Genomic DNA, 107,025 nt, shown 5'->3' with positions numbered 1-107,025 from the left:
ATTTTCTATAGAAATAAAATGTTGACAAAATTTTCTATAGAAATAAAATGTTGACAAAATTTTCTATAGAAATAAAATGTTGACAAAATTTTCTATAGAAATAAAATTTTGACAAAATTTTCTATAGAAATAAAATTTTGACAACATTTCTAAAGAAGTAAAATTTTGACAAAATTTTCTATAGAAATAAAATTTTGACAATTTTTTTTAGAAATAAAATTTTTACAAAATTTTCTACAGAAATAAAATTTTGACAAAATTTTCTATAGAAATAAATTTTTGACAAAATTTTCTATAGAATTAAAATTTTGACAAAATCTTCTATAGAAATAAAATTTTGACAAAATTTTCTATAGAATTAAAATTTTGACAAAATCTATAGAAATAAAATTTTGACAAAATTTTCTATAGAAATAAAATGTTGAAAATTTTCTATAGAAAAAAAAAATTTTGACAAAACTTTCTGAAGAAATAAATTTTTGCAAAATAATATTTTTTGTTTGGTGGTTTTTGGTAAAATTTTCTCCCAACAGCCGCCTACAAAACTAAAATCTAATGCTAGAAATTTCAAATTTAACTTCGAAAATCATACAATTTGAACCGATTGTCTTGAATTGATTTGATATTTTAATAAAATATCAAAAATATGGCGTCAAATAAACATACGAGTAGCAAAATCGCAAAATATCTACAGTTTTCTATAGACTCATTATTAACCGAATTTCTACCTTAAATATAAGTGTAAATCGGGCGAACGATATATATGGGAGCTATATCTAAATCTGAACCGATTTCAATAAAATTTGGCTCACTTGACTACACTACTAATTGTACTCCTAGTGCAAAATTTCAACCAAATTGGGGTAAAACTCTGGCTTCTGGGGCCATATAAGTCCATATCGGGCGAAATATATATATGGGAGCTATATCTAAATCTGAACCGATTTCAATAAAATTTGGCACACTTGACTATAGTACTAATTGTTCTTCTTGTGCAAAATTTTAAGCAAATTAGGGTAAAACTCTGGCTTCTGGGGCCATATAAGTCCATATCGGGCGAAATATATATATGGGAGCTATATCTAAATCTGAACCGATTTCTTCCAAAATCAATAGGGTTCTATTCTGAGCCAAAACACATACTTGTGCTAAATTTGAAGTCGATTGGACTAAAACTGCGACCTAAACTTTGATTACAAAAATGTGTTGACGGACAGACGGACATGGCTATATCGACTCAGGAGCTCACCCTGAGCATTTTTGCCAAAGACACCATGTGTATATCTCGTCTCCTTCTGGGTGTTGCAAACATATGCACTAACTTATAATACCCTGTTCCACAGTGTGGCGCAGGGTATAAAAACTACGGTTTCTAAAAACCCAAGACCCCAAATCTGGAAGTCGGTTTAGATGGGGACTATATCAAAACTTGGACCGATATAGCCCATCTTCGAACTTGAACTGCCTGCAGACAAAAGACGAGTTTGTGCAAAATTTCAGAACGATTGCTTCATTATTGAAGACTGTAGCGTGATTACATCAGATACACAGACGGACATGCTTATATCGTCTTACAATTTCTCCCTGATCAAGAATATATATACTTTATGTAGTCGGAAATAGATATTTCGATGTGTTACAAACGGAATGACAAACTTATTATACCCTCGTCACCATTCTATGGTGGGAGTAGATAATAATCTACCAAATTCTACTAAAAATCGTACAACAAGACAGTTTTGAATGGTGCAAATGCATTTTGAAAACCAAAAGACTGCACAAAGCAACAAAAACAATGAAAACAGGCAGCATACCATCGAATGTCATTGCATGGCACTCAATCTAAATTAATTACCGACGGCAATATATGTACTGAAGTAACGTACTTGGAAAGTAACGAATTCCTTAGCGCGCTTAAAAATTACAACCCAATTGCAAGCAACGATGTGCAATGAGCCATCCGTAGAACGAGTAGCATGTAGCTGTAAACAGGAATATTCTATGACGTCCAAAGTCTCAGTCTGTGGCTTATCCGTTTTTGCCTTTGGCTGCCAAAGGTGGTGCCAAAGGGGATGCATCTTATGAAAACCAAACAAATCCAACGTCCGAGGCTTCCTCTATTCTTGTCCAAAAGCAAATTGCACCGCCAATCTTATAATACCCAGTCCAAGAGATTAACCTGTAAGAGAATTACTGTCATCTGGTTTGATTTAAGAAACATCTCTGAAAGTCTATTACTTCGGAAAGTCTTCCATATTATTTCATAATGCATTTTTAAGGCTGTGTTTTTAATTTATTTGAATTTGTTTTATATATGTAAAAAAACTGTAACAAAATGGATGCATTTAAATACCAACTGTGAATACAGTAAATAACCGGCAACATGTAATGAAAAGACAAGCATTAAGTTTAACTTCATCCCAATCCCAATCACACGACCTCCACCAATTATCCAATAGACCAGTCGGGTTTCATACGCAATATTACAGGAACGCTAGAGCAAGGTAAAACAGAAACTTCCGTGACCACTGCTGTAACTAATTCGGGAGGTGTTATGTCATAATTTAAATTCAATGGGGACATTTTGTGTTTGGCCTGCCAATTCGAAAGACAACATTTATCGTCGACCACAATGTCATCAGGATTTCCCAACTCGTTGTAAACAATTGCATCCGTTTGAAAACGTTCACTAAATTTGTGTGTCTCACAGCAAACCAAAACGGGTACATTAAAGGAACGTGCTACTAAGGCCACCTGGGCCGTACCAGTCCGTGCCATTACATAACCATTGGCCAATAAGGCATGAGCGCCCAATAACACCTTCGTTACCTCAGGCATTACAAAACTAACGGCATTGATGAGAACATATGTACAAGGTATCTCTTTGGCAGTTAAACGACGCAACAGTTCCTGACCTTCGCAAAAAGGTCTTGAATCCACCACAATGACACGGAAATCTATTTTGCGATTTTGGGCTTCTTCACATATAAATGAAATTAGAGATGAGCTGGAAACAATGGCAGGGTATTATTAACAAAAATCCCAACTTCCCTTTTGTCATACATACCACCCAAAAGTGAGTATAACATCCCCATTATTAATCTTTTTCTGCATCATGGAATTGATGGCTTGAGCAGCCTTTCCGATTTGATTTTCAATGTAAGTATCGATGAACATAAAAAGTTTTTCCTTTGACTGTAATTAAAATAGAAAATTGCCCCTTGGTAAACTGACCTTTGGTTTTGCTTTTATGAATATTTATATGAATATTACCTCAGATTCGGGTTGATCATTGGGCAATTGCATAAGTACTTGTTTTAAATTTTTATGGGCATTAATAACCGAAACTGCAAGCGTACGACATTGCTGTAAATAATCCACACTATTACTCAATAGTGATTCCAAACTACGGGCGAATTCTTTTTTAGGTGGTGTTTCGAAATCTTGAATAACCTATGTGAAGACAAAATCTTAGAAATGCGAATGGACAAATATTATACACATCTTACCATTTTCATTGCATTCAAAAATGCCATACATCTTGCATTAGAACCCACAACAGTTCGTTTCGCATATTGCTCACCGAGCCTAGCTACGCTGGGATGAATTTGTGGATTATTCACAAATAGATTAACATTTGTTGTTGGTCTTTCCAAATGACTAAAAAGTTTAACATTTCCATCATTAAAACGTACAGTTTTAACCGGTGAAGTACTTGTGGCTCGCTTAGGACAAGCAACAGGAATTTTATTGGGTGAAACCTTATCTGACCCTGGTACAGCCTTGGTAGCCGATGCAGTCTTTGATTGTGGAGTCTTTGGTGTGTTGGAACCAACTTTATTGCCAGATGCTTTTTGTGCTTGAGCCTGAGCTTTTGCTGCCCTTTGAGCTTCTTGTATTGCTCTTCGTTCGGCCTTTGATAGAGCTGGCTTTTTCTGCAAAGAGACAAAATGCTTATAGGGTTTAGAAAAATTTTGCACTCACATATTTTGTTTATGTATTGATTCATATCATAATAAAAAAAACGTCAATATAGCACATAGGCGTAATACTTAATCGTTTGTCCATTACCACGGATATCTAGAAAGGGTCCCTTTATCCAAACTCACGCTTTGTTTCTATACATATAGAGGAACATTTTTACCATCCAACTCATTGTTGGGAACTATCTCGAAAACGTAACTTCTATCGGATTTGCTTGAAATGGAAAATATAGAGGTATTTTGGGTCAAAACAAGGTGTTCTCCCGTTTCGAATTCTTCTATAGAAATAAAATTTTGACAAAATTTTCTATAGAAATAAAATTATGACAAAATTTTCTATAGAAATAAAATTTAGACAAAATTTTCTATAGAAATAAAATTTCGACAAAATTTTCTATAGAAATAAAATTTTGACAAAATTTTCTAAAGAAATAACATTTTGACAAAATTTTCTACAGAAATAAAATTTTGACTAAATTTTCTATTGAAATAAAATTTTTGACAAAATTTTCTATAGAAATAAAATATTGAAAAAATTTTCTATGGAAATAAAATTTTCATTCGTTTTGTTTTGCCATCGTTGGTTTTGTTCTTTAAGCGTTGTTGTTGTTTTTTGATTTCAGCTTAAAACCATGCATTGACTAAACTACAAGTGTAGCTTAACGAACAGAGGAAAATAATGTTTGTCAAATTTATTTGGGCAAAGCCCTATAGACTGCAAGATGGTTGGATGGACACACGTTTCGGAATTACCACATTCCTCATCAGCGTCCTCTACTTGCAGCAAAACTATCAACCAATTGTCAGAATAAATTCAGGCAGTTCATTAAACCAAACAATGAACCACACTTGAACCTTCCGAAAATAGGTTTTGCATGATAGCCAGCTTATGCCGAAATAAATTCGTACAAACATATCTCTTTTCCTATGCCACTGTCAACAAACATTTGACAAACTGTTGGTTAAGCTACACTTGTAAATAGTTTAGTCAATGCATGGTTTTAAGCTGAAATCAGAAAACAACAACAATGCTTAAAGAACAAAACCAACGATGGCAAAACAAAACGAATGAAAAAAAGAGGAAGCACGCTCAAAATAAACCCAGCCAACTGCACTCAAATCGATGATTTGACAGTGGCATAAGAAAAGAAATATGTTTGTACGAATTTATTTCGGCCTAAGCCGGCTTTCATGCAAAACCTTTTTTCGGAAGGTTCAAGTGTGGTTCATTGTTAGGTTTAATGAACTGCCTGATAATTGGTTGATAGTTTTGCTGCAAGTAGAGAGTGCTGATGAGGAATGTGGTAATTCCGAAACGTGCGTCCATCCAACCATCTTGCAGTCTATAGGGCTTTACCCAAATAATTTTGACAAACATTCTTTTCTTCTGTTGGTTAAGCTACACTTGTAGTTTTAAAACCATGCATTTTTAAGCTGAAATCAAGAAATAAAATTTTGACAAAATTTTCTATAGAAATAAAATTTTGACAAAATTTTCTGTAGAAATAAACTTTTGACAAAATTTTCTATAGAATAAAATTTTGACAAAATTTTCTATAGAAATAAAATTTTCTATAGAAAAATTTTGATAAAATTTTCTATAGAAGTAAAATTTTGACAAAATTTTCTATAGAAATAAAATTTTGACTAAATTTTCTATAGAAATAAAATTTTGACTAAATTTTCTATAGAAAAAAAATTTTGACTAAATTTTCTATAGAAATAAAATTTTGACTAAATTTTCTATAGAAATAAAATTTTGACTAAATTTTCTATAGAAAAAAAATTTTGACTAAATTTTCTATAGAAATAAAATTTTGACAAAATTTTCTATAGAAATAAAATTTTGACAAAATTTTCTATAGAAATAAAATTTTGACAAAATTTTTTATAGAAATAAAAGTTTCTATTGAAATGCAATTATGGCAAAATTTTCTATAGAAATATAATATTGAATAAATTTTCTAAAGAAACAAAATTTTGACAAAATTTTCAATAGAAATAAAATTTTGCCAAATAAGGTTTTCTTGTTTGGTAGTTTCTTGGTAAAATTTTTTGCAAATTTTGGTTCACATATTTTCCACAAATGTGCAATATGTATAAGGAAGACTATTATTCAATTATTTTACCAGTACTTGTACAATCAAAAGGTAAAGTCGGACTTATATTATGAAGCGACGATAGGTTAGATTGAAAAGGGGTTCCAATGTAATGTTAGCTGTAATACACCAAGCCCAATTTACAGATTTTACGCTCTTTCCATAATACCCTCCTTTTATTCCAGGAATTACTTGTCTTTAATGAATTCTCTAATTTGTTTCCCTTGTGTTTATGAGCTAGATCACGTCCCGGATCACCTCTTAAGGATATTGTGGCATCCAGTAAGATCAGAATAAATAGAGTTATACATTTATGGTTATAATACCAGCTAGTAAATCTGCGCTGTATTATAAACAATCAAATGTAGTTTTTCTTGAACACACTATAATATATTCCCAGAATTTTTCAAGAATTGTGCACCTAGCAATCATTCTCATTCTACATTCAATGAATACCATTTGCTTGCAAACCTAAGTCTATGGTAACACTAGGCAAATATTTGACCAAAATGAGTATCAAACATTTTTCCAGAACCATTTTCCAAATATCTGAACTATTTTCCAAATATGAATTAGCTGGTTTGGCTGTGGCGACAGATTATTTTTTGATTTCTGTCAAATAATTGCCCAGTGTGACCATAGCTTAAGTAGTTCTTACTCAAAGATTTGGATATTATGAACTATTTTTTCAAGATATTGGAATTTTCCTACCTTTTCCCCTTCACTTGAAGTACCCTCCTTGGGAACAACTGAAGATTTCGGCGAAGTTTCGCTCAGCTTTATGTCTGCCATTTGTCCTGTAACCTTCTCAACCGTTGATGTACCACCATCCGATTTTGCAGCTTTGGCTGCTTGTTTCGCCAACTTCTTTGCTTCTCGTTCAGCCTTTATTTTTTCACGGAATTTCTCATCATCATTTGTATTCATACTGGTAGGCGATTCCTTGTTTTGTGACTCAGGCACAGAGAAGTTTACATTACTTGTTTCTTCAGATTTCTCGGATATCCCCGTATTTTTGGTTTTTTTCGCTTGTTTGGTCAACTTTTTTGCTTCACGTTCGGCTTTTATTTGTTCTCGAGTCTTTTCAGTATCCTTTGGAGTATTCGATTCATTTGATGTGGAATTAATTGAGGGTGTAGAATTTGCCTTGCTGTTGGGACTTTTAATCGTTTCGACTTTTACAATAGATTCTGTTTCCAATTTCACCTCAAGCTTAATTTCCGTATTTATTTCTGTCGTTGTTACTTCTCCAGGATTCATAATTCTTGATTTTTGACGTCGTTTTTGTTTCTTATTGGTTGACTTCACAGTACAAGGCTTGAAAGAAAACAAAATGATTAGCTAGGCTCTATATGCAATAAAGGTTTTAGATTTGCTTCGCTTTGTTACCTTCATGGTGGAAATCCTTAGAGAAGCATCATATGGGAATAAAGCAATAAACAAATGGAATATGATAGCTATTTTTACGAATGGCCTCAAAACAACAAATCTAACTCTGCTGTCTTAAGATTTTCTTATGAGTTTAGCAAAATGCCCTATTATCTACACTATGCTCAAATGCTGTGTTATATTAAGAAATTTGCGTAAACTTACCTTTAATATATTTTACTTAAAATTTTAAATATTTGCACACGAAGTCAATTCTGTAAAAAATAAGATCTCTCTATGTTATAGCATAAATGTGACAACTGGTGTTAACTGACAAGTAACACAGAGTTGGCATTTTCTATTAACCCTTTAACGTACAGATGATGACATGCAACACACATGTTGTGAAAATAGACTCAGGGTCAAATCCCAGTCGCACCTCCAGCGAAATGTAGCCTGCAGCTTTAGCATAAATTGTGCTACCTTTTTGTTTGGGTAATTTTTGCAAACAAAATTGCGAAAGATGTTACTGGCACACAATATTTACAATTGCCCTGCCAACATTTTTTGAATTTGGGGGCGCTTCTGAGAATCCCCAGTACGTCGAAAACAATCATATACGATATCAAAAACTCGTCGGAAAAGCGCCGTCACTATTGAGAAGTTGTACCACGCCAAGTTACTACAAAAAGGTTTCGCATGAGTGCAATTATTAGGTGCCTTTATAGATCAATTTAGAACGACGCCAATAAGAGTCCCTCCAAACAATCAGAAAAAGCACATTTTAAGATAGTGGTAAAAGAATCATTGTGGTCGAGTAAAACACGTTTGTTTAGATATTTATTAATTTGATTAATCATTTACAAATTCTTAAAAATATAACATTTATACCACTATCACATCACATTTAACATAATTTTTTGCATTAATGATGATGTAGAGTTACAAGTAGCGAGTTACATGTTGCACCGTCTATCAGCCAATGTTTTTATTCGATGGAGGCAGCGTGTCTGTAAAATATTTGAAAAACAATCACTTTATTCCATTTGGAAAATCAAAAATTGTTCACCAATATACCTTTCACAATTTTAAGCGTAAAATCTATGTTTTCAGTACTTTATTTTCGTTTTTATTTAAATAATATATAACAAGCTGGTTGCGCTTCGCGTTTCACAAAAAATAAAATGGCTTTTGTAAAAGTAGTGATGGCAAAATACATGTATGAAGTACATTTTGTACTTTATGATATGCTGCCCCCCATCACAGTAGGATGGTTGTAGTGACATTTACGAGTCTGTGGTAGCGATGAAGATGAAATGGAACTTTGAAATGCTGGCAGGGTGACTACCGGATATTTATAATTGCCTACCGGAATTTTATCCCGGTGCAGCTGGGATTGTCCTCATTCTACCTTGAAGTCCGGAATGCACCTCTAGAGGAACCAAGCTATCCGTACGTGTGGACCTCTACTGGAAATTTTGTTTGCGTGCCAATAACAACTTTGCTATGTATTTCTTATGGGAGAAAAATGTAACAATCGATAATAACGCTTCAAGGTTAGCAAACATAGCAATGCATTTCTCATATGAGTAGCGGAAAATTTTTACCGATACAACAGTTCTCCATTTCTTCGAAAAAATACATGCCACAATTGCCGAATTGTGGTGCTTGGAAAAATTAAATTTACCAATGAATTCATATTTTCCCCCATTGATCTATTGAGAGAGTCTGGCTAACATTTGATGTCAATAATTTTGTCATCCATCTGGCAACTACTGCAGTTATCTGTCACATATTGGGCATTGAAAAAATATTTCATTCGATTGACACAGAACATAACTCCTGAGGAAAAATGTCAGCTATTATTTCCCAAATTATTCGTCGCCAAATTGCGACCAGCGCCCAAAGATGGTCAGGACATGCTGCCACAGCTGGTGAACATTCAGGTAATTAAATTGATATATGAAAAGAGGAATTTTCACCAATAATTGAAGTCTGTGACCATTCAATGTAAGGTTAAGGAGGTTATGTAATGTACACGAAAAAATGTTGAACAGGATCCGCCGAAACTATAATATTCTATTCAAAATCTTGTTTTTATTAATATATGTATTGTAACGATTTTTTTCAGGAGGCTACAAATTGTGGAAACGCATGACTTTCTTCGTTGCCATCCCCGCTGTTGGCTTGTGCATGTTGAATGCCTACTTGGGACATCAAGAAGATCATCACAAGCCCCGTCCCGAATTCATTAAATACGAATATTTGGCCAAGCGCGACAAGCGTTTCCCCTGGGGTGAGGGCAACAAATCCTTGTTCCATAACCCACACGCCAACGCCTTGCCTGATGGTTATGAAGCTTAAAACATTCTACACTACCTAATGGAACTAACTTTTTGAGAGAAGAGTGGATGTATTTAGCATTAATTTCTGTTTAAATGAAGTTTGTGGATTGTGAAATATTTGCGAAACTACCAATAATATATTGGAGGTATTGAAATCCCAAAATATCGATGCTTCAGGGGTTTTAATATTATATAGAAGGAAACAATGGACGTATGTATGTATAATTCATCAGAATTATGGGAAAAAAGAAAAAATGTCACTAGCATGTCTTGCGTTAAACGTTTAACTAACATCGATAGTCACCGTTTATTCCCCTCAAAATTGGAGGTAATATCTGAACCATTGCTGGGAAAATATGCTATTCAACTAAAAACGTATCATACTGAAACGAAATCAACTGCTGTGTTTTTGTAAATCACAGGATTTGAGTTAAACATATGTGTGACATATATATAAGCATCTGCAATGGGTTACGTAGGCTATTACACGTAAATATGTATTTTCCCCATCGTTTGTTTTCGTTTGATGTGACATTAGTAACTTTAAGTAGAGGGATTGAAGACACACCATATTTTCCATATATGGAAGTATATAAACATTTAAATTACATTTTCAAAACATCTAAATATTGGTTTCGATCGATCTGTAGAATGATATTTCTTCACAAACATTTATTCTAGTATATCTCCAGGAAGGTGTAGTTAGAAAATGGACTATAGCAGTCGGCATTTTTTGCCTATTTTGTTTCTTAACCCTACGATGGGTGGTAAACTCCCTGTAGAAGTTTTCGACATTTATTATTTCATAACTCAGTATTTTCCCTGATCTCAAATATGAATATAAATCAATTTCGCGATTACTCGTACTTGCGTGTCAAGTACGATACGATATTCTGGATTCGATATGGAACGATATTCTGGTGACACGAAAGTATGGAGATTTATCAATGATGTGTTGGGTAGAAGACAAGGTTCAATGAGATTATATCTATGGATGGTCATAGTGCTATTGAGGATGATGAGAAGGCCTGTATTTTCAATTGATTCTTTTACGAGTCTATCAATAGCATAATATTACACGGTATCCTAATAATGACTTGATTTTTTTTGGAACAATGAATGGTGTGAATACTGTTTTTAATTTACAATTCGTTAGATCTGAAGAAATTGTGAATGTAATTAGATCAATGAAAGGCGGCAAATTCCAAATTTGTTGCGAGTTAGGGAGCATGAGATCTCTGGGATAATTACTAGAATTTTTAATAGATCTTTGGAGAAGAAACTGTATCCACATATTTTAAAAACGCATAACATTTTTCCGATTCCGGGATGCGAGTGATGTGATTGACTTTAGGCCAATTTCTGTATTATCTTGTGTAGATATTGTTTTTGAGAAAATTATATTTCAACAGCTGTCAGAATATATCCATGATAATAAAATATTGTTTGAACGTCAGTATGGTTTCAGAAAAGGTTCGGGTACAGAAGAGGCAGTAGTTAACGTTGTGGAAAGTATTTGTAGTGGAATTGATAGTGGGATTGATTGCGGAAGATTCAATTTCGGTACGGTTCGGCTAGATTAATGGACTAGTTGTCAATGCTGGGAAGACAAAATTTATTAGATTCGGGCCGCATTTGCGAATTGAAGATGACGAGTTTACGATTATTGTCGATGGGACTCGGGTAAGAGAATCTAATACAGTAAAGTACTTGGGAATTAGAATGTGCCATAACATGTTATGGGGTAGTCACATAGCTGAGATTAAAACTAAGATTTCTTCTGCCATCGGGCTTTTGTATGAATTCAGGAATAAAATGAGTACGAAAGTGAAACTTATGATGTATCCGTCGCTTATTCATTCTCATTTAACGTACTTACGAATAGTTTATGGTTCAGCGTCAGATGCATCTCTTAGATGTATACAAATAGCACAGAATAAGGTCTTAAAGTTGGAGTTCAATCTGCCACAATGTTTTTCATCAGTAGAATTATATAAACATATTGCAAAGGATGCTGGATCTGTAACGTTCCATCGAAATATAGATCGAACTGGTAGAATTACTAGACATGCAAACGATATATCTGTTTCCAGATGCCGATTAGAATTCACAATTGTAGACCTTAGCTGTTTGCGCCAAAAAACACATATATCTCTTAAAATGTATTGTAATACATCTCTTAATATTTATTTATCATTCAAGATAAATTTCGACAGAGATTGAAATCGTTTCGATTTTGTGATTGAACGGAAAAATGATGATTAATTCTTCCTTATTATTACGAAATGTTGTTCCCTTTTTCTGGCATAAATGCCGGTACATAATGTAGTAAGAAAGCTTCCTTGTATATTGTCTCCATGATTTTTCTTTGTTGTTGGCGTATTAATACTCATAAAAATATCTAAAGTACTTTTGGTAGCTTCCAAGACAATTATAAAATATTAAATTGACATTTTCCAACAAAAAAAAAACGTTTCCTCTTGAAACAAATCCCGAAAATAAATATATGAACTATCTCAATTTACTCTTTCGCTGACCTTTTATTAATTTTCTCAAAATTAAAAAAAAAAAAAAAAACAATTAACTTTGATGCTCAATTTTAAGAGAGCACAAAAGCATATTTGTCAATGCATATTATGATCTCATGGTCCATACTTAATATTTAAGGAAAAATTGTGTATTTTCTTATCAACAACAGCTAGCAGAGGTATTTGATATATGTATATTTTCAGTTTTCTTTTGAAATTCTAAAGTGGTTAACACACTAAGTATTCGCTCAAATACTTTCGAGTTATCAGAATTGTAAATAATACAAAATAATAATAAATCCCGGTAAATATTCATATTTAATATACGAAGAAGTGAACATTTTATTGCCTACGTTAAATGATTCTATCCATTAAAATGAATTTGACAGTGATTGTGTTCAAGAAATTTGGATATTTTTGCTAAAAATGGAAAATTAATAATGAAACAAAATCTGAAAATAGAAACCATAGAAATGGAAAATTTCATGCAGATATAAAAAGTTATCGGTTCCGGTACCATGGTTCCATGCTGACAAAACTCGAAATTTCTGTCGGGAGTTCTTATCTATGGCATATACATACATACATATTTGTTTTGGTAGCAAAGTTTCCAAAATTGCTAATGAATATTTCGTGGGACGCGAGAATTATTACTGGCACCCCATGTAATTTTCTCTAGAGGTACATACGGGGATTAATGGGAAAAAATGAAGCAATGTGAAACATAGAAATGAAATTTTTGTTGGCCAAAATTGTTATTAATTTCTTATGGATAGCAGAAATTTGGCTAAGAAAATCAAGGAAACCGTCTTATTGACATACAACATATTACCTCCCGTCGGAAGTGCTACATATTACTGCCCATAGAAATGCATGCATAATTTTGCTAATTGTAATTCACAACAAATATCGTGAGTCCGGAAAATTTTCGGAACACGGCAATTGGCGTGATTTACGACAAATCTCATGACTCGCTGCAGTTACTGATCAGTAAGTAACATTCATAACCCAGGACGGAACCATTAGCAAATTTCAAATATGTTTCACAATCAAACAACGGACGCTATTGAAATCTTAAGCGTGATAAAATCCGTGAAGGTGATTAAAATCGATGAGCTTGAATCGTGAACGTGAATTTGTTCATGAGTGTGATTTTTTTCTGTCTCTGTCTTAACGTGAATGTGAATTTTATCGTGAACATCAATTTGATCGCAAGCGTGAATTGGATCGTGAACGTGAATTTTAATCGTGAACGTGATTTTGGAGAAATCACGAACACAATTTGATTTTTGTTCACGCACAACAAATTTTTGTTTAGTCTTGTTCACGCACATTCACGAGTTGCCCACAGACAACTTTAGGGTCGAAAGGGTTAATAATCCATTTTAAGGAATACAAACTTTGTGAAAATTTACTTTGGGCTACTCCCCATCAAGTTATAATATAATTTGCATTAAATATGCATAATTTTTTTGCTGATTTAGTTTTAACTCGAACTTAATACCCACCTTTAAATGAAACCCCGTTCGACTATTAAAAGGAGCTCCCTTGTCATTGAGCTAAACATTGAATCGGGCAGCAAATTACCACTATGGTGTCTTAATGGGCAAAATAGTATATGTGAGCCTAAAATAACGGACTGTACCTACCCAAACCTAAACAAAACTGTATTATCTGCGAAATGTTTTCAATCAAAAAAAATTGATAGTTATTTTTGCTAGCGAGGAGTCGTTGCCTTTAAGACCAATATACACCTCTAAGACAATTTCCGCTACACATACACTCATAGAAAAAAGTCTGCTAAAAACAGTAGTCGGTCTGCTGTTATATTTTTGTACTTCAGGTCCTAATGAACAACAATTTATAAAAATTTTAGGTTATAAATTTTTCCCCAAAGCATATTTAAGAACCGAGAGTAGATTTTTGTATATTTTTTCACTGTAATATAAAGGGTGATTCTTTTGAGGTTAGGATTTTCATGCATTAGTATTTGACAGATCACGTGGGATTTCAGACATGGTGTCAAAGAGAAAGATGCTCAGTATGCTTTGACATTTCATCATGAATAGCCGAACGATCTGCCACAACGTCGAATTTTCAGTGAATGGGCCCTAGAAAAGTTGGCAGAAAATCCGCTTTTTTATCGACAAATTTTGTTCAGCGATGAGGCTCATTTCTGGTTGAATGGCTACGTAAATAAGCAAAATTGCCGCATTTGGAGTGAAGAGCAACAAGAAGCCGTTCAAGAACTGCCCATGCATCCCGAAAAATGAACTGTTTGGTGTGGTTTGTACGCTGGTGGAATCATTGGACCGTATTTTTTCAAAGATGCTGTTGGACGCAACGTTACGGTGAATGGCGATCGCTATCGTTCGATGCTAACAAACTGTTTGTTGCCAAAAATGGAAGAACTGAACTTGGTTGACATGTGGTTTCAACAAGATGGCGCTACATGCCACACAGCTCGCGATTCTATGGCCATTTTGAGGGAAAACTTCGGAGAACAATTCATCTCAAGAAATGGACCGGTAAGTTGGCCACCAAGATCATGCGATTTGACGCCTTTAGACTATTTTTTGTGAGGCTACGTCAAGTCTAAAGTCTACAGAAATAAGCCAGCAACTATTCCAGCTTTGGAAGACAACATTTCCGAAGAAATTCGGGCTATTCCGGCCGAAATGCTCGAAAAAGTTGCCCAAAATTGGACTTTCCGAATGGACCACCTAAGACGCAGCCGCGGTCAACATTTAAATGAAATTATCTTCAAAAAGTAAATGTCATGGACCAATCTAACGTTTCAAATAAAGAACCGATGAGATTTTGCAAATTGTATGCGTTTTTTTTTAAAAAAAAGTTATCAAGCTCTTAACAAATCACCCTTTACTTACAAGCTCCTAAATACGATCAGCAAACATTTTGTTTGCTGTCATGCCTTAATTCGATAAATATTCAGATTTTTGGTCAAATACTATAGATATCCATAAAATATTGTGTTAATTATGTTAGGATAGCTCCTAAGTTGACATTTTTATTTGTTTTAGCCAAAATAAAACATGTTTTGGTGTAATCGAGCTTCAAAAATAGCAGGAAATGTTTGCTATTTCAGCAAACAGTGACTGCTGTCACTGCAGACTTTCAGCAGACTCTGCTGTTTTAGCAGACTTTTCTGCTGTCCCTACTAACAAATTTCTTTGGGTGTAAGACATGCATTGGCATTTTTGCTATTGATGCCTTATTATCGATTGTTTATATTTTGCTCTCAGAAGAAACTCTTATTAAAAACTGTATTATGGGCATGCAACTGGAATTTTGGCTAGTTCTGCCTACCGGGTTTTAAGCATAAACAATTTTCTAATAAAATTTTCGTTATGACGATTTTATCCATTGCAATTATATTTGCCTGAGTTCAATCAGTAATTTTAATCTATGTATGTAGCTGAAGAGAAATTATTGCAACCAATCGATTTGATGATGTTATCGACTATGAGTTTTTCTGTATCATGTACAAAATTTCAACACTGTGATTCTCATCATTACGAATTAATTCTTCCCTATTGTGAATGGATAAGCTTTTGTTTACATTTCTCATTTACTCTCTTTTTTTTATTCGCCACGGCTGCCAGATTTGTTTGAATTTTTAAAATATCCGAAACATATCGACAAACAATTCCCAAATTTGCTATGATTGTCAAAGTAGTTTTTTTAATTGATTTTTTAAATTAATGAATGGTTTTTCGATCTTTATGTTTACAAACAGAAGTATTTTTTCCAGTTTGAGATCAATTCTTAATATAGTTTTATATATTGTTTTAGATTTCATTTACAGTGAATCCACGGTTCAAATGTTCAAGTTTAAGAGGTTTCACTGTATTTTTAAATATTTTTGGCAAATTAACTACGTTGTATTTTGACATGGCCGAATTGCCTTGCTGGAGATGATTGCCGTAATTATGATGTCTACACAATTTTTATAACGGTAATTAGAACACATTCAACTTTTATACTGAACCACTTGCAAACAGAAACTGGTTCTTTGTTATTTAATGTTGAATTTTCCCAGAAAAATGTCTATCTTTTTTTAAACCCTCCCCAAACCACAGACCCCAAAGTAAAAAAAAAAATATATATATACTATCCACAACCAAAGACAATAAACTCTAGGAAGATAGGAAATTAGCTACTGAGGAGATCAAACCATTTACCGTGTTAGTTTCATACTCGAACCAAACGCGTATACGACAAGTATTTACATAGCATTAAAATGCAAATAAAAATAAATTAAGTGCACGAAATAAATTTCCTTAAAAGGGAAAATGTAATTTTTTTGTTGTTGCCTAAAATTTAACATTGTTTCATTAAGAAAATTAAGATTTTCATTTAAAAACTAAAAACGAAAAACAAATAAAAAAATTACAAACATGTATGGAACTAACATGGTAAATGCAACATTTGGTATGACGCAAGGCAATTTCCTATCTTCCTCAAGTTTATTGTCTTTGTCCACAACCACGAAAATTACCCCCTGTTTAGGAAAAAGTCACTTAATCTGGCAACTTTCTATCCGAATGTTTAATGCATTGAAAAATTGTTGGTACTTGGAGTTGCATCGAGATATCGAGATAGACGGCGCGTATTTGTATAGTGACCGAAAGTAAAACAAACTAATCGTATTTATAAACGCATCGTGAAAAACTAAAAATACAAAGTTTCTAATTGTTGTTCCGTCGCAATTGTGTCTCTAGCAGCTTCAACTTTGATTGCAAAAAAATGCATAACCTCCAAAAAATGAAGCGTCACAAAAATAACAACAAACAACTGCAATAAAAGTTGTTTTTTACCATATTTGTTGTTAGCAAATTTGTAAAAACAAAAAAAAAAAAAACGTTTGAATTTGTGGTGACAAATAACAACGATAAATAGTTTCAATCAATATTCCGAAATTAGATAAGCTAGCGGTGTTTCTCTGCAAACGAAGGCCTTGACAATAGTTTCAAGTTCTTGTGGCGTGGTGTCTGGGTTTGTTGGAGAAGAGTGTGAGTTACAGTGGAAAGGTGTGAGAAGAGAAGTCCGCGGTAGGGACGCTAAGTACGCACTAAAATCAACAATAGATACGCGCAATAGAGTTTGCTTTTCATTGTTTAGTGCGGCCCCACAACTTGTGTTCTTATCGTGAATCTAAAAAAGGAAAAAACTGAATTACTAATCACAACTTATTAAAAAAAAAGAGCAACGACAGAAAATCGTTGCTTGTAGTTTGCACAATGACGGACGAATGCATATCATCAATTGAATATATAACGAAAGCCACACTGAAAATGAATGCTGCTCCTGCCTCTAGAAATATGGACTTTGAAGGCGATGATAGGCCTGACGCATTAGGAATGGGCGTTGGATTTGACGAGGAGTCCAATGCCTCAGCTAAGGCCAATGGAGTACAAACTAATGGAAAAATAAGGTATGTATGAAAATATATTCCTTTATGATGCACTTGTAGCAAAACATGGCTAGGTTAGTGGTAGCCCTATATTTCCATACCATTGTTGCCAATCACGGGTCAAAACATGCTGCAGGACTACTTTGTTTCAGTATGTGATATAATACTGTAGAATCAATCTCATCAGTTTACGTGGAAATTCATAAACTCCTAATAGGGAAGATACTTCTATAAATGTATGATTATTGGGGTTGTCACTTGAGATCTCACTGAAATCCCGGCATTTTCGGGACGGGATTTATCCCGTATCTCGACATTTTTTATTTTGAATCCCGGAATTTTTCTAGATCCCGAAAATAATCTCAATTTGTTAAATTTGTGGCTTTTAAGGATTGTTTATTAATAAATTGGAGTCTTCGTTCATTGCAAACAGCCCTTATATTTAAAACCGACAAATTGAGTTAATAAACATTTATGGTACACCTTGAGTAAGAATTCATATACATGAAAATCAAAAATAGAAGTAAACGACCAGGTCCTCCTTTGAACAATGAGTTCATGTGAAATGGAATACGTGCCACATGAATTAAAAAAGCACCGATAAAAGGTCCGTCGACAATATGACAAGATCGCGTTTATCTGATAAAAATTTGAACACCTTAATATTTTTAAGGAGTTATTTAAACCGATGAAGTACAAAAGGATTAACTTTTTTTATTTATTGTTGACCAAATTTTTTTGTTTTCTTTTCTTGATAATGTTGAGTGGGACTAAGTGTTCGTTTGATAGCATTTTTTTTCTTTTTAATTTTCTCTTATGTTCTTTTGTTGCCTTTTTTGTTAACAAAATTGAATTAAACTAAATTGGGTCAATGAAAAACAATTTTTTGTGCTATAGATTGTTATTACGAAATATATTTTTAAAGAATCCGAAAAAAATCCCGGGATTTATAAAAATCGATACCGAATGACAGCCCTAAGGATTATTCGTAATGGGTATTTCCCTACCTTTAGTTATTTTTCTAATTTGGCCATTAAATTCACTACATTTACATATATATGCGACAAAAGATTGATATTATGCTCGAGTTTTCCAACAAAACTACAAATTTATCCATGAAATCTTGTCAAATCACTGAAAGAGAAGATCCAGGGCATAAGGTTGCATAAGGTTTTGCCTTTATAAATTAAATGATTCGAAAAAGTGACATCCAAAGTTAGCTGGATTATGACACGTTACTTCGAAAATAATATCCACAGTCTGATTCGAGTTCAAGTATAAAGACTGTTGCTACTTGGTTTTATGGTATATGTGCATTTATAACTACTACCTCTTTATATTTGCTTCATATTTAAGAGCGCTACATATAAGAAATGGTGCGATATTATCTATTGTTTATACTTGACTAAACTGTATTATCGTCATGCAACAGGAATTTTGACAAGAGCTGCCTATGGGTTTTGACAAGAGCTGCCTATGGGGTTAAAGCCCGGTATGCAACTCTAGCGGAAATTTTCGCAAGAGCTGCATACCGGGCTTAAACATTTACATTTTTAGGGTACTATGTTCGGTTTTCGAATTGAAAATCACTTTATTTTAGCGATTAATTTTCCTGAAATAATCAAAATTATAAATGAAAACAAACATATTCGTGTAAAGTCTTGCCGAAATGTAGAGGAACAAGAAACTGTGCATCAATTGATTTGATTTTTCTGCTTTATATTGCACTGTTTTAATAATATAAACGCGAATATTTCAAAGCGAAAAGCGAACGTAGTACTGACCTTTTGATAGAAAAATTTCATTAGGACGATGTTATCCATTGCTTATAATTTCTCCTATTAGGTTTGCAAACTCCATTATTGGCATGGAAGACGAATTTTCATAAGAGCTGCATAACAGGTTTTATAGCCCGATATTCGCCTCTATTGAAATTTGTTCCGCCTATAGGAAATGTATGGCTTTTTTATTGAATATTTACATATGCATGTCAAATTGTCTGAGTTCAAACATCTTTTTTTCAAACACCTTATTTAAATCTCTGTATGCAGAGAAATTTGTGCTATCCATTGTCGTTGTAACGATGTTATCGACCACGAGTTTTTTGTATCATATACAAAATTTTAAATTGACAACATTGTGGTTCTAATTATTACGAATTAATTCGTCTCTGAATGGAGCTGCTTTTATTTAGATTTCTCCATAGATTAAAGACTAGTTTAATCTTAATCTTCGGAACTGCCAAACATCGTTTGACACGGATGGATCATCTATCTAATATAAAGTCTATGGTGGCGAATAGAAAAGAGAGAGAATGAGAGATGAGAAATCCTCCGGACAAGAGACAATTTAGAGATGCGATATCGCAATAGGAATTTAGATGCAAATAGGCTGGGCCGGCCTGCCATATTTTTTACCATATAATTAAAAGCTATAATCCTAGAGAAAATTGTAGATTGCTAGGAATTAGAATTTAAATGCTAAACCAAAATTATATTTTATGAATGAATTTGGGTTATAAAAAACTAAACTAAACTAAGATGAGAAATCCATAGACCCTATATTAGATAGATGCATAGCAGCGTTGCCACAATGATTTTTTTATTTTGGACCAAGATTTTCCCAAATTGGACCAAAATTCCTAGCAGCGGACCATTTTTCCAAATTTAATTCATATAATTTTACCCCATTTTTATGAAGCTCCGTTAGTACTCCGTTAATTAACGAACTTTTAAACCGTGTTATGTACCACTTAACTACTGAAAAATTATTCAGTCAAAGTTAACCGGAGAGAAGATATTTGCTATTTACTTTCTGTTAACTGGCAGTTAAAGCCTAACGGAGTTACACGAAAATGACCGTTAATAGTTAAAATTTTTCTAAAATATTACTTCGATAGAAAATTTTGTCAAATTTTTATTTCTGGAGAAATTTTTGTCAACATTTTTTTCTATAGAAAATTTTGTCACAATTTTATTTCTATTGAAAATTTTGTCAAAATTTTATTTCTATTGAAAATTTTGTCAAAATTTTATTCCTATAAAATTTATTTCTATAGAAAATTATGTCAAAATTTTATTTCTATAGAAAATGTTGTCAAAATTTTATTTCTATACAAAATTTTGTCAAAATTTTGTCATTTCTTTAGAAAATTTTGTCAAAATTTAATTTCTTTAGAAAATTTTTACAAAATTTCCTCCTATACAAAATCTTTGCATAATTTTGTATCGATATAATTTTTTTTATTTCTGTACAAAATTTTGTTTCTATAAAACATATTGTTAAAATTTTATTTCTATAGAAATTTTTGTCAAAATTTTATTTCTACAGATATTTTTGTCAAATTTTTTTTCTATAGAAAATTTTGAAAAAAAAATACCGATTTGACCAAAATGGACCAAAATCAACCAAATTCCATTTGGTCCGACCATATGGACCAATTTTGGTCTGATCGCAAAAAAAATGGCAACCCTGATGCACAGACCACATAAATTATGAAGAATAAATAAAGAAAATAATAGCACGCTTACATTCTCTTTCGTTTTCCTATTTGTAGTTTGCCAATTTCACACAAAATTAATATATTAAAAGTTCATATTAGAATAAAAAATTGTGACCAAAACCGCGAAAATACGATATTTATTTTTGAACAGCATAGCTCTTTACGAACAATATGTCCCGTCTCACCACCAGAGCACTCTGGATTGGAGGTGTGCACGTGACACGAAATTGTCGTGACTCACGAAAATTTTCGTGACTCACGCGTGATTCGTGAGTCACGCTGACGGCTACGGCGTGAGTGTGCGTGAGCGTGATTAACCAATCAAATGTCGTGCGTAAGAGTGAGTCACGAAAATAATATCGTCGTGAGTGTGCGTGAGTAACGAATTTCGGAAAAACACGCTCACGAAAATAATCCCGCTTAAGAACATAAAATGCCTACGAGTTGAATTCATTTATAATTTTAGTGACATCCTAGGTGTCAACGTGTTTTATAACGCTCTCGATTTTAATATACTCATGTTTTTAGTCAGGTTCTATAGGTAAATTACTCATAAAATTATTCGTGAGTCACGAGGTTTTTCGTAAGTCACGATATTTTTCGTGAGTCACGACATTTAAAAGATTTTCGTGCGTGAGTACAAATTTTCTTTTCGTGAACGTGCGTGAGCGTGAGTCCTAAGATTGAATAAGATTTCTCCGTCGTGAGTGTGCGTGAGCGTGAGCAAAATATTACTCACGTGCACCAAAGCATGGAGGAAAATGGATGAAACTACATTAAAATCGGTTACAACAACAACGAACAACACAAAAGCAAATGCCGGAAAATTAATATTTGGGACTGACTCTTTACGAAAAAATCAAAACGAAATGTCAGAAAATTTATTTTTGGAACTGACACACTTTTTTCGCGGAGAGAAATGGCTCATCTATCTGAGTCTATAATCTATGAATCGCCACGGCAGCCAGATTTGTTTGAATTTTTAAAATTTTCGAAGGATGTCGCCAAATAATTCCCAAATTTGGTAAATCAATCAAAATACATATTTTTTACAATACATTGATTTGTTAATGAATGGTTCTTCGATCTTAAAATTTACAAATAGAAGTAATTGTACACCCGAAAGATTCTGTTACAAATACGATTATGTCGATAATATCCTCTCAACCAAAATTTCGCTATGTATTTCTAATGAGTAGCGGAAATTGCTTTAGAAGTGCATGCCGGACGTAAACCCATAGGAAAAAAGACATTGCTATATTGCTAACAAAAACTCCGTGAAACATTTTTATCGCAAACGAATTTTCCTCTAGATTTTCTTTCAGGGCTTTTGTACCAAAAGTGGAAAGGAAATTGGACATGTTTATTACATGTTCGTTAATTTTTAATTTGAAATTTTTTTCCAAAAAAACAACCAAATTATATTAAATTTTGAGTACCTAATAATGTGGAACTTTTGCCCAATTTGTAAGTAATTAATTTTTATTGCTGGTCGATAAAGCAGGTTTGTGGTAGGTTAATATGTCATCCCGATTTTGTTTCAGGTTCACTTAGACTATTCAGTCCATTGTAAAAGGTTAGGTTAGGTTAAAGTGGCAGAAGCTTCAGCTACAGTTGCATAACAGGCCTTTCGTAAGCGATAATATCTTCTAATTTCTCTTAGCTTTTTCGTCCTTTATCCCAAAGACGTTTTGAATAGTAATTGAAAATATTTTATCGCAAATTCCACGTCAAATATTTTTTGAAATTTCCATGTACGTTAAAAATAATGTCTTAGGAAGAATTTTTGCTGAGAAGGTCAATATACTTTTTTATACCCACCACCATATCAGGGAGAAATTCTAAGACGATATAAGCATGGCTGTCTGTCCGTCCGTCTGTCTGTTGTAATCACGCTACAGCCTTCAATAATGGCGCTATCGTCCTGAAATTTGGTACAGATTCGTCTTTTGTTTGTTTGGGAGGTCAAATTCGAAGATGGGCTATATCGGTCCAAGTTTTGGTATAGTCCCCATATAAATCGACCTCCCGATTTGGGGTCTTGGGCTTATCAAAAATGTAGTTTTTTATCAAATTTGCCTGAAATCGGAAATCCAGAGGTATTTTAGGACCATCAAAAAGTGTACCGAAAATGGTGCCTATCGGTCCATGTTTTGGTATAGCCCCCATATAGACCGATTTCCCGATTTTGCTTCTTGGGCGTCTAGAAAATGTATTTTCTATCCGATTTGGCTGAAATTGGAAATTTAGAGATATTATAGCCCCCTTATAAACCGGTCCTCCGATTTGGGGTCTAGATTGTAGAACTACAATTAAATGTGCTGAATGCTGTGTGTATCCTTCCACGTTTTGGTATAGCCCCCATTACACCGAACTCCCGATTTAACTCCTAAGGTTTCTAGAAATTGTATTTTTTATCCGATTTGCCACAAATTGAAAATATACTTTCATTTTAGACCCATAACAAAGTGTATATGATTTAGTTTTATCGGTCCATTTGGTAAGGCCTCCATATAGACCGATTTCACTTATTGAGGGTAGAGAAGGCGCACTGATCATGAAAATCGCTTGAAACTGAATGCAAAATTTCCAGATTTTACTTCTCGTAATCATTTAAATAATTGGGATGAAAATCCACAGATTATAGATTTCAAATCAAGACCTTATTACATCATTTTCTTGCACACTTACAAGAGATGTTTATGATTCCTCTAAAACTCAAACAAAAAATGTTTCTTATGAATTTAGAATCTGATCTAGTCTTCATAGGTAAAATTTTTACATTTATCTGTGGGAAGCGTACTGGTTGAACTGATCTGCTTGTGAAAATATCTGTCATCAAATATTTAATATATAGAAAATTTATCTAAAAATATAAATAAAAATGATTAAACAATAAATTGATTTCTTCGGCACTTTCAACTAATTTTTTTAATAGGTTAAAAATTTAGTTGGAAAACTTTATTAATTCTTTAATGGAAACTATCAATTATTTATGGTAGTGTGAAACTAATTATTTCCGAACAAAATTTTTAATTATATTTTTAATTTGAAATATTTTTTATTTTATTGAAATTAGTATAATCTTTTCCTTAACATTGGTTTTATTTTTAATGTGATTAAAAGTTACTTGTTTCAGAGAAATTTTTTTATTTATTATGTTTTCATCTTCAACAACTTTTTAATTAGAAATGTTTTGTTGATATTTTCTCGGTGTACTACAGTTTTTTAATTGTTAATTATAATCTACACCACATTGTGGTCAGTTTATTATAATGTTGTGCAAAATATGTAATGAAATTGAAGTATAACCATAGAAACGTTGCTAAATATTTTCAGTAACAATTTCTGGTTCTGTTTTATAATGTCGGTGTATTCTTGAAATTCATTTATTGTTCGATTATAACGAAATTCGTCATAAGTCACTTGTTCGTTCCAAGGATAATTACCAAATATTATTGGATGGTTAATATTTGGATACAACTTCCGCATATATGTTTCAATGATGTGATGCCCTAAATTTAACAGATAATATAATGGTAATACAATATTTTCAAAATTTCAGAATTAAATGTAGTCCTAAGGATTGTAAATAAAATCGATTTTTTGACATTTTCAAATTTATGAAATGTCCATTTTGGTATAGCTTGAATTTCCAACTAATCAACTTTTCCTAATTTTTGAAAATTCGACATACATCCAGAGGCAAGAATTGTGAAGAAGTACGAATTTCAGGATCATAAATAAATAATAAACATAATTTGAATCAAAGCAACAAGTATTTTTACTTATACGTAATTCGAGTTATTGACCAAGAAAGCTAACAATATAGTTAATAATTGAAAGAAAAGTCCATTAGTACAGTACTGTTTACCAATTACTTAATAAGTGTAGAACAAATATTTTAATTTTATTTACCTATTTAAAATTTTTTACTTTCAGTTTTGACCCAGCGTCTGTTGCTCGTATGCCCGCCGAACGCAATGCTATAGAATATAACATGAATCACAAAAAACGAGGTCTAGCCTTAATTTTCAATCATGAATATTATGATATACCCTCATTGGAGCCTCGCAAAGGTACCAACATCGATTGTGAGAGGTTGAAAAAATCCTTCAAAAATCTAGACTTTGAAGTAACAGCGTACAAAGATTGCAAATTACGTGATCTATTTAAACATATCGAAAAGGGTGAGTAGAACAATTGTGTACATGATAGATTTCCCGATATGTATTAGAATCGTATATACAGTGGCGTACAGAAAGGAGTACATAATTAATTTTTTTCAATTCTAAACGAATAAAAAAAAGCAGCAATATAGAATCTCTAAATAATTTTATTTTCCCTTTATTCCTTTTTCAATTCTAAATAAAACAACAAAAACACTCAAAACAAAAAGTAAAGAATTCAGAGAGATAAATAAACATAACAAAAAAAAAACTCGCATGTACTCAATTTTGCACTTTTTGATGTACTCATCAGGGCTGCCAATAAAATTTCAATAATAATCGTCACTTTTTTTCCGAAAAAATCGTCATAATCGTCACTTACATTTTAAAAATCGTCAAAAAATCTGCAAAGTTAATAATATTAACACCAAACTAATTTTTTGGTTAAAAACAAAAATATTTATTTCATATAAAGAACAGAAGATTAACACAACTATGCATTTCAACAACAAAATCATAATGAATTCAGTCGTGTATAAAAATAAAATTAAAAAAAAAAACATTTTTATGCAATGCTATGAGATTCAAAAAAAGTATAAAAAATATTTTTTTAATATATAGTTTTACTTCAGTAAGTTTTGCTTTAAAAATAAAAAAAAAGATCTTTAATATTTACATATTTGTTGCCCGATTTGCCAAAATTTGACAATTTGCAAAAATTTTATTAAAAATAAAATTTAGCAAAATTTTCTATAGAAATAAAATGTTGACAAAATTTTCTACAGATATAAAGGATTGAGAAGGTTTTCTATACAAATAAAATTTTGACAAAATTCTCTATAGAAATAAAATGATGACTAATTGTTTTATAGAAATAAAATGTTGACAAATTTTTTTATAGAAATGAAATGTTGACAAATTTGTTGCCCGATTTGCCAAAATTTGACAATTTGCAAAAATTTTATTAAAAATAAAATTTTGCAAAATTTTCTATAAAAATAAAATGTTGACAAAATTTTCTACAGATATAAAGGATTGAGAAAGTTTTCTATACAAATAAAATTTTGACAAAATTCTCTATAGAAATAAAATGTTGACTAATTTTTTTATACAAATAAAATGTTGACAATTTTTTTTTATAGAAATAAAATGTTGACAAAATTTTCTATAGAAATAAAATTTTGAAAAAAAAATCTATGGAAATAAAATTTTGCCGAAATTTTCTATAAAAATAAAATTTTGACAAAATTGTCTATAGAAATAAAATTTTGACAAAATTTTCTATAGAAATAAAATTTTGACAAAATTTTCTATAGAAATAAAATTTTGACAAAATTTTCTATAAAAATAAAATTTTGACAAAATTTTCTATAGAAATAAAATTTTGCCGAAATTTTCTATAGAAATAAAATTTTGCCGAAATTTTCTATAGAAATAAAATTTTGCCGAAATTTTCTATAGAAATAAAATTTTGACAAAATTTTCAATAGAAATAAAATTTTGACAAAATTTTCTATAAAAATAAAATTTTGACAAAATTTTCTACAGATATAAAGGCTTGAGAAAGTTTTCTATAGAAATAAAATGTTGACAAAATTTTCTATAGAAATAAAATTTTGCCGAAATTTTCTATAGAAATAAAATTTTGACAAAATTTTCAATAGAAATAAAATTTTGACAAAATTTTCTATAAAAATAAAATTTTGACAAAATTTTCTACAGATAAAGGCTTGAGAAAGTTTTCTATAGAAATAAAATGTTGACAAAATTTTCTATAGAAATAAAATTTTTACATAATTTACTATAGAAATAAAATTTAAAAAAAAAAATCTATAGAAATAAAATTTTGTCGAAATTTTCTATAGAAATAAAATTTTGACAAAATTTTCTATAGAAATAAAATTTTGCCGAAATTTTCTATAGAAATAAAATGTTGACAACTTTTTCTATAGAAATAAAATTTTAACAAAATTTTCTATAAATCCCATATGAAACACTTCTTTCGAATAAAACAAAATTTTTATATATACTAACCACAAAAATTTGATCAACAAGTTCAAGATATTTTTGTAATTTGGTAGATTTTTGATAAAATGTTTTTAAATTTTTGGTGGATTATTTTTGGCACGAGTGGAAACCGTGATACTAATACTGTAGACGTAAAGTGAGGTATAGCTCCTACATGTATGAAATCTCTAGAAAAAACTTGCAATTTCTCTATCTGACTATTGTCAAATGTATTCTCTCTTTTGGTGGCTCTAACTGCTTCTAGTCCAAATTTTTGAACCGAGGTAATATCGTCATTTTTGGTGCAAAAATCGGAAAATCGGCATTTGCTATTTTTTGAGTAAAAAATCGTCAAAATGCCAATAAATCGGCAAAATTGGCATCCCTGGAACTCATCATAAAACCAAAATGTACCGTTAATTTTTTTATTTTTTGGTCTTTCTTTATGATCAGTAATACAATTTTGTGTTTAGAAACGTGTTTGCTAGTAAGAGTTAAAGCTTTATTCGAAGTGTACTGCAATAATATCAAGTAAAAATTAAAATGAAAAAGTTATCGTGCGATGGTGGAGGACAATATAGTTTCCTTAACTAATAATGGGTCTTCATCGCGGAAAATAGCCAAGGAACTAAATATAAGTCAGTCTGTGGTTATTTGCGTCAAAAAAAAAAACGAAATACTAATCCCAGAGCAAATCAGAGGCCGCCGAAAACTGTTGACCGAAGCGGACGATCGCCTTATGATGGCAGAAATGAGGTAGAACAAGCCCTTAACGCCGAAAAATACTACTGTTGCCAAAAATAAGCAAGTTAATGAATGGACAGCAAGACGAGCTCTCTACAACATTGGTTATGTTTCAGTTGTAAAAAAATGAACCTGAATTTTCCGAACAGAATCACAAGGCGCGAATGAAGTTTGCAAGAGAGCATAAAAATAGGACGATAGATGACTGGAAACGTGTTATCTGGTTAGATGAATCAAAATTTAACCGTTTCCAAAAGGACGGTAAACAATATTGCTGGCGTCGTCCTGGTGATACCATTCAACGCCAGCATGTTAAGCAAACTGTGAAGCATGGGGGTGAAAGCATCATGGTTTGGGGCTGCTTCACTTGGTGGCACATTGGGGCCATTGCAGAAAATTGATGGTATAATGAAGAAGAAAGACTACCTCGCCATTTTGCAGACTCATCTTCCCGAGTTTGTTGACAAGAGTGCCTATCCTGAAGATGAAGTCGTATTTAAACAGGATGGTGATCCGAAGCATAGTGCAAAAATAGTGAAAAAATGGCTTTGTGAGCAATAATTTCAAGTGATGAATTGGCCAGCGCAAAGCCCCGACCTCAACCCGATTGAGAATTTATGGTCAATTGTGGGAAGACGGCTGGGACTGTACAAATCAGATCCACCAAGGTTAGAAGATCTGTGGGAACGAGTACAGCTTGAGTGGGAGAATATACCAGATGAAATTATAAAGGAATTGTTTGAAAGTATGCCACAACGTATGAATATGGTAAAAAATGGAGGGTTATGGACCATGTCTAAAAAATGTTCCAACTGACATCGGTATAGAAAAGTGAAAAATTGAGTACATGCGATTTTTTTTTGTTATGTTTATTTATTGCGTTTTTTATTGTTTTATTTAGAATTGAAGAAGGAATAAAGGAAAAATAAAATAATTTTGAGTTTCTTTATTACTACTTATTTTATTCGTTTAGAAATGAAAAATAATTAATTATGTACTCATTTCTGGATGCCACTGTATATTATATTGACTTCTTGAGTTTTCGATTTTTTTGAAAATTGGAAAAACAAAATTTTTAAGTTTTCGAATTTTTTCAAAATTTGAAAAGTCGATATTTTAAATGTCTTAAGCCTTTTTAAATAGTAACTTGTTATTGATAATTAAGAGATTATAATTGATAATAAACTAAATATAATATTGGACTATTATCAATGTCAATAAAAAATATCGATTAATTTATGATTTCTATTAAATCAGTGATTCATAATTTGTATCGATACAATCATTGGTGTCCACTTATTGGCCATTGATATAAAAAGATTTGGATTTTATAGCAATCTCCTATGTGAATAATGTATTGATTTTACTCGCAAATGTCATGTTTTTAATGTCCAGATTATACAATAAATTTAAGGAGATTAGGCGTCATGTTATTTATTATTATTTTTTTATAATTTAGCTGCATCACAAGATCACACTGACAACGATTGTATTGCCGTTGCCATACTCACACATGGTGAACATGGTTATTTATACGCCAAAGATGTGATGTACAAATTGGAGACAATTTGGCATTATTTTACAGCACAGGAGTGTCCCACATTGGCAGGGAAACCAAAACTATTTTTCATACAAGCTTGCCGAGGGGATCGTTTAGATCCAGGAATTAAACTTCAAAAGACTGAAACGGATGGAGAAACATTTTCTGAAATGACCTATCGTATACCGGTACATGCGGACTTTTTGATATCCTATTCAACAATACCAGGTTAGATGCACATTATTAAATAAATAAAATTACTATTATTTTTTTTTAATTTGTCTCTTATTTTTCAAGGATTCTATTCGTGGCGCAACACAGCAGATGGTTCGTGGTACATACAATCCTTGGTAGAAGAATTAACTAAAAACGGAACAAAATATGATATGCTGACTTTGCTTACCTTCGTCAGTCAACGTGTGGCCGTGGGTTTTGAATCGTGTGTGCCATCTCGACCCATAATGGATCAACAAAAACAAATACCTTGCCTAACATCGATGTTAACACGTATATTGCGTTTCAATGAGAAACCTAAAACTGCTTAAAGAATATTCGTTTCTTATTAATTATTAATTTTCAACCAAGTGTAATTTAACAAAGTGTCACAATCTTGCGTACAAATTTACATCTAATTTTCATGGAGAAAATTCTTCTTTATTTTTTTCACATCAATAATGACAAAATGATATACAAGGATATATATATATATTATTGCTATAGAACAAAATTTATAAGAGAAATATAAATGTGTATATTGATCTCTTAAATATATACATAATCTAATCACATTTTATATATACATACATATAAGAATTATAATCATGCATATAATAAGCAATAATGTTCAAACTGTTACTCATTGGTATACTAATTCAAATTTTTCTGCAAAAAGTGAAAACTTTGAAATGTGATGATGAATTATAAAATAATAATAATAATAATATATGTGAAAAATTCATTTTTGTAGATGCTTGCTCGATTAATAGAGTGAATGTCTACGGAGCACATTTTAACGGTAATCGTCTGAATCATGGTGTTAAAATCATAAGATACCCTGCCCGTTAGAATCATAAAATAAGATACCCTACGGCATTCTTAAACAGAAAAGATTTTTTTTTTTGTTCTTAATCACGAAATTAATTGATCTATATTAATATTGTCTAATCTACATAGATAATATCAATTTCCAAAGTCAATTAAAAAATTAATTGATAGAATAAGTTTTTGGTTTAATTAAAACATTAGTTGAATCAATTAATTTTTTAATTGAATTATTATTAAAATGCAATTAACATTCTAACTGAAAATGTTTTTTTCTGTTTTTCATTTTTACGCCGAATTTTATTAGCAATAATATAATAATATAAACTTTTTAATAATTTGTTGGAGATAAATCTTGCCATACCGAAGTAATTTGCAAGTGCATTTTTCACTTTTGGATTTAATATACTTTTGTGTAACAGATGTGATATATATTTGGAATATACTTTTAGAAAATCTTTAACAAAATAAATTGTGCATTAAATATTTGTTTCCATTTTCAAGAGATCTTGCTTTAATTTCTGCAATTATATCTCATAATTGATTTGAGATTTATTCGTATATCAATGAAAAATTATCCGGGTAGCAAATAAAGCATTGATGACATTAATGATAAGCTAATTCGATTAGTTCTAAATTTCCCCACTACCCGACATCTTGTACTCAATAATATTGTATTAATATAATATAATATAATTTTAAAACATTTCCTCTATTGCCTTCCACGAAAAGAAAATGGCTGCCATTTTTTAAATTTTAAGGCTTTTTTGTAAGAAAAATATTTTCTAAAAATTTATAAAACCAACTTGAACTTAGCCTAAAATAAATGTGTTTTATTTCATGATTAATAAGTTTTGGCTAGCTCGAAGGATATCTAGGGAAATAAAAATCGAAAATTGTTTGTTTTTTACTAATCGACGTTTGTTAATTTGGAAACTCGACATGTGATAATAGCCAAAATCGACGATTAAAACAAAAAGGAAAAAAACAGAAATATTACCTTTGTATTGAAGGGGAAAGGTGATGTAAATCTCATGATGACTCCGAGAGTATTTTTAGAAGATTATGTTTTTATTAATACATATATAAAAGGAAAACTTACATGGATAAATTGATTTGATTAAATAAATATAAATAAAATAAAATTTGTAAAACCAAAAATTTCAGTAATTGCCCAAGAGGTTGGTAGGTCTTAAATTGCCCAAGATTGAGTTTCGATTTCCTTTTGTCGTTATATTCCTGCTATAGTTTGTATCGAGAAAGATCGATATTCCTGGGGACTAATCACAGCATTCGATACCGAAATTTTTTGATCGAAATCTAAATTTTTCGGGAGTTGATACCGAGTTTTTTTGATCGACAAATTGCAATCGTAAAACATTTTTGTTTACATCGCTTCCACCATATAGAAGAAATAAACATGTAAGTTTTAGCTCAAATTTTTATTAATTTGTAGTAAATTTAGATATATTGAATATATTTTTAATATTTAAGACTAATATAACTCGAAGAAAAGGTCATCATATATTGGTCATAGTCGAGTTCGTGGACGAGCATCCAAGCTTTGCAAAGAATACTAAATACTAGCATATTCAACAAAAAATTATCCAATTATGCTAAAATTCTGGACTTTATCACATCAATACTTAAGAGATAGTGTTAATTACATGATAGATTAAAATTAGTGCACATCCTACGAATAGGCTCCACAGAAACATAATTCGAACGATTAAAATCAACGAAAAGGAACTGGCAGTTCCTAGATGCCCTAAAAGGAATATTTATCCTAATACTAGATATCAATTCCGAGCATGGAATATCACCACTAACTATCCTATACATCATAGAGCTCAACATCGTCCGTCGGCTCCTAAGAGTAGGTAAATAGTAAATATTGAATGTTGACATGTCACCAGAAAGTATACAATTGAACGCTACTATCGACAATTTTTTCAATATCGAATAGAATTCAATATTGAATGTCCTGATTAGACCCCTGGCAATATCTCCGCTTTTTTCATTGTTGTTACGAAGGCCTTCAACATCTCACTGAAAGCTGCATGCCCTAGAGGAAAGCCAAGGGGGAAATAACGCAGTTAAGTAATATGCAGGAAGCTCTTTAACAAATCAAAGTCCACCGGGGCTCCGGAGGATTGGGACGGTTACAAGAATAATCTCAGAGGATACAAGCGAGAACTGAGAAGGGCTCAGCACAACTCTTGGAATAATTACGGTACTAGCATCCACTAACTCCGCTCCAGGTTTCATTAAAACATCGGAGGGCAATTGGACAACGTCCAGTGACGAGACGCTGACGGTACTATTGGAAACACATTTTTCTGGAAATCAAATGGTTGAACCATGTTCTGGCTGTGCCACAGAGGCTCATTTCCTATCGAGGAAATTGTATCGAAATCTAGAATAAAATGGGCGTTAAATAGTTTTGGACCATTCAAATCCCCCGGACCTGATGGAATTACTCCGGCGGAGGTACAAGCAATTACTGACAGAATTATCCTTTGGTTGACGGTGATATATAAAGGATGTATAAACTAACTTAACATATATTCTAGAAAAGTGGAGGGAAACATAAGTCGTTTTTATACCCTCCACCATAGGATGGGGGTATATTAACTTTGTCATTCCGTTTGTAACACATCGAAATATTGCTCTAAGACCCCATAAAGTATATATATTCTGGGTCGTGGTGAAATTCTGAGTCGATCTAAGCATGTCCGTCCGTCCGTCCGTCTGTCCGTCTGTCCGGCTGTCCGTCCGTCTGTGGAAATCACGCTAACTTCCGAACGAAACAAGCTATCGACTTGAAACTTGGCACAAGTAGTTGTTATTGATGTAGGTCGGATGGTATTGAAAATGGGCCATATCGGACCACGTTTACGTATAGCCCCCATATAAACCGATCCCCAAATTTGGCTTGGGGAGCCTCCCGGAGCAGCAAAATTCATCCGATCCGGTTGAAATTTGGTACGTGGTCTTAGTATACGGTCTCTAACAACCATGCAAAAATTGGTCCATATCGGTCCATAATTATATATAGCCCCCATATAAACCGATCCCCAGATTTGACCTCCGGAGCCTCTTGGAGGGGCAAAATTCATCCGATCCGATTGAAATTTGGTACCTGATGTTAGTATACGGTCTCTAACAACCATGCAAAAATTGGTCCATATCGGTCCATAATTATATATAGCCCCCATATAAACCGATCCCCAGATTTGACCTCCGGAGACTTTTGGAGGGGCAAAATTCATCCGATCCGGTTGAAATTTGGTACCTGATGTTAGTATACGGCCTCTAACAACCATGCAAAAATTGGTCCATATCGATCCATAATTATATATAGCTCCCATATAAACCGATCCCCAGATTTGACCACCGGAGCCTCTTGGAGGAGCAAAATTTATCCGATCCGGTTGAAATTTAGTACGTGGTCTTAGTATACGGTTTTTAACAACCATGCAAAAATTGGTCCATATCGGTCCATAATTATATATAGCCCCCATATAAACCGATCCCCAGATTTGACCTCCGGAGCCTCTTGGAGGGGCAAAATTCATCCGATCCGGTTGAAATTTGGTACCTGATGTTAGTATACGGCCTCTAATAACCATGCAAAAATTGGTCCATATCGGTCCATAATTATATATAGCCCCCATATAAACCGATCCCCAGATTTGACCTCCGGAGCCTCTTGGAAGGGCAAAATTCATCCGATCCAGTTGAAATTTGGTACATGGTGTTAGTATGTGGTTTCTAACAACCATGCAAAAATTGGTCCATATCGGTCCATAATTATATATAGTTCCCATATAAACCGTCCCCAGATTTGACGTCCGGAACCTCTTGGAGGAGCAAAAGTCATCCGATACGGTTGAAATTTGGTACATTTTGTCAATATATGGCCTCTAACAGCCATGTAAAAAATGGTCCATATCGGTCTTTAGTTATATATAGCCGATGACTTATTACACAAAAATTGGTCCATATCGCCAAAAATAATCTACCAAAACTTTATTTCCATAGAAAATTTTGTCAAATTTTATTACTATAGAAAGTTTTGTCAAAATTTCATTTCTATAGAAAGTTTTGTCAAAAGTTTATTTCTATACAAATGTTTGTCAAAATTTTATTTCCATAGAAAATTTTGTCAAAATTTTATTTCTATAGAAAATTTTGTAATCTACCAAAACTTTATTTCCATAGAAAATTTTGTCAAATTTTATTACTATAGAAAGTTTTGTTAAAATTTCATTTCTATAGAAAGTTTTGTCAAAAGTTTATTTCTATAGAAATGTTTGTCAAAATTTTATTTCTATAGAAAATTTTGTAAAAAATTTATTTCTGTAGAAAATTTTGTCAACATTTTATTTCTATACAAAATTTTGTCAAAATTTCATTTCTATACAAAATTTTATCAACATTTTATTTCTATAGAAATTTTTGTCAAAATTGTATTGCTATAGAAACTTTTGTCAAAATTTTACTTCCATAGAAAATTTTGTCAACATTTTATTTCTATAGAAAATTTTGTCAAGTTTTTATTTCTATGGAAAATTTTGTCAAATTTTTATTTCTATAGAAAATTTTGTCAAAATTTTATTTCTATAGAAAATTTTGTCAAGGTTTCATTTCTATAGAAAATTTTGTCAAAATTTTATTTCTATAGAAAATTTTGTCAAACTAGATTATATACGTATTTAATCGGCCTTTTTTTGTTTAATATATACCCCGTATGGGCTAACTTACAATTTAGAAGACAGTGCTAAAAAGTTTTACGATACCTTGCCATCGGCAAGTGTTATCGCAACCCAAGTAATTCGATTGTGGATGACAGCCTTTAGTAGAAGTTCCTACGCAATCCATGGTGGAGGGTACATAAGATTCGGCCTGGCCGAACTTACGGCCGTATATACTTGTTATAACTAAACCGGGAAAAGCCTCTCACTCGAGTGCGAAGGGTTTCCGACTAATCAGTTTATCCTCATTCCTACTTAAGACTCTGCAGAGAATGATAGATATTTATCTTAGTACTAGCGTCGATTCGAGATTGCTCTCGAAACGACAGTATGCATACTCGAAGGGCAGGTCTACTGAGATCGCATTGCATGTACTAGTCAGCTTTATTGAAAGCTCACTATCTGCCAATGAATACACAATCGTGGCGTTTCAATGAATATACAATCGTGGCGTAGTCGAGCTAACGACTTTGTATCTTATGATTTATATAACAAGTAAGCAGTAAGTTCGGCCGGGCCAAATCTTAAATACCCACCACCATGAATCAAATAATAGGGTTTCCTTTGAAATTTCAGAGGATTTGAGGACAGATCAAGCAGAGCAGTTCAACCAGTACACTTCACGAAGATAACTTTAAAGATTTTACCTATGAAGACTATATCAGATTCTTGATTTATAAGAACAATTTTTGTTTGAGTTTTAGAGGAATCATTAACATCTCTTGTAAGTGTGCAAGAAAATTATAAAATAACGTCTTGATTTGAAATCTTAAATCTGTAGATTTTCACCCGAGAAATAAAATCTGGAAATTTTACATTGAGTTTCAAGCAATTTTCATGATCAGTGCGCCTTCTATACTCTCAAGAAGTGAAATCGGTCTATATGGAGGCATTACCAAATGGACCGATAAAAACTTAATCCACGTTTTTGTGAGCCTTAAATACCAGAATATTTACAATTTCAGACAAATCGGATAAAAACTACGGTTTATAGAAACCTAAGGAGTTAAATCGGGAAATCGTTCTTATGGGGGCTATACTAAAATACGGACCGACACTCACCGTTTTCGGCACACCTCTTTATGGTCCTAAAATACCTCTAGATTTCCAATTTCAGGCAAATTGGATAAAAACTACGGTTTCTATAAGCCCAAGATGTAAAATCGGGAGATCGGTCTATATGGGGGGCTATACCAAAACATGGACCGATACTCACCATTTTGGCACACCTCTTTATGATCCTAAAATACCTCTAGATTTCCAATTTCAGGCAAATTTGATAAAAGCTACGGTTTCTATAAGCCCAAGTAGTAAAGTCGGAAGATCAGTATATATGGGGGCTATACCAAAACATGGACCGATACTCACCATTTTTAGCACACCTCTTTATGGTCCTAAAATACCTCTAGATTTCCAATTTCAACTAAACTACGGTTTCTAACAGGTTAGCTGATAAGTCCTCGGTCTGACGTCGCTAGTATTAAATTCATATTATTTTTATATAGTACCAACCTTCAAATTATTCGTGTCAAAATTTGACGTCTGTAAGTCAATTAGTTTGTGAGAGCGTATTTTGTGAAGCAACTTTTGTTATTGTGAAAAAAATGGAAAGAAAGGAATTTCGTGTTTTGATAAAATACTGTTTTCTGAAGGGAAAAATACGGTGGAAGCAAAAACTAGACTTGATAATGAGTTTCCGGACTCTGTCCCAGGGAAATCAACAATAATTGATTGGTATGCAAAATTCAAGCGTGGTGAAATGAGCACAGAGGACGGTGAACGCAGTGGACGCCCGAAAGAGGTGGCTACCGACGAAAACATCAAAAAAATCCACAAAATGAAGTTGATCGCGATAGCAGAGGCCTTAAAGATATCAAAGGAACGTGTTAGTCATATCATTCATCAATATTTGGATATGCGGAAGCTCCGTGCAAAATGGGTGCCGCGCGAGCTCACATTTGACCAAAAACAACAACGTGTTGATGATTCTGAGCGGTGTTTGCAGCTGTAATACACCCGAATTTTTCCGTCGATATGTGACAATGGATGAAACATGGCTCCATCACTACACTCCTGAGTCCAATCGACAGTCGGCTGAGTGGACAGCGACCAGTGAACCGTCTCCGAAGCGTGGAAAGATTCAAAAGTTCGCTGGCAAAGTAATGGCCTCTGGTTTTTGGGATGCGCATGGAATAAAACCATCAACAGTGACTATTATACGGCGTTATTGGAGCGTTTGAAGGTCGAAATCGCGGCAAAACAGCCCCATATGAAGAAGAAAAGTGTTGTTCCACCAAGACAACGCACCGTGCCAGAAGTCATTGAGAACGATGCCAAAAATTCATGAATTGGGCTTCGAATTGCTTCCCCACACACCGTATTCTCCAGATCTGTCCCCCAGCGACTTTTTCTTGTTCTCAGACCTCAAAAGGATGCTCGCAGGGAAAAAAATTGGCTGCAATGAAGAGGTAATCGCCGAAAGAAAGAATCCCGATTGACATTAAATGTAATGTCAAACTGTTGAATTTTGAATGCTCAAATCAAGATTTATTTAGGAAAGTAGTTTCAAGCTATCAGGTGATTACAATTTTTTCATTTGAACAGAACTTTGGTTGTCGGTATTTGCTTAATGGCATAGGCGTAGCTAAAGGGTTTTATGGGTTTGTCATCTCCCCCTACCAAAAACCATGCAGTATTTCTTCAAATATGATTATATATCATTGAATTAAATATTCTGGTTTCTTCCCATCTATATGAATTTATTTGTTCTCTTTTTGAGGTATCTTAACAATGAGCACACATTTTAGCTTTTAACCCCTACGAAAATGTTGCTAGAGCTACGCCAATGTTTAATTGACAAGTGTGACAAATAAAAATGAAAATTCAAAATAAAATAATTTTATACCAAAAATTTTGAAATTTTCAATTTGTAATAATAAATGAATGATTTTTCAAGACCTCGAGCTTGAAAAATCATTAATTTATTATAACATAAAAAGGTCGAAGAAAATCAAAGAAAATTTTCAATTTGCTTTAAATTTATGACAGAAAAGTATCGAAATAAATTGTCCTCATAATTTATGGTAAGAATTATTTCAATTATTCTTGCGAACCGTAACACATTTCCTCATATTTCGAAGCATACATCGATACATTTCCAGATTTTCCACATTTTAAATTTCCCACTTGTTGAACATATTGCTCAACAAGTGGGAAATTTAATTCAATTTGACTGACAATCAAAGTTTCAATATGGCGACTGACATTTTTTTTTGTATTACTAAAACTACCTTACTAAATCTGCCTTGATGAACACGTTAAAATAGTTTCTTTCTTGTTCTTATGTGATAGAAAAATTATACCAAATATCGGAAGATTGTACTAATTTTTCCAAAAGAAAGAATCCCGATTGACATTACATGTAGTGTCAAACTATTGAATTTTGAATGCTAAAATGCTAATAAAAACTCGTCAATAGTAGTAAAGGGTGATTTGTTAAGAGCTTGATAACTTTAAAAAAAAAAAAAACGCATAAAATTTGCAAAATCTCATCGGTTCTTTATTTGAAACGTTAGATTGGTCCATGACATTTACTTTTTGAAGATAATTTCATTTAAATGTTGACCGCGGCTGCGTCTTAGGTGGTCCATTCGGAAAGTCCAATTTTGGGCAACTTTTTCGAGCATTTCGGCCGGAATAGCCCGAATTTCTTCGGAAATGTTGTCTTCCAAAGCTGGAATAGTTGCTGGCTTATTTCTGTAGACTTTAGACTTGACGTAGCCCCACAAAAAATAGTCTAAAGGCGTCAAATCGCATGATCTTGGTGGCCAACTTACCGGTCCATTTCTTGAGATGAATTGTTCTCCGAAGTTTTCCCTCAAAATGGCCATAGAATCGCGAGCTGTGTGGCATGTAGCGCCATCTTGTTGAAACCACATGTCAACCAAGTTCAGTTCTTCCATTTTTGGCAACAAAAAGTTTGTTAGCATCGAACGATAGCGATCGCCATTCACCGTAACGTTGCGTCCAACAGCATCTTTGAAAAAATACGGTCCAATGATTCCACCAGCGTACAAACCACACCAAACAGTGCATTTTTCGGGATGCATGGGCAGTTCTTGAACGGCTTCTGGTTGCTCTTCACTCCAAATGCGGCAATTTTGCTTATTTACGTAGCCATTCAACCAGAAATGAGCCTCATCGCTGAACAAAATTTGTCGATAAAAAAGCGGATTTTCTGCCAACTTTTCTAGGGCCCATTCACTGAAAATTCGACGTTGTGGCTCGTTAGTAAGTCTATTCATGATGAAATGTCAAAGCATACTGAGCATCTTTCTCTTTGACACCATGTCTGAAATCCCACGTGATCTGTCAAATACTAATGCATGAAAATCCTAACCTCAAAAGAATCACCCTTTATAAAACTTGGACTGAATTAAATGTTTCACCTTTTGTTAAATAAATTATATCTATATTGAAGTAAACCCATTTAATTACACACCCAAAGGAAAGTCTGCTTAAACAGGAGCCATTGTCTGCTGGGGTATTTCTGTAACTAATAATCTATCGAATAACACTTACAATTTTTAGGTTTTAAAATGTTAGCCAAAGCACTGTTAAGAACCAAATATATATATATATATATATATATATATATATATATATATATATATATATATATATATATATATATATATATATATATATATATATATATATATATATATATATATATATATATATATATATATATATATATATTATATATATATATATATATATATATATATATATATATATATATATATATATATATATATATATATATATATATATATATATATATATATATATATATATATATATATATATATATATATATATATATATATATATATATATATATATGTATATATATATATATATATATATATTATATATATATATATATATATATATATATATATATATATATATATATATATATATATATATATATATATATATATATATATATATATATATATATATATATATATATATATATATATATATATATATATATATATATATATATATATATATATATATATATATATATATATATATATATATATATATATATATATATATATATATATATATATATATATATATATATATATATATTGTTACGAATTTAATAATTATAGATATAAGTTTATTTAAGTTGGTTTCCGTTAATTTAAAATTTCAAATTGTAACGATAAAGTTTCGCTATCACTTGTTGGAATCATCTATTCATTTCTAGTATTTTCCTGAATTTCGTTTATGTTCTTTTGTTTGCTTATTTTCATGTAAGTTCTCACTCTCTTTGATAACAACCCCTTTGCTTTGTTATTTTGCATTCTCATTTCATCTCATTGTATATTGTCATTGTTTTTGTTCTTGTAGTAATGCGAGCGTATATCTATGTGAGTGTGTATGTGTTTGGCAGCCACCAGATGAACATCTTAATGGTCGTAGATCCTTCTAGCATTGTCTAAGAATGTTCTGGCGTTGCCAGAATATTGTAGTGCTACCAGAATGTTCTCGTATTGCCACACCGTCATATATAAAAGCGCTCGCATGCTGCTAACGAGTCAGTCTTAATTAAAGCGTCAAACGAATAACTTTAGTGTGAACGAATTGTAAAGTGTGAAGTCAGTAAATAAATTGTAGATTGTCGTTATTTAGAAGAACTGTGTTTTAATTGTCGGGTAATTAAAAACGCCTAAATATAAAAACGTAACAATTGGTGTCGGAAGTGAAATAACGAAAAAAAATCTACAATGAAGTTTAATGAGCTTCGTGTGGAAGACTTAAAAAAGGAATTGAGCAAACTGGAGCTGCCGACAACAGGCAATAAGGCCCAGCTTCAAAAGCGTCTACTGGAAGAGTTTGAACGGCGTAATATGGACATTGCGACGCATGAGTTTGATTATAAGGAAGACATTGATGAATCAATACTCGTCAATACAAGCAGTGTAGAAACTCCATCTGTGGCTTCGAGTGTTGTGGATTACACCTCAATGCTCAATGTTTTGAGCAAAATGATGGAAGAGAATTCTAGAAAACTGGAAGCAAATTCTCTAAAAATGGAAGAAAATTCTAGAAAATTGCTGGAAGAAAACGCTCTAAAAATGCAAGAAAATTCTAGAAAAATGATGGAGAAATATGACGAAAATTCTAGAATTCTTAATGAAAAGTTACAACAACTTTCGGAAGGTATGGAGAAACGCGTAGACCACATTGAAAGTCAAATTGTGGAATTGGATAAGAAATTTGTGGTTCACGATGAAAAATTTCTACACCTTGAGAAAAAAATGTCAGAACTAGAAATGAAAGGTGGTCCACTGCGCGTAATCGAGGGCCCAAAAATCAAAACTCCTGTTTTTGATGGTTCATCTTCATTTGATGTTTTCAAATTCCAATTTGAGACGGTGGCATCCAGAAACATGTGGAATGACAACGACAGAGCAATTGAACTTCTGTTGGCATTGAAGGGTAATGCTGCCGATGTAATACAAAGTATCCCAACTTCTTCCAGAAATAACTATAAGGACGTAATAGCTGCGCTACAACGCAAGTACGGTGGAGAACATAAGCAAGACATCTTCAGAATGGAATTAAGAGGAAGGGTCCAGAAATCAAATGAGACTCTACAAGATTTTGCAACAGAAGTTGAGCGGATGGTGCTGTTGGCATACCCAGGAGAGAGTCACCCACTTGTGGACCGCATCAAAATTGAGACCTTTGTGAATGGCATTCGAGACCCAGACATAAAATGTGCAACATATGCGTCACAAAAAGCTACATTTGTGGAAACTGTAACATTTGCCCTTACACAAGAGACAGCGAGGGTACTAGCACGTCCTCAAATTCACAAAGTACGTAAGGTGGAGACCGAGAATGACGAATCAAATTCCGTGATTGATTCAGTGAAAGAAGCCGTTAAGCAGGCAATGCAAGAAATGAAGCAAGAGGCAAATAAATCCCGGATCAAATGCTATAACTGTGATAAGCCGGGACATCTAGCTCGAGAATGCAAAGCACGACGCAAACGGTCAAGGTCCACATCTCCATTAAACAATAGCCATAAGAAGGTGACCCCACAGTCAAGTGAGTCACCTTTAAACTAAATCGAGCTAGTTCAGCGGGGCAAGAGCTGGCTCCCACAGTCGATGGCCCCACCATCTCCATAGCAATAGTTCAACAGAAAAATAACAATTTAACTATTGCGGGTGTTATTAATGGCGACAAGCGTACTTTGACGTTGGATACTGGTGCATCAAAGTCTATCATTAGATCTGATTTAGTAAAAGGAAAAGTTACACCACTGATTGGAGTCAAGCTACGCACGGCTACAGGGGAACCCGCAACCGTATATGGAAAGGTCACCGTAAAATTAACTATTGCTAACAAATCCGTTACTTATGATTTCATTGTGGCAGATATAGTAGACGAAGTTATAATTGGAGCGGATTTCATGATTGCTTTTGGTCTCAATTTGGATATGAAGCGTCGTGTAATGACATGGTGCGATGTCGAAATAACGGTAAACGTGGGATACGACGGGAATACACCTGTCAGACGTTTGACAACGAGCCAGTCGGAGTCTATACCACCGAATGCCGAAGCAATTATATGGGTTTCTATGAATGGAGATTGTGAAGTCGGCCAATTGTGGGTTGTTGAACCAGCAGAAAACAAAAGCAACAACATCTTGATAGCAAGTGCCCTGGTAACAACGAACGAAGAGAGACTAATACCAGTTCGTGTCTTGAACTTGTCTGACAATCATGAGCAAATCGTAAAATTTTCTGATATTGGAAAATGTACACCAGCCGAGGCAATAGTCAATTTGGAAGGCACCTCATCAAAGACACATGGAGCAGTGAGAAAACATCTAGAAGGGTATTTCGAGGCTTGGACACGTCATCTATCGCCGTCAGAGAGAAATAAAGCCAAGCAATTGTTGTGGAAAAACGCCTCTGCTTTTGCTTCTGAAAAGGGAATTCAAGGAAGAACATCTGTAGTGAAACATGAAATTAAAACCGCAGAAGAAAGGCCCATAAAACAGGCACCACGAAGTGTTCCCCTGGCAAAAAGAGACGAAGTTCAAAAGCTCATAAAGGAAATGGCGGAGAGTGGAGTGATCGAGCCATCATCAAGTCCTTGGTGTTCCCCAGTTGTGCTGGTCAAAAAGAAAGATGGAAGTACCCGATTCTGCGTGGATTACAGAAAACTGAATGATGTCACCAAAAAGGACAGTTATCCGCTTCCACGCATTGATGACACGTTGGACACACTAGCCGGAACAACATGGTTTTCTACGCTTGATTTGCAGAGTGGATATTGGCAAGTAGAGATCGCCGAGAAAGACAAGGAAAAGACGGCTTTTGGCGTTAATGGTGGTCTCTGGCAATTCAATGTAATGCCGTTCGGGCTCTGCAACGCTCCGGCTACCTTCGAAAGATTGATGGAGCGGGTACTGAAGGGGTTGCACTGGAAGTCGTGCTTGATATACTTGGACGACATCATAGTGATGGGCAAAACATTTGACGAGCACCTTAAGAACTTGAAAGACGTATCCAGCAATTGTCAGCCGCTGGTCTACGCCTTAACGCAAAGAAATGCTCCCTTTTCCAGCGGGAAGTTAAATACCTGGGTCATCATGTGACTGCAGAGGGCATATCCACCGATGAAGACAAAATCCAAGCTGTCAGAGATTGGCCACGACCCCGAAATCTCCACGAATTAAGAAGTTTCCTTGGGTTATGTACATATTACCGACGATTCGTCCCAAACTTCGCCAGCATCGCCGCTAGTCTCCATAAATTGACGCAAAAAGGTCAGAAGTTCCAGTGGAGAAAAGAACTTTTATGTTCAGCTCCTGTTCTAGCGTATCCTATTCCGGGCGAAAAATTTGTTTTGGATACAGATGCTAGCGCGCATGGTATTGGAGGTGTGCTATCCCAACAGATAGACGGCAAGGAGAAGGTCATCGGATATTTCAGCCGAACGTTGTCCAAGCCCGAAAAGAACTACTGTGTAACGCGACGAGAGCTGCTAGCCGTCATAGAGGGTGTAAAACATTATCATAAATATTTGTATGGACAACACTTCTTGCTCAGGACTGATCACTCAGCTCTACGATGGTTGCTCCAATTCAAGAATCCGGAAGCTCAACTGGCACGTTGGATCGAGAGGCTCCAAAGCTATGATTTCAGTATCGAGCATAGAAAAGGTGGAAAACACGGTAACGCTGACGCTTTGTCACGTCGACCTTGCAGTATAGAATGCAAGCACTGCTCGAAAGCTGAACATAAGGAGGAGATTGTTGATATTCGGCTGTTACACATCGAATCTGGGGTGGACTGGCCAACAGAACAGCGTAAAGATCCCATTTTGAACAAAATTATTTCGGCAAAGGAAGAGAACAAGAAGCCCAGTAAGAAAGACATCGCAGCCGAAAGTCCACTTATGAAATCATACTGGGCTCAATGGGATAGTTTAGTTCTAGTCAATGGATCCCTGCAACGTAAATGGGAAAGCGAAGATGGCAAGAGCAGCCGAAATTTGATCATCGTACCGGATTCCAAAATAAGAGACGTTTTGGCGGAGTTCCATAATGGTCCCAGTGGAGGTCATCTGGGAATAACCAAAACCGCCGAGAAAGTGAAGCAACGATTCTACTGGGTTGGATGCCAGAAATCAATTGCTGAATGGGTAGCCAATTGCGAGAAGTGCATGAAGGCGAAAGGTCCAACAAGGAAAAGTCGAGGTCCTATGCAAGAATATAGACCAGGAGCCCCGTTTGAAAGAATAGCAATGGACGTGGCAGGCCCTTTCCCAGTAAGTGATTCTGGAAACCGTTATGTCCTTGTGGTCATGGATTACTTCAGCAAATGGCCGGAGGTGTATGCAATTCCAAACCAAGAGGCAAAAACGATTGTGGATGTGGTCAACAAAAACTGGATATGTCGCTACGGTGTGCCGTCCGAGATTCACTCAGACCAGGGAAGAAATTTTGAATCGGCCATATTCAAAGAGATGTGTGAATCCCTTGGTATCAAGAAAACGAGGACTACGCCATTACATCCACAATCCGATGGCATGGTAGAAAGGTTTAATCGCACTCTGGAGGAACATCTTCGAAAAGTAGTGGACAACGGCCAGAGGGACTGGGACGAGCATATACCAAAGTTTTTGCTGTCGTATAGATCTGCCATTCATGATTCCACCTCTCGAACACCGGCCAATGTTCTATTCGGAACTGAGTTGAAGTTGCCTGGCGATCTGATATTCGGCGCTAAACCTAATGAGCTCGCCATGGAAGAAAACAGAAACGACATCCCAAACACTTTCGGTGAAGTTCACGAATCAGTGCGCAACAAAATAAAAATGGTCAGCAACAGAATGAAGGCGAGATACGATCGTGCTGTAAATACAGAGGGCTTCCAAGAAGAAGAATTGGTTCTGCTATTTAACCCGCAACGAAAGAAAGGATTGTGTCCTAAACTGCAAACACAGTGGGAAGGCCCATACAAAGTTATCAAGAAGATCAATGATGTTGTATACCGGATTCAGAAGGACGACAGCCCTAGATCAAAGATGAAGGTTGTACATCTGGAACGATTGGCTCCTTACGGAACAGGTTCTGTGCCTGTTCGGGACGAACAGGCTTAAGCGGGAGGCAGTGTTACGAATTTAATAATTATAGATATAAGTTTATTTAAGTTGGTTTCCGTTAATTTAAAATTTCAAATTGTAACGATAAAGTTTCGCTATCACTTGTTGGAATCATCTATTCATTTCTAGTATTTTCCTGAATTTCGTTTATGTTCTTTTGTTTGCTTATTTTCATGTAAGTTCTCACTCTCTTTGATAACAACCCCTTTGCTTTGTTATTTTGCATTCTCATTTCATCTCATTGTATATTGTCATTGTTTTTGTTCTTGTAGTAATGCGAGCGTATATCTATGTGAGTGTGTATGTGTTTGGCAGCCACCAGATGAACATCTTAATGGTCGTAGATCCTTCTAGCATTGTCTAAGAATGTTCTGGCGTTGCCAGAATATTGTAGTGCTACCAGAATGTTCTCGTATTGCCACACCGTCATATATAAAAGCGCTCGCATGCTGCTAACGAGTCAGTCTTAATTAAAGCGTCAAACGAATAACTTTAGTGTGAACGAATTGTAAAGTGTGAAGTCAGTAAATAAATTGTAGATTGTCGTTATTTAGAAGAACTGTGTTTTAATTGTCGGGTAATTAAAAACGCCTAAATATAAAAACGTAACAATATATATATATATATATATATATATATATATATATATATATATATATATATATATATATATATATATATATATATATATATATATATATATATATATATATATATATATATATATATATATATATATATATATATATATATATATATATATATATATATATATATATATATATATATATATTGTTAACAGACAATGTTTATTAGTTCATGAAATAGGGTCTGTTCCCCTTTTCAGCAGACTTTTTTGGCTGATTTTTTCGGCTGCGTCTGTACATTTTAAAAGATTCGTCTTGGGTCGAGTTATAATTTTACTTGCCAAAAAAAAATCCGGTCGAGCTCTAGTGGACACCTTTTTTGGAAAGGACGTAAGAGACTGTGTGACAACACCCAGCAAAAGCTCTCATTACCCGGTAATCTTGTAGGTAAGCCTATTTAAAAATTAATAACCACTTATTAATTGGCATCGCTTCGGATTACATTTACATACGCATGTCCTAGGAGGGAAGTACTTCTTCCCAGGCATACTATCGGCCATAAAATAAGTAGTGCATTTAAAGCATATAATCACCTAATATGTAATGACTTATTCGTAGATACACCAAAACTTGCAAAATAGCCACTTATTGTCTCAGGCAACCAAATCTCGAAAATATTGATTTCTATCGCCGATTACAATGGATCAAAATATGGCGAGTGGTGCTGTAATAGGAGAACTACTTGAATAGAAACGAATATTGTATAAATAAACAAAAATTCTAATAAATAATCTAAATAAGATTACACTCAAATTAATTTCACACTTAAAATAGAAATAAATGTAGGTTGTTTAAGGTAGTTGGATTCGTGAATTACGATACAATATATCCAATAGCCAATTCACATAAGGTTCGAAATCTACTAAAAGTGGATTTTAAGTCTCTTTTTTATAAGGCAAATGTTAGCTATCGATAAATTTCTATTCCTTTTTTTGTACTTTTATATACCCTTTTGATACAACTGTGTTCATTCAGTCTTGTCATTATTATTAGAGTTTCGAGTAGCTAAGCAGCGTACTACTATATATTTTGTTAACACTTATTATTACTAATTATATTTAATAAATTACTTTGAATATAATCGCGTCCGCGTTTTAATCCTGACAACAGGGAGAGGTCATCACTTATGGGAAACCATAAGTAACAAATCAGGAGTGAGATAATTCTACCAAGTGGTAATAACTTGTGTTAACAACAAGGAGTCATAAGAAAAATCAGAGGAGACGTGAAAGGCAGATTGCTGGATTTGGTGTGGTGTTGTCTGGAGCAGATCGCCAAGAGGGTGATTAAAGATTTCATCATACAGGAGTGATCCAAGAGTGGTTGCCTTGCTTGTCAGAGAGTATATTCCTTGCTGTTGTTGTTGTGTGCAAAATATGTCTTGCTGTTGCTGTTAGCGTTGCTGCCAACTTTGCTGTGTTGTTGTTGCTGTCACACACACTATCATAGAGTCAGAAAATTTGAATCTTCAACGGCCGAAAATTTGTATGAGCCTGCAAATGAGAAGAATTGACGCCGTCAGGAAAACAAATTGCGTCGAATTACAAGAAACTAACGAAGTTTGCGATTCTGATGAAGAAACTTATTTTTCAGAAAACGAATTGGATTTGACCATAGTACCATCTTACACTGAGAGTGAAATACGAGAAATAATTGGAGTTGAAATGGCAACTAATAATATAAGTGAGCAAACGGGAGAAGATGCAGAGTCGAACAATATGATTTCAAAATTATTGGAACAGAATGCCGCATTAATAAGAGCACTTACATTGAATAGAGAAACCCCTAAATATAACGTTGTGCCCGATTTGCAGAATACGATTAAGAAATTTAGTGGTAAAGGTTCTGAGGACGATGCAATGAAATGGATTGAATCGATTAAAGGAATGGGAGACTTGCATAACTGGTCCGATTCATTTAGGTTGGAACTGGCGCGTTCAAATCTAATTGATGGTGCTTCAGATTGGTTTCATTCCTTGCAATTGACATCATGGGCAGATTTTGAAAAGCAGTTTCGTGAAACATTTATTGGCATTGCAAGTTTAGCAGATATGTGGTCGTTAATGTTAAATTACCGACAAGGCAAAAATGACGATGTGAACGATTACTATTTCAGAAAACGCCGCATGTGTGAGGATTTGAAAATGTCTTTTGCAGAGTCAAAACTGGAAATCGTCCAAGGGTTGCACGATCGGGAATTGAAAGCATTTCTATTGTGTAAATCGCACACCGAATCAAATTCCTTACTGGCCGATATACGGAATTTTTATCGAACAATGGGTACGCCATCGAAAGAGCCACAAGCATTTAAGTTTAAAAAAGAAAAGGAAGAATTAGATAAACATGCAAATACACATATGAGAAGGAAGACTGAAGGCGAATTGATTTGTTTCAAGTGCAATGCGAAGGGACATGTTAAGCAAAATTGTACTTCGCCAGTAATATGTCTGAAATGTGGTAAACCAGGTCATATTCGAAAGGATTGTAAAGGGTGATTCTTTTGAGGTTAGGATTTTCATGCATTAGTATTTGACAGATCACGTGGGATTTCAGACATGGTGTCAAAGAGAAAGATGCTCAGTATGCTTTGACATTTCATCATGAATAGACTTACTAACGAGCCACAACGTCGAATTTTCAGTGAATGGGCCCTAGAAAAGTTGGCAGAAAATCCGCTTTTTTATCGACAAATTTTGTTCAGCGATGAGGCTCATTTCTGGTTGAATGGCTACGTAAATAAGCAAAATTGCCGCATTTGGAGTGAAGAGCAACCAGAAGCCGTTCAAGAACTGCCCATGCATCCCGAAAAATGCACTGTTTGGTGTGGTTTGTACGCTGGTGGAATCATTGGACCGTATTTTTTCAAAGATGCTGTTGGACGCAACGTTACGGTGAATGGCGATCGCTATCGTTCGATGCTAACAAACTTTTTGTTGCCAAAAATGGAAGAACTGAACTTGGTTGACATGTGGTTTCAACAAGATGGCGCTACATGCCACACAGCTCGCGATTCTATGGCCATTTTGAGGGAAAACTTCGGAGAACAATTCATCTCAAGAAATGGACCGGTAAGTTGGCCACCAAGATCATGCGATTTGACGCCTTTAGACTATTTTTTGTGGGGCTACGTCAAGTCTAAAGTCTACAGAAATAAGCCAGCAACTATTCCAGCTTTGGAAGACAACATTTCCGAAGAAATTCGGGCTATTCCGGCCGAAATGCTCGAAAAAGTTGCCCAAAATTGGACTTTCCGAATGGACCACCTAAGACGCAGCCGCGGTCAACATTTAAATGAAATTATCTTCAAAAAGTAAATGTCATGGACCAATCTAACGTTTCAAATAAAGAACCGATGAGATTTTGCAAATTTTATGCGTTTTTTTTTTTTTAAAGTTATCAAGCTCCTAACAAATCACCCTTTACTTCGAAGCCCAATGAAGCGAAATCTCAAAAGACAACAAATTGTGCATTAATGAGCGATGAAAAATTGTGTGCTTCACCAAACCAGAAATATTTTTTTGATGTTGATGTGGATGGAAGGTTAATAAAATCATATGTCGATTTTGGTAGTCAATGCATAATGATGAAATCGTCAACATTAGCAGAGTGTGGTTTTGAAATGTATCCTGTTCCCAGTGATGTTGTTATTAAAGGCGTAGGTGGAGGAAAAATTACACCCTTAGGAATTTTTGATGCAAAGATAAAAATTGACCAAGGTTCTGCAGATGTTAAAATATATGTCGTGGCAGATAGTGCAATTGATATTCCTATGATTATTGGACAGCCGTTCACCGAGCAGGAACACATCGTGTATTACAAGAGAGGTGATCAATTGAGAATTTTTGAGCAATTTGTGCTAAATGAAACTGATCAAGGTCAAATTGAAATTCCGGCCTTACCAGAATTGAAAACCAGCTTATGGGTTAAAGAAGCTATTGTCTTGCCGCCTAACCATGTTTGTTTTGTTGCTGTAAGGACAGACGAAAATTTGAGTGGTGCTCAAGAAATTTATATTGATTCAGCTACAAATAGAATGGGGTCGATAATACCGGCTTGTGTGATTGATTCAACAAACGATGGATTAGCTGTGCCGATTATTAATATGTCTTCTGCCGACATTATTTTTGAGGAAGGTGAGCGAATAACGAAAGGTGAGCTATGTATTTTAGATGATGAGGCTGAAAAATTTGATTTTGGAAAAGATGAGACTGCGATTGATTTTATTGATATGATTGATATTAATCCGGAGATAAATGAGGATTATCGGAAGAGACTATTGAGTGTGATTACTGACTATAGAGATTGTTTCGCCTTGACTTTGAGCGAACTAGGATGTACTACCGATACCGAGTTTTCTATTGAATTGAATGATAGTACACCCGTTACATACAAACCATATCGACTTAGCGAGTCTGAAAGACAATTTGTACGTGACGAGATGGACAAATTGAAAAGCGCCGGCATAATTGTAGACTCAAATTCTGAATACGCTAGTCCGATATTAATTGTGAAAAAGAGAAATGGCGAAAAGAGAATTTGTATAGACTATAGATCTCTCAATCGAGTAACGAAGAAGATGAAATACCCTCTACCAATGATTTCTGATCAGATTGATCGGCTGAATGGAATGAAGTATTTCAACATGCTTGATATGAGAAGTGGGTACTATCAAGTGAAAATGGCAGAGAATTCACGACATTTGACAGCTTTCGTCACGCCGGACGGGCATTATGAATTTCTGCGAATGCCTTTTGGTGTTTCAAATGGCCCTGCAGTTTTTCAGAAATTAATCAATTCAGCGTTAGGACCATTACGATTTACTATTGCGATGGGATATTTTGATGATGTCCTTATACCTGCGAAGAATATTGATGAATGCATTGATAATTTGAAAATGGTGTTTGAAGTTTTTCGAAGATCGAATTTGAAATTGAATATTAGGAAATGCAAATTTCTGATGACGAAGATTGAATATTTAGGTTATGAAATTTCAAGTGGTATGATATCACCGAGTCAGCATAAATTGAGGGCAGTTTCGGAGTTTAGACGTCCAACAAACGTACATGAGGTGCGACAATTTATAGGCCTAACGAGCTACTTCAGGAAGTTCATCGAGAAATATTCATTAATAGCCAAACCGTTAACCAGATTGACCAAAACTGAGACTAATTGGATGTGGGGTGAAGAAGAAGAAAATGCTTTTCTTAAACTGAGAGTTATTTTAACTGAGAAACCAGTCTTGGGTATTTTCTGTAAAGATGCTGAAACTGAAGTGCATACTGATGCATGCAAAGACGGATTGTCTGGAGTTTTATTACAACGACAAATTGATGGACAACTCAAACCGATAGCTTACGCTAGTCGTCAAACTACACGAGAAGAGTCTCGATATCACTCAACCGAATTGGAAACATTAGCTGTTGTTTGGGTACTAGAGCGATTTCGTAATTATTTGATTGGAATTCAATTTACGATTAAAACTGATTGTAACGCCGTAAGAAGTGCTATGACTAAAAAGAATATTTTGCCCAGAATAGGGAGATGGTGGTTAAAGTTATCCGAGTTCAATTTTGATATAAAGCATACACCAGGCAAAGAAAACAGACATGCTGATGCATTGAGCCGAAACCCTTATGAGTTACCAGAAGAGACCGAAACAGTGGCAGAGGTTTGCGCGCTTCATTCAAGTCTTGGAACTACTGACTGGATAGTACTTTTGCAGAAGACCGATGACAGAATAATTCGAATAAAGGATTCTATTGAGAGAAAGAAAGAGTTAACAAAGGACGATATGCGGATTAAATCTGAATTTAAAATAAAAGATGGTCGAGTGTACAAAGTTGAAGAGAAAAATGATCTTTTATATATACCAGATTCTGCGAGATACCGAGTGGTGCAAATGAATCATGATGAAATTGGACATACTGGATTAGACAAGACTATTGCAAAGATTAAAGAGAAATACTGGTTCCCGAAGCTACGAAACTATGTGAAGAGATATATAGGCGCTTGTTTCGAATGCTTGTACCACAAGAAACCTGCTGGCAGAAAACAAGGATATCTACATTCTATAGATAAAATAGGTGTTCCATTTCACACTCTTCATGCTGATCACTTAGGACCATTTGTTCGAGGAAAATATGGAAATCTTTACATACTCGTAATTATTGATGGATTTACGAAGTTTTGTATATTGAAACCTGTACGAAATGTGAAGAGTGCCACTACCGTGAGAGCGATCGAGGATGTTATGACAATTTTTGGTGTTCCGAACCGCATCATAACAGACAGAGGAACAGCTTTTACCGGATCTAACTTTCAGAGTATGTGCAAAGAGAAGTCAATAGTACATGTGTTAAATGCAACTGCTACCCCAAGGGCTAATGGGCAATGCGAACGATTGAACCGTACAATAACACCTATGCTAGCGACATTGTGCAAGAAGCAAAACGGAAGCGATTGGGATCAACATATTGGTTTAGTCCAATGGAGTATAAATAATACGATCCATACTGTTTTGAAGACTACACCGTTCAAGCTACTTTTTAATTACGATCCGAGACGACTTGTGCCGAACAAATTGGATGATGCTATTGATATTGATGGCAATGAAGAAATTATGGATTTGAGGTCAAAAGCCATTGAACGTATAAGAGCTGACCAGGAAAAACAACGTTCACAGTTTAACAAGAAGCGATGTCATGCAAACACTTATTTACCAGGAGATTCTGTGATGATTCGACGTGAGCCTGTAAATACTGGAGAGTCAACTAAACTGTTAGCGCATTATAAAGGTCCATATTCTGTAACCGAAGTCTTGCCGAGTTTCCGACTACCCCGAGCTTCAACGAAGTCAAAGATGTTACGAGGGAGTAGTTTCTGCTGACGATATGAAGCGAGTAGAACGACCTCCAGATACGATAGATGATTGTGAGACTACCGATGATTCCGATTCCACAGAAATGACGATGACCGATGTTCCACGAAGATCAAGCCGAAGGAAGACTATGCCTAGTTATCTTAAGGACTATACCCCGAAGTAGGATCGAGGACGATCCTTGAGAAGGATGGCCGAATGTTAGCTATCGATAAATTTCTATTCCTTTTTTTGTACTTTTATATACCCTTTTGATACAACTGTGTTCATTCAGTCTTGTCATTATTATTAGAGTTTCGAGTAGCTAAGCAGCGTACTACTATATATTTTGTTAACACTTATTATTACTAATTATATTTAATAAATTACTTTGAATATAATCGCGTCCGCGTTTTAATCCTGACAACAGGGAGAGGTCATCACTTATGGGAAACCATAAGTAACACAAATGACATTTGAAATTTAGTTTAAACGCATTTTGGAAGTGTAATGTGAATGAGGTATAAGAAAGCATTTATTTAAAGCATAATATGATAATGTCATTAAACACAATTATTATGAAATATTTGTGATAAAAAATTCCTAACGGAAAAATCTTCAGAATTACCGTTACATTACATATTCTTTTTGATTTTTTATGTAAGTGCTCGATTATGTGAATAATTATATTAACTACAACTGCCTAAAAATTTGAGAATAACAATTCGAAAATTACCGAGAAGTATTTATTTTTGTCATTACAAGTTAGTCATTATAACTCGCCGCAATGTAATGCAACGTGTAATGACAGCTTTACTCCTGGTAATGTCAATTGTAATGAGATGTGGTTACCTAGTTTTTGCTGGGCACATTTTCAAATAAATTTTCTGACTGACCTTCGATACTAATAAGTGACGATCGATGAATTCTAATCTTTTGATTAGATAAAGTGATACAAGAACACCCAGACCTTGTCATTCTCCAAATATATGATATAATGATACACTACCCTCCAATGGACATGAAAAATAAGTGTAATTATATTTTTCCAAGGAATAGGTATATCAGCAAACATTGCCACAACCTCAATATTACAACGAAACTCAATTTAGTAGAACGATATTAATAACTTTATTTAGATACATTAATTTTTCTTTCAATGTTCAACAAAACATTAAAAAAATATATGTATTACTAAATTTTATAGAGAAATAGAAATGTACAAACACAAGTACATATATATAAATTAGTGTAGTATAATGTTTAATGCAACATTAAAGAAAAACATATAAATAATAAATTTCAAATAATGTGAAATAGACCAAAAAAAGTTTTATTTAATATCTAAGTTAAAGTACACTTGTGTTTAAAATCATTTGACCATCCTTCATTTTTATTTTACCTTCTTTGGCCATCGCCTCCGCTTGTGCCTTTGTTATTCGCATTTTTTGAACTTTCACATTTCTATCGCCAATTTTCATTACCGTATTGGACAATTTACTTGAGATTGGCAATCTCTTTGATGTTGGTGTTATATTCATTTTGGGGGATGAAGTGTTTGGTGAAGCATTCTTAATTGTCACACTTCTGGGCATTTTGAGTAACGAATCTGCTATTGATGGCTGATTTTTCTCTCTAATTTGTGTGTTCGAGGGTATTTTACGCCGTAATTGTGGTGACGGGGTTTGTATTGGATGCTGTATCGAACTCGCTTTGGCATTGTTTTCAACTTTCCGTTGTTTAAGAGGCACGAGCAGATTGCTTTTATCGTCATCAGTATCTATAACAATCACATCTTTATCATTACCCTTTGAACATTCCGGAAATTCTGAAAATTAAATGCATTGATTATTATTACTAATTTCTATAAGAATAATCTTCAAAAAAGTAAAATGATTAGGAACTCATTCTACGGACTGACGAGTTAGGCAGGACTGGATCATAGATGTTTCAGAAACAAAATAGAGCTTTACTATCTTTAATTATTCGAATACAGTTTGTACCCATAAAAAATCAAAAGCAGGAATCCAAAATATTTACGAACCTATATTCCACACTGATCACCTACCCGACTTTCTGTATTCACTTTTTCATATTATGCAAATGTCTAAACATTTTAAAGCACATACCGGTTTTACTACACAGGGAGTACCTGCGTCCCCTGTGACTGCAATTTCCATTGGATTATATTTATTTTCCGAAAAATGTTATTCAAGGAAAACCAAATCCTCAGTCACACTATTTACTACATAAACGGCATAAGAATGTAGGAAGTTGAAGATCAGATGCAAACCACATTCACCCTTATTCCTGAAGTCGGCCTCGCTCTCGCCGTCGCTTTTGGTCGTCTGTCGCTTTTAAGTCGTCTCGTCATTCATTTGGTATTCCTGCGAAGTGGCGACGACGACTATTACTTTTTGTACCGATTACAATACTCGGCAATAAAAGGCCGATATAACTAGAAAACAATCAGCTGATGTGCAAAAAAAGAATTTTAATTTTTTCGGCTTAAAATATTTTTATTTCTTACGCAATTCTAAGTCGGAAAATCAAGAAAAAATATTTAATTTGAAGCGGAAAATATGTGGATATACTACAAAAATGGCGACGACGCATTGGCCTTGAAGGATTTCTGTTAAAAATAAATGGAATGGAAAATCAACACGTTTACTTTAATTGTACAGTGTTCTTTTCTTTATATACTGATTTTTTCCCCATATTTTTTTTGTAATTGTTGAAGATTAGTCACTTTACCTCTTACCAATTTCCATTTTTTACATATATTTTTCAATTCTTCGATTAATAAAGTCTAAAAAACTTCTTCAAAAATTAAACACTAAACTCGTCGCTAGTAAATTTAACCCATATTCTCATAGCGTCGTCATATGACGACAGAAACATTGGCATGTTCAATGCACCAGTGTACCGTTATCGCTGCACAGAAAAAGAAACAACAAGGGTATTCTTTGTTAATTGCGACACCCATTTTCCGGAAACCTGAACCCGATATGACAATTTTTTTCATATATATACTAAAGGTAGCCTATACATGCTGTGAATCAAACATTATTATAATCGGATGATTATTTTATAACTCGGGAGAATACGGGTTAAAGGCGACAAAAAGCGACGATGTTGGCGACAAAAAGCGACACCAGGAATACCGATTTTCTTCGATAGCAGAATATATCGATGAACGGAATACCAATTAGTGGCGACTGACGAAAAGCGACAAAAGGCGACGGCGAGAGCGACTTCAGGAATAAGGATGATTATTTTCAGTTCGTCTGCTTAACCACTGTTATCCGGCATCTTTTGGATGCGGACAAAGTAACTTTGTTGCAAACAAGCGAGACGCAGTGAACTGTGATAAGGTGTCTGCAGCACTACCCCGGACCATCTTTATGTGGAGACCAAAATCCTCCCTGTGGGAACATAGAAATGCAAAGCAGTACTTCATGCCAGGGAATGTCAGGGATCGATGACTCTGCTTCGGCATTCGACCAAAAATAGATAATCGAACATGAATTGGCCGTTGGCGTGATGAGCCCGAGTAACAGAAGTCGAAGACTTCTAAAATTTTATCAATAGCTTAGCATTGGTTACAATAGAGATACATCTAGTCTTAACACAATTTTAATATTTAAAAAAATATGAGGAGTAGCTGGAGCGGCTGACTTCTTACTTATCAGGAATTGATAGCAACGTAGCTGATGTGTGACTCATCTATAATCAGGGCTTACATGACACGCGTTATCTTTTCGCTTGTGCAGGCAAACTTAGGTGTGTAAACTGGACCATAGCAACTTTTTGTAGGTGAACACGCATATTTCCAATGGGAAGTCCAATATAGGCGATGGATACTGGATACCGACGTGTCGCTTTTGTCTCGTCTATAGTCGCACGGCATGGTGATATTAATTCTCTACTGACCGATTTTCCATTCACCGATTAGTACTAAAACAGAGGATAAACTAGCGCCTATTGAAATTTCCCATCTACGACAGAATAAATAATATGACACTAAGAAAACGGATCTAAGCCTTAGAATTAAATTTACTACAAAATTCCGAAATGAAATCAAACCGAATCATTTGTAAAAAAGTCGAAACCTGCCATTCAATTTATATAATAAGACTTGCAGATTTTGTTAAGAAAAATGCAACCAAAAAATATATTCATGACATTATCTACTAACCTGGTTTTATCGTCAATTGATTGTTTGTATTCTCTGCCAATTCAAAAGAATCATCACACAATATTTCGTCAAACTGCGTTTGAAAAGATCCATCAATGTTATTGATTGTGTTGTTATCCATTTCTGGCTGTTTCTTTTTCAAATCAGCTTGTGCGCGATCGTCCTCATGGTATGCCTCCATTTCTTGAACATGATCGGCATCCGTGTGCATTAGTAACTTATCGGATGTCATAAAAATAAGATCGCAAAATTCACAGGCAAACGCCTCACCATCCGAATGATCACGGATATGCGAAGTTAGTGTATCCATATTGTCAAATGATTCCTTGCACAGGGGGCACGATAGATCATCTTTATTTGCATGAGTTGTAGAGTGAGCAATCAATTGGTCGCGAGTATTGAAACTAGAATCGCATCTGCTACACATGAATGAAACAAAAGCAGAATTATCGAGAAGGTTTCTGTGTGACCTCAAATGTCGAGTCAAATGATGGGATAACAAATATGATTTTTTACAGAATTTGCAGGGATATGGTCTTTGTCCCGCATGGGCTGTTAAGTGCCTGGCCAATTTTGAAGTGGTTGAAAAGCTCTTATTGCAATATTGACAGGGATATGGCTGCTCACGGGAGTGTATAACCTCATGTCGTTCCAAGCCTTGCTTGAAAGCAAACGTCTTTTCACACAATTTGCATTGGAAGGGTCGAATGATTTTATGGCGTTCAGCATGTTTTTCCATTGCCTGTTTTGAAATGAAAGGTCTTTCGCAAGTGACACATATGTATTTGGGAATGTCAGTGTGAGCTTTCTCATGCCTCTGCAAAAGAGTAGAGCGGGAAAAGGCTTTGTCACAAGCAGAACATTTAAATGGTTTCTCACCATTGTGTGTGAACGAATGACGTTGCAAATCGTATTTGGAAAAGAATGACTTGTCACATTCCTCACAATCGAATTTTCTGTCACGTGTATGATTTTTAATATGTATATCTCTCAGTTGCAATAGCGGGAATGATCGATCACAGTGAGGACAAGGAAACACATTAGTTTCAATAACTTCTGCATTTTTAGGATCTGATTCGTTTTCGTATGGTGCATCAACGTTTAAAATTTCGGCCACTATTTCCATATTGCCGTCTTGGCCTTTCTTAACCATAGGTAAACTCAAGCGTGGCTCTTTGTCAGAGGCCGCATCTTTATTGAGTATACGAACGGATGACTTGTTCAATAGTTTTGGTTTGTTTTTTGTATCAGATTCACTCACAATACTGGGCGACTGTGACATGTCTTGTTCTTTTTGTTCTGCTTCCAGTTGTTCAATGTCATCCACTAATTGATGTATATCGTCTAAAGAGATTTCATTGTCATTTTCAATCTTAGCCAAAAAGTTCGTTGTCAACTCATCATCTAGAATTTCTATTTTTGGACGTACAGGTTGAGGTGTACTAACAGACGAATTTAAAATTTTCCTTTTCTGCACCGGAGATTCCTGTAAATCCATCTGCTTGCTGGTCGACTGAACGCGTAGTTGTGTGGTTTGTGTGCGTTGTTTACTCACTGTCATAGAAGACTGTTGGGATTTTGTTGTTAGCACAGGCTGTGGTAATGCTTTCGGCCATTTGCCAGTTAAAGGATACTGTCGCAGGAGAGTGTCCGCTTGTTTACACATTTGTTTGAATTGATAGCTAAACTCGAAAATTGCTGTACAATCGCAACACACATAACACGGCATACCGTCATTGCTGAATATCTAAACGACAAGCATAATAAAATATGTTAAATGTTTAAAAGTGATTGCATTGAAATATATATGTAGGTTATTGGAGACAGAAGCAAGTTTCCTAGAATTCACTTTTTGCGAAAATGGAGAATCGGAGATCACATTCATAAAAAAATTGGAACCTAAAGTAGGATTTGACATGAGGGTTGATGTAGCAAAGTGAAGCAAATCCAAACTAATGAATGCATAAATGGCGGGAATAGTTACGCCCAATTTCCAGATAGATTTCACCTACCATCAGAAAGTTTAAAATCGTGCCACCAACCGAAAAACTTTTCGGTTAGAAAGCAAATGGTTTTATTAAATATTTCTATTTTGCCTTCAACATTCAACATACCTCAATTGATGCAATCGCCATTATTTGTATGGGTAATGGAGCTGACGATTTGATACGAGTATCTCTTTGATATATGTTTGTGAGATTTGGTGTATACTGCGAAAGACAAAAACGGCAAATCTTTCTCTTTCTTAGCTCTTGCTGAAGAGCATCTTGATCCAATGGAGTAGCAGTCATGGTTCCAAAGTTTTAATCAGATTTCTTCTATAGTAGTTATAGTAAGTGGAATAAATTGATAAAATAGTCTTCGTTATTACAAGCGACGCGAGGAAATCTAGTATAAAATCGAAAACTATAAAGCGGACCTTAGACGGTCGGATAAACGCTACGACAGAGGTTCGCCTATTTGTTGTATGTTCGCTCAAGTTTTACCCTCACACTGCACGAACAATTATGAAAACAACATGAAGAAATAAGAAGAAGCATAAACACAAACAATAAAGATGAACGAAAAGTTAGGTGTAAAGCCAGTTTTTAGTAAAAATGGAAGAAACAATAAAAAATCCAAGCTGAATTAGCGATCCGTCACTAATTTCATTGCAGAAATGCTTGTTTTAATTATAAAAATAATTTTGTTTTTGCTAATGTTTGGCTAACATCTCCTTAAGGGCACCTTATACGGTCGGATAAACCCTGCGACACAACACGTTGCGGCGACAAATCCGATTGTGTAAGGTCGTGTTCGGCTGTCGCGGGGACGTGTTGGCATAAAATCAAAACAATTCCCAATAAACACAGGATGAGCGTTTTTCAAATGCAACACCTCTTCAGTTTGAGGGTAAATATCATTTTCAACATAAATTCAACTTGACTTGAAAAAGCTCATCTTCAATTCATCTTCAAATTGTTTGCGAATTACAACCAATTTGGCAAAATGTTGACGCAAACTTTGAAAATGTGTTGAAGATAATTGGAGAAAACTTTGACAAAACACTACCCTGAAATGCAACGAAAAAACCACATGGTTTTCAATACTACTTTGGACAACAAAGTTCGTGGAAGAAATACAAAAATGTGGAAATTTTTTAATAATCAATTAAAATTGCTTATAATAATTGGTAAGTAAAACTAAAACACGAAATGAAAACTTGAAGGAAGTCACTAAACTCAAATCTCTTTGCAGACAACTAAAATATTTGGATGCTGATTCTTGGACACATTAAGAGGCTGGCCGATGAAAAATGGTAGTGGCTTATCGAGAAAGTTTCCATAAATCAAAGTGCAACCAAAAAAACTTGGTATTTATGCTTTTCCATATCAACAATTACTGGATGATAATTCGCATCACATCGATAGTTTAATTTATATCGCATCATCGGTTTAATTTGTTATTTTGTGAATTGAAATTGCTGGAAATTTATTCCAATTATCTGGCCATCAAGTTCCTGAAAATTGCCAGTATTTTAATAACAACAATTTTGTAATACCAACGTTCTTGAGGAAATCACGAAGTACCTGGTCAGTTGGAAGAAATACAAATTGGTAAGTCAAAATAAAAAGTGAAATGAAAACATAATGGAAATCACAAAACTCGATTGTTTTGCAGAAAACTAAAATCATTGAATGGTATATTCTTGGAAGATGTTGGCCGATGAAAAACCGATGAAGGAAACAACAAAGAAAAGTTGTCAGAAAACTTACAAAGTGCAACCAACTAAAACAAAGTGCAACAATTCCTATATCAAGAACTTCTGGATGAAAATGTGCATCATCGGTTTAATTTGTTATTTTGTGAATTGAAATTGCTGGAAATTTATTCCAATTATCTAATCATCAAGTTCCTGAAAATTGCCAGTATTTTAATAACAACAATTTTGTAACACCAACGTTCTTGAGGAAATCACGAAGTACGTGGTCAGTTGGAAGAAATACAAATTGGTAAGTCAAAATAAAAAGTGAAATGAAAACATAATGGAAATCACAAAACTCGATTGTTTTGCAGAAAACTAAAATCATTGAATGGTATATTCTTGGAAGATGTTGGCCGATGAAAAACCGATGAAGGAAACAACAAAGAAAAGTTTTCAGAAAACTTACAAAGTGCAACCAATTAAAACAAAGTGCAACAATTCCTATATCAAGAACTTCTGGATGAAAATGTGCATTACATCAATTTACATCCCGTCATCAGTTTGATATTTTGTGATTTCCTCTTGCTGGAATCTATTCTAACACACAAGCCAGCAAGTTCCTCGATAGTAATTATTTCAAATTGCCAGCATATTAATGACACCAACATTATGGAGGAAATGGAATTATACATGTAAAAATGTTTAAGATATTTAAAGTTGTATTCATAGTTTTATTTATTAATACGTTTAATAAGATAATTACATTTTGATTGGTATAATATTATTATTTTCATATATTATTAATGTTATTTTTAAGATTATTATATTTGTTAACGAAAAAATAATAAAATTTACAAAATCCCTAGAAATTTAGTATTGACTTTCAGTTAGAACTAGGATTGACTTTCATACAAATTGTGGTTTGAAAGTATTCGCAACAATGCTAGTTTTTTATTTTTCTCACATTGAAAACTGTTTGAGAAATTATTGAGTAGCGATGCATTTCAATTTGAGGATTACAATGGAGAAATTATTGCTATTGTGTTGAATTTTACTGTTGAGGGTAATGTCTGTTTTTTGTTGAGAACGCGATTTTCTCAACAATTTCTCAACTTGAATATTACCCTAATCCTTTGAAAAAATGTTTGAAAAATTATTGAATTTTAGTATTTTTCAAACGTTTGTGTTTATTGGGAACTTTGATTTTTTCTGGTTGGGTGGTACAAATCATTGAGTGTAAGGGGATGTTCGACAAACTTTATCAAAGACAAATTTATTTTTACATTAAAAACAGGCATTTCTGCAATGAAATTAATGATGGATCGCCAATTCTGGTTGAAAATTAAAGAAATACATAAATCTAAACCAGTATTGTGGCAAAAACGTGGAAAAATTCCACTTCCAATCAATGGGAAACCAGGCGACAAGTATTTTAAATTCATCCAGTAAATTGTAATATATTAAATAAGGATTACTTCAGGAATCATTGTTTTGACACGTATACCAGGATTTTTTTATTATTTTCTTCCATTTTTTCAGTAAAAAATGGTTTCACCCATAAATCTTCGTACAACTTCATTGTTTATGTTTCTTCTTATTTTTTCATGTTGTCATCACATTTGTTCGTGCAGTGTAAGGGCAAAACTTGAACGAACACACAACAAATAGACGAACCTCTGTCGGAGTGTTTATCCGACAGTCAAAGGTCCGCTTTACACGTGAAGATTTGTGCCTCCAACCGGAAAAAATCAAAGTTGTTTTGATTTTATGCCAACACGTCCCTGCAACTCGCGAACATGGCCTTATACTAGCGGATTTGTCGCCGCAACGTGTTGTGTCGCAGGGCTTATCCGACCGTATAAGATGCCCTTTAGAACCGACAGTATTGTGTACACTTCACAATAACACAACTAATGCACTTTACAGACTATCAGTTATTCCGGACGCAATGTCGGTGTTTGTAAAGAATCTTGCAGTGTGTCGTATCGATACGACTTGTCGGCGATGACTAAATAATCGGTAAATGTGTTATCGATCCCATAAACATGCAGCAGTATCGATTATGCCTTCGGACTTAACTTATAATGTGCACAATATATGGGATATGTTCGACACGATCACTGTCGTCCGGAATAACTGATAATCTGTAAAGCGCATAACGTTTAATGTATAAACATAACCATACAGTACAATTTCGATCTGTCAAATGTAGCCAAACGTTTGATTCTGCATTTACAATAGATAAAATAAACATTCGTGAGCGTCGTTCGTCAAGCAAGGTTGTGTTTTTTCAAGGCTGAGCTTCACGGAACTTGATCACTGCGGTTTTTCGAAATCAAGAAGATTGTGAAATTCTATCTATTTGGTTTCTCTTTTCTTTTTGATTTGGAAAAGAAAAATTGTTACCTATTATTGGCAAGGTGTATTTGCTGATTTTTGTTTATAGGCGGTAAAAATGCCGAATGGGACTGAGGCAAATGTCCCGCCAATTCCACCACCACCGGACATTGGGCGAAGATGCAGATCTAGAAGCCGGAATAAACTAGGAGGAAGAGAGGAAAGTCTGGACAAGCAAGGCACTAAGGTACCGAGATTAGAGGGTCGCCGTGATGTTAAAACATCTGGAGGTTCTCAGGTGAACCAATCGACCATGCTGACTAATTCTAGCCGTGTTTATGAATATGATGCAACAAGCGAAGGCCCCTTTTTAACGTTTTTAGAAACTTTTACGTCTGGCAACGAAAGAAAGCCGATTAACACCATGGCTGCGGCTAGATTCCTCAAAACGTTAAATATACCCAATATTCTGGAAATTGTTAAAGTTGGGTATGGAAGAGTGAAAGTTGTCTTCAAAGATGGTGCTTCGGCAAATAACTTCGTGAAGGATGCCCGTTTAAGTGAAGGTGGATATCAGGCCAGAATATTGGCTCACTTCGTGTCTATAGTAGGAGTTATTTATAATGTACCGGAAGAAATTTCCACAGAGGAGCTAAAAGAGGATTTAAAAACCAATGAGACAACGATTTTGGATATTATTCGAATGACTAGAAAAGAAAGAGGAGAGACCATAAATACAAGGAGAGTGAAGGTCATCTTCAAGGGGCGCAAATTGCCAGAGGTTATTGACTATAGTGGTGCAAAATTGAGGGTACACCATTTTATCCCCTTTGGTCAATGCTATCGGTGTTTCCGATTTAACCATTTTGCAGATCACTGCAAATCACCTGCTAATTGTCGTATTTGCTTCCAACGCCACGAAGTGGTTGACCCGAATAATTGCAGTAACCCGATCACATGCTCTAACTGTGGACTGGCGCACCCTTCCAATAGCCGCGACTGCCCTGCAAGGGAAAAGGCTTTTAGAATTAAAAAAATCATGGTCGTTGAGAATCTATCCATCCGAGAGGCAAGATCTAAATATTCTGCCATTTTTTCGAATAGGTTTGATATTTTGGATCAAAATCTTGATGTGGCTTTTCCCCCCATTCGGCACAAGCCGAACTTTAAGCCTTTCGCTAATAACAGCAATGTGAGCAACAATCTTGATGCAGCAAAAGATCTTCATAAACAATTTTCGTTTGCGCGAGTCGCCAAACTGAATATAAATAAGGAACGAGAGGAGGCTAACGCAAGAAGGACACAAAAAGAGCACCAGGCTGCTTTACAAGAAGGTGAGACGTATAAAGCTCCAAACGGTGTAGGTATTATTGCAGCGGAGAATTTGAAGACATCTGGTTTTGAGAGAGCTATAAATGAATTAGCTAAGAAATTAAATAATTACATTGTTGTGGGTGCAAATGGCTCCGGAGGAGACCATTTGAACTTCATTCAAGATCTTCATCAAGATATGAATCGCTTTTTTGCTACGCAAGACGTCGAGTTGATAAAAGCTGGGGGGGCCACTAGCCTCTCAGTGTAATTTTGTTTTTTTTCATTGTATTATTATTGTTAAAGAAAAGATGAGAATTTTACAACTGAATATTCAGAGCCTGAGAAAGAGAGAGAACAAAGATGTCTTGGAATTATTTCTTGAGACTAACAAGATAGACATAGCACTACTGTCTGAAACATGGTTGACTGATAATTCGACTACAAGCATTTGTAATTTTAATTATGTTTATAAGAACAGGAGTGATGGATATGGAGGTGTAGGCATCTACATTAGAAGAGATATATCATTTTCAATTTTGGACAAATTTCCTGTTGGGGAAGTGGTTGGTATTCGTACTCATAATTTGAGGAAAAATGTCTGTGTTGTTTCGGCTTACATACCACCTAATACCTCAAACGGTGCTTTTAAGGCGATTATTTCCAGTTTCATTGACTCTGTTGAGAACATGTCCCTTCCGATGATTTTTGGCGGTGATTTGAATGCCAAATCGCATCTTTGGGGGTCTCCAGTTTCTGATACGAGAGGTGACATTCTTGCAGATTTGATGTATGGTTCTTCTTTTTGCTGTCTCAACACTGGTGACTACACTTTTTCTGTTCGTGATGGCCAATTCTCTTTTCTTGATGTTACGTTCTGCAGAAACTTTGTTCGAAATCCGAGTTGGTCTGTTCGGAAGGCAAAACTGACTAACAGTAATCATTTTCCCATTGTAATTGAAATCTGTGATATTGATCCGGCACCAAGGGGTTTCTACAAAGTGTGCCATCGCCGTGTATTAGACGGTGTTAGTCGTTTGAGTGTGGGCACCTCATATGAGGAATTCAGTTCCAAAATGGATTCTATAATTCAAAATTGTTCGGAATACATAGATTCTAGGAACAAATATAAACCCAAACCATGGTGGGACCCCGAGGCCTCAAGATTATTTCGAAGGCGCAATGCTCTTAGATTGAAATATCACCGATACAGAACTTATGAGAACTGTCAAGATTGGATTATGGCTGACAATGAATTGAAGAACTATATTGGAACTTTAAAGAAATCGAATTTTCAAGCCTTCCTCTCTGAAGTCTCTTCGACTTGCTCTCCGAGGGAGGTTTGGGATAAAGTGAAGAACGTGCGGAAATTTGGTAAGGAAAAAAATATAAACAACATCTGGAATGAGGAACAGAAAGAGTGTTTTATCAATATGGTCACAGAATCTGCTCCCATTAACATCCCGCCGCCGCTCTCAACTGATTTTAAAAATAGAGACCCATTACCTCAATTCGGAGTATGTGATTTTGAATCGTTCATTAGATCAAGAAATCCCGGATCTGCAGCTGGTGCTGATAAGATAACTTATGAAATGATTATTAATTTAAAGGACTCAGACAGAATTGCGTTTTTCGAAATCCTGAAGAAGCTTTTCGAGGACGGTATTTTTCCTAATTCCTGGAGGAGAATTCTTTTAACGCCGGTCCCAAAGAGGAACAAAGATGCCACCATGATCGTAAACTTTAGACCGATATCGCTTCTGAGTGTACATGTCAAATTAATAGAAGGTGTGCTGAAAAATCTGATTAATGAACATATCAGATCATTTAACCTGCTCCCTGAACGCTCTTATGCCTTTAGACCTCATCATTCGACAGCCATGTGCATAAACGACCTTGTGAATTTTGTGGCCGACCTGAAGTCGAGGTCAATGCATGTAATGGGTATGTGTGTTGATGTGGAGAAAGCGTATGATTGCACAGATATAGAGGTTCTGAAGGATGTCATGGAAATTTTGGGCTTTAACAGTCACATTACTTGGTGGATCTATGAATTTTTTAGAGAAAGGATATTAATTTGCGGGACAAAGTCGAAAGAGACATTTGGTGGACTAGCTCAAGGGAGTGGGCTGAGTCCAATTCTTTTTAACTTATACACCATTTCACTTCATCATGTCAATTCGAGTCAATGTCGTTTATTTCAATATGCAGATGACTTTGTTTTGATCTGTTATGACAAGGATTTTAACAGTACCAAGACATTGCTTCAGTCTAAAATTATTGACTTTAAGGCAAGATGTAATGAAAAGAGTCTTAATTTCAACATGGCCAAGACAAGTGTGGTTCACTTTAACAGAAGACAACGAGATTTGAACATATGCGTTGAAAACACACTCCTGAATCAAGTACAGGAAATGAAATACCTAGGTGTGGTGATCTCGACAAATGGTTCGTCGAACGAACATGTGGACTTTACGATCAGGGAGATTGAAAAGAAATGCCGCTTCATGAATATTATCAATGGGTGTCGTTTTGGAGTGCATCCGATTAAGGCATTACTTTTTTATAAAGCATTTGTGAGGTCGAAAGCTGAATATGGAGCCTCGGCTCTTTCAAATATGTCTCAAGTTGCTTCTGGCAGAATTAAAAGTTGCCTTAATAATGTCCTGAGAAAGGCCCTGGGTCTCATACGCACAACACCTGTTTCAGTCATATATCATATGGCTGGTGAATTGCCTCCTGACAAGAGATTTGAATTGGCAACGGCAAAGGAACTAATAAAAGTTTTTGCGTTGAACCTTCCGGCAAAGGAGATAATGGCTGTTCGGGATCGTCCATTGAATTCTAGTTACTACAGAATCTATCATCAATTCCAGCATATTTTTGAAGACGTCGCACAGATCTCTGAATCAATCATTAAGCCAAGTAATATAAAGTTTGATGAGGACTTTTTCAAAGGAGCTGTCAAAAATAAGGCTGAAGCTAGCGTTGAACTGGTTAGGAGTCTGAGGTTGGAGAAGGAGGCGGATCTACAAGATAGAAAGTTTGATTTAATCTTCACGGATGGCTCAGTGCATGCTGAATATACGGGGGCTGCTTTCTACCACCAGGCTTCTGGTTTGGTTCAGGCCTTCTGTGTCACCAAAAGACTGTCTTCTATGTCGGCGGAGCTTGTTGCGTTATATAAAGCTCTTGAATTTGCTACAAACAACGGGCTGACAAATATTGCATTTTTAACGGATAGTCTAGCTGGAGTTCAAGCGCTTAAAAACAACGGAGGACTTAATTTTTTGGCACATCAATTTCTGGCTCTTGCAAATGAACACTGTGGAAGCATCGAAATACATTTCATTCCCGGGCACATGGGAATACCTCACAATGAGAAAGTGGATGAAGCAGCGAAAAAGGCATTTGAAGAGGGATGGCGTTTAGATTTGAAATGGCCCTTAGGTGATGCTATTCGTACAATAGAGGAAAAATTGTGGTTGAAATGGTCAACGGAATATATACAAGAGGCGTCAGTACGAAATTCCTGTTACTTCAGAATCTTTCCGACGGTGCGGAAGAAGCCGTGGTTCGGTAATGTGGCAGTGAATACTCTTCAGTGTAAAGCAATTAATAGAATACTGAGTGACAATGCATTCTGCAATTCTACACTTTATAAGGTGCGAGTAGCTGATTCTCCAGAGTGTGAGTCATGTGGTGGGGTGGAGACCCCATCCCATGTGATTTTTGAATGCCCTAGATTTTTCTTGGAAAGAACGCACTTCACCGAATTGGATGGTATATTTGATATTGAACAATTTGTTGACAAATTTGGTATAGAAGGTTTGAGCATTTTAGCGGATTTCTTGGAGAAGACTGGTCCATGCATTTAGTTTCATCACAGCATTGCGATGTCTATTAGTGTTGGCTTTGTGATTCCGGGCCAAATAAGTCTTCCAATAAGGGTGTTTTTTTTCATCGGCATTGGGAGCAACTTAAAAGGAAAAAAAGAAAAAAAAAAAAAAAAAAAAAAACATAACCATAGCGATTGGCGGTAGGAGATATATTTTTCAGCGACAAACATATACAACAACCTTTTCGGCAAAAATTTCATCGTGGAAACAAACCAAGAAATATAAACGTTTGAAAAATGTCAAATTCCACAAAGGATTAGTGTAATATTCATGTTGAGAAATAGTTGAGAAAAATTCTTAACAAAAACCAGACATTACCCTCGAAGTAGAATTCAACACATTAAGGCCGGTACTCTGTTCGGTTTTCGCGTTGAAACTCCATACAAAACCAAAAAATGCGGTACTCTGTTCGGTTTTCGCGTTGAAACTCCACACAAAACCAAAAAATGCGAAAAATTTGCGAAATTTTTTCCATTTGTGATACTTTGTTTTTTCGTGTTGAAAAACTGACGTTTATAGCACGGCGCCATTTGAAATGTGAATTAAGAAATAATTTATTTATTAAAAACTATTTGTGCGGGTTTATAAATCAAACACGGACTATATTTTTGTTCCGAAACTATACAAAGGATCAAAGGAATAGCAGATCAATTGCCCAAGGAAAAATAAAATGTTATTTTGTAAAAACAAGCAACAACCACCACCTTAATCCAATATCGCTCCCTGTAAAATAGCGCTCCAAGCTACCTAAAAAAACGCCGCTTTCTATGTGCGAAATAATGGTTTCCATAAAAATTTTTCGCAAGAATGAACATAGTACCGGCCTTTAGCAATAATTTATCAACTGTAATCCTCAAATTGAAATGTATCGCTACTCAAAAAGATCTCTAATTATTTTCGACAAATTAAAAATTAACATTGTTACGAGTATTTTTCAACCAAAATTTGTATAAAAGCTAACCCTACTTTTGTTTTATTTATTGATTTTCGACAACAACAAAACCCAATAAACGCACGACGAATGTTTTCCAAATGCAACATCTTTTTAGTTTGAGTGTAAATATATAATTTCCAACATAAATTTAACTTGACTTGAAACAGCTCATCTTAAATACATTTTCAAATTGTTTGCGAATTACTTCCAAATCCCCAAAATGTTGACGAAAGCTTTGAAAATGTGTTGAAAATAATGACTATTTTGAATACTTCTTCTTTACTACTTCTTTGTGCAACGAAGTTCGTGGTCAATTCAAAGAAATAAAAAAAATCCACAAAGGATTAGTGTAATATTCATGTTGAGAAATAGTTGAGAAAAATTCTCAACAAAAACCAGACATTACCCTCGAAGTAGAATTCAACACATTAACAATAATTTATCAACCGTAATCCTCAAATTGAAATGTATCGCTACTCAAAAAGATCTCTAATTATTTTCGACAAATTAAAAATTAACATTGTTACGAGTATTTTTCAACCAAAATTTGTATAAAAGCTAACCCTACTTTTGTATTATTTATTGATTTTCGACAACAACAAAACCCAATAAACGCACGACGAATGTTTTCCAAATGCAACATCTTTTTAGTTTGAGTGTAAATATATAATTTCCAACATAAATTCAACTTGACTTGAAACAGCTCATCTTAAATACATTTTCAAATTGTTTGCGAATTACTTCCAAATCCCCAAAATGTTGACGAAATCTTTGAGAATGTGTTGAAAATAATGGCTATTCTGAATACTTCTTCTTTACTACTTCTTTGTGCAACGAAGTTCGTGGTCAATTCAAAGAAATAAAATAATTGGAAAATTTTAGACAAATAACTGAATTTACTCCAACAAGTTTGCTATAATTGGTCAATTCAAAATAAAAAAGAAAACTAAAATATTTGGATGATAGATTCTTGGAAACATTATGGAGCTGACTGATGAAAAAATGATGGTAGTTTATCGACAAGAAAAACAATTCAAAGCGCATCTTATTAAAATTGGTAAAAACTCGATGTTTTTGAATATCAACAACTTCTGGATGAAAATGTTTTGTAACTGCGTTTGGCCCAGTTTTTTTGTGAACCGTTTTTTCGGTACTGTTTTTTTGCCACCCGTTTTTTGCCCTGTTTATTTTTTTTTCGCCTACCGCTTTTTGCCCTATTTTTTGCGAACTGTTTTTTGGCCCTGTTTTTTACGAACCATTTTTTGGGCACTGTTTTTTATCCTAGAAGGGTTAAACAAATTTGTGAGTATAATACTTTGTGACCATATTCACTTTAAACATCATACCAAGAGTCAACATCTTGATCTATACAAAAATTTAACAACAATTAAACTGATTAACAAAAACAGAGAATTGTCCGTCTGTTCCCTGCCAAAATTTTTTGGAATTTCATGGCACTTCTGAAAATCCCCACCACGTAGAAAACAGTCCTAAACGATATCCAAAACTCGTCACAAAAGTACCGTCACTATTGAGATGTTGTACCACGCCAGGTTACTTCAAAAAAGCATCGCATTAGTGCAATTATTAGGTGTCTTTTTAGATACATTTAGAACGATGCCAAAGAGCCCCTTTTAGGATAGTTGTAACAGAATCATAGTGTAAAATACGATTGCTTAGATGTTTATTCATTTGAATAAAAATTTATAAATTGTTCGAGGTATAACATTTATACGAATAAAAACACATTGAACATTGTTATAGCAAAGAGATTGTGTTGATTTATAGGTTGCAATTCTGCTATATTCGCCTTATGCTCCAGCGTCTATCAGTTTTTATTCTTGATGGAGGCAGCGTGTCTGGAAAATATTTAAAAAATTATCACTTTATTCATTTTGGAAAGTCGAAAATTATTAACCAGTATACCTTTCACAATTTTTAGCTTAATAACTATGTTTTCGGCACTTCATCTTCGTTTTTATTTAAATAATTTATAATAAGCTAGTTGCGCTTGGTGTTTCACAAAATATAAAATGGCTCTTGTTACAATAGTGATGGCAAAATTTCATATACATTTCGTACTTTTTGATACGTTTCCCCATCACAGTTGGAGATTGTTGTAGTGTCACATATGAGTCTGTAGAAGCGATGAGGATGAAATGGAACTTTGAAATGCTGGCAGGTATGTAAAAGAGTTTAAAAATTATGTTTAAACTATTTAAAGTTTTTATTTTTTTTTTTTATTTTTATTTGTTGATATATATATTTGTTGATATATATATTTGTGGATTGTAGTGTACGATGTATTTCGCTTAGTTTTGATACCATTTTCTACTTTTTTTCTTTCGAAATTCCCTAGAATTTTGGCTTTGACTTTCATTTAGAATGTAGAAAAAAATATTAATGTTAATTTTTAAAAATATAATGTTAATTTTTAATTTGTCCTGTATTCGAAATTATTTGAGAAATTATTGAGAACGCGATTTTCTCAACTTGAATAATAATACCCTGATTGTTTGAATTTGAAGAATTTTGGCTTTGACTTTCATTTAAAAGGAAGAAAAAAATATTAATGTTAATTTTTAAAAATATAATGTTAATTTTTAATTTGTCTTGCATTCGAAATTATTGAGAACGCGATTTTCTCAACTTGAATAATAATACCCTGATTATTTGAAAAACGTCTTGAAGTATTATTGAATTTTAGGATTTTTCAAACGTTTGTGTTTATTGTGTTCAACCACATAGTATTATTACCGTGAATAGATACATCATGCTACATTTGTCATAAACGTCAACAACGTCGGACATTTTCTCATTACCTCCGACTCCATAGTCTGGAGCCGTTCACGTCATAATAAAAAACAATTGTGAAGTCGTGGTAAATCAACCCAACTTTTGTAAGAAATCTCGCTGAAAAACGTCCTATTCTAAAATATTTCTTTACTCTAATCACAATGAGCGCTGAAAACAAAAAGTCTTCGAAGAAATCGACCCAAGCTGGAAAAGCAACTGTTGAACGGCCAATTCCTGCGTCGTCTTCGTCTACCAATGTCTCCATCTCGGACGATGCTTGTGTGGTTTGTTTTAAACAATGTCTAATATTCAGTGTAGGAGAGTGTGACCACCCCGTCTGCTACGAATGTTCAACGAGGATGAGAGTACTCTGTGAGCAAAATGAATGCCCAATCTGTAGACAGGTCTTATCGAAGGTAACATCTTCACAAAGGCAATGTGAAAACATTGAGTTCTAATAAGAACCCGTATTCTGCCACTATTTGAAAATTTTCTAGGTTATATTCACTTACGACAAGTTGCAATATCGTGAATTGGAGGCTAAGAATCGGTCGGAATACTATAGTAAAAAGTATAAAATTTGTTTTTATACAAGCGCTATACAGCAGAAATTTTTCGAGTTGCTGGAGCATCCTTGCCCAAAGTAAGAACAATAAGATTACAAGCTATTGCTAATTTCTCTTTTTAGACAACACCACTTGCTAGCTCTCTTGAAAACATGATTTGTTCACACACACTTTTCGTATATCTTTCAGATGCAATTGCCCACCTTATCGTACTTTTCAAGGTCTTCGAAATCATGTTCGTAAAGAGCATGACCACTACTACTGCGAATTATGCGTGGAACATTTAAAAATATTTACGTTTGAAAGGCGATGTTATACGCAGGCTGAATTGGGTATACATCGCACAAAAGGTGACCCAGACAATCGCTCGCATCGTGGACATCCGCTTTGTGAATACTGCAATAAACGGTATTTGGATCGAGATGAATTGTTCCGTCATTTGAGACGAGAACATTACTATTGTCACTTTTGTGATGCAGATGGGTGCAATGAGTTCTATCGGGACTATGCGGCGTTAGCTGAACATTTTCGGCAAGACCACTTTTTGTGTGAAGAAGGAAAGTGTGCAACCGAAGAATTTACTGGCGCATTTCGATCAGAGATTGATTTTAAGGCCCATGTTGCAAATGTTCATGGTAGAGGGATGAATAAGCAACAGGCGAAACAAACGCGAACTTTACAACTGGAGATTACATTAGGTCCAAGAGGTCGGTCTGGACAAACGGAACAAGGAGTGGCAAATATGAGATCAAGGGGAGGGTAGGCACAAATATAATTTCCTAACCAATTTTAATAGATTTGTTATTTGTTTACCAAAATAATTGTTTTGTTAACTCGATATAAAAGCCAATTGGTTAACATTGAATTATATCTTAATTCTATTGCAGGAATGGAAATCATGAGGCGGAACCAGAAATTGATGAACCTGCATATAATCTCCCTGCTCAGTCTCAAAATCGACCCAATATTAATCCTTGTAGCGAACAAGAATTCCCATCTCTGGCCGGTGGTTCAAGTGGCCCCAGCTTGTCTCTAACAAGGCCTCCTCCTCCCACAATTATCAATCATAATCGGGTGTCCGGTCTCGCGAGAACAAAAGAAAACTTCCCCGCCTTAGGTGGAAACAGTTCAAATAGCGGTACCGGTGGTGATGGTGGTGGCTTTAATAATGCTATAAAAACTCAGCAACCGATTTCTGCTATGCTAAAAAAGAAACCATCCCAACCTACGGGAGCTGTACCAAGAACACCAGCGCCAAAGAATGGCCCAACTAGTAGTAGCGGTATGGTTATACATGTGTCCAATCGACCTGCAAGTAACGTCAGCACAGGCCCGGCTAAAAAGTCAAGTGCTGTTGACTTTCCCGCATTACCAGCTGGAAAATCAAAAAAGGGTAAATCGGTGGCCTTAACAGAAGATATGTCCTCATCGGGCTTACAACTGCCCGTATCAACTGTTGCTGCAAAACATCGCACACTAGTCGACGATTATGTTTCAGTAGCCAACCCTGCAAATTTTCAAAAAATACAAATGGTCCAAAAAGAGGAGCTAGAAGCTAAAGCCCGTAAAGAAGCTGAGGCTCGCAGTGCGCCAAAATTAACGTCGCAAGATTTTCCCTCCTTGGGCGGAACAGCTCCGGCAAGATCATCAGCGCCTGCCGGAAATAGCTGGGTCAAACCCGTTGTCAACGAAAAACGCCAAAAGGAATTGGAAAATCGCAAAAATAAAGTTGCTCCAGCACCAGTTTTGCCTAAAGCGAATAGTCAAGCGGTAAATAAAAATGCGGCTTCGGTTTTAACCAATGGTAATGTCCAAAGTAATGCTACCAATATTGCAAACAACAAGAAGGATAAGAAATCCAAAGATAAAAAAGCAAAAGAGCCTGAAAAGAGTACTAACAACAATAACAACGAAAATAAAGCGACAAATAATCATGTGAATAACAATAACAATCAAAAACCCTCTGTATCTCCACCTACATCACCGCAGACTAAGAAAACACCACCAGGGGAATACCATTCTAATGTAACTGTCAATTCGGTGGCAAAATCACCAAATAATTTGACATTTACGAGTTCATTGGGGGAAAGCTATAGTATTTTGCCTGCCCATACATTTACCCCACCAACCGATGCAATACTACGCAATCAGGTATGTAGTTATTTTGTTCTAGATTAGAAAACACGCCAGCCCTATAATATTCTCGACATCTCCCAAATGTGATCAGCAAACGTTTAGTTTGCCGCTACACACAAAAAATTTTTTTCTGATTCAATCACGAAATTAATTGATCCAATTAATTTTTTAATTGAAATTTCTTCAATCACAGAAATGATAGTATCAATTAAAAAATTAATTGAAGGTCAATTAAACAATTAATTGATCCAATTAAAAAATTAATTGATACTATTAATTTTTGTGATTGATGTTTGTTTCAATTAAAAAGTTTGTTGAATCAATTAAATTATTAATTGAATATTTTTTAAAATTCAATTAAAATTTTAATTGGAAAAATGTTCGTGAAATTTTTTTCTGTGTATACAAAGCCTTTGTAAATTATTGTCTTTATTATGATAGCTTTTTTGTAGATTTCAGCCAACCTAAAACATGTATTAGAGTAATTGAGTTTACAAAGTAGCTGATAATTTTTTGCTATTTCAGCAAACAGTGATTCCTCTTCATTTCTCTGCACAGTGTTGCCAATTTGGTGCTTTTTGATTTCTAAAAAGCACCAAATTGCCTTTTTGGTGCCTTTTCAAAAAAAGCACCAACTTGGTGCTTTCTGGCATTTTCATGTAGTGCTTTTGGTGCTTTTTTATTTTGAACAGTATTAAGTTTAATTGATACAAAAATTTTGATTAGACTTTCAAGAGCCGAAGAAACTCAAATTTATTGCCAAATATAGAATTTGATTGTTATGAAGTTGGTATTGATTATTTTTTAATTAATATTGTTATTTAGGGTATTCTGTAGGAAAGTCCAGCGATGAGTGTCGAATTTTTGAATTTGGTAAAGATGTCATTAAAAACCTTTGTATTAAATTCACAAAAGCACGCACAACTGAAATAAGCAATAGACTCCTTCTATATATTAATATTTTGAAAGTTGAAAAACATCACTGATTAAAATGAATTGGACGAAAGCATTAAAACTGATCAAAGTGTATACTTGAATAGCGGTTCATAATGGTGAGTACTAAGCCGCTAAAGTGAAAACTATATCAGTAAAAAAGACATAAAATTATGCATATTTGCTGCAAATTTTATTATAACTTGATGGGGAATAGCCAAAACCAAATTTTCACAAAGTTTGTATTCCTTAAAATGAATTATTAAAGAAGTTGTAATTGTGAAAAAATGACTATTTTAGCAGCTAAACTCGATCGTAATACCCACCTTAACTTCTTAAAATTCAATTCACAAAAGTTCTATAAAACATCTTTGGAAGTTTTTTTTTTATTTTTTTTTATTTTTTTTTTTAGTACAGCATTTAATTTTCGATTTTGTGGTGGAAGGTGGTATGTTAGAATTTATAATATATTTTTGGTGCTTTTTGGCCTTGGGGAGTTGGCAACACTGTCTCTGCAGCCTTTTTGCTTTTTTGGGGATTTCTCTGCTGTGTTTACTAACAAATTTCTTCGAGTGTTTGTAAAGCAATAGAAACAAAAAGTCTGGATGCTTCTCAAAAAGAAAACATTTTGCTGATTTCTTTGGTGTTTTTAGAAATTCTTTTGGGGACTGGAATATACAAAACTCCATTTATTTTTGTTTGAAAATTCTCCCATACTTTGATTGCTTCCCTTGTAAAGTTACATATTTGTTTTTTTTTTTTCTTGTAGAGATTAATTTTGTACTTCAGAGATATTTTGGAATCTATGGAAGCATTAGAAGAGTTTCGTTATATATCTCAAATGTATCGTGATGGTTTGGTTAATGCCGATGCCTATTATGAACATTGCCAAGCTGCCTTAAAGGATAAATTTGATGGAGTGTTCCCAGAGCTTGTAGTACTACTGCCCGACATAAGTAAACAACAGGTACGATACTAAACATCTCACTTCAAACCTTTTTATTCAAATTATCAGGTAAAATGAAAAGTCCTCGGTTGACAGTTTAAAAGAAATGTGTCGGGTCATTGATTTATGAATTATAGCATTTTGAATGTTATTGTGAAACATGAATAAAAAGAAATTTCTCACTGTCCCAGAAAAATCAAATATCAAATAAAGGCATGTCTGCCTCAATTAATAAAAAAGCAACATGAGAATCTTCAGAAAATGTTATTGTTGAATTGAGGCTAAACGGCCTTACCAAAATAATGAAGACTATAAGAACGTATCTGAAATAATATCGAGTTTTTGTATGACAGTTTATTTTCTAGAGACATGTATTTAATAGACTCGCTCAAAAAGCCATAATTCATAAATTAGTGATCCAACCTCTGTAAAACGTTAGTTTAAGACTAACTAAATATCGAAATGCCGAAGGCGTTTCAACTGTCCTGGTAGTTAGTATTTTGTATTAACAATTCTAATAAATATTTTTTTTTTTTTATAATTTTCAGTCACTATATTTGGTACATCAACAACGGCTGAACACGTTACCGCCGGCGCAACGTAAAAACCTACCGATAATGGAAGTTTGTTCGACTTGTAAACAAGTATTGCTGCCAGTCGATATGGCTGATCATAAGAAAATGCATGAAATTGTACAAAATTTTCCAGAATTAAGTGGAAATCGTAAATCTGCTACAAAGGCCTAGAGAAATTCTGATCGAATTTCCAAAACAAAAATACTTTTTTTGTGAAATGATCATTGGCTTTAATATGTTCTAATCACATTTCGTATAAGTTTCTATGTACATATGTATACAAATGCATATACATACATAAAAAATTTCAGTTTTCTTTTAATTTTTAAAAATTGTAGTTCATCTTTTTATAATTTTTTTTTTAAGTATTTTATTGTATTTTAATGTATTTACTCTAAATACATTCTACATGTGGGTGTCTTGTAAAACACACTGCGAACAAATAAGCTTTATTACAGTTTATCCTACCTTAAAGTTGCAACATTTTTATAACATGTAAACAACATAACTACAAGCATATACAACATTGTTTAAAACAAATATAAACTATTTTTATGGACATCAAATGAAGAATTTATAATTTTACTATTACCATTGAACTACTATATTCCTGTGCTTATATCTATAACTCTGTTCAACATAGATCCTTTTTTTTTGTTCATATTGGATATTTTTTTGTTATTTATCTGGTATAGATACACTCAAAAACTGCAAAAACAATACATTTGTGTGTACTGTGAAATAAATAGTGATTTCAATTTGTTTAGAACAAAATAAAATAAAGTAATAAGGTGACACATTTGTTAACGAATGTGAAAAAAATCATTGTAAGAAGGGACGATATTGTGGAAAAAGGGCTTCATACCAGCGAACATATATTTAAATCTCCTTATAATTTAAATTTGTTCTAGGATATAATATACACTCGAATATACTAAACCCTGTATTCATTTCCAACGTAAATTTCGTTTGCGAAAACAATTTTGCTAATTATTCCTGTGCAAGCGAATTGTAACCAATCAATTTTTCGTTAGCAAATATATTTTCTCCCTTAAAGGCCGATAAGCACCTCCAGCAGATATTTCCGCTTCCCATAAGAAATGCATTGCTATATATTTGCTCACGAAACGTTATTATTGATTGTTTACATTTTGCTCCCATAAGAATCGCATCGCAAAACTGTGTTATTGGCAAGCAAAAAAAATTTCCACTAGAGGTGCATACCGGGCTATAGGCTGATATGCATTTGCCATTTTGGTCCGATCGGACCTAAATTGGTCCAAACAATTATTAAATGTTAAATTTGGTCCGATGGTCGGACCATTTTCGTCAAGTCTGTAATTTTTCCAATTTTTAAAATTTTGAAATAAAGGGTGATTTGTTAAGAGCTTGATAACTTTTTTTTAAAAAAAAACGCATAAAATTTGCAAAATCTCATCGGTTCTTTATTTGAAACGTTAGATTGGTCCATGACATTTACTTTTTGAAGATAATTTCATTTAAATGTTGACCGCGGCTGCGTCTTAGGTGGTCCATTCGGAAAGTCCAATTTTGGGCAACTTTTTCGAGCATTTCGGCCGGAATAGCCCGAATTTCTTCGGAAATGTTGTCTTCCAAAGCTGGAATAGTTGCTGGCTTATTTCTGTAGACTTTAGACTTGACGTAGCCCCACAAAAAATAGTCTAAAGGCGTCAAATCGCATGATCTTGGTGGCCAACTTACCGGTCCATTTCTTGAGATGAATTGTTCTCCGAAGTTTTCCCTCAAAATGGCCATAGAATCGCGAGCTGTGTGGCATGTAGCGCCATCTTGTTGAAACCACATGTCAACCAAGTTCAGTTCTTCCATTTTTGGCAACAAAAAGTTTGTTAGCATCGAACGATAGCGATCGCCATTCACCGTAACGTTGCGTCCAACAGCATCTTTGAAAAAATACGGTCCAATGATTCCACCAGCGTACAAACCACACCAAACAGTGCATTTTTCGGGATGCATGGGCAGTTCTTGAACGGCTTCTGGTTGCTCTTCACTCCAAATGCGGCAATTTTGCTTATTTACATAGCCATTCAACCAGAAATGAGCCTCATCGCTGAACAAAATTTGTCGATAAAAAAGCGGATTTTCTGCCAACTTTTCTAGGGCCCATTCACTGAAAATTCGACGTTGTGGCAGATCGTAAGTCTATTCATGATGAAATGTCAAAGCATACTGAGCATCTTTCTCTTTGACACCATGTCTGAAATCCCACGTGATCTGTCAAATACTAATGCATGAAAATCCTAACCTCAAAAGAATCACCCTTTAAATAAAATTTTGACAAAATTTTCTATAGAAATAAAATTTTGACAAATTTTTCTATAAAAATGAAATGTTGACAAAATTTTCTATAGAAATAAAATTTTGACAAAATTTTCTGTAGAAATCAAATTTTGACAAAATTTTCTATAGAAATAAAATGTTGACAAAATTTTCTATAGAAATAAAATATTGACAAAATTTTCTATAGAAATAAAATTTTGACAAAATTTTCAATAGAAATAAAATTTTGACAAAATTTTCCATAGAAATAAAATTTTGATAAAATTTTCTATAGAAATAAAATTTTGTCAAAATTTTCTATAGAAATAAAATTTTGACAAAATTTTCTGTAGAAATCAAATTTTGACAAAATTTTCTGTAGAAATCAAATTTTGACAAAATTTTCTATAGAAATAAAATGTTGACAAAATTTTCTATAGAAATAAAATATTGACAAAATTTTCTATAGAAATAAAATTTTGACAAAATTTTCAATAGAAATAAAATTTTGACAAAATTTTCCATAGGTTTGGAGCCCGTCGTGTAGTACGCATATCAATCGTATTGAACGTCTTCAGAAAAAATTTGTGAAGTTTTGCTTAAGTTCACTCAATTTTACTGAGCCAATTCCACTCTATGAGCATCGATGTAAATTGATACATTTGCCTACATTAAAAGATCGAAGACTTCTGCAATGCATTCTATTCTTATATAAAGTTATATGTGGCACTTTAGATTGTCCTTATATTCTTAGTAAAATAGGATTTCATGTACCATCCCGAAGATTAAGAAATTTTGAAGTTTTTCATGTTCCTTGTCATAGAACTAGCTACGCTATGAATGAGCCCATCACTAGATTTCTTACAGAATGTAATAGAATAAGTTTGCTATACGACGTAGACTTTTCTTTGAATATTAATCAATTTAAGAACTTGTTAAACACAATTTATTATTAAGCATTAAGGAATATTTTTCCCTAGACGAAATAAATAAATAAAATTTTCTATAGAAATAAAATTTTTCCAAATTTTCTATAGAAATAAAATTTTGACAACATTTTCCATAGAAAAAATTCTATCGAAGTAAAATGTTGGAAAAATTGTATCTCTTATATTAGTTTAGTTTGGAAAAATGATCCGGTGGTACGAATTTTGGTCCAATTTAGGAAAAATGTTGGTCCAAAATAAAAATTCATTGTGGCAACGCTGCTTCTGGTAGAAAAATGTAAAAATCGATAACAATGCTTCACAGAATTTTCCGTACCAAAAAAACACCAATGCATTTTTTTGTGAAAATTTCGTTAATTTCGATCTTAGTACTCACTCACTTTTGATATAATAATGGTGTTATTTAAACAGCGCTACAAATGTTCCATAAATTATCAAAACATTTGTTCTTTTCACTCGTAAAATTATCAAACAAAAGTCTAGGCCAATTATTTTTTTAAACAAAAATCGACGCCAATATGGCGTTATTTATTACAATAAGTATCCGAAAACAGAGATTAGGTTCGAACTTATAGGAAACCTTCTAAAACACGCATTTTCTTATTCAAAAGCCATTGGTTGCCACAATAACAAATTGTCTTACATTTTTTTACGCGAACCAAGCTATTGTATTTCAAATTGGCAATGCAACTATCGCAAAATCTAACGCGAAAGCACGCCGTTAGGGATGACGATGATCATCGTCTGGCCAGACGTATTCGAGATGCGTTGAGGGGGACGATGGAACGCTTTTGAATTAGGATAATAAAATTTGCTACCTGGCCAAATGTCGCGCTTGTTCACACTTTCGTCCGGTTACTATAACGTGTTTGGCAGACCGGCGTGTTTTCTCGAAAGGGGAAAATTGTTCTCGTCATCAGTAGTTTCATTTAATCATAAAACTTGTATATTCCAGCGACAGAAGTTAGCTACAAGCAATTCCAAACGCACTATGGCCACATCATACCAGATTATCGAAAAGGGAGCACCCAATTCTACAAATTATAGCATTTACTACAGTAAGTAGGGCTGGTTAATTAAATTTTACTAAGAGGTACACTAATTAAAATGACTTTGACCATAACATTACATGTGCATGATTAAAGAAATGGTAGTTGGTGTTATCATACCATTAACCCCCTACCCTTCACTATTCAGTTATGACAATACACTCAATTGAAGCTTATGCAATTTTTTTGTATACAATATTGATGGCACTCGTTGATAAGAGCTCAGAATTAGAGACGGATAATTTTTTTTCTGCTACGGTGGCTGTGCATTATTGCAGTACGTAAATAGTAGTGATTTTTAGATAATATTTGTTTCTTTAACCCTCTAATGCCCGAATCCGCCTTTAGGCGGGCTTGGTTTAAAGGGGAAGCTTTTAGTAAAACACACAGACAATAAAAACAAAATTTAAAGCCTGTTTCGGTATGTCGAACGATCTCTATAGATCGAATGAAATGCATAGAAACAGCTGATTTTTGGTTATAAATTCAGCTGTTTGTTTCCATTTCAGTCGATTGATAGAGCTCGATGGACATACAGAAACAGGCTATTAGTTAAAACTCTAAAAGAGACTGCAGCATATACTGGGTTTTACATTATAGGTTTTTTCTTGTTTAGTTTTATTGCTTTTGTATCATAAATCTTAGACATTTTTTCAGCTCCCAAAGAAATAGGGCATTAGAGGGTTAAGGCAGGTTTAATGTGAACTTTAGCATTTGATCAGTTTCCAGTTTCTCTCTCATAAGAAATGCATAGCACAGTGTTGATATCCAAATGAGATAGATCCTAAGTCAATCATTACTGGACATGAGCATCACTAGCTGAGTCGGCCTTCTCTTGAATTGAATTGATTCGGACGTATCATTTCTTTTGTAGAAAGGAAGTAGCTCCTTTAAATAGCTCCATCACGTTCTAATAATTCGTAGCGGTATTAATATATTCCATTACTGTCGTCTACTACCATACTTTTATGTCCATATTCATAATAATTTACTGACAGTTTATCGAACGAATTTGTATGGTAATAGTAGGTTTAAAGTTCATGTTAACTTTTATGAATATGGGGGTTAGATTTCTAACTTCGTGCAAATTGCATAAAAATTGTGGTGTCTAGAAGCCAAAGAGATAAAGGAGCAATTTGGGTCGATAGAGAATTAAATTTTATGTCGAAGTAGCAAGTAACCGGTTATGCGAGCCTAAGGTGTAGGTAAATAATCATTAATAAGAGCGGTTCTAGTGAACCCATTACTTTCATGTACATACATAAAAAGGTAAAGGTATCACCTCTCAAATGAGGTATGATCCAAGTTTTTCTGGCTATCGGTTTAGGTTCTACGTTAAAAAATGTTTTTGAAACATTTTCTTAAACCGTCTATAAATCAAAAAGTGTTCGATGTAAAGGTACTTTGTAACCGATTTAAATTGTACCCAACCCTTCCTCCGGATCTATGCTCTTATGAATTCAATTGTATTCGTGTTTTTCGAGAAGAATAAAATAGAAGAGGCTTTGCGTTAAAAAAAAATAGGAACTCTTTAAATATTCGCAATAGGGTATTTACTAGGGCGACCAATCGGGGAATGAAATAAATTCCCAGCAAAAACTAGGTAACCACATCTCATTACAATTGACCTTACCAGCAGTAAAGCTGTCATTACACGTTGCATTACATTGCGGCGAGTTATAATGACTAACTTGTAATGACAAAAATAAATACTTCTCGAACCTAATGTGAATTGACTATTGGATATATTATAACGTAATTCACGAATCCAACTCCCTTAAACCACCTACATTTATTTCTATTTTAAGTGTGAAATTAATTTTTAAATAGGCTTACCTATAAGATTACCGGGTAATGAGAGTTTTTGCTGGGTTGGAAAAAAACAAAGATATTGAAACAAAAAATACTTGATGTTATACTCAATTTTTTAATAAATCTATAAGATTGCTTTAAAAACATTCCAATAATTTGTTAGCCAAAGAATAAGATATTCCAGCCCGCATGTAAACGGTTTTAATTCCCTGATATCTGTATCAAGTGAGATGGTTTTATTGGCATTCATTTTAACCCACACTCTGACCCCCATACATTTATTATTTAGTTAAACTTGGGGCATGGCATTGAAAGTGTTAGGGGCTGCTTACGCAGTTGGACTTTGATATGAAATATACCTATTTTATATCATAACACCTTATTTATTTTCTTCCACGGCGGAATTTCTTATTTATTATATACTACTAAATATATTTATTGTCCAATTATAAAGTATATTGCTTATCACTTCTACAATAAGAAGATAAAAATATGTTGGTTTCAAATGAAAGTAATCGAAGTGAAACAATAGAATGCCCCAATAATCAAAAAATGGGTTATAAAATATATGCATATATCTAATGGCATAAAACATATTTGAATATGAAAAAAAACTACATTTTAAATATATATACAGCTCAGTGTAACTTAGGTTTTTTGATATTTTATATATCTAACTTTATTTTTCTTATAACCCTTGAAGGGATTTATTCAGTTCGGTTTCTCTTTACGGTCATTAAAAACAATTTTATTTATTATTTCTTATTTCTCTTTGGGGGTTTACCGTCATTTTTCCATGCATAATATTGCTTAATTTTCTGGGAATGTATTTGTCATAAAGGCAAGTTATAATTTAAAACTGCCTCTTTGATTAGGAATGACTAGAATTCATATGAATTTAATTTTAGTAGGACTGTCTTTTTATCAGAAGGGGAAATTATCAATTGACCTGATGTTATGTTTTTATGTTTTCTATTATTCAAAGATACTATGTGGCCATAACTGATAAAAAAAATAAATTTGCAAAAATCCAAAGAGGCTTCTAGTCATACTAATATGGATATTACATAAATCAAAGTAGATCTCACCTAAATATCGAAAAATCGATTTGATTGGGTCTCATACTGGTCCTAAATGACATTACATACAAATTGTGTAGTTACACTATTCTGCACCTTCCAATTAATGTGGTTATAATCAAGTGATGAAAATACTTCTATCAACTAAAATACAACAACAGGGTCACTCAATGACCCACTAAACTAATAATGACTTATAAATCATATTTCTTTGGTCTCTTTTTTTGCGAGCATAATTGATGTATGTATATGTATTACACGTTTACTTGTAGAAACTGCCTGTGGTAAGGGTATATCCCCATTGCACGACATTCCCCTCTATGCCAATGAAGAGAAGACAGTTTACAATATGGTGGTTGAAGTGCCACGTTGGACAAATGCTAAGATGGAGGTAAAATTTATCATTGGAATTTGCAGGTAAATTATCTAATTGCGTGTTTTGCTTTTTATCCTGTAGATTAGTTTGAAGAATCCATTGAATCCCATCAAACAAGATGTTAAAAAGGGTAAACTACGTTTTGTGGCCAACTGTTTCCCTCACAAGGGTTATATTTGGAATTATGGTGCATTCCCACAGACCTGGGAGAATCCCGATCACATTGAACCCAGCACTGGTTGCAAGGGAGACAATGATCCCATTGATGTTTTGGAAATTGGTTATAGAGTGGCCAAACGTGGAGATGTGGTACAAGTCAAAGTGTTGGGCACTATTGCTTTGATTGATGAGGGCGAAACTGATTGGAAAGTCATTGCCATTGATGTGAAAGATCCTTTGGCAGAGAAAATGAATGATATTGGCGATGTTGATAAATATTTCCCTGGATTATTGAGAGCTACCGTGGAATGGTTCAAGATTTACAAAATACCTGATGGCAAGCCAGAAAATCAATTTGCTTTCAATGGAGATGCTAAAAATGCTGCTTTTGCTATCAATGTTGTTTCTGAGACGCACAAGTTTTGGCAAGGATTAATTAGTCAACAATTGGAAGGAGGTTCAATTTCACGGTATTTATTCCAAATAAAAATAAATACATGTACATATTTGACTTTAATTATGTTTTTGCTTTGTTTTGTAGACTAAATACTACGGTCACCGACTCACCATTCCATACCAATACCGAAGAGGCTGAAAAAATTATCTCTGAAGCTCCAGAAGGTGGCGAAGTTGAAGATGTAACCGATATAGGTAAGATACACTTTCTCCCCTCTAACATCTACGCTAAACTGTAGCTTTGCTGTAACTGTCGATGTAGCGCACACATAATCTATCCACTTATACACTTGCTAATATGTGCATGTCGTCCAATACACTCGAAAGCACTATTTTGGATTTATTTTATTTTATTTTTATTATAGATTTAAAAATATATACATAGGGATAGAGGTTAATTTCATAGTTTATTACATTCATAATATGCTTGAAATTTTAATTTTTCCATATTTGAAAATAGCTTTCCTATACAAAAGCAAGACTTGAAATGTCAAAATGTACTATTTCGTTTGTAGTGGGTATTGCGTTTTAGGCAAAGAAGTTAATGTAAACTTCAAACCCACTTTTACAATGTAAATTCCATAGGAAAATTCGTATGAATTAAAACTAAAATTTGAGTAACTCTGTAATGCCCCATTTTTTGTTCAGCTATAGCTTTATCTCTTAAGGTGAGTACTATGTTCGGGTTTTTCACCAAAACACTAAACTAAAAGTACAAAAATATGTATGAAGACGATTATATTTTGATCGTCTTACCAAATAATGGAAGGAAAAGGTCCAAGGAATTGATTGCAAATAATTTTATATTTCTATATTAATTAATTAAAAAAAGTAACCGTGAAAACAAGCTGGTTTTCAGCTTGAAAACTGAACATATTACTCAGCTATAGATTGTAAAACAAAACAAAATCCAGTGTATGTTGTAACATTTTTTCATATTAACACTGGAACGTCATCCTTATTTTTTGAACACTAAAGTCATCCTTCGGCATTTTGACTACGGCTTATTTCACGACGGTATAATTTGCATCGTGAGCATTGAGTTTATTTTCTTATTCAATTTGTTTTTAATTCGTATAAAACAAAAATTCATAAAATGATATAACTTAAACTTTTCATTTCCGAATCGACTGAATTGTATTTTAGAAATAACGAGTCGTCATTTCGACGAAGGATGACTATCTTAAAATCTTTTTCGTAGTCTTAGGGAACTAAAAGATTCCCGACTTGACGAAGATGCCTGATGGCGAGAATGGGTATTACACGGTTAATAAATTGTGAGAATTCAAGGGCAATATATATTATATTTTAAATTCTAATTGTGTTTATTACCTGTAAGTGGTATTGTTAACAAAAAAAAAAAAAACTATGCGCTTATCCTTAACATAAAATGGAACTGATGTATAGATACGCATTTACAATGGTTTTGTGGCTAACCAAATAAACTATGCTTTTTAACATTTTTTATTATTACTTCCTAAGGTGTTTTGTAAATATTATTAACGCTTTTAATAAATAAAATATATATTTGTTTGTAGATGGCTTGGGTTTTTTATGGTTCCTAGATTTGATATATTTCCATACTTTTCTCCTTTCTCATTTCAGTTGATAAATGGCATTTTATTCATCTTAAGTGAAACAAGCAAGGCTCATCATTGATATTTTTGAAAAATGTTAACATAAAATGGCTAAAAAAACATTGAAATACTTACGATAATAGTATATGTAATCTTGAGGCATCCTTATTTAATTTAATGTAACAAAATACACCATAAAAAGTTCGCACCGCCAAAAAATTATGTACTTCGTTTTTTTCTTTATAAATTTAAAATAATTTGGAAAGTACGAATAAATGCATTATCCCAGACGTATATTGTTCATGGATCATATGTTTAAGACATGCATATAGCTCCCATATATATATTTTCAACCGATATTTCCATGTTTCGTAGTGTGAAAGTGGTGAGAGGGTTTGTGAATAGGTACTGTACGAAAACTAGGATCACCAAAGGCACCTGGTGCACAAAAAGAAGTCAATCGGTGAACTTTTTGGCCATTTGATCTAATTTTCGTTTCTCTAAGAGTAGTCCACCAGACTAAATAAATATAGCATTGTCGGTCTTAAAGCTACTGTAACTGGATATTTCTACAAGTTGCAGCATCAATATAACACAAAGCGCTGTTACAACAAATAGATAACTCTTGTATGCAAAGGGCCGTAGGTTCAATCCCGAATACCAAAATGTTTTTAGCTTTGTATGTGCCTTTTCCTGCATTTGGTAACCACTCATTGATAAACTGTAATATCACAATGCACTGAATAGTTTAAGTGCCCTCAAAATATCGTGATGTCACTAGTAGAGGTGTGCACGTGACACGAACATTTTCGTGATTCGTGCGTGAGCGTGAGTCACGACAATATCTTCGTGAGAGTGCGTGAGTAACGAATTACACTCACGAAAATATTCCTGCTCACAAACATAAAACGCTTAAGAGTTACCAAAAATATCGTGCGAGAGTATGATTTTTCAGTCGTGAGTGTGCGTGAGTAAACTATTACTCACGTGCACACCTCTAGTCACTAGCCTATCGTAGGAAAATAATTAGGAGTTTATAATTTGACGTATATAGGCGTTTCTTCTTCAGTAATTTTATATTTTGAATATATTGGTGTAGATTTAAATTTTCTTCAGGGGGTACCCATGTAATTCTTCTGTAAAGCAAAGGGCGGAGAGAATTGCAGAAATGCAAAAACAATGTTGGATATTTTGTTGAAAAATATTTGAAACCTTTTTTGGGAGCAAGATCCTTAAAGCTTTATTGGGTGCCTTTCAAATTTAAAAAAGGCTCCGAATTACCCAAAGTAGAATCGCATTAAACCAGCCTGTACTTTGATGGTACTTGTAAACAATAGGCAAATATGCCGATTTCAGTAACATAAGATTTTATTTATATCTACGAATAACAATACTAAAATGAACATTTATAAAAAAATGGTTTCATACTAATTGTATGAATGCAAGACATTTGCCTTGGTAAGATTATTGAAGAAAGAAAATTCCATACAAATTGTATGAGTGTTGAAACAATAAAAATCAATTCATATATGCACCTTGACAAAGGAAGTTGACATTAAAATTATAGAAAATCCATATCAATGGAAATTATTTAATTGCCATCATCTGTAGAAATGGTATCTGGTGATGATGTTATCATCTCGAAAGCTAAATCCATTATTTTGGCTTGTAAAACCAAAGACTGTCGGTCCGACAGGGTATCCATAATGGAACCCAAGTATTTTAAAAATCCTTCGTGATTGCTTTTCTTTCTTTTGGCCAAAACTGCTTTTAGTTTTTCAAGCGAATCGAGTATTCGACTTGTTTGGTCTCTCCACTCACACATGGAATTGTACATTTCCTGATTTACTATCTCATCCAGCTGGAAAATTGGCATTATAATAAATACACATATTCTTAATTTAAATACCTACGTCTTCATTTATGGGGCCAGATCGATCCCCTATATCTGCAACGATAGAGGCCGTAGCCTTCATATACTGAGCTACCAGGTAAAAACAATCAAGAATAGCCGAATCCATTCTGTAGTTATGAATATTATCTATAATCTAACGAGTGTTTGGTAAATTAATCCAAGTTTTGTGGAAATTCAAAACTTAATGGCGCAAAATTAAAGAACATATGATGGTCGCAGTTACGAAGTAGTGTTGGGAAAGTAACGAGTATTTGATTACAAGTACTCGTTACTGACTAATTTTTTGAGTACTCGTTACTAGTAAAAGAGTATTCAATATCTTCAATGCCAGTTTTTTTCTTCTGACGGTAAGTTGGCGGTTTGGAAGTAAAATTCTTGACTTCTTGGAAAATATTAATTGAAGTTTTCGAAAATCGTTTTATCAGTTAAAATAACACGAAAAGGATATATGGCTTCACCTTTGAAGAAAGTGAAAAATTTATCTGATTTCTTAACAACGTTTGCATTTGAAAAAATTTGCATTGGGTGTAGGTGGGAGCTATAATTTAAAGCATCACATGGATCACGTCTCATGCGAATAGTATGATTAATAATGTCGTTGACTTCAGCTGGTTCAATCCAATTGTTTTCAGAGAAGGTACCCAAGCTTATTCAAAAACCCTTGGAAAATTTCAACATTGGCTCTCACGATAAAAATGATCGCTAAATATTTTCATCCACTGTCAATGGTGGATTTAAAAAGTATGCAAATAGCAAGCATCAGTAATACACAATGCCATTTAGATATACCCTGACGAAAAAATACCAAATAGTGAATACTTTTACTATTTTTTGGGGTTGAGGAACGGTTTCTAGTAAAAACTAGTAAAAGTAGTAACTAGTAGTACGTAAAGGAACACAACTAATGATTGGTGAAAATCCATATGCGTAGGAAGGCCTCTGGGGAGGGGGCTTAGACCCTCCCAGAAAAATTTAGCCCCCCCCCCCAGAATTTGAAAACCTATTTACTATTTTCCATTTTTATAAAAAATAAACAAGCCCAGCCAAAAAAGCGCCGCCAAAAAAGTAATGAAAATGATCTTTTTGGATCCGAAAGTGTAGCAAAATTGGCGAAGAAGGGATGAATTTAACATGGGCTTGTCATAGGACGGAAGTCCTCCATTTCAACAGCCGTTGCACTGAATTTGCATCACTTCTTTAGGTGTGATCCGAATTCAATGTTTTGAATGTAAATTAAAAAATTATGTTATATTTTGTCAAATAAATAATTTTTATAATTTTTAATGGATTCTAATGCTTGTCGGAAACGTTTGACCTCAAATATTTTCAAAAATTCACAAGTTTTTCAGATTGGATTTAGAATTTTTTTTGACAAAATTCAAATTATTTGTACCATATTATGAATTCTTACTTCGTTTGAAACAAAAAAGTTAAAATTTCCCATTAAAAGTATGAAAAAACCCAGTTATAAAAAATTGAATTTAAAGAACTTCCTGAGTAGTTAAAATAAAGAACATCATTGAGAGTACATCTTCTGGAAGTGCTTTTAAAGTTGTGTCTTTAGAAAAACTTCCAAATTTTTTTGCTGGGAAATGTGTGGAACTACTTTTACTTGCTTTATTATAAATTAATTTTCGAGTTATTTTGATGTATAATTATTTATTTGTTACGTGAGGAATAATCAAGACTAGCTTCCCTTTTATTCCAACTCTGCAAGAATGCCCCACTCTATCTCTTGCACAATATCATTGGGAGAGAGAAAAAAAAAGAAAAGAAACAAGTTTTTAGTCAGTGGGTGTTATTGGTATAGCTCGCAAGGCCAGTACATATCAGCGTATATGATTATGAGTTAAAACTCTCGTGAAATTCAAGAAAAAAAAAAAACGAGAAATTGTGACTAAACCAGAGAAAATTATAAAATTTAACCAAAGACAAAGAAATGAGTAAATATTAATAACTGGCAATAAAAATGTACTATAATGCTATGAATTATAAAAGTGCATAGTTTATACCTGTTAGAAATAAAGCCAAAAGCAGAAAAAAAACTGGAAAATAAAAATATATATAATATATGATGATTTAATGTTGTGTAAAGATTTATTTAAAGACATTTTTTTTTAAAATTTTTGTTACGAATGTTACGTAACATTCACACAAGTTATATAGTGTATAAATATAACCATAGCGATAGGCGGTAGGCGAAACATTTTTGCCGCAACGGCAAATACAATAAGCTTGACGGCGAATAATTCCCTTTTTCACGTTTCCTAGCGTTTTTGTTGTCAATACAGCATGCTTTGACAATATTAAACAATGAAGTTGAATAAAAACATACAATGGCTTGTTATTTGTTGAGTTATTTCAAGAAAAAATAATCTACACGTGTCCAGGCAACAGCAATTCCTAGTGGTGAGTTAAAAAAATTGATAAGCGATGGCAACACTATACCAGTTTTCGCCAAGGAGTTAGAATAAGTTTTAATTTAGCGACACGCCGCTAGCCGTCACGGTGTTCCGTCGCGGATTTTGGGCTTCCCATAAGAAATACACGTAAATAAGTGTTCGCCTACCGCCTATCGCTATGGTTATATTTACACACATACTTTAGTGTTATACTAATCACATGGTACAAACTAAGGGGATATTTTTTTTACACCCACCAAGTACATTGTACATGTGTAGATTAAGCCTTCATAGTGTTAGGCCAAACCAGTTTTACAAAATAATAAAAGTGTCATTCTCTGGATAAACATCATAGCAACTCAGAGAGAAATGAAAAACATGTTAAGAAATAACATTAAATACTTGTGATATGTTACTAACATCAAAACTAAGAAAATAAGAATTCACCAAAAAGAAGAATTACAACACAAAATAATAAGACGAAATGTAAGGCAAAAACAAAAACTAAAAAAAAAAACCAAAACAAAAAAAAATATAAATCAAAACAAATACGTGGAGAAGAAGAAAATATGCAAGAATTGTATAACAAAATAAAAAGAATGAATGTGTAGAGTTATCAACAAAGAAGCGAAGAATAGGCGATCTGCAAAATGTAATGAGGAATTTAAACAAAAACAAAGAACCAAAACAGTGAAAAGAAAAAGACGTAAATTCGAAGTCAATACAGAATAATTGATCAAAACAAACTACTGATAAAAGTACAGATGCTGCTGATGGTGAACAGGTGACACTGTTATCGACACAGAATACAGAATTATCAGACTCGCATCCATTCTCACATTGTATTGAAAAAAAAAATAAATAAATAATTAAAAGAAAAATAATAAAAAAAAAACAAAAATAAAAAAAAAAATCTATATAAACAGAAATTCAAAATCTCAGGGGTAACCTGTAAACTTAATCCACTATGAATTGGAAATTGTATGTATTTTTAGGCTAAATTTAATTAATGAATTAAAAAAAAAAAAAAAAAACACAAAAAAAGAAAAATAATAAATTTTTGAATGAAATAAAAAAAAAAGAAAAAAAAATCAAATTGTACAAGTATATAGTCTTAGCATTTAGTAAATTAGGATTAAGAATGTATCTAGATAAGGATAATGTGTTTTAATAAATTTTGGTTAAATTTTGAAATAATTCTTTGGTTTTATGTCGTCATTGAGATAATCATAATGGAGTAGAGCTTTGTTTTTTTTAAGGTGTTGTTTTCAACGTAGGTATGGGATAATTGATTGGAAAAGAACAGATGGACTGTTTGGACTCGGACAATTAGGCGGACAGATTCGATAACGTAGACGGACAGGCTAGATGGACTCTCTTAACTAAACGGACGGTGAGTTTATTTAACGAAGGGTTTTTCTGAGTTATTATTTGAGCCAACGGAAAAACATAGGCTACAGGCTTGTTTGGCAGTAGATGGGGTGGGAGGCTCTGACAACGGACGGGACAAAAGACCTGTAATTGTGTGATTGTGGTTACACCTATTGTAGAGGTTTCTTTTTTTTATGTCTTCTGGACACGAAGAATTATGTAAGTGGCTTCAAATGGTATGATGAGCGGTGCAAGGTACCCATTCCCCAAGCTGACGAGCTAGCAGATATGCCACCGTGTCCAAAATACTCCCTCATCATATTCAATCTGAATTAGAACCATTACATATGGCGCCCAACGAAGGATACCGTACAGTTTGGTTGTAATTGTGTGTATGGATGAAGTATGAGATTTAGTTATGTAGCGGCAGATAATTTATTTTTTCGAAGATTTTTGTGTGAATATAACTGAATTTTGGTTTGAATTAAATTGGTTTCAATAGTAGAAGTTCCATGAACGATACCATTAGAATCAAATTGGAGTGAATGCTTAATGTGTGTTAAATTTGTTTCGTGTTCTTTTCTAGGAAGTATCAGTGGCAATAATATGTTATTCCTTGATTGTTCTTAGATGATTTTTTTTTTGGGATTAGGCTCAATTAGACAGCCTTAGATACTTATCTGTAAGTTTTATGATGTGTTTAATTGCAGACCTAGTCTTGGTGAGACGTTGTGTGTTAAAGGGGGGGGGGGGGGGGGGGGAGGGAATTTCCAATCAATATTCCATACCATTCGGAAACAACACCTTAGAAATTATTAGAGAAAAATAAAACATATATTATACATTTTTGTTGGATAACCCGAAATTGTATGTTAAATAAATAAATAAAAAAAAAAAAACAAAAGAAAAACAGATATAACATTCAATCAATATTATATCCAGAAAATATAAAATCAATCCACGGTGACTCAGTATTAACGAGAAAAGAAGAAAAAGGAAACAGAAGAACGGTAACAGGTACTTTAATACTGTTTTGTGAATGGGTGAGCAGAGGAGGATATCGTTTAATCCTCTTAGTGGGCTTCATAATCCTGACAGACGAATAACGAGAAGCGTGACAAGAGCGAGGGAATTGGAGGCACAAGTTGTTGGATCGATACTAACACAAATAGATACGGGGATTCCCCGATCAGTAGACTTTATTCCCACAGATTATCTCAATAGGTGCTCTGATCTAATTTTTGGAAGGGTTTCAGAGACAGGCTCATCGTCAGTGATAAGGATAAGTAGCGAATTGGCTACGGGTAATAATTCCTTGAGTTTCAATCAGAAATTACAGCTCTTGAACATGTCAGACGACGAGAATTGTGCTGGCGGTGGTGCAGCAGGTGGAGTAGTAACATCGGGGAATGTACAACGCAATATAGGGTCTAATCAGTTTGATCAACTTATGCAAATGATAGGACAACAAAACAGATTGATGTCGGACTGCCTTAGTGAAATGGCGAAACTTCGTGGGGATTTTGCCTCCCTTAGCCAACGTGTGTCTGAGGTGGAGCGTTCTGGGATCAGTCCTGACTTGCGGACTCGTGATTCAGATCCTGCTCATGGCCCTGGATCTAGTTCCACGCCAAACCGGGAGAGGGATACGAACACAGGCGATGGTGCGTTGCCAGGCCATGATCCACAAATCACATCGCATGATCGAGGGAATGTTACTGGAAATGGAAACGGAAGTGGAGCCGGTATTTCATTTAGCCATAGAGAGTGCGAGGCACGTAGGCCTGTAGATTTAGATAGGTGGCATTTGAAGTTTGATGGGACTAGCAAAGACATGACGGTTGAAAGTTTTATATTCAGGATTGAGCGAATGAGGGAACAGTATAATGTACCATTTAGCCAACTCTTCAGTGATTTTCATTGCTTGGTAACAGGCAATGCAGCAAAATGGTATTGGCAGGTTCTGGAGGACCATTCGGAAGATTTGGATTTCGATTATTTTTCGTTAAAGTACGAGCTTCTTAGTAATTTCAAATCTTCCGAATGTGATTATGAGATCATCCGTGAGATAATGGATTGTAAACAGCTTCCAGGGCAAAGTTTTGAGGAGTTCTACACGGAGATACATGGACTCACATTTCGACTGAAAAAGAAAATACCTGAATCGGAATTGGTCCAAATAATGAGGAGCAACTTACGCCATAATGTTGCTTCCCTAATATTTTCCTCTAATATAAATACAATATCTGATCTGAGGAAGGAATGTAAGAGAGCCGAGAGGCTCATTAAGGAATCCAGATCTAAAGGCAAAGTTGTCAGTGAGATTGCACAGGACAGTTCTGAACACCATACTAATGTGGACGCTATAACAAGAAATTTTGGTAGGCAATCATTGCAATCTGGCCAGGAGGATATAAGGAGGCATAGGACTAGTGCCAACAATTCAGGTATCATTTCACCTACTGTTTATTCTAATAGGCATTTAGGCGTTCAAGATAAATCCAATGTACTTTGTATGTCACCGTTTCATATAAATCTATGTTATAAATGTGGCATGCCAGTGGATTTTTATAGAAAAAAGAGAGAGACATTGGAACAGAATGTATGCAGATCAACTTTCCACGATATGAAATGCTTCGTTTGTGGCAAAGATGAGTCTTTTCTGGAATATGAACCGAATTCGGTAAATGTGAAGGTGGCAGAGATGACGGGGTACCTTTGCCAGCAGTTAGAAACCCCGGACATGGACCAATAGAGATTTTGAAAAGGGAAAATGGGGGCTGTGTGTTCAAGGTAGGTGAGGCAGTTGAACAGGCTCCAAGAAAATCTTTACATCAGCGAAGAATCGAATATGAAATGGCTAGGCGTAAAATCTTTTGTGATGAATTGAGGAAATGCACTAGAAAATACCGGAAAATTACGAAACTGAGGGAAAAAGAGAAAATAATTAAGAGATCGAATCGACTACTGGTAGAAACTGTGTTGATGACTGGGAATGACGATAGGCTATTTGCAAGGACATTTGTGGCAGGAAAAGAAGTTACGGCACTTTTAGATTCTGGTGCAGCTGCATGCTGTATTGGAAGAAATGCGGATACATTTTTAAAGGGTGTGGATAGGAGAGTGATAGGATTAAGGAATCAAGTTGTCCGTACTGCCAACGGAGGTGAGGTCTCAGTTAAGGGTATAGTTACACTTCCTGTGACTTGGAAAGGTGTTACCAAGGACCTTGATTTTTTTATTGTACCTGGTTTGGAACAAGAGTTCTACTTTGGCATTAGCTTTTGGAGAGCTTTTGGTTTACCTTTAGTTGGTGAAGCTCTTCGAGCTAATGCAACAATTTCCGAGTTGGTTGTGGATGCTTCGCCAGAACAGGACCCGGCACGACATTCATTGTCACTCATTGATACGGAAAAGCTAGATAAGGTAAAATGTTCTTTTCCATCATTTTCTAGCCTTGGTTTGGGTAGAACGTCATTAGAGGAGCATAGGATAGATGTGACGAATGAGGATATCCCCATTAAGCAGCGGCACTATCCAGTCTCGCCTGTTATACAAGAGCTCCTGTATCGTGAACTGGACCGTATGCTTGAATTGGGTGTTATAGAGGAGAGCAATAGTGCATGGAGCTCTCCGGTGACGTTAGTGAGGAAAGGGGGCAAATGCCGTTTGTGCCTTGACGCTCGCAAGGTTAATGCCAGGACGATCAAGGACGCATATCCCTTGCCCCATATTGAAGGGATACTTAGTCGTCTACAAGATACTAAGTTTATTTCAGCGATAGACCTCAAGGATGCTTTTTGGCAGATACCACTAGAGGCGAAGTCAAGGGAAAAGACGGCGTTCACAGTCCCTGGGCGGCCATTATACCACTTTACGGTAATGCCGTTCGGTCTTTGTAATGCCGCCCAGAGAATGTGTAGGCTCATGGACAAGGTCATTCCAGCTGGTCTAAGAGCCAACGTCTTCGTTTACCTTGACGACCTTCTAGTGGTCTCTGCCAACTTCGACGAGCATTTGACATTATTGGAGAGTGTAGCAGAATGTCTTAAAAAAGCGAAACTCACCATAAATGTCGAAAAAAGTAAATTTTGCTACAAGGAGGTTCGATATTTAGGGTTTATCGTGGGCAATGGGTGTATTCGTACTGATGATACCAAGGTGGAGGCAATAAGGGAATTCCCGATACCAAAGACACCAAGACAACTGCGTAGGTTCCTCGGCATGTGTGGATGGTATCGTAGATTTATTCACGATTACGCCAATATTGCTGCTCCTCTTCATGAGTGTTTGAAAAAGGAAAACATCAGGAAATTCTTGATTTCCGATGAGGCCCTTATATCTTTTCACCGGCTTAAAGATTGCCTTACTTCAGCTCCTTTACTGATTAATCCAGACTTCAACCGTCCTTTTTATATTCAGTGTGACGCATCAACCCATGGCGTTGGTGGGGTACTATTTCAGCTGGACGATGACAATCATGAGCACCCAATAGCCTACATGTCTGCTAAATTAAATAAGGCACAGAAAAACTATAGCGTGACAGAGCTTGAGTGCTACGCCGCGGTGCTCAGTGTAAAAAAATTTCGACCTTATGTGGAGGGTTTACCCTTCACAATAATAACTGACCACTCGAGCCTCAAATGGCTCATGGACCAGAAAGAGCTGACAGGGCGACTTGCACGGTGGAGCTTGAAGCTCCAAGGGTTTGAATTTACTATTCAACATCGCAAGGGTTCGCTAAATGTCGTTCCTGACGCCCTTTCACGGGCCCATGTTGAGGAAATGGCAGAAATTCATCGACAGCTGGATATTGACCTCTCGAGTCCATTTTTCGAGTCTGATGAATACATAGCACTGAGAGAGAGAATTTTGGAGAATAAGGATACGATACCAGACTTATGTATTTCTGAGGGTTTTGTTTATAAGCGCACTAGGTTTGTAAGTGGGGATCCTTTAGGTGATGACAACTCATGGGTAATGTGGGTGCCAAGAGAATTGCGAAGTGGTTTGGTCGAGGCTGCACATGGCTCACCGTCGTCAGGCCATGGTGGGGTCTCGACCAAACCACTTCGCAATTCTCTTGGCACCCACATTACCCATGAGTTGTCATCACCTAAAGGATCCCCACTTACAAACCTAGTGCGCTTATAAACAAAACCCTCAGAAATACATAAGTCTGGTATCGTATCCTTATTCTCCAAAATTCTCTCTCTCAGTGCTATGTATTCATCAGACTCGAAAAATGGACTCGAGAGGTCAATATCCAGCTGTCGATGAATTTCTGCCATTTCCTACCACTAGATACCACTAGAGGCGAAGTCAAGGGAAAAGACGGCGTTCACAGTCCCTGGGCGGCCATTATACCACTTTACGGTAATGCCGTTCGGTCTTTGTAATGCCGCCCAGAGAATGTGTAGGCTCATGGACAAGGTCATTCCAGCTGGTCTAAGAGCCAACGTCTTCGTTTACCTTGACGACCTTCTAGTGGTCTCTGCCAACTTCGACGAGCATTTGACATTATTGGAGAGTGTAGCAGAATGTCTTAAAAAAGCGAAACTCACCATAAATGTCGAAAAAAGTAAATTTTGCTACAAGGAGGTTCGATATTTAGGGTTTATCGTGGGCAATGGGTGTATTCGTACTGATGATACCAAGGTGGAGGCAATAAGGGAATTCCCGATACCAAAGACACCAAGACAACTGCGTAGGTTCCTCGGCATGTGTGGATGGTATCGTAGATTTATTCACGATTACGCCAATATTGCTGCTCCTCTTCATGAGTGTTTGAAAAAGGAAAACATCAGGAAATTCTTGATTTCCGATGAGGCCCTTATATCTTTTCACCGGCTTAAAGATTGCCTTACTTCAGCTCCTTTACTGATTAATCCAGACTTCAACCGTCCTTTTTATATTCAGTGTGACGCATCAACCCATGGCGTTGGTGGGGTACTATTTCAGCTGGACGATGACAATCATGAGCACCCAATAGCCTACATGTCTGCTAAATTAAATAAGGCACAGAAAAACTATAGCGTGACAGAGCTTGAGTGCTACGCCGCGGTGCTCAGTGTAAAAAAATTTCGACCTTATGTGGAGGGTTTACCCTTCACAATAATAACTGACCACTCGAGCCTCAAATGGCTCATGGACCAGAAAGAGCTGACAGGGCGACTTGCACGGTGGAGCTTGAAGCTCCAAGGGTTTGAATTTACTATTCAACATCGCAAGGGTTCGCTAAATGTCGTTCCTGACGCCCTTTCACGGGCCCATGTTGAGGAAATGGCAGAAATTCATCGACAGCTGGATATTGACCTCTCGAGTCCATTTTTCGAGTCTGATGAATACATAGCACTGAGAGAGAGAATTTTGGAGAATAAGGATACGATACCAGACTTATGTATTTCTGAGGGTTTTGTTTATAAGCGCACTAGGTTTGTAAGTGGGGATCCTTTAGGTGATGACAACTCATGGGTAATGTGGGTGCCAAGAGAATTGCGAAGTGGTTTGGTCGAGGCTGCACATGGCTCACCGTCGTCAGGCCATGGTGGGGTACACAAGACCTTGGCCAGGATTAGAGAGCGGTATTTTTGGCCTGGTATGGTGGCGGATGTTAAAGAAGCCGTAAGGGCTTGTGATATATGCTCCGTGAGTAAGACTAGGAACCTCTTCAAGAAGCCCTTGATGGGAGAACAGATGGTGAGCGAACGACCTTTTCATCGTCTCTATATCGATTTTATGGGTCCTTATCCTAGAACCAAGGACGGCAATACGGTTCTGCGTTGTGCTAAAAGTGTTAGGTAATTCACTATACGAACTAGGAGGGCTGGACGGAAAAAGTATGGGCATATTTCATGGACAAGACATATTTGTGGGTTAAGTAGTCCCGGCTTATCGGATTAGTCGTGGGTCGAGGCCACACATCCTGGATACACGAAAACGGAATTTAGGATTCGATAATGACAATTTATTGATTCAATTGTTTTTTTTTTTAGATTTAAACTGCCTCAACTGCTTTAGTTTCCAATATCGAAATGAAAATAATTGAAAGTTTACACCAGGATCAATTTGGATATCGATTGAACAATTAATTGATTATATGAATTAAAAAAAAAAAAAAAAGAAAATTCAGTTAATGACAAAATTTTGAAAATGTGAACAAGTTGACCAATTCATTCTGCTTACAATACAAGGTCGCTTAATTAAGCATAGCTTTTGTTTAAGATTAAAATTAGGAACGCAAGTTAATATATGTACTGACTTTTGAGCAATTTGGTCAAACCTTTTTTTTCTTTGAGTGTAGAGACATATTTATGGCAATGTTAATTAAAAGGGTGATTGAATCAAATAATGTTTTTATATCCTTTACCGTATAAAATAATGTTTTACACGGTAAAATATTCAAATTGTTAATTCGATATTATGTGTAAGAACTTGATTGAAAATTAACTGAAACTATATTTTATCTTTATTGAAAACAGTAAAAATGTCAATTATTGATTTGATTCAAACATCATTTAATTTCAATTAGCAAATTAACTGACTTAATAACCTTTAAGAAATCTTTAGACATGTGTTTAATTTTAGTTTTTTTGGTTAATTATATCAATTGAATTTTTACCATGTTCTCGTTTTCTTTTGCCGGCTGATTTTTTTTTAATTAGTTTTCAATTTTGATTGAATTTATCGACTAATGATTTTACGCTTCCGTTCCATACCAATCCTGGTATCGACGATAGCGAGCCTGTTACGTGAGGAATAATCAAGACTAGCTTCCCTTTTATTCCAACTCTGCAAGAATGCCCCACTCTATCTCTTGCACAATATCATTGGGAGAGAGAAAAAAAAAGAAAAGAAACAAGTTTTTAGTCAGTGGGTGTTATTGGTATAGCTCGCAAGGCCAGTACATATCAGCGTATATGATTATGAGTTAAAACTCTCGTGAAATTCAAGAAAAAAAAAAAAAACGAGAAATTGTGACTAAACCAGAGAAAATTATAAAATTTAACCAAAGACAAAGAAATGAGTAAATATTAATAACTGGCAATAAAAATGTACTATAATGCTATGAATTATAAAAGTGCATAGTTTATACCTGTTAGAAATAAAGCCAAAAGCAGAAAAAAAACTGGAAAATAAAAATATATATAATATATGATGATTTAATGTTGTGTAAAGATTTATTTAAAGACATTTTTTTTTAAAATTGTTGTTACGAATGTTACGTAACATTCACACAAGTTATATACTTTAGTGTTATACTAATCACATGGTAAAAACTAAGGGGATATTTTTTTTACACCCACCAAGTACATTGTACATGTGTAGATTAAGCCTTCATAGTGTTAGGCCAAACCAGTTTTACAAAATAATAAAAGTGTCATTCTCTGGATAAACATCATAGCAACTCAGAGAGAAATGAAAAACATGTTAAGAAATAACATTAAATACTTGTGATATGTTACTAACATCAAAACTAAGAAAATAAGAATTCACCAAAAAGAAGAATTACAACACAAAATAATAAGACGAAATGTAAGGCAAAAACAAAAACTAAAAAAAAAACCAAAACAAAAAAAAATATAAATCAAAACAAATACGTGGAGAAGAAGAAAATATGCAAGAATTGTATAACAAAATAAAAAGAATGAATGTGTAGAGTTATCAACAAAGAAGCGAAGAATAGGCGATCTGCAAAATGTAATGAGGAATTTAAACAAAAACAAAGAACCAAAACAGTGAAAAGAAAAAGACGTAAATTCGAAGTCAATACAGAATAATTGATCAAAACAAACTACTGATAAAAGTACAGATGCTGCTGATGGTGAACAGGTGACACTGTTATCGACACAGAATACAGAATTATCAGACTCGCATCCATTCTCACATTGTATTGAAAAAAAAATAAATAAATAATTAAAAGAAAAATAATAAAAAAAAACAAAAATAAAAAAAAAATCTATATAAACAGAAATTCAAAATCTCAGGGGTAACCTGTAAACTTAATCCACTATGAATTGGAAATTGTATGTATTTTTAGGCTAAATTTAATTAATGAATTAAAAAAAAAAAAAAAAACACAAAAAAAGAAAAATAATAAATTTTTGAATGAAATAAAAAAAAAAGAAAAAAAAATCAAATTGTACAAGTATATAGTCTTAGCATTTAGTAAATTAGGATTAAGAATGTATCTAGATAAGGATAATGTGTTTTAATAAATTTTGGTTAAATTTTGAAATAATTCTTTGGTTTTATGTCGTCATTGAGATAATCATAATGGAGTAGAGCTTTGTTTTTTTTAAGGTGTTGTTTTCAACGTAGGTATGGGATAATTGATTGGAAAAGAACAGATGGACTGTTTGGACTCGGACAATTAGGCGGACAGATTCGATAACGTAGACGGACAGGCTAGATGGACTCTCTTAACTAAACGGACGGTGAGTTTATTTAACGAAGGGTTTTTCTGAGTTATTATTTGAGCCAACGGAAAATCATAGGCTACAGGCTTGTTTGGCAGTAGATGGGGTGGGAGGCTCTGACAACGGACGGGACAAAAGACCTGTAATTGTGTGATTGTGGTTACACCTATTGTAGAGGTTTCTTTTTTTTATGTCTTCTGGACACGAAGAATTATGTAAGTGGCTTCAAATGGTATGATGAGCGGTGCAAGGTACCCATTCCCCAAGCTGACGAGCTAGCAGATATGCCACCGTGTCCAAAATACTCCCTCATCATATTCAATCTGAATTAGAACCATTACATATTATTCATTTTTATGAAATAAAACATTAATTGAAATATAAATAAATGAAATATAAATTTTTAGCTAGGGGGGCTATAGCCCCCCCCTAGGAAAATTGTCTAGCTACGCTAATGTGCAAATCTTTTTCTGACGAGACCCATATATCTACACCCAAAGAAATCTGTTAGTAGGGACAGCAGAAAAGTCTGCTAAAACAGCAGAAAGTCTGCTGAAAAAGGGACAGCAGTCACTGTTTGCTGAAATAGCAAACATTTCCTGCTATTTTTGAAGCTCGATTACTCTAAAACATGTTTTATTTTGGCTAAAAAAATAAAAATGTCAACTTAAAAGCTATCCTAACATAATTAAAACAATATTTTATGAATATCTATAGTATGTGACCAAAAATCTGAATATTTATCGAATTGTGGCATAACAGCAAACAAAATGTTTGCTGATCGTATTTAGGAGCTTGTAAGTATATTACGGTGCAAAAATATACCAAAAACTACTTTTGGTTCTTAAATATGCTTTGGGGAAAAATTTATAACCTAAAAATTTTATAAATTGTTGTTCATTTGGCCCTGAAGTACAAAAATATAACAGCAGACATCGACTGCTGTTTTTAGCAGACTTTTTTCTATGAGTGTACAACACCACATTTTATAACACTAGAATAAAACTGGATAATAGAATTTGCTTTTCTATACTGTTTTTAAATTTAAAAAAGAGGAAGATATTACCCTGCCAACATTTTTTGAATTTGTGGGCGCTTCTGAGAATCCCCACTACGTCGAAAACAATCATATACGACATCAAAAACTCATCGGAAGAGCGCCGTCACTATTGAGAAGTTGTACCACGCCAAGTTACTACGAAAAAGTTTCTCATCAGTGCAATTATTAGGTGCCTATTTAGATCAATTTCGAAGGACGCCAATAAGAACCCCTGCAAACTATCAGAAAATGTGCATTTTAAGGTAATTGTAGAAGAATCATTGTGGTCAAGTAAAACACGATTGTGTAGATATTTATTGATTTGATTAAACATTTATAATTTCTTATAAATATAACATTTTTCGGTTTATCTCATCACATTTAACATAATTTTTTGCATTAATAAAATAATGATGTTGAGTTTTAAGTAGCAAGTTACATATTGCAGCGTATATCAGCCAGTTTGTTTATTTTTGATGGAGACAGCGTGCCTGGAAAAATATTTGAAAAACGATCACTTTATTCTATTTGGATAGTCGAAAATTGTTCACCATATACCTTTCACAATTTTAAGCGTAATATCTATGTTTTCAGAACTTTATTTTCGTTTTTATTTAAATAAAATATAACAAGCTGGTTGCGCTTGGCGTTTCACAAAAAATAAAATGGCTCTTCTAACAGTAGTGATGGCAAAATACTTTCATGTACATTTGGTACTTTTTGATATGCTTCCCCATCTCAGTTCGCGATGGTTGTGGTGACATTTACGAGTCTGTGGTAGCGATGAGGATGAAATGGAACTTTGAAATGCTGGCAGGGTTATTAAAAAGTGTCTTTTTTAATTGTTTTATAAAAGTAACGAGTAGTAACGAGTACTCAATTCAAAAGTAACGAGTAGTAACGAGTAGTCAAAAGTAATCAAAATTTACAACACTATTACGTAGGGATTTGAAATTAGGGCTCGAGTACTCAGTATTCAAAAATCAGGCGAGAGTAATGAACCGTTCGCACTATGCTTTCAATTGTACAATAATGTCTTTATCCACCTTCTTAAGTAGAGAATGAAGCCGACCCATTTTTGTTGGCGCCGGCTGACACAAAATTTTTGCCTCCGTCGGCGGCGGCTTGACGGCTAAGTCGATATAAATTTGTCCATTCGGCTGCGGACAATTATCCATTACAAAATCAATTCGAATGGTAATGAGATTAGTTGTACAACCAATATTACAAACAAATTTACTTTTCATTCTAATTTTCTGAGCTAAATTTTTGCAAAATTATTATAGCAGCTTAAAAACGATTGGTTGCGTTCAAAATTTTGGTAAATATAAGACAATTATATAGCAGTTTTTCTGATTTAAATTGATATTTTTGATTAATTGGCGGCTAAATTTGAGTCGAGATGAGTCGACATATTCGGCGGCGGCGTCAACTGGCAAAAAATGGTCGCCGGCGACTGAAATCGGCGGCGCGACTCGGCGGCTTCATTCTCTGATTGAAAGTTATTCGAATGGTAATGAGATTAGTTGTACAACCAATCTTACAATTAAATTTACATTTTATTCAAATTTTCTGAGCTAAACCAAAATTATTATTGCAGCTTAAAAATATATAATTGTGCGTGGAAGGTTAAACATTTTGGAAAAATACGACAATTATAAATACATTTTTCTGATTTAAATCGATATTTTTGATTAATTGGCGGCTAAATTCGAGTCGAGATGAGTCGACATATTCGGCGGCGGCGTCGACTGGAAAATATTGCATTACAAAAAAGTTGTTGATGTATAGAATTCTATATGCTTTTATAATTTTTGGTGTTTCATCAACAAAGAAAAGAAAACAAAAACAAGTATATACGGCCGTAAGTTCGGCCAAGCCGAATCTTATGCACCCTCCACCATGGATTGCGCAGAAACTTCTACGAAAGACTGTCATCCACAATCGAATTACTTGGGTTGTGGTATCTTAAAACTTCTTAACATCGTTTTCTAAATTGTGAGTTAGTCCATACGTGGTAGAGAGCCAGAATTGCAATATGGGGGCTATATACAATTATGAACTTGATATGGACCAATTTTTTGTGATTGGGGATCGATTTATCTGAGGCTATATATAACTATGGACCTATAAGGACTTAGTTAGGTTGTTAACGGCCATACACTAGCACAATGTACCAAATTTCAACTGACTCGGATGAAATTTGCTCCTCCAAGAGGCTCCAAAACCAAATCTCGGGATCGGTTTATATGGGGGCTATATATAATTATGGACCGATGTGGACCAATTTTGGCATGGTTGTTAGAGATCATGTGCTGACACCATGTACCAAATTTGCTTCTCTTAGAGTCCCCGCAAGCCAAATTTGAGGGTCCGTTTATATGGGGGCTATACGTAAAAGTGGACCGATATGGCCCATTTGCAATACCATCCGACCTACATCAATAACAACTACTTGTGCCAAGTTTCAAGTCGATAGCTTGTTTCGTTCGGAAGTTAGCGTGATTTCAGCAGACGGGCGGACGGACCTGCTCAGATCGACCCAGAATTTCACCACGACCCAGAATATATATACTTTATGGGGTCTTAGAGTAATATTTCGATGTGTTACAAACGGAATGACAAAGTTAATATACCCCCATATTATGGTGGAGGGTATAATAAATTTAAAAAATCACTCATTTGCAGACGATAAAGTGCCATCTATGGTGTGCACACAAACTACAGCGCTGTGAATTCGCTTGAGATGCCTATACCTTAATTTGTCTATGCATGGCTGAACAAGAAGTATAGACCAAGGAAGGTATAGACATCATAGACCAAGCCCTGCCAGCATTTCAAAGTTCCATTTCAACCTCATCGTTACCACAGACTCGTAAATGTCACTTCAACCATCATGAAAAGGTACATCAAAAAGTACATGCAAGTAATTTGCCATCCCTACTGTTAAAAAGCCATTTTTTTTTGTGAAACGCCAAGCGTAACCAGCTTGTTATATTTTAATTAAATAAAAACGAAAATAAAGTTCTGAAAACATAGATTATACGCTTAAAATTGTGAAAGGTATATTGGTGAAC

General features: G+C 34.4%; 7 protein-coding genes and 1 long non-coding RNA gene across 10 annotated transcripts; 5 read left to right on the top strand and 3 right to left on the bottom strand.

Moving 5' to 3' along the window:
* Positions 1-2,271: 2,271 nt before the first annotated feature.
* eIF2Bdelta (eukaryotic translation initiation factor 2B subunit delta) lies at positions 2,272-11,897 on the bottom strand. Of its 3 annotated transcripts, none has more exons than XM_075312989.1 (6): positions 11,675-11,897; positions 6,794-7,399; positions 3,510-3,935; positions 3,274-3,453; positions 3,068-3,195; positions 2,272-3,007 (listed from the first exon to the last, which is right to left on the bottom strand). In XM_075312989.1, exons 1-6 carry the CDS (start codon positions 11,702-11,704, stop codon positions 2,449-2,451), a joined length of 1,929 nt encoding a protein of 642 aa, XP_075169104.1. In that variant the 5' UTR covers positions 11,705-11,897; the 3' UTR covers positions 2,272-2,448. The 3 variants fall into 3 exon arrangements, with proteins under 3 accessions (XP_075169104.1, XP_075169106.1, XP_075169105.1); XM_075312991.1 differs by lacking the exon at positions 11,675-11,897 and adding an exon at positions 7,676-7,826; XM_075312990.1 differs by lacking the exon at positions 11,675-11,897 and adding an exon at positions 7,472-7,492.
* Positions 9,229-9,958, top strand: levy (cytochrome c oxidase subunit 6A levy). Its single transcript, XM_075312992.1, has 2 exons — positions 9,229-9,396; positions 9,582-9,958. Exons 1-2 carry the CDS (start codon positions 9,303-9,305, stop codon positions 9,812-9,814), a joined length of 327 nt encoding a protein of 108 aa, XP_075169107.1. The 5' UTR covers positions 9,229-9,302; the 3' UTR covers positions 9,815-9,958.
* Positions 11,898-16,919: 5,022 nt separating the features above from the next.
* On the top strand, positions 16,920-31,587 carry LOC142241253 (caspase-1-like). The gene is made up of 4 exons (XM_075312988.1): positions 16,920-17,778; positions 25,202-25,449; positions 29,639-29,947; positions 30,017-31,587. The coding sequence occupies exons 1-4, from the start codon at positions 17,585-17,587 to the stop codon at positions 30,262-30,264; spliced, it is 999 nt and encodes a 332-aa protein (XP_075169103.1). The 5' UTR covers positions 16,920-17,584; the 3' UTR covers positions 30,265-31,587.
* A 23,253-nt stretch (positions 31,588-54,840) lies between these two features.
* Positions 54,841-60,390, bottom strand: pita. The gene is made up of 3 exons (XM_075310040.1): positions 60,046-60,390; positions 57,932-59,678; positions 54,841-55,561 (listed from the first exon to the last, which is right to left on the bottom strand). Exons 1-3 carry the CDS (start codon positions 60,220-60,222, stop codon positions 55,083-55,085), a joined length of 2,403 nt encoding a protein of 800 aa, XP_075166155.1. The 5' UTR covers positions 60,223-60,390; the 3' UTR covers positions 54,841-55,082.
* A 382-nt stretch (positions 60,391-60,772) lies between these two features.
* Positions 60,773-62,311, top strand: LOC142241185 (uncharacterized). Its single transcript, XR_012723519.1, has 4 exons — positions 60,773-61,103; positions 61,169-61,527; positions 61,592-61,923; positions 61,988-62,311. It is a non-coding gene; the product is annotated as an uncharacterized LOC142241185 (long non-coding RNA).
* A 10,619-nt stretch (positions 62,312-72,930) lies between these two features.
* Positions 72,931-78,856, top strand: LOC142238246 (E3 ubiquitin-protein ligase ZNF598). Its single transcript, XM_075309844.1, has 6 exons — positions 72,931-73,309; positions 73,391-73,536; positions 73,649-74,218; positions 74,347-75,610; positions 77,298-77,495; positions 78,023-78,856. The coding sequence occupies exons 1-6, from the start codon at positions 73,055-73,057 to the stop codon at positions 78,218-78,220; spliced, it is 2,631 nt and encodes an 876-aa protein (XP_075165959.1). The 5' UTR covers positions 72,931-73,054; the 3' UTR covers positions 78,221-78,856.
* Positions 78,857-82,105: 3,249 nt separating this feature from the next.
* On the top strand, positions 82,106-88,024 carry Nurf-38 (Inorganic pyrophosphatase Nurf-38). Its single transcript, XM_075308813.1, has 5 exons — positions 82,106-82,352; positions 85,507-85,625; positions 85,692-86,239; positions 86,311-86,420; positions 87,831-88,024. Exons 1-5 carry the CDS (start codon positions 82,121-82,123, stop codon positions 87,860-87,862), a joined length of 1,041 nt encoding a protein of 346 aa, XP_075164928.1. The 5' UTR covers positions 82,106-82,120; the 3' UTR covers positions 87,863-88,024.
* Positions 88,025-89,152: 1,128 nt separating this feature from the next.
* Positions 89,153-89,945, bottom strand: LOC142237480 (uncharacterized). The gene is made up of 2 exons (XM_075308814.1): positions 89,716-89,945; positions 89,153-89,663 (listed from the first exon to the last, which is right to left on the bottom strand). The coding sequence occupies exons 1-2, from the start codon at positions 89,821-89,823 to the stop codon at positions 89,394-89,396; spliced, it is 378 nt and encodes a 125-aa protein (XP_075164929.1). The 5' UTR covers positions 89,824-89,945; the 3' UTR covers positions 89,153-89,393.
* Between the last annotated feature and the right edge of the window lie 17,080 nt (positions 89,946-107,025).

The sequence above is a fragment of the Haematobia irritans genome, chromosome 5 (assembly GCF_050003625.1).
Source record: "Haematobia irritans isolate KBUSLIRL chromosome 5, ASM5000362v1, whole genome shotgun sequence".
NCBI classification, from domain to species: Eukaryota; Metazoa; Arthropoda; class Insecta; order Diptera; family Muscidae; genus Haematobia; species Haematobia irritans.
The sequence above is the reverse complement of the archived record's forward strand: the minus strand, read 5'-3'. Positions and strand labels throughout refer to the sequence as shown.

Excerpts from the sequence above, each read along its gene's own strand:
- eIF2Bdelta (XM_075312989.1), bottom strand. The coding sequence starts at position 11,704 with ATGCATCTGACGCTGAACCATAAACTATTC. Across the intron at positions 3,196-3,273 it reads ATGATCAACCCGAATCTGAG|TCAAAGGAAAAACTTTTTAT; the intron begins GTAATATTCATA and ends TTTTAATTACAG. Across the intron at positions 3,008-3,067 it reads GTTATACTCACTTTTGGGTG|CTCATCTCTAATTTCATTTA; the intron begins GTATGTATGACA and ends CATTGTTTCCAG.
- pita (XM_075310040.1), bottom strand. The coding sequence starts at position 60,222 with ATGACTGCTACTCCATTGGATCAAGATGCTCTTCAGCAAGAGCTAAGA. Across the intron at positions 59,679-60,045 it reads TGGCGATTGCATCAATTGAG|ATATTCAGCAATGACGGTAT; the intron begins GTATGTTGAATG and ends CTTGTCGTTTAG. Across the intron at positions 55,562-57,931 it reads TCAATTGACGATAAAACCAG|AATTTCCGGAATGTTCAAAG; the intron begins GTTAGTAGATAA and ends TTTAATTTTCAG.
- LOC142241253 (XM_075312988.1), top strand. The coding sequence starts at position 17,585 with ATGACGGACGAATGCATATCATCAATTGAATATATAACGAAAGCCACA. Across the intron at positions 25,450-29,638 it reads ATTTAAACATATCGAAAAGG|CTGCATCACAAGATCACACT; the intron begins GTGAGTAGAACA and ends TTTATAATTTAG. Across the intron at positions 29,948-30,016 it reads ATCCTATTCAACAATACCAG|GATTCTATTCGTGGCGCAAC; the intron begins GTTAGATGCACA and ends TTATTTTTCAAG.
- LOC142237480 (XM_075308814.1), bottom strand. The coding sequence starts at position 89,823 with ATGGATTCGGCTATTCTTGATTGTTTTTACCTGGTAGCTCAGTATATG. Across the intron at positions 89,664-89,715 it reads CTGGCCCCATAAATGAAGAC|CTGGATGAGATAGTAAATCA; the intron begins GTAGGTATTTAA and ends CCAATTTTCCAG.
- LOC142238246 (XM_075309844.1), top strand. The coding sequence starts at position 73,055 with ATGAGCGCTGAAAACAAAAAGTCTTCGAAGAAATCGACCCAAGCTGGA. Across the intron at positions 73,537-73,648 it reads CTGGAGCATCCTTGCCCAAA|ATGCAATTGCCCACCTTATC; the intron begins GTAAGAACAATA and ends TATATCTTTCAG. Across the intron at positions 75,611-77,297 it reads ATGCAATACTACGCAATCAG|AGATTAATTTTGTACTTCAG; the intron begins GTATGTAGTTAT and ends TTTTTCTTGTAG.
- Nurf-38 (XM_075308813.1), top strand. The coding sequence starts at position 82,121 with ATGTCGCGCTTGTTCACACTTTCGTCCGGTTACTATAACGTGTTTGGC. Across the intron at positions 86,240-86,310 it reads GAAGGAGGTTCAATTTCACG|ACTAAATACTACGGTCACCG; the intron begins GTATTTATTCCA and ends TTTGTTTTGTAG. Across the intron at positions 86,421-87,830 it reads TGAAGATGTAACCGATATAG|TTGATAAATGGCATTTTATT; the intron begins GTAAGATACACT and ends TTCTCATTTCAG.
- levy (XM_075312992.1), top strand. The coding sequence starts at position 9,303 with ATGTCAGCTATTATTTCCCAAATTATTCGTCGCCAAATTGCGACCAGC. Across the intron at positions 9,397-9,581 it reads CACAGCTGGTGAACATTCAG|GAGGCTACAAATTGTGGAAA; the intron begins GTAATTAAATTG and ends GATTTTTTTCAG.